Source organism: Musca vetustissima, unplaced genomic scaffold (genome assembly GCF_032173495.1).
Source record: "Musca vetustissima isolate MV318-11 ecotype Yass unplaced genomic scaffold, APGP_CSIRO_Mvet_v1 utg11615, whole genome shotgun sequence".
Classification (NCBI taxonomy): Eukaryota; Metazoa; Arthropoda; class Insecta; order Diptera; family Muscidae; genus Musca; species Musca vetustissima.
In genome coordinates, this window is record NW_026873987.1 from 3626 (window position 1) to 147804 (window position 144179).

General features: G+C 33.6%; 2 protein-coding genes across 2 annotated transcripts; both read right to left on the reverse strand.

The window, feature by feature from the left end:
• Positions 1-15107: 15107 nt before the first annotated feature.
• Positions 15108-28371, reverse strand: LOC133329781 (uncharacterized protein DDB_G0271670-like; the record flags this gene model as incomplete). Its single annotated transcript, XM_061538249.1, has 2 exons — positions 27143-28371; positions 15108-15283 (listed from the first exon to the last, which is right to left on the reverse strand). Coding segments are annotated over exons 1-2 (1405 nt in total), but the record flags the coding sequence as incomplete, so codon positions are not given.
• A 29828-nt stretch (positions 28372-58199) lies between these two features.
• LOC133329792 (keratin, type I cytoskeletal 9) lies at positions 58200-79159 on the reverse strand. The gene is made up of 3 exons (XM_061538259.1): positions 79051-79159; positions 76088-76267; positions 58200-59086 (listed from the first exon to the last, which is right to left on the reverse strand). The coding sequence occupies exons 1-3, from the start codon at positions 79133-79135 to the stop codon at positions 58200-58202; spliced, it is 1152 nt and encodes a 383-aa protein (XP_061394243.1). The 5' UTR covers positions 79136-79159.
• Between the last annotated feature and the right edge of the window lie 65020 nt (positions 79160-144179).

Sequence of the window (144179 nt, forward strand, 5' to 3'; positions counted from 1 at the left end):
TTCAAATTTAGATATAGCTCCCAAATAATTTTCGTCCGATTTAAAGTAAATGGTGCAACAAATCCCCTATTAATCCTTCGATTTGCACGAAATTTGCGCATAGGGTAATGAATTAAGTCTTGAAAGATGTGTATTAAATTTCGTGAAAATCGATTCAGATTTAGATATACCTCCCATATACATTTCCGTCCGATTTAATGTAAATGGTGCACCAAATCTCTATATATCCTTCAATTTGCACGAAATTTGGCATAGGGTACTGAATTCAGTCTAGAATGATGGGTGGTATGTTTCGGAAAAATCGGTTCAGATTTCGATATAGCTTCACCCGATTTTGCATAAATGGTGAACCGAACTCATAATATTTGTGCGATTGGCACGAAATTTTGCACAGCGTATCAAATTGAGACTTGAATGAGGTTATTGTCTTCATATATGTATGCTAACCTCCAAAATCCCGCAATGTGAAATTACAGTTACTTTGGGGTAATGTGGTGCTGCCGTTAACCAGCTACCCCTAAATATGTACCTATATTCTACCCAGGGAGAATCCGAAATATAAAACTGAAAATTAGGTTTAAAAATGTCCCCAAACCCCAAAATCAAATATTGGGGTATGGTGCGCCCAAAAAGTGCCGATATATTTAATTTCCAATACCAAATGTCCTAGGAGTAATGCAATATTTGGGTAAATTTCCAAAGCTCTGTTTTCATTATTGCGACCTCAATCGAACGGACATGGCTAAATCGACAAGGAATAGCCTTTAAGAATAAATGGGGTCTCTGATTAATATTTCATTATTACATATTAACCATTTTGTTCTTTTAATTTTTTAGCACTTTTTTAAAATTTCTAGCACTTTCTAGCATTTTTTTCAACAAAATGTAGCATTTTTTCTCAACAAAGTTTTGGCAACACTGGTCCCATGTCCCAAAGATCTCATGCAAATAATTTTTCATTCTTATACTTGTTCTCCTTTTTTGTGGAACATACATTGTACAGTTTTCTTATTCTAATGAGCTCTACGGAATTTGCTTAACGGAAAAAATAGTAATTGACAAACAATAGTTGTATGTAGGTTAACCTGGAGGTTGAAAACTTCTAATTTGAGGAAAATTTTTTTTTTCGTTTATGATAAAGTTTCATAGATAAAGTTTCAGTTTGAAGATTTTAGTTCAAACTGATAATTATCATCAATTTACTTGTTGAATGAAGATAATTTTAAGGAAATGAAATACAGTTTTTAATAAAAAGCTTTAAAAATGGGTACTAACATTGCTTCTAGGATGTATACTATTAGTGATAGGTAGGTCCTTGTCTCATTCTTCAACGGAAGTGGCTGTAATTTGTCATTTCTAATTACAGCTATTTCGATTAGAAAATGCACATAGAACCATCAGCATATCGAAATGGGAGTGTAAAGTTTGTATTGGGATTATGTGAAAGCATGAGCTTATATGAAATTTTTCTGCGAAACCGATTTTTACCCTACAAGAGCATAAAATGCCAAGATGCAGTCCTTTCTATTGGTAAATGTGGTGGTACCTTATTATTGGAGCTATACATCAACGTAGATCATCCTTAGAAAATTGTCAACAAATTTGTAAAATTTCACATATAATGATAATTCAATGAAGACTATAACCAACAGATGAACGAACAAATAGATAGAAGAGGCTTAATGATGATTTCCAAGGTTTTTAAACACCACGAAACACCATATGTATATGATAAATGTAATCAAAGTACAGACAAATTATATAGTTCAATCGCATTGATATTTTGCATGTGGCTTCCATTCTGAAATATTTGCTGCAAGACCGGAATAAATCAATCTTGATCAGACTTCATGTTGTATAAAAAATTAGATTAATATCACTTTCACAGACTGATTAAGAAGTTCCTCTGTTAATTGTAAGGTGTGAGTAAATCGAAAACTTTAAACGAGATTGACCCATGGTTCCTTTGAGAGAATGTGCATAGAATAACTTTCTGAGTCGATTTATGGATGTCCGTCCGTCCGTCTGTTGATTTTAAATTGTAAACAAAGTACAGGTCGCATTTATAATTCGAATTGGATGAAATTTGGTGCACATCATTTGTTAGGCTTAAGGACCACTATTAAATTTGATGAAAATCGGTTCAGATTTAGATATAGACCGTAGAAATCGGTTGAGATTTAGATATGGCTCCCATATATATTTTCTTCCGGTTTTATGTAAATGGTGTACCAAAGTCCCTATAGATATTTCGATTTGCACGAAATTTGGCAGCCAATTCGGTGGGAAAATACCCCCAAAATACTGAAAATTAGGAGGTACCGTTATATAGGGGCTACCAGAAAAAGTGGACCTATATGTATATTTTTTTGTGGAGAAATTGGGTACCAAATAGCAACTCAATATACCAAATTCGAATTCGGTTGAAAAACACGCTCAAGAAAAATACCGAAAATATGGGGGTACACTTATATGGGGACTATGCCTAAACGTGGACCGATATAGCCCATCTTTGAAATTGACCTGCCTGCAGACAAAAGACGCTAGAGTGATTACAACAGACAGGCGGACATATCCGTATGTCCGTCATAGAATTTTACGCTGATCAAGAAAATATATACTCTATAGGGTCGGAAATGATTATTTCGATGAGTTACAAACGGAAAAACAAAATTAATATACCCTCCATACTATGGTGGTGGGTATAAAAAAAGGAATATCTTCACCGATTGGCTTTATCCTAGTTCAAACGATAGCTTTACACTCTCAGAGAAACGTTCCAAAATTTGAAATCGATTGGGTTATTAGTTTTTGAGTTATCATGTCCGCCATTCGCAAAAAGACTGTTTGGAGAAAAAGGCGTTTAAAGTTTGAGAAGCCATCTTGCTGTCACTTGATGCTACCACAAGAAATATGTTCTATATGTTCAAAAATTGTTGAGATTTTCACTTGAAAATTTATAGAGACATTTTTGAATTAGTGTAGATTCGAATTATATCAAAATACAAAATTAAAATTTTTGAAACCGAGAATGGGAGGTCCCCTTAAATTAATTTGCAAAATTTAGCATAGGTTGCAGAATGGTATGTGTAGGGATTGCTGTTAGTCGGTTTACATATAAATAAAGATAAAATATTTATGTTCGTCCAATTTTACGCCAATGTTCCTTTGAAAATGCGACGTCTGTTAGGATTCATATGTAGAAAATACCCAAAGTGGTGAAGGGTATCATATAGTCGGTACAGTCCGACTTTGCTACCTTCCTTACTGGTTATTTATGCCGGTGTTGCAGCAAATGAGCGATATAGATCTTAAAATAGAAAAAAACTTTATTTGTGTATATTTTATAGTTACAGTATATGCCGCTTTTGTGTCTCGAGCATCACAGAGTTTTACACTGTGAAGGTATATATCTAGTATGTATAAACAGCACTAAGTGTTGTCTGGCGCAGTTTGATAATTACATTGGAATGCTGGACATTGTTCGCATAAAGCCAATCGAATTTGAATTATCTAACTCCTGTGAGGTGTTATGGTTCGGTATAGCTCCCATAGAACGTTACTATCCCATTTCCGGTATATTGAAGACTTTAGACGCATATTCCAACCATGGGGCTGTAATATATTATAAAGGGTTACGGAAGGCTGACGTATATACAATTGTATGCGGTGTATATATAGGTCTAAGTTTTGATATAACCCCATATAAATGTTTCGTTTTTTTCGGTGTTAATATATTTGTATCCGAACCTTCTCCATTGGGATTGGCTATAATTTGATATATACTGAAGTAAAAAACTTGTTTTGTGGTAAAAATAAATTTAAAAATCCCGTTAAAGTTTACTCAATTATAGTGCTTAACATATTTGAAGCAAGTAAAAAATCGAATCGAAATCACCACAAAAACCTTCTAGTATTCATAAAATGCCTTAGGATCATCCTGATATATAGAAGTGGGGAACCTAACGCACGAGCCACCCATACAGAAGCAGAGATGAATGGAATTAAATTTGTATACCCTACACAACTATGTTGTCAGAGTATTATAGCTTTATGCAGCCTCAAAAGTTTGTAACGCCGCGAAATATTGGTCCTAGACCCACCTTTAAGTATACCGATCGTCATATCTCGACTAGCTGAGTCGATATAGACATGTGTGTCCGTCCGTCCGTCTGTCCATTATAATTTGTAAACACGATACAGGCCACAGTTATGGATTAATCTTCACGAAATTTTGAATGTAGAATGGGTTCAGGCCAATGAAGACCCCTATTGATTTTGGTAAATATTGGTTAATATTGAAGGGATGAAATGGACCAAATACTTAATTTTTGTCTGATTTTCTGGCCCAACATCACAACTTAACCCACGGTAAAGACAATCTGGATAAGTACATCCCTCGTCTACTGAATATTAGTAATATATGTTGACCTTTAGTCAGGTTTCAAGAGGGTGCAAATAACGCAAAGTTTGATTTTCGTGAAAGTTGTGTAGGGTATTATATGGTCGGTCCCGTCCGTCTATACTGCTCCGCTCACTGGTTTTCTTATTGTTTTGTTTTTGTTTTTTGAGATTAAAGAAAAGTCCTCATTTTTAATGGCGGGCATGATAACTCCTCAATGGAACATCAGAATCCGAAAATTTAAACGGTGTTAGAAAAAGTACATGTCTGACTCTTGTATAAACTAGGATTATTGACATCGCTCAAAAATTAACAAAATGGCGGACGTTTAAAAAAAATATTTTTTGGAAAATCGCCGATTTTTAACACAAAACAAGTTAAAAATAAGGAAGATCTTAACCGATTGCCTTTATCCTAGTTCATACCATAGATAATCACTCACAGATAAACGTCCCAAAATTTGGAATTGATTGGGTTATTAGTTTTTGAGTTATCGTGCCCGCCATTCGCAAAAACGCTGTTTGGAGAAAAAATCGTTTAAAGTTTGAGAATCACTCTTGCCGTCAATTTATGCTGACGCAATTTATCGGCTATATCTTCAAGGGTTCTTGTAGGGACATTCTTGAATTAGTGTAGATTCGAATTAAATCAAAAAATTTTTTGACACTGAGAATGCGGCGGGGATCCCCTAAAACTAAATTTGAGTCCGAAGATTATTAATACTAAAATCGAATCAATTTCATTTTATATTAAAATATTAAGAAGCGAACGACAAGGGGGAAATTGTGACCCCAATTTCCATTCAATGACATACAATTAACATTTAAGTAATAACTTTTACCTGTCTTATTTTATTTTTTATATTTTTATTATTTTTCCCATGCCCCCAAAGTTCCGTTTGCAGAAGTTCTTCAGCAAAAAAACAACGTAAACAAATATCTTTAAAAATTCCTTTTTACACAACGATGCCTTCACCAAAAGTGCTCTTTAAAAATTTAATAACAGGATACGAAATTACATTTGAAATTTCATTTCTATGGATGAAAGCGAACACCTAGCTACATTGGCTTTACGTTTCCGCTTCAAAGAAAATGAAGAGCAGCTGTAGCTGTAGCACACAAGGTAGCTAGAACCTACAACGTAGCCACCATCACGGTGACGTTGTAGGTTCGTTCCACAACACCAGTTCGAGGCATTAAAAGCACAACGAAATCACGTGTTGAATGTGTTGAGTGTTAAACTCACAACGTTGTCGTTTCACACCTCCATTGAACAGTGGGTAGTGGGTGGGAAGGTGGTAGGTTTGTGTTGCACTCATTCACGAACATGGCAAATCAACAATAGAACTAAACGTTAACGAATTTACTTCAAAGAGAATCGTGGAGATGCCGGTGCAGGTGCTAGGACATTTGTACGTTTGAGGCAAACATTGTAGCTGCCAACTTTAGCTAAGATAGGTAGGCAGGTGGTGGGTAAGAAACTTGAAGATTTTCTAAGCTTTACAACAAAGTTGGAGGTGTTAAGTTTCTTTCTTGACAACCAGAATCGTGTCACCGTCGTAGTCGTTTGAGAAACACATTTTACTCATCCCATTGTCATAAGACGATTATTTCTTGTCCAAGTGGCCCACATTCCGATCCTAGGGTGTGGAGGGCTGGAAACATCAACATAGGCAACGTCCGTCCTCATCATCATAATTCAAATCGTATTTGTTACTGCTGTTTTTTTGTTTTTTTATTCTCGTGGTCTTTTCCATCAACATCATCCTGTATTTTCCCCCAGAACTTCCCTCTCCCCCACATTCTACAAATCAAATTCAATTCTTTTGCGGCATCTGTGTATAGCCTGTTAATGTTCATCATTATTAGGTTGTTGTTTTGCTGTTTTGTGTTCGATGCAACACCAAACAGCAGTGTGGCAACAAAGTAGCAGTGGTGGCATGTGGCACACAGGAAACGGAAACTGTTAGCGGAACTAAGTCGTTTCCTCCCTACTGATGCCTATTAGCATAACTTTGCTACAAAATATTTTTATTTGATTTTTTCCAGCATCCTTTTTACTATTTTCCATCTCCCTTCCTTGCCACCTTTACATTTTCATACCTTTTTCCCGATGTTTCCTTAAACACAAATAGTTGCTGGTGCGGTGCATTGTAATCTTCCACCAGGCAAATATAGTTGTGGCCCACAGAATTTGTGTGCATTCTGCAAATAAAGCTATGTTGTTGTGCCCAACTGTCATCCCTGGAGGATGGGCGGACGTAGAAGGCGCTCTACAGAATTGCAACGCAACTTGTTTAAAAGTTAGCCCGGCAATTTTGAGGTGTTGTAGTGTAATTTTTTGAGGCATTTTTAATTTATGGCGATTTATTAACTTCAACAGGACGTACATTTATTTCTGTGAGCAAAAATCAAGTTTGTTCGCCGCCGGTTCGTTCGTTCATTCATTCGTTATTCTTGCTTCCACAGGTGTGAAAGTAGTTTCGTTTGTTTTTTTGTTTCGTTTTATTTTGCCAACTGCCACTAAAGAAGAAATGCAGGTTAATTACCGTTCACTAAATTATATTAACATTAAAACGAAATGTAATTAAAAAGCCAGGAAAAGTTAAAGGGTCGTTACGTTCGGTCACAGTTGCAGAAAAACAAGTTGGCATTATCTTTAATAGTTGATAAAGAATAGTAAAATGCATTATATAAATTAGTTTACATGTTTTTTAATGATTTGCAACCATTAGGAAATAAATGTTAAATGAGGATATTTTTTGCAATGAGGGATATGGAATAAATAATAGAATAACCGACAGATTTTTATTGATCCATTGGGGGTGAGATACTTGAAGGTGTGAGCTTTACACACATTTCGAGAACCCTTGAAAATACATTAAAACAAATCCAAGACTTCTGAAAACATATACAAGCATATTTAAAACAACATAAACAACTCTTGAGGAGCCCTAAAATGTTAGGGGGAAAATAAATTCATTATTTTTCGACAGATGGCTATACTGATAGATTTCTCGTTTATGCTCGTTGGAAGGGTGACATTAAAACCAGTAAGGAAAGTAGTAAAGTCGGGCGGGGCCGACTATATGATAGCCTTCACCACTTTGGGTATATTCAACAGATGAATGCTAACAGACGTCGAATTCTGCAACCTATACTAAATTTTTTATTTGTTCAGATATAGGGTTGCTTCTTACAATGGGACAAAATTACCAAAACTCGGGAGAAAATATATATTGAAGCTCTATCCAAATCTGAACTGATTTCAAAACTTTTCACATTTCAAAACTTTAGTACGTTGTGCAAAATTTGTGTCAATTTTGTGTAAAATCGGACAAAAATAAATATGTATAAGCTATATCAAAATCTGAACCGATTTCAATGAAAATGGCAGAGGTTAATTGTGTGGCAATCGGACAAACTTTGGGTCTTTAGTGCACAATTTACATAAAATCGGAAGAAAAAAATATATAGGAGCTATATATAAATCTGAACCGATTTTCAGGAAACTTGACACATATCACTTCAGACTCATTTCAGTACACTATGCCAAATTCTGTGCAAATCGAAATATGTATAGGGACTTTGGTACACCATTTACATTAAATCGGACGAAAATTTATATGGGAGCTATATGTAAATCCAAACCGATTTTCACGAAACTTAACGTGCACTATTCTAGACATAATTAAGTACGATATGCCAAATTTCGTGCAAATCGAAAGATATATAGGAACTTTGGTACACCATTTACCTTAAATCGGACGATAATATATATGGGAGCTATATCCAAATCTGAACCGATTTTCACGAAACTTGACACACATCATTCTAGATCTAATTCATTACGCTGTGCCAAATTTCGTGCAAATCGAAAGATATATAGGGACTTTAGTACACCATTTATCTTAAATCGGACGAAAATATATATGGGAGCTATATCCAAATCTGAACCAATTTTCAGGAAATTTAACACACATCATTCTAGACCTAATTCATTGCCCAGTACCAAATTTCGTGCAAATCGAAAGATATATAGGGACCGTTTACATAAAATCGGACGACAATATATATGGGAGCTATATCTAAATCTGAACCGATTTTTCCCAATTTCAATAGGGCCAAATAAGTGACATATGCCAAATTTCATCTAATTCGAATTATAAATGCGACCTGTACTTTGTTTACAATTTAATATGGACAGACAGACGGACGGACGGACATAAATCGGCTTAGAAAGTGATTCTATCCATATTCTCAAAAGGAACCATGTGTCTATCTCGTTTCCTTTTGCCATGTATTTTTGTGAACAAAGTATAAGGCGCATTTATTATCCGATTTGAATGAAATTAGGCATATGTCACTCATTTGGCCCAAGGACGACTATTGAAATTGGAGAAAATCGGTTCAGATTTAGATATAGCTAGAATATATAGTTTTGTCCGATTTTAGGTAAATGGTGCACCAAACTCCCAATATTTGTCCGATTGAGACAAAATTTTGCAGAGAGTACTGAATTAGGTCTAGATTGATGTATGCTATTTTTTTCTTAAATCGGTTAAGATTTAGATATAGCTCCCATATACAGTTTCGTCCGATTTTAGGTAAATGGTGCACCAAACTCCCAATATTTGTCCGACTGAGACAAAATTTTGCACTGAGTATTGAATTAGGTATCGGTTCAGATTTAAATATAGCTCCCATATATTGTTTCGTCCGATTTTATGTAAATGGAGCACCAACGATTCAAATTTAGGCCGATTGGGACAAAATTTTGCACAGCGTACTGAAGTAGATCCAAATTTATATATGCGAAGTTTTGTTCGGATTTAGATATAGCCCCATATATAGTTTCCTCCTAAGTTCGGACATATGACGTGATAATTTTTTTTCGCCGACCCTATTATTATTGAAGGGATAACTTCATATCTTCATTTGTATCTATTATACGTATTTTTGGAGATTAGATTTCTGTAGTAAAATCGTATGAGGAATTTGTTTATAGAATATTTCGTCCTTCTAACTCGATTGCTTGTGTGCACTTTTCGTCTTTAATTTATTGAAACGGACTCCAATTATCACACGATGCTTTTTTCATCCTCTCAAAATTCTACAAATATGTCGCTCATAAAATTTTTGGTTGGGTCCTCAAAGACGTGAAATCGATATTTTAACGTGTTAGTGATCTATTTTCAAATTTCCCCGTTTCTTGTCACTAAAATCCTATTTGTGTGTGTATTTTAATAATACATTCTTTATTATGTAGAACTGTTGGATTCGTCCGAATTATTATATTTTATAAAAAAAATTTATGCAGTTGAGCCAAATACGTCAAAAAATAAATTTCGGATTGATAAGCCATTGTTCTTTTTAACCCGAAATCAATGTATTGAACAATCTCTTCATGAAAAATAGAATCGTCAGCAAAAATATGATCACGCCATATCTCCGAACTTTAAACCCTTGAAAATAAAAAACATGCACGACTTTATTAAACCCATCAGAAAGTTAACTTTTTTTATTAACTTTGCTGTAATTTGTTCTGACAGTGGATATGTCTCAGTGGAGGAACACTTAATATCAATACCACTTAAAAATACTGTTTTGAGCTATTCAAGTTTTCTAATTTATGGGTTCAGCAAAATGTTTAAAAATACATCAATATGCCAATTTGGTTTTCTGTTTGATTTTTTTTTTTTCAAATCTGACCCAATAACCCTAAAAAAGGCGAAACAAAAATGCAAAATGTTGCCTCATTATCTATGTGGAAAAATGCTGATTTAAGAGTTTTTTTGTGTCCATGTTTAAATCAAATTTACATATCCTTCCTAATAAAACATATACAGGTTATAAAACACATATGAGATTCATATTTCATTTAACCCATTCATATTTTACATGTCTCCATATACGTTCCCCATTCATAATAAGGGTTATTGCCACCTGTCCAAAGCTACTCAACAATACTCAATATTGATAGAATTTAATAGACGACAGCAACAGAAACACCTCTTTTTAAATATGTTACACATGTTGTCAATGACAGGAGGGGGTCGGTCCACATGTGTGCACATCTTTGTTAAGCATGAACACCTTCAGTGGTCAGAGAAATGCTGCAGCAGCACTCATGATGTTGTCACTATATATCTATTTGTATTTCTATCTAGAAAAAGTTGTGACAATATGGGGGAGTTCGTGAGTGACATAACTCAGTATGTGGTTATGGTGTGCTAACACCACAATATTCATATTTGTGTCAATGGTTACAAATGAATGATGTTGCCACCCTTAACTCCATTGCAGAGTTAATATGTTTTCCATTTTTTCCTGCTTTTCTAAACTCAAAAATTTACTGGACATAAAACAAAACACTTCCGTGCTGTAACACTTCATTGACTCTAACCACATTATCAGCGGCAGCATCCTCATTAAAATTATTATCGGTAGCCGGTCAACAACATCAGTGACATGTCGGCGATGTTGCTGTTCGATGGACCTCTTAGCACAGATGCGATATATATAAAACATGCCACATAAGTGTGACATGACAGAAAGAATATGTAAAGAAATTAAATATTTCAACGAACCCATTAGTGGAGTGTAACATGTTTATTATTCTCATAATCGTATTAAAGTCATGAACTCCGTCTGGTTCAGTGGCGAACAAAGAAGATACAGAAAATATTATAGGATTAAATGAGTTGGTTAATTTAAACATCCAATAAGTCTAAGAGGCTTGGGGAAATTCAACGTAAATTTTGTGGAAGGATATCATCATTTATTCAGGATATCCTAGCCAAAACTGGGTTTTCCTGATCACAATTATTGTTTCAACCAGACCGTAGTAGACGGATAAAGTTAGTCGTAAGGGGCCATTGTATTAAAGTCTGAGTCGAAAAAATAACTCGGCTTTGACATATATTGAGAATCCATGCTATCTGAGGATTGGAAACTTTGTAAAACTACTTATGTAGATTGGAGACTTGTAATACATTATACCTTAAACAAACCTTGCCAAAAATTATTTTATTCCAAATCTACCACTTATAGAGGTAGGAGCATCGGCAGAAATTATTCTTTTAAAAGTATACAGCTTATGGAGGTTGTCGCCTCGTTAAAAAATTATTCCTTTAAATATCCACGCTTTATAGAGGAAGTTGAACCTTCGTAAAAAATATTTACTAAAAACCCACGCCACATGATGATATGATCCCTAATAAAAAATTATTATTTTTTATTAGGGATCATATTGGTATATATTATACCTTTATGGAAATTGAAGCCTTGGTAAACGTTACATATTTAAAAAATCTACGGCTTATGGAGATTGAGACCTTGGTACAAATTATTACTTCAAAAATTTACGACTGAATAAAAATTATTACTAAAAAAATTACGCCTAGGTAAAATTTATTACTAAACCAGTAAGGAAAGCACAAAAGTCGGACGGGACGACTATATGATACCCTTCACCACTTTAAGTACATACAAACATAGTATGTTTGGAATCGGGTAAAATTAAATGTGTGATCTTCATAGACATTTGAACCAATTATAAACCATATTCTATTCTGATATGTATAAAAAATTGCATGTCAATCGGACATATTTCGATTCTTTGGTGTACTACTTGTATGAAATAGAGCAAAATTATGTATGTGAGCAATATGTAAATCTGGAGTTTTATAGTGCCCATGTTTAAATCAAATTTACATATCCTTCCTAATATAATTAAGCAAATGTGGCGTACACCATTTAGAAGTGCAATTTCTATTATTATATCTCGCTAGGAGAAACTTTTATTATTTGAATATATGTTACAAAATCCAATACGCGTTATTGTAGCTATAATTTTCTACGTTGTGCAGAAGTTCGTCCCAATCTGAAAAACTTATAGTTATTATGCCAATACTCTCTGCAAAATAAATAAATAAGCTCCTCGGGATTGGGAACTATATCTAAATCAGCACTGATTTCAAACAAAACTTAACTCGATTCAATATGTTAAACACAATATCGTGCAAATGAAACATGATATATCGTGCACCATTATTTAATAAAATCGGACTAAAGTATTAAAAGGTGTTATATCTAAATCTGAACCGATTTCAACAAAACATCACGGCCATCAAAGTGGACTTAATTAAGTGGGCTGACCAAAATTTCGTTCCAGTTGGAGAAATATATGTGGGAGCTACATCTACATCTTAACCTAACTCAGTACATTGCGCAAAATTTTGTCTCAATCGGACAAATATTGGGAGTTTGGTACACCACATACCTAAAATCGGACGAAAATGTATATGGAGCTATATCTAAATCTGAACCGATTTTCTCCAATTTCAATAGGGACGTCCATGGGCCAAATAAGTGACATGTGCCAAATAAATGCGACCTGAACTTTGCTCACAAAAATACATGGACGGACCGACGGACATGAAAAGACATAATACCCTGTACCACAGTGTGGTGAAGGGTATAAAAATTCACGCCTTATGCGGGCTGAAGCCATAGTAAAAATTTTATATATAAACCAGTGAGATGAGCAGTATAGTCTGAATAAATAATATAACTTTCTGTGGATCTATGTTCTGAGCTTGGGCAATATTTCGCACCCTCTTGACAGACTAGAGGTCAACAAATATTACTAACATTCAGTACAGCTCTTCTAATTACTTATCCAGTTTCCTTTCGCCGTGGGTTGCGCTGTGATTTTCGGCTTTCAATTGTGGCCTATAGATCGACTCGAAAAAAATACACACACACAAAAATTAAGTTTTCGGTCTACTTCATCCTCACTATTATTATCTGATCATCACGGAAAGTTATCGGCGTTGTCCTTGATCATTACTGAATGGGTTACTAAATAATATATGAATACGTAAGCACCTGTAAACTCCCACAACCGGGTAGATACGACAATATAATTGGTATCAATTTAAAGGTCAACCGCTCCTCTTGGATAGACTATCAACTTCTAAGGTCAACGTCATTCAGGAGTAAATATATACACTGTAGAATAAAAAGTTTGTAATTTTTCACACAAAAAACGGATCCATTTGACCTGCTAAATATTGACCTATCTCTTACAAAACAGACATGCTTATTCTTTGGCCCGATGTCCTTCTCCATGTAAAAATTCGCGATGTTTGGGCCAGAAATGCGGGCTCTGGAGCGGTCAGAAAAACCAACAAAAATTAAGTTTTTGGTCCATTTCACCCCCTAAATATTACGGAAAACAATAGAAATATTGACCGGAACCTACATGCAAAATTCCGTGAAGAGTGTGTTTGCAAATTATAAAGAACAGAGAGACGGACGGACACACATTTCTAGATCGACTCAGCTAGTCGAGATATGTCGATCGGTATACTTAAAGGTTGGTCTAGGACCAATATTTCGCGGCGTTACAAACTCTTGGAGCTGCACAAAGCTATAATACCCTGAGAACATAGTTGTGTAAGGTATAAAAATTCACGCCCTGTGGAGGCTGAAGCCTTGGTAAAAATTTTATATTTAAAAAATTCACGCCTTATGAAGGCTGAAGCCTTGGTAAAAAGTATACCTTTACAATTTTTCGACATATGTAGGTACATTGAAGCCTTGGTAAAAATTATTCATATAAAAATCTGACATAGGTCCATATTTCATAATATCCCTCACATAACGAATATTCTAAATTCCTGACAGAACTTAGGCAGAAATAGAATAGAATTTCGATAAAAATATACCAATTTCTTGAATATACTCATTTAAGTTGAACATATTTGACACTCCACCAAATTTTAACACATTGTACGTTGAAGGTGCGGGATTAAATGCATTTTTGGCATTTATTTCTCCTGGAAGTCAGTTTACAGTATCTGTCTTTTTTGACATAGCCTCCATATAAGGATCCCGAAGGTCTTAGGCTATGTTCGTCTGTAAGTCTGGGTATATGTCGAAAGAGATCACTTTAAAATCTGGGATATATTAAACCAAAGATATGGTAATTCGATATTCCATATTCTTGGATGATGGAAAATATTTTTGTCGAAAAATTCGATATGTGTTAGTGTTGGAAATTATTCCGACATAAAAGTCCCACCTCACTTTCGGTATTTTGAAAAGCTAGACCGAATTTTCCATCCGAAGTGGATGTAGTTTAATAATCCCGGTTCTTAAAGATTGAAAATATATTTTCAGAATAATTCCGATATAGGTCCCGCCTTACGTGGAAGGTCTTCCTTAGCATCTATTATTTTTCGTTCTAGGATCTTGGATGGTTAAATACACGTTTGCATAAATTGTATTTGTTGTGTGGGAGTATTTGGCGGAATCTGCGAATTCTCATTACCTCTTCAAATGTATATACACAATAGAAAAATCCTGCACAGTAAATTCCTCTTTTATTTTTTATAGGTCATCTTTGAAGGTTCAAGGCATTATTAATAATATTAGCTTGTGTCATTATTATTAATAATATTAGCTTTTTAACTCGAGAGCCTTTAATTATATATACGGTATAAATTAACTTCCACATTATTTATTATTGTTATTATAATTATATTTTCCAGTAAATTAACTACTTTATTTAGTACACATTGCCAACTTTAAACTGCTTAAATTTTACTTCCATATTTTCTTTCCGTTTCAAATTACACTCACACGGATTTATATTCTATTCTAATTTATTTCATATGTAATTACATTTGCATACTCACCCTGAACTGTTGAACAGATAATCCAAAGACTTGATTTAGTGTAACGCGTAATAAAGGCACCATCATCCAGGACATTAAAGTTAGCGGTACCATTGTAATTGGTATTCGGTTGTTTTTCTTCCGTAAAGAGCCACTGAGGTCCGGCCAGTGCAGCAATGACAATTGCCACAGAAATGCTGCAATTTCCATGTAAACACAAACACACACGTACGCACGCACATACACCGAGAAAAAAAAGAGAGCAAGAAAGAAGCGGGTCAGTAAATGAATGCAAACATTTCAAGGGAATAGAAACAACCAAAAAACTACATACATAGATAAAAAGCTGAAAAAACCCCTTAGTGATGAAAGACTTTGAAAAAGTTGTTGTAAAAAATGTTGTTTAACAAACGACTGCAATAATGTTGCAAACATTCCAGGCAACTACAGCAATGAGAAGCAATAATACAAAACAAAATCTACAACACATGTGTAGAATGATGCAACATACAGAGAAAAAAATGGAAAAAAATAGGAAACCCCGAATGCAGATAGACTTTCTCCAGTAGTTAGTAAATAAAATAGTTTCTCTTTGTTCTTCAAACAAAACGAGAAAAAAAATACTGTCCGTCAGTCAGTCTCTAGTCATATTGTTGAGAGTAAAGGATTTAGTGGGATTTCAGTGACGGCGCCGGGCAAACTAATTTAGGCCAATGGTAAATACCAGTAAGCCTAGTTGGTGATTTCTTTGTTTGTTCCATTGATGATGGTTATTTACCGATAGAAGGGGACATTATTTGTTCTATGTGATTTACTTGAACAGTGAAACCTTCTAATTGGGGACTCTAACCCGAAACAAAACTGTATACAATGCCATGATCAATTTCCCTTATATATCGTACATTTATTTTAATTTCGGTTCACTTTAATCTCATGGCATCAAGAATTATTACTAGAATACAAGGATTTGTGTCCTGTTCCTTCGTCCCATGACTTTCCCCAAAAATACATCAATTCCACCTCCCTGTCTGCTTGTTTGAAATATGTTTAAATCGTTAGCTTTTTTCCTTTGTTCTGTTTTTTTATCTTTTACATTTCCCTTGATATGTTTTAACACTAACATGGTACTGTGTTTGTGTAAAAAAAAAGAAAACTGGAAAAACCATACGGGAAATGCTGATAGGTCAAAATGTTGTGAATGCCTAGTAAATTTAAAATGAAAAGGAATGTAGGTATATTTGATATTATAATTTTACCCTACATTCAACGAAAGGCCTATATATACCTAGTTATTAGGTTTATAAAACAGATCTTATAAAGAGAATGTCATATATCTGTAGACGACCTTCAAATATTTTCTTACTGTTGATTGATTAATTTCATCTATCTTGACTAACTTATATCTAAGTCAGTCAACTTAGATATAAGTTAGTTGAACGCCCAGACGAAAAGGCTGATGCTAGAATCTTGAAATTTTGGGATGAAGGTCACTCTTGGTCCAAAAGTGAGTTTTTGGAAATTCGTACTAGAACGGCATGAAAAGTACTAAATACGGTACCATTTATAATTGGAGCTAGAACTCTGAAATTTGGATTGAGGGTTATTGATGGAATGTAGGATAGATGTGCCAAAGGGTTTTTGAACATTCGAACTATAAGTATAGGAAAGATACTAAATTTGTTACCATTTTGTAGCATGTGAATGGATAGAGTTAAAAACTTGAAATGTGGAATGCGAATTTAGGTTGAAAAAGTAAGTCGATATAATTTGACGTTAGGATCGCTGTTGGTGTGTAGGATTGAGCTTTGTATAAACGAAAAGTACTAAACTTTACTAAATTTCGTAATATTTGAATTTAGAGAAAACAGAGTTGTTGGTAGAGTGGGATATGCAGAAATTTGTAATTAACATGTGTACCAAAATGTTACCAAATGTGGATTTGGGTGAATCGATAGAGCTGGAACACTGAAATTTGGAAATAAATGTTTTACTTATGTGTACTTTTAGAAATTCATACATAAAAATTGTATAAATTTGGTACATTTGCATTTTATATAACTAGGTTTTGGAAATTTTGAGTTTGGATTTTTGGGATATAGTGTGTTAAATTTGGTACAATTTAAATTTTGGGTGAACCAAAATAGCTGAAATTTGAAGTTAGTGGATTTTGGTGAATTTGATATTTGTAGGATTACTGTTGGGATATGCATTAAAAGTATTTGGTAAAATTTTAATTTTGATGAACTGATGGGATTCTGAAATTTGAAGGAAGAATCATTGTTGGGGTGTAGTATTGGGTTATGTAGAACGTTTTGAACATGGTACTAAATTTGTATATAGTTCAAACGATAGAGCTGGAAACTTGACATTTGGAGTTAGCATCACGGTAGGGGTGTCGAATTGGGGTATGTATCATGTTTTGGATAAGATAACATACTAAAATTTTAAATATGGTCGGTATTGGTTTTTAAATAATTCCCACTAAATTTGATATAACGAAGTAGCGGGCATATGCTGAGATTTAAAATAAGTTGTGGTGTTTTGGAAAAAACTGATTATGATTAAAGTAGGTAGATATTTATATTGATGTGTACTAACTGGTACTAAATTTGGGATTGGTGAACCTACAATTGAAATTTGGAATTTTTTGATATAAATATTACAAGAGTACATAGGGTAATGAATGATACCAATTTTAATAGAGAGCTAGATTTATGTTGCGGTCAGAATTGGTGTTTAGAGTTGAGATATGGAGTTCATTTTAGAAATACGTACTATAAGATAACATACTAAAATTTTAAATATGGTCGGTATTGGTTTTTAAATAATTCCCACATTCGCTAACGAAGTAGCGGGCATATGCTAGTATAAAATAAGTAAAAAACTATATATATATATATATATATATTTCCGTCCAAATTTCCAAAAAGAAGTATCTCAACCCGCACAAAAGCGATCGTCATACCAAATTAAATATTTTTTCTCAATTCGTGCAATAAATATTATTTGTCTCCAATTTAGTACAACTTAGAATTTCGTACACAAATGTGTACTATTTCCACGACCTAATACATATCACAAATCTACACAATAATAGAGATATTCTAAATTGACTACTTTGGTACCCTATACAACTATTTTTCACTTAAATATCTTATTTATAAATCCAATTCCTAACCTCAGCCCTGTACAACAATTCCCACAACAATTTTAAGTTTTCCAATTCCATTCGATCACTCAATAACAACTAATTTATAAAGTTGAGCACTGTTTAGTACTTTTCGTACATTTATAGCACGAATTTAAAAAATTTCGTACACATAGCATACGATTTTTTTAAAATCCGACTACAGGGTTGCCCATATTCGACGGACCCATCTGGCAACGCCATAACTTTTGACAGAGATGTCACATCGCTTAATTTTTACCATGAACCAATACACGCCGCGCGAGCGCTCTGAAATAGCTGAAATTTACATTCAACAGAAGAAGTCAATTGTGAAAACTCAACGTGCTTTTAAAACATTAAAAACTGTGAGAAGTGTGCCTTCTAAAAACGCCATTAAGCGTTTATACGAAAAATTTTCGATTGGTAAGGCTCTTTCTAATCCGAAGAGGCCATATAAAAGTCGACCAAGGGGATTGGCCGAGAATATCGCTGCCGTACGAGCCAGTATTGAGAGGTCCCCAAGAACATCCCAAAAACACCGTTCTCAGCAGTTGGGCATGGCTCGGTCCACTTTACAACGGATTATTCGCATTTGTTCCCGTACAAAATTCAATTGACGCAAAGAATGTTGCCTGCTGACAAGCCTCGTCGATTGGAATGGGCCCAAAGAGTCATCGAAATGGCAGAAGATGACGAGCAATTTTGGAACAAAATTATCTTGTCCGATGAAGCCCATTTCACATTGTAAATAAGCAAAATTGCCGTTTTTACGCCACTGAAAATCCTTAGGAGATTCAAGAAGTGCCTCTTCATGACGAAAAAGTCACAGTTTGGTGAGGCGTTAGTGCGAAAACGGTCATTGGGCCGTTTTTCTTCCAAAATGAAAATGGCCATTCTGTTACCATCAATCAGGAGCGTTATCGCGACATGATGACCAGTTTCGTAATGCCAATTAATCGTCGAAAGCGTATGAGGCAGTTCTGGTTTCAACAAGACGGCGCTCCACCGCACACAAGTCGCATAACAATCGATTTTCTGAAGAATTTGTTTCCGGTCCGTTTGATGTCGAAAAGTGGTGATTTGGACTGGCCACCGCGTTCGCCCGATTTGACGCCGCCTGACTTCTTCTTGTGGGGATATTTGAAGTCAAAGTTTAACGTTAACAAGCCAAGAACCGTAGAAGAGCTCAAGGACAACATTCGTGAAGAAATTGCCGCTATTCCGGCCGAAATGTTGGCAAAAACGATGGAAAATGCAGCAAAAAGGGCACAATACGTCATCAACGCCAGAGGCGGCCATTTGAGAGATATTATATTCAAAAATTCATGTAAACAAATCTTCTTGGAACACATTTAATGATTAACATTGCCAACCGCCAAATTTTTACAACAATATAAGGGCAACCCTTTACACATATTTAACAAAATTGCATAATAAATATTACGTTTTGTAATTTTTTATTCGGGTTTCCCAAAACACCATATAATTTCAACCCCACAAACAAACAATATTCTTCATACAAAATTGCAATATACTAGGTTTATTCGTTCACCCAATATCAATAATAATTGGTATGACACATTTTATACACATTTAGTACGAGTTTCCTAAACCAGTTAGTACCTCTATTCTACGTTCCATTAAGATACCACAATCCAAAATTTTAAAGTTCTACACCTATCCGTTTACTCAGTATCAGTGCTACAATTTTTAGTACTTTTCGGTAGCATTTTTATATACTTCTAATACGAATTTGCATAAAGACATCCTTATCACACACATTCGAACTTATAAACTCACATACAAAGTTTCAAGATTCTACTTTCAACCGTTTCTTCTGTTTATTGCAAGTAGTCATGTTAGTATATTTTACTACTTTTCGTACCCTTATAGTTCGAATTTCCCCAGATCCAATATTAACGTCACTACATACAAAACTTCAATATTCCAGATTTGTGTTCTCATTTTCTCATCGAATTAGATGTAATATTCTGGATTCTGGATTATTGGAGAATCAAATTTCTGAAGAATATTTTGATATGGTTCCATGTTTTGGCAAAGCTCCCATATACAGCTCTTCTTAGAACATTAAACCACTAATAGTAGACAGTGTACAACATGAAGGATTGATTTTTTGAAAGACATTTTAAATTATTATTTACGGGGGACAAATTTTTACCAGAAAAAAATATATGTACTTACATTGATTTTTTCTGTTATAGAAAAGTTTATACAGAAAACCCGTAATTTACTGGGGAATAATTTTATTATTATTATTCGATAAGAATTTTTATTTACGTAAAAAAATCTGTGGCGTTGAAAATAGATTATTTTATACTATATCCTCGAACACTGATGATGGAGATGTCTATAGAATAAAGATATCTCCCTCTAAATTTCCGTCAAACTTAAGGTACATACGATTCGTTGCCCACTAATGTGTTTCAAACAAATCTAGTTTCCATAGCACTGAACCAATGTGTCTATATGTGCCAAAGTAACCACCACCACGACTGATAACTGGGACTAGCACACAAGAAGCACACACTCAGAAAAAAATAACACCAAGCTGGAGAGAGGCACTGCAATGATAATGACACAAAAACAACAAAGATGATGACTACTGGGATACCCAGTGTCGAAATGAATGTTTGCCTGTCTGGATGCAGTTCATCACTTGAACAATACTTTACTAGTCAAAGTGGATGTCATGTCTGTCCTACTGGTTGGTAGCACTGTTTGTTCGTACGTTCCTTTGCTCGTTTTTTTGCTACAGCTTCGATCGATGTAGTCATGTTGTTGTCATCGCTGTATCCTCTCAAATGTGTGTCAGACAAAATGGCAACGCGGCACGGAAATGTAGAAAATAAATACTGAAGCATTGACTGTTCACTGTTTGTTTGGATGTTTGTTGTACCGTTCTGTGCCATTCGGAACAGTGAATAAGAGTTCGAGTTAGTGGTCAGTTATTTTTTTGGGCCAAGTAATGCAAGCTCTGCTAACATTCCCCAAATGAAATGAGACAAACGTGGTGATGATGCCGTAGTTGCAAAGGAGGTGAATGGGCCCAACATCCAATGTTGGTTGCCATGAGTTGGAGGCCATATATTAGCTGGCACTTTTTTGGTCTTCCCTTTCCTATACAGCTTTCAATTTTAATTTCATGAGCTGAACTCTATATGTTTTATCTGCTTTTAACTCGTGAAATTTTTATGTGGCTTACGTTCTCCATTTTGTTGTGTGTTTGTTGTTTGTGGCTAATGGCCTAGGCATAAAGTTTGTTTAATTTTTTTTAATAAAAAAATCCCTCGTTTTACATGCTTAAATCAATTTTGTTAAAGTAATTATCATCTCTTTCTTCTGTTTTTTTTTTTTTCATTTATTTTGTAATGCGTTTTTGTACCGTTATTCCTTTGATGACTTGTCTATGCCTGGGAGGCTTATCTGCACATTACATATCCCCGCTTATCTGCACATTACATATCCCCTCTAAAAAGAAAATTCAATAAAATTATAATTTAATTAATTGTCACAACAAGAGGTGGTGTGTCGCAAATGCCATAAATTGTTAGGGGAGCAATCCCTTTCTTAACTTACACATGGATCTGATGATTTGCGATAAAAGCTTCATTTTAGACATGATGCTCTCGTTTAAATATTGTCCTTCAGTAGCAAGTTCAGTTTAGTCTTTTTGCGAAAAAAGCCAACGGCCGGAGTCGATGTTGTCTTGCGTTGCTTTTCTTGGGTATGCTGTTGTGTTAGTGTCTGGCATTTAACATGACATCATTGACATGTGACACAGTGGGGTAAAGAAAAAACACCTCAATCAACTGAGGTCTGATTATACCCTTCACCACACTGTGGTATTATGTCTTTCTGCATATGTTTGTAACAGGCAAAAGGAAACGAGATAGGCACATGGTTCCTTTTGATAATATGCATAGAATCACTTTCTGAGTCGATTTACGCATGTCCGTCTGTCCGTCCGTCTGTCTATCTGTCCATGTGAAATTGTAAGTACAAATACAGTACAGGTAGAATTTATGATCCCAATTGGATTAAATTTAGCACAGGTCACTTATTTGGCCTATTGAAATTGGGAAAAATCGGTTCAGATTTAGATGTAGCTCCCATATAAAATTTCGTCGGATTTAATGTCCCTATATATATATATATATATATATATATATATTCGTCCGATTTTATGTAAATGGTGAACCAAAGTCCTATATATCTTTCGATTTGCACGAAATTTGGCATAGCGTTCTGAATAAAGTCTAGAATGATGTGTGTTAAATTTCGTGAAAATCGCTTCAGATTTAGATATAGCTCCCATATTTATTTTCGTCCAATTTTACACAACATTGACACAAAATTTTGCACAACGTTTTGAAGTTAGTATAACCTAGAAATAAGATATAAATGCCGCACCAAATTCCCTAGGTGGGTCCGGTTGGCACAAAATTTTGCACAACGTACGGAAAATAATAAAACATAAAGTGTGACAAGTTTTGTTGAAATCGGTTCAGATTTAGATATAGCTTATAGATATAGTTTCGTCCGATTTTAAGTAAAAGGTGCACAAAAGACCCAAAGTTAGGCCGTTTGCTACGAAATTTTGCACAACGTACTGAAATTTATATTTCCTAACATTGCCAAGTTTTGTAGGAATCGTTTCCGATTTATATATAGCTCTCATATATAGTTTCTTCCGATTTTAGTTATATGGTACACCATAGACCCAACATTAGGCCGATTGGCACAAAATTATGCACAACGTACTAAAGTTAATATAACCTAGCATGTGGAAAGTTTTGTTGAAATCGGTTCAAATTTGGATAGAGCTACCATATATATTTTCTCCCGATTTTAAATAAATGATGCATCAATAACTCAAAACCTGTGACAAGTTTCGATGACATCGGTTTAGATTTCGATATGGCTTTTATATATATTTTCGTCCGATTTTAAGTAAATGGTACACCAAACTCCTCATGTTTTTCAGACATTTATTCAAATAATCAACGAGTGTCCGATTGATATTTGTTTTAAATTGATTTACACAATTTCATCCCATTGTAAGAAACAACTTTATATCTGACCAAATGAAAAATTACTATAGGTTGCAGAATGACATGTTTATGGATCCAATTTCATTTTACTGGTCCTTAAAAAATGCGACGTCTGTTAGGATTCATCTGTTTAGTATACCCAAAGTGGTGAAGGGTATCATATAGTCGGCCCCGTCCGACTTTACTGCTTTCCTTACTGGTTTTAATCAATAGACCAGTGGAACTGAGGTCAAATATTTTTCTATAGAAAAAATATCTCAGCAGAACTGAGGTCTGTTTATTTTTTAATCATTAGAAAAAAATATTTCTAGCTCGTAACATTTTTCTGTTTCCTCCATTGTAATATTTAGTTGTTGTGCGTTTTATTACAACCGTATAAAGATTGCATATAGCGACGGGGGTCATGTCTTACTCATCTGGGTTATTTCCAAAAGACTTGAGGCACTTAATGTACACACAAAAAACTGTTTTCTTTGGCTCAGTCTCCTCTCTTTTTGTTTGTTACTGTTCATCTTTGCTGTAGGAGGTAATGTCTGTCTCTACGTCTGTCCTTCGCTCTTTGTATGTGAGACTGTAGTCAATGGCACAGCATGATGTCAAATAGGTTATAAAATCGTTTAAGTTTAAACGCTTGGATCAAATGAGATTTACACGTAATTGTGACCGCAAGAAAAATAGTAATGCCACATAACCAAAAACGAAAAAGATGAGTAAAGTATGTTGGACTACTGCACGAATTCAATTTTTCAATAGCATTAACATTTGTGAAAGGATTTGTAAAGTATCCCCTTAAATATATTTTGTTATTATTGTGAGGATATTAAATATTATTTGGTAGCGATAATAACATTAGTTGATACAATGTCTAAAGATATAAAACTGTTCGAAATAATGGATTTTCTTGAATCAAAAATATATGTCATGTTTCCATTGTCCCTTTCCACATTTTCCCGATATTGCCCCGCAAACCTTATACCTATTTCTATATGTACCTAAAATTTTCCTTTAAATTGCAGGTTACTAGAAACAATCGGAGCGCAACTCCTTTAATATGTTACGACTTTTGTACTGTGAGATAAACTGGTGGGGGTGGAAAATTCCTATTGAGGATGAACGATCTTGATGAGTATATAAAAACCCCAGAAGGAAATAATCGACTTAGGCCAAAGTCCGACATTCCGAGATCTTGAAGGTTGAAAATAAATTTGGCAGGACCTTTTTGATATAAGTCATTGTTTTGACATAATAAGGTTCCGTCCCATTGTCGGGATTTTTTAGGACATATTTCAACTAATATGGCTTTAATTATGCATTCCGGGTTCTTGGAGGATGAAAAAATTGTCAGAAAATTATTTATATAGGTTCACCTTTCGACAATAGCATTGAAAACATTCTTGCAGAATATTGTATTAGCCCCCATGGACATAAATAGGCGGCCCGTGTCTCAACACTTATACACTTTTATAGAACTAAGTTAGTTGTCCAATGTGACAATAAAATTTCTGGAAAATGAACAAAATAGTTAAAACATTATAAAATTAAAAAATATAAGAATTTCATATAAAGATTTTAAAGAAATCATAAAGTTTATGAATAAAAATTGTAAGCAGCAAGAGGAAACTGGGGTGGATCTGTGGAAAGCAAAAATTTACGACCATCTAATATTTTCAAATATAAATATTATATATTGTTACAAAATAATTTGTAGTACAGATTATTTTTATATCCTACAACATAGTTGTTGTCAGGGTATAATAGATTTTTACAGCCTCAAGAATTTGTAACACCGCGAAATATTGGTCCTAGACCCAGCCTTAACTAGACTCGAATAACTGAGTCGATCTAGACATGTGTGTCTGTCCGTCTGTCCCTTATAATTTGTATACACATTACAGGCCACAGTTATGGACCAATCGTCACGAAATTTTATATGTAGGATGAGATTTGAACAAAGAAGATCCCTTTTGTTTTTGGTAATGATCCTTTAGTATTTAGGGGGTGAAATGGACCAAAAACTTTATTTTTTTCTGGTCGCTCTAGAGGCCACAATTATAACCCAAACATCACGAAAGTTTTAACAGGAAAAGGAAATGAGATAGACACATGGTTCCTGTTTTGCTGAAGATGCATAGATTCACTTTCAAAGTCGATTTATGTGAACGGGCCCAGACTTATGTGTGAATCATTCATGTTAAATTGTAAACAAAATTGAACAGGTCGCATTTATTATCCGAATTGGATGAAATTTGGCACAGCTCACTTGTTTGGCCCAAGGACGAACTGGTTTTAAATAAAAAAATCCGGCCAGATTTAGATATAGCTCCCATATATATTTTGTCCGATGTTAAGGTAAATGGGGCATATAAGTCACATTGAACATTTTTGACTGATGTTGCACCAAATTTGGTATAGCCTACTGAATTTTTTAGGTCTAGAATGATGTGTGCTAAGTTTTTGAAAATCTCTATTAGATATAGCTCCCATATATAATTTCGAAATATTTCAAAAAGGCAAATAGTGTGCACCAAAGTCCCTATATATCCATCGATTTGCACGAAATTTAGTATAACGCCCCGGAATTGAACCTGGAATTATGTCTGCCAAGTTTTGAGAAAATCGGTCGTCAGATTTAGATATAGCTCCCACATATGTGTTTCGTCCGATTTCATGTAAATGGTGCACCAAAGTCCACTATATATCTTTCGAAATTTGCTACTGAACTGAGCCTAGAGTGATGTCTGGCAAGTTTCGTGAAAATCAGTTGATATTTAGTACAAAATTGAGCATAAAATAACGTACAGACATAGTCCAACGGATGACCTTTCATCCGTTGGACTATGTCGATATTTCAAACAAATATCGATTTACAGGACAGGAAAGGTCACATTGTAACCAAGAATGATATGTATATCCAAGAGGAGTGGTTGACATTTAAATGAATAAATATACATATGTTTATTTGTTCCATATTTCCTGTTAATAGTGCTATATTTAATTTGCCCATTATCACTATAGAAGGGATCTATACCGCTGATCGCTTTGAAATGTTCCATGAGGTTCCATATATGGTCAAGGACAACGCTTATAATTTTTTGATGATCAGATAATAATTTTTGAATGAAGGGCAAACTTAATTTTTTGTGATTTTAGGCCCATGTTTTGACCACAAATAAGGGTTTTCATACAACGCACCCACTGTGATGGGAATTTTTATCTGTGTTGAATAGCGTAATATTCGGAAAATATGTCAGTGTGAGGAAGAGGTTTTTTTTATCTCTAATCCCAAAACCCAGCCAAATAGGAGAAATATTGCCCAGGTTTGTTTTAAACATCCTAGAAAAATTGAGTTCCAATGGTTTGTGTAGTTTTCGACGTAAGTCGGAAAATTTCCTAGCAAAAATTGCAATTGTTTTTTTTTTTGGATTGGGAACACAACTAGTGTTTTTTAATAGCAGGAATATATTTAAAATTCTTGTGAATTATCCCTTTAGCTAACAATTATTAAATCTTCACTGGCCTGATACTAATTTATGTCAATGGTTTGCTGTCATTGACTTCGACATGTACCCCATTTCATAACGATTGTGGTTGTTGTTGTTGCTGCTTGAAACTTGAAATTTTATGAGTTTGTTTTTCTTATGCCGTAACCTAACCGCAAATTGTTGGAATAATAATGACATCGTTGTCATGGTTATTGCCCACCCTGTTGTCATCAGCATCATGTTTTATTTCCTTTCGCTTCTCTTTTCTTGTCTAGGTTTCAGTTTATATCTAATGTTTATCTCTGTTTTCCTATCATGATTTGTTGTACTTACCTGGCAGCAACAGGTGTTATAATCCATAAATATCCACCAGTATTACGTTCCATGGCAGAGGTACAGGGCGTTACCACGGTCCGTCGGTAGGGTGTAAATTCTTCCATGTTGGAGATTGTTGTTGGTAGTTGTGGTGGAACTTGTCTGAAGTCACGTTGCTGGTGGTGAGTTGGCATGGCTGTTGATTGCTGTTGCAATATTTTCTGTTGCTGTTGTTGTAGATGTCTTTGTTGTTGCTGCTGCTGATGCTGTGAAAGACCATTCAATTTACTGAGATTAGTACATGAATTATTCATGCTGGCATTTAGATCACTGGCCACCGACACGGTACGTGCATTCACACTTATATGGGTTAGGCCGGGATTGGCGTTGCCATGGTCGATGGCTGGAAACCCTGTCGATGGTATACTACCGGAAATTGTATTTATAACACCCATCATTTTATTCTCATTAGTGGCGTCGAGAGTATTGCTTTTATTCTCCGAGGTATTTTTGTTGCCAGAGCCCACAGTTGTCGATGTTGTTGCAATATTTGTATTGCTGTTGCCAATTGAATTTTGTTTGTTGTTCGAATTCAAAGAATTATTATGATTCTGATGTTGTTGCTGTCGAGCATAGATGTCACCGCCATTCGTTGCCACCGAGTGCAGTGACAAAGACGATTGCGAAATATTAATGGGATTCCTTGGCAATGTGGCATAGGGTGAATGCTGATACAATTGTGACGTGCCCAGTAGACCACTACCAACGGATGGTTTCTCTATCGAAGCATGTGCCGTATGTTTGTATTGTTGTTGCTGCAGACGTTGTTGTTGTTGGGAATCATCGTTTGGTTTAGTTGCAGCAGCAAATGTTTTCAATAGACTTGATGAAGATGTTGATAATAACGCCGACGAAGATAATGTCGTTGTTGCCGGTGTCCCAGCCACTGAAATTGTGGCATGATTTGAAACGGCTGCTGCTGTCGATGATGTTGATGATGCTGTTATTACTGCCGTCGAGGAATGCTGACTGGATTTAACTAATGGCTGCTGGTGACCACTAATATTGCCATTTTGTTGCTGCTGTTGTTTTTGTTTGTGTTGCCTTAACTGGCTTGTGGAAAAATTAGCATTTGCCGTTTTTATATCACCGTTGCCATTGGCACCGACTACAGTCGCTGGATCTGTGTCAACACTGTGCGAGGATGCCACACGAAAAACATTTGGCACTGAGGGATAATCGCGCATAATTTTCTGTTTATCTTGGCCTCTCCCAGTTGGTCGTCGCCACTGACACTGCCACCACCACCTACACCCTCTGGCTTATAGACTAGACGAGGGAATTTAATAATGAACGTTGGTATAATAAACGACCTATACGTAAAGGCAAACACAAACACACGAGTGCATAAATGGAAAAAGGCAGCGCGATACGGCGTATTTTTAATGGTGAAAAGTAGTTCTGTTTGTTTTTTAACTCCACACACGCGAATTGCAGGAAGGCCAAAAACAAAAACTAGTTTTTAAATTATGTAAAGCGCCTCAAAGTATGCACTAATTTTCAGTTTTTTAAGCAAAGTGCTTCAAAGTATGCACTACTTTTGGGTTTAATTTTTTTTAAGTACCATAATATATTCACGATTTTAATTTTAGTTATTTTTTCTTCGTTAGTTTTTTTTTCCTTTTTGTTGAGTCGAGGGAGGAATATATTTCGTCCGTTCACTTGTCTGATAATCACAACTTTAATATTTTAATGAATATTATTTATATGGTATAGTTTTTTATTTCATTTTAATTTATTTTCATATTGTAAACGTTGTTGTTTTAAAAGAACATCACAAAAGTTCTGAAAATAAGGCAAATATTGGATAAAGCATTTTTAAGGTTAATATTGAAGCACAATGGCTAAGAGTAAGGACTTATTTTAGGCCTAAAGAAGGCATATGAAAATCTTGAATAAAAAGTAAAAATTAATAATCTGAAATAAAAGTGGAAATTAAAAATCCCCATAAGAAATTTGCGGCTATGCCAGTGCAAAATGCTGTCAGGAGACAAAAAATACTGCTAATACTTCAGTCACTCAGGTTGGAAAATTGTGATATGACCTTGAACATACGGAACATGACGAGTAGCCTTTGTATGGGGCACATGTAGAAACAAAAACATATAAGTTTTTTATTTACAACTTCGATTGGAATTTGGGCCTAGGAACATAAATAACCTATAAAATGGCTGGGGTATAAACCAAGATCTACCCAATAAATATCAAATCAAAGCCAACTCGGTTTAAAAATATATCTTATATTCTCAAATATCGGAAAGTAGGTGGTACCATACACATGTCATTCTTGAATCTTTACCTAAAATCGGACGAAAATATATACGGGGGATATATCTAAGTCTGGACCGATTTTCAGGAAACTTTACACACATCATTCTAGAATTAATTCAATATGCTTTGTAAAATTTCGTGCAAATCAAAACAAATCGAAAGATATATATGGACCTTGGTGCACCATTTACATTAAATCGGACGAAAATATATATGAGAGCTAAATCTAAATCTGAACCGATTTCCACGAAACTTAACACACATTGTTTTACACTTAATTCAGTTCGCTATGCCACATTTCGTGCGAATCGAAAGATATAAAGGGACTTTGTTACAGCATTTATTGAAATGGGAAGAAAAAATATATATAAATCTGAAATTGATTTTCAACAATTTCAATAGGGTTCGTCCCTGGGTCAAATAAATGAGCTTCATCCAAATTGGATGATAAATGCGACCTCTACTTTGTTTACAATTTAACATCAACAGACGGATAGACCTGCAAAATTAGACTCAGAAAGTGATTCTATGCATATTCTCAAAATCGATTTCTTTTGCCTGTTACAAACACATGCGCAACCAGTAAGGAAAGTAGTAAAATCGGACGGGGCCGACTATATGATACCCTTCACCACTATGGGTATATTAAACAGGACTATTATCATGAAATTGTACGAAATAAAATATGTGATATTTATCTTAATGTGAAACGACCTAGATCTATCCATTCAAAACGCTATGCAACATAAGAACTTGGTGCATTATTTAGATTAAATCGGACGAAAATATATATATATATATATATATATATCTAGATCTGAATCGATTTTCACGAAACTCAGCACACATCATTCCAGCATCAATTCAGAACGCTATGCCAAATTTTGTGCAAATCGAAGGATACATGTGGTGCACCATTTACATTAAATCGGACGAAAATATATATGGGAGCTATATCTAAGTCTTGGCCGATTTTTACGAAACTTGGCGCACATTATTCTGGATTAAATTCAAAACGCTATTCAACATAAGAACTTGGTACATTATTTAGAGTAAATCGGACGAAAATATATATATCTAGATTTGAATCGATTTTCACGAAACTCAGCACACATCATTCCAGCAGTACGTTATGCCAATTTTCGTGCCAACCGAAAGATATATAGGGACTTTGGTGCACCATTTACATGAAATCGGACGAAACTATATATGGGAGCTATATCTAAATTTGGACCGATTTCCACGAAATTTTGGCAGACATCACTCTAGCCCCAATTCAGTACGTTCTACCGAATTTCGTGCAAATCGAAAGATATATAGGGACTTTGGTACACCATTTACATTAAATCGGACGAAAATATATATGGGAGCTATATCTAAATCTGAACCGATTTTTACCAATTTCAATAGAGTTCGTCCTTGGGCCAAACAAATGAGCTGTGCCAAATTTCATCCAATTCGGATCATAAATGCGACCTGTACTTTGCTCACAAAAATACATGGACAGACAGACGGACGGACGGAAGGACGGAGGGACATGCTTAAATGGACTTAAAAAGTGATTTTCTGCATATTCTCAAAGGGAACCATGGGTCCATCTCGTTTCCTTTTGCCTGTTACAAACATATGCACAAAGACATAATACCCTGTACCACAGTGTGGTGAAGGGTATAAAAACATAATACCCTGTACAACAGTCTAGTGAAGGGTATAAAAAGTGGCTAAGTTAAACTGGACCAAATTTTTTATACCATGATTATATAGTCCAATTAATTCCCCATGGAAAATTTGTAATGTTATGCTTATAATTGTGGCGTCTAGAGCGACTTAATTCATCTTAATAATTTATACACATCAATAAAATTACTATCAAGGTCAATCATTCTACTTTGATATGCTGCCAACATCTCGGTCTATGTTCTTCAGAAATAAATATTATATATTTGCCTTAGAATGAAAATTTTCCCTCATTTCACACAAAAGTCAGGGTCCATTAGTCCCGCTAAATAATGAGTGATATTTATTAAAACAGGCATACCTATTCTTTGGCCTAGTCAATTAGCTGATGTTCGGGTCATAATTGCGGACAGAAAAACGTACAAAAAAAAATAAAGTGTTTGGCCCATTTCATCCCCTACATATTAAAGGATATGGATCTTCTCTATCCAGAACCGGTCCTACAGGCAAACTTTCCTTACAATTGGTCCAAATCTATGGCCTGTTTCGTGTTTACAAATTATAATGGACAGACAGACACACATGTCTATATCGACTCATCTAGTCGAGAAGGTGGATCTAGGTGGGGCCACACAAAGCCATAATACCCTGACAACATGATTATGTAGGGTATAAAAATACTCGTATTGTTTTTATAGCTCTTACCAATTATTCGTCTAATATCGACAATTATACTTCTTATAGTCCTTAAACATATATTAAAAAGTACTCTTCAAAAATTCCCGATTATAGTTCATATAGATATTGACAAAATATTTTTTTTTAAATCACAATACTACATCTTACCAAAGGACTTTAAAAAATCCAGGCTTAAAGATACAGTCGTTGAAAAAATATTCTTCAAAAAATCACACATATATCTCTGCAGTTGTTGCATTTTTTTCAAATCCTTGCATATAGATCTGTAGTCATTGACAAATAATTAAAAAAAATATTAAAAATGTCCTTGAAAAATATTCTTTACAAATCCTAGTTTATAATTTTACGATCCTTGTAAAATAGTCTTCAAAAAATCCAAGCTTACATATCTGTGGTAATTGAAAAAGTATTCTTTAAAATGCACGTTTTAGCTATACGATCATTAATCAATCCACACAATATTCTTTAAAAATCCAATCTTGGTATCTGTCCAAAACTTGGAAGGCGGTTTTAGTCATACAAAAATTCTTATTGTAATTTGAAAAATAGCTTCCCTTAAATGCATCCATCATTATGCATTATTATTAAATTTACATTATTATGCAAACACACACACATACATCATCAGCATGCACACTTCTATAAATATAAAACTCCTACAGTGAATGAATCGCAATTTGCTAGGTATGTAAATAACCCAAGGACATCGTTAACATAATCCCCATAAACTGAATTAATTTCTCATTTCATTTTAATTTAGTGTTTTTTGTTTTGTTGTTGTTCGTTCTTATATCTATTCAGTGTTTTGCATTTGATGCTGCGGGTTTTTATCTTAATTAAATGAAATTAAAATTAAAGTACATCTCCATATGGAAAAATGCACAGAGACAACAGAAACGTAGGGTGGGGAGATTGTTGGAAGTGCCAGTTTTGCTGGAAAATGTAACATGGATATGCATTAGCCCCTGTGGGTCATTAGCATTCGTCCACACAGTGGTTGTCCAATGGCTTTATTTTATTGTTTTATCACCGTATCATTGGGGATATAACAATTTAGTGAGTATGTTCGTACATGTGTCTGTGTGTTTGTGAGTGGTTAACTTGATGTGGTAAAGAATTGGAGCACAGCCAGTAAAGGTGCATTCACTTTTATGGTCTGTTTTTTCTCTCTAAATTACTGACCCACAAATAAAAATCTATTTACTTGTTTGGTAGTGATATTAGGGTTGAATGGAAATGCAGGTTTTTGAAATAAATTGTCGGATAAACATTCAGACATGTAAGAGTGGATTTTATAATATATTTCCTTAAAGACTGAGCGTGTTATTTTAAAGTGTATTTCTTCTAGGACATTTTTGAAATATATTATATCAAGAATTTTAGTGCTTACGCGTTGATTTTTAAATATATTTTATCATGGACTACAAAAGCTCTAAAGGTAAATATATTTTATCATGGACTATAGAATCTCTAAACGTGGATTTTTAAAATACATTTTCCTAAGGACTATCAGCCCTATAAGCGCAAATTCTCGAAATTTATTTTCTCAAGGACTTTTAGACCTCTAAGCGTGGATTTTCAAATTATATTTTTAAAAGGACTTTAGACCTCTAAGCGTGGAATTTTTTAATATATTTGTTACATGACTTTTAGACCTCTAAACGTGGATTTTCTAAATATTTTTTCTCAAGGACTTTTAGACCTCTAAGCGTGGATTTTTAAATATTTTTTCAAGGACTCTTAGACCTCAAAGCGTGGATTTTTATACCCTACACAACTACGTTGTCAGGGTATTGTAGCTTTATGCAGCCCCAAGAGTTTGTAACGCCGCGAAATATTGGTCCTAGACCCACCATTAAGTATACCGATCGTCATATCTCGACTAGATGTGTCGATTTAGACATGTGTGTCCGTCCGTCCGTCTATCCATTATAATTTGTAAACACGATTCAGGCCACATTTATAAACCAATCTTCACGAAAATGTGCATGTAGGATGGGTTCTGCCAATGAAGACCCCTATTGTTTTTGGAAAAGATCGGTTAATATATAGGTGATGAAGTGGACCAAAAACTTTATTTTTGTCGGTTTTTCTGGTCGCTCCAGGGGCCGCAATTATGGCCCCTGGAGCGAGCCAAAGAATAACCATGCCTGTTTTGATAAATATCGTTCAATATTTAGCGGGTCAAATGGACCCTGACTTTTGTGTGAAAAATTACAAAATTTGTATTCTATAGTGTATATATTTACTCCTGAAGGACATAGACCCGATAAGTTGAAAGTATATCCAAAATGAGTGGTCGGCCTCTAAATGGATACCAATTATATTGCCGTATGTAGTCGGATGTGGGATTTACACTTAAATATTAACAGGTGCTTACGTATTCATATATTATTTAGTAACGCATTATCACACTAGAGGGCAAAATTTTAGCGCTGATCGCTTTGAAATGTTCCGTAAGGTTCCGGTTGTGGTCAAGGACAATGCCTTTAATTTTCGCTGATGATCTAATTTTTTGTTTTTTTTTCGTGTCGATATATAGGCCACAATTGAAAGCCGAACATCAGAACTCAACCCACGGTGAAGGGAATATGATCAAGTATTTAGAAAGGATGTATTAGAAATATTTGTTGACCTCTAGTCGGTCAATAGGGTAAACATATAGCGAAATATAGCCTAAGCTCAGATTAAAGACCCACACAAAGTTAGATTTTTGTGGAAGTTGTGTAGGGTATCATATGGTCGGCCCCGTTCGACTATACTGCTCTGCTCACTGGCTTAAATACATTTTCTCAAGGAATTTTAGACCTCAAAGCGTGTACCCTTCAATACACTGTGGTACATGGTATTATGTCTCTGCAAATATGTTTGTAACAGGCAAAAAAAATCGAGATAGACCCGTGGTTCCTTTTGAGAATATGCATAGAATCACTTTCTAAGTCAATTTATGCATGTCCGTCTGTCCGTCCGTCCGTTCGTCTGTTGATGTTAAATTGTAAACAAAGTACAGGTCGCATTTTTAATCCGATTTGAATGAAGTTTGGCACAAGTCACTTATTTGGCTCAGGGAAATTGGAGAAAATCGGTTCAGATTTAGATAAAGCTCCCATATATATTTTCGTCCGATTTTTGGTAAATGGTGAACCAAATCCCTGAAAATCATCCAATTTGCACGAATTTTGGCACAGCGTACTAAATTAAGTCTAGAATGACGTGTGCTAAGTTTCGTGAAATTCGGTCCAGATGTCGATATGGCTCCCACATATATTTTCGTCCGATTTTAAGTAAATGGTGCACTTAAGATCCATAGCTAGACCGATTGACACAACGTACTCATATTAATAAAAATTAATCGCTGGCAAGTTTCCTTGAAATCGGTTCAGATATAGATATAGCATAGCTTCCATATATAATTTTGACTTATTCATTTTAATTGTACACCAAATAATCAATGGGTGTTTGATTGAGATTAAATTTTAAACAGTACGTAGGTTGATAAATGAAGATCACATATTTAAGTTCGTTCAATTGCATGTCAATGTTCCTTCAAAAAGGCGACTTATTTTAGGATACATATGTAGAATAATCCCAAAGTGGTGAAGGGTATCATATAGTCAGCCCAGTCCGACTTTACTTCTTTCCTTATATATTTCATTCGGGACTTTTAGACTTCTAAACGTGGATTTTTTAGATATATTTCCTTCGGGACTTTTAGACTTCTAAGCGGTTTGAACATATATTTCCTCAATGATATTTAGAAATCTAAGCAAGGGGCTAAAAAATAGTTATTTATTTTTCTTTTAGAATATTTCCTCTATACCCCAATATACCTGCATCTAAATGCTAACAATCTCATTTTCTGCTGACCATTCAATTAGATACTCTAAAACAACATGAACGACATGCTAATAGTGAACATTCGTACGCAAGCTGAGGGGAGATATTATCCAAATAGTATGACTGTCATTATTAAATTTCATTGGTGGATTTGTTTTGCCCGGGCAATTCCCTGGCTATGTTCCACTTTTATGAGTGTGTGTGTATTCGTGATTGGAGATTAGTAGACAATTTATACCTGATCAGAGGACATCGGTATTGGGAATGCTCACACATCGTTGTAGACATGTCATTTATGTTATCTTTATTAAATGATGGAAATTAGTGAGGGGTTTAAAATGCAGTGATTATTTTAAACACTAGATAATAAAAATTGAATTCATGAAGTGTCATGATGTGCTGTACAAATTAAATTGAATTGATTTCGATAATGCGGCACTTCAGTGAAATGGATGAACAAGTATTCAGTGTTGTGGTTTAAATTTAAAAAACAAAATCGGACGCAGAAACAGTACTTAGAGCTCTAAGCCTATATTTTTACACATATTTCACGAGGACTATAAGATCTCTAAGCGTAGATGCATTTAATGTGTTTCAAAATAATTGTCAGAGATCGAAGTCTGGTCTATATGTTCACAAGGTTAGCAGGCCTCTTATCATGGATTTTTATAACCATATTTTCAAGGAGGTTAACAGAACTCTTAGCGAGTATTTTAAAGCATATTTTTAAAGAACAATCACACCTCTAACCGTCCATTTTATTATCATATCTTCTAGAGGACTATCCGAACATTAAGCGCAAGTTTTATTATCATGTCTTCTAATAGACTGCCATATCTCTAACCGTGGATTTTATCTTCTAGAATACTATCAGACCTCTGGACGTGGAGTTTATTGTCATCTCTTCTAGAATAACATCAGACCTTTAACTGTGGATCATATAATCATATATCCTCTATAGGATTATCCGATCTCCAAGCGCGAATTTTATTATCATATCTTTTAAAAGAATGTCAGACCTCTATCCGTGTATTTTATTATCATACTTCTTAAAAAACAATCAGGCATCTAAACTCGGATTCTTTTATCTTCTAGAGGACTATCAGACCTCTGGTATTGGATTTTATTATCATATATTCTAAAAGATTATTGTGCCTCTAACCGTGGATTTTATTATGATATCTTCTAGAGGACTATCCGAACTTTAGGCGTGAATTTTATAATCATGTCTTCTAAAAGACCTCTATCCGTGTATTTTATTATCCTACCCCCTAAAAAACTATCAGACATCTAAACTCGGATTCTTTTATCTTCTAGAGTACTATCAGACCTCTAACAGCGGATTTTATTATCATATTTTCTAAAAGATTATTATGCCTCTAACCGTGGATTTTATTATGATATCTTCTAGAGGACTATCCGAACTGTGTGTGTGAATTTTATAATCATGTCTTCTAAAAGACTGCCAGACCTCTAACCGTGGATTTTATTGTCATATCTTCCAGAAGACTATCAGACCTCTGGTATTGGATTTTATTGCCATTTCTTTTGGAAAAATAACAGACATTTATCGGTGGATCCTACCATCAAATCCTCTAGAAGATTATTTGATCTTTAAGCGTGAATTTTATTATCATATCTTCCAAAATCATGTGAAACATGATTTCGTTATCTTACCTCCTAGAAGACTATCAGAATTCAAAACCCGGATTATATTATCATATCTTCAAGAGGACTGTCTAACCTCTAACAGCGGATTTCATTATCATATTTTCTAAAAGTCTATTAGATTTTTATTATCATATATTCTAGAAGACTATCAGACTTTAAATCGTGGATTTTATTGTCATATTTTCGAGAAGACTATCTGAACTCTAAGCGTGTGTTTTCGTATCATGTCTTCTTGAAGACATCGACCTCCAACATTGTTTTTTTTTTTATTATCATCACTTCTAGAGTAATATAAGAACTCTATGCGTGGATTTATTGCATCTCCCAGAGGACTACCAGAACTATAAGCGTGGATTTTATCTTCTAGAAGATTATAGCCACCAATCGAGGACTATCAGAACCCTAAGCCTAGATTTTATTATCATATCGTCTAGAAGACTATCGATTTCTACCTGTTTAAATCAGATAGAGTATTTTAAGATGTTTTTGCACACTCTTCTGGGATATATCGGTCCACGAATTTGCATAGCATCCATACCTCAGTATTTTGAAAGTTTTAGCCGCATTTTTATACCCTTCACCACACTGTGGTACAGGGTATTATGTCTTTGTGCATATGTTTGTAACAGGCAAAAGGAAACGAGATAGACACATGGTTCCTTTTGAGAATATGCATAGAATCACTTTCTGAGTCGATTTATGCATGTCCGTCCGTCTGTCCGTCCGTCTGTAGATGTTAAATTGTAAACAAAGTACAGGTCGCATTTATTATCCGATTTGGATGAAATTTGGCATAAGTCACTTATTTGGCCCAAGGACGAACCCTATTGAAATTGGGAAAAATCGGTTCAGATTTAGATATAGCTCCCATATATATTTTCCTCCGATTTATGGTAAATGGGGCACCAAAGTCCCTCTACATCCTTCGATTTACATGAAATTTGGCATGGAGTATTAAATTAGGTGCAGTACGATGTGTGCCAAGTTTCGAGAAAATCGGTTCAGATTTAGATATTGCGCCCATTTATAGGTTCGTCCGATTTAAGGTAAATGGTGCACCAAAGTCCCTATATATCATTCGATTTGCACGATATTTGGCATAGAGTATTGAATTAGGTCCAGAATGATGTGTGCTAAGTTTCGTGAAAGTCGGTTCAGATTTAGATATAGCTCCCAATTTATAGTTTTTTCCGATTCTATGTAAATGGTGCACCAAAGTTCCTATATACCTTTCGATTTGGATGAAATTTGGCACAGCGTACTGAATTAAGTCTGGAATGATGTGTGCTAAGTTTCGTGAAAATCGGTTCAGATTTAGATATAGCTCCCATATGTAGTTTCGCCCAATTTTAGGTAAATGGTGCACCAAAGTCCCTGAAAATCTTTCGATTTGCACGAATACAGCTAAGTTTTGTGAAAATTGGCTCAGATTTAGATATAGCCCCCATATATATTTTCCAATTTCAGTTTACTGGCCCTTTAAAAATGCGACGTCTGTTAGGATTCATCTGTTGAATATACCCAAAGTGGTGAAGGGTATCATATAGTCGGCCCCGTCCGACTTTACTACTTTCCTTACTGGTTCATTATGCCGAACATTTTTAATATATGTCCGTGTTTCGAAGAATTTTACTTATATTGGTATTTTTAACAGTGACAGCAGTATTTTACCACTACATTGGATGCATTTTGGTATTCCGAGTTCCTAAAGGGTAAAAAAATTTTTTGCAGAAAATATTCTTTAAATGTCCGTGTTTTGACATAGTCCCCATATAAAGGTCCTTCCTAGTTTGGGCACTTTCCCATCGAAGTGATAGTAGTTCTATATTCCAAGTTTTTGGAGGCTGATATACATTTATGGAGAATATTACCAATATTGGTTCTGGTTCTGACATAGCCCCCATATAAAGGTATGCACAATTTCTGTATTTTTTATGGTTTGATTTCCCTCTGCATTTTTTTACATTCAGGTTCTTGGTAGGTAAGAAACCTTTTTGCAGAACTAGTTTTTAAAGAATGAAGGGTTTTTGAGCATTTTCATTGCAGTGGCTGTATTTTGGAATTGCGGTTCTTGGAGGATAATAATTTTTTTGCAATACTATTTCGATACAATTGGTTTGGTCATATAACTACCAACCTCCACTGTATTATATCCATCCATTCCAATAGTAGCAGCAACATACATACTTTGGTTAATTACGCATACACTCCATAATTCTATTCCGTTTGATAAGCGTAACACCAATACCATGGCACCCTGAACAACTTCATTATTTCTGTATTAAGTTTGATTTTTCAATACTTCATTTATTCAGTTTACCGTTTTATAAATGTTAGATGTTAATTAACACTGATTGTCTAAATGGGATTATGACGATGATGATGACGACGAGGACGAGCACAGTTGTATCGAATTTTCGATGCAGAACATGAATTATTGTGGTGAATGCAGCTGCTGGTGGGAGTTGGTCTTATTAGTTCTGATGAACATTTCTAGGCAACTAAACCCAAAACCGCACTCCCATTAGTAATGCCCAAGTATGTATGTTAGTTTGTAAGTATGTATGAGAGTACTTGTATATGTTGGTTGGTTTGTAGAATTTCATCAGCAGCTGAAGTATCTTTAAAGTTTAGTCGAGTATTACACAACAATGGAGTGTAAATTGTTGCAATGATATCCTTATTTTGTAAAACTTCTATTATTTTAGAATTGAAAAGTTTGTACGCATTGAATTGGGTGTGATTTTTTTTGTGGATATATATATATATTAGAGTGGCAAGTTTCAGAATTAATACTGGTTTAAGTATATGGTTGTAACGTATTCAGGGCATATTGATTAATTCACACGAACTACATACACTGATTTCATATATAAACATATGGAATACACGTTCATCAATACTCAATTGACAATAAATTACCAAATCGTTCCAGCTTGGGTGCGATTGGGGACATCTAAATATGAAACAGGAGGTCTCTAATAAGGTATTCAAACAAAAATGTCTTTCTTTGAGATAAATGATCGCATGTTTATCAGATAATAAAATTAATAATGAAAAGCGGGTAAAATGTAGTTAAATTCGACCCGAACTTTTTATATATCGAACATTTTATATCTTCCGCCTTGTAATTTACATAGATTTACTTTCTTTAAAAAGACGGGATTTTTATATGAAGACAATGTAATTGTAAATTGTTATAAACTTACTTTCTATACGCTCAGCCAAAAGGCTAAAGACACACGATAACTCCCGTTCAGGCCTAAATCAATCTCGAAGATATAGAGAATCAGACCACTCCTTCTGTTACCACCTATTTTAAAATTTGTATTTTTTTACACATGTCACTTACTTGGCCCAAGGACGAAGTACCATGGAGTACCATACTGCCCACATTTGTCCGATTGAGACAAAATTTCGTCCGATTTTTTGTAAATGGAGCACCAAATTCCCAATATATGTCCGATTGCGACAAAGTTTTGCACAGAGAACTGCATTAGACCCAGATTAATGTATGCCAAGTTTTGTTGAAATCGGTTCAGATTTAGATATAGCTCCCATATATAGTTTCGTCCGATTTTATGTAAATGGAGCACCAAACCCCCAATATTTCTCCGATTGTGACAAAATTTTGCACTGAGCACTGAATTAGGTCTAGATTGATACATGCCAAGTTTTGTTGAAATCGGTTCAGATTTCGATATAGCTCCCATATATAGTTTCATCCGATTTTATGTAAGTGGAGCTCCCATATATAGTTTCGGAGGAAACAATATATGGGATCTACATCCATATCTGAACCGATTTTCTTAACACACATCATTCAATGCTTTGTTCAGTACGCTATGCCAAATTTATGAAATTTACTAAGGATATAGGGACTTTGGTACATCATCTACCTAAAATCGGATGAAAATATATATGGGAGCTATATGGAAATCTGAACCTATTTTCCCGAAACTCATCATTCTAGACTCAATTCAGTTCGCTATGCCAAATTTCGGGTAAATTGAAATATATATAGGGACTTCGGTGCACCATTTACCTTATATCGGACGAAAAAATATATGGGACCAATAGGGTTCGTCCTTGGGCCATATGAATGAACTGTGCCAAATTTCATCCAATTCGAATCAAAAATGAGACCTGTACTTTGTTTACAATTTAACATTGACAGACGGACGAACATGCATAAATCAACTTAAAAATTGGTCCTATGCATATTCTCAAAAGGAACCATGTGTCTATCTCTTTTCCTTTTGCCTCTTACAAACATATGCACAAAGACATAATATCCTTTACCACAGTCTAAAGAAAAAAGAGTCCTCAGAGGAACTGAGGTTTTTTTCTATGGGAAGTGGTACTGAGGATTTTTCTTCTATAGAAAAATGAGTCCTCGATGGTACTGAGGATTTTTTTCTATAGGAAAAATAGTCCTCGGTGGTACTGAGAATTTGTTTTCTATAGAAAAAAGAGTCCTCGATGCTACTGAGGATTTGTTTCTATAGAAAAAAAGAGTCCTACGTTGTACTGGGGAGCCTGCTCTTTCCTAAAGCAGTTCGATTGGTATACGCCAGTTTATACGGCCAATGAACGGAAAGAATATTTATACCGTACGTGAACTACTAGTGTATGATCGTTATGTGAAATACATCACAAAGAGGTATCCTTGTGTGGATGCATTTTTGTAGATCAGAAATAGATCGCTTGGGTCGTTGATGCAAAGTCAAAGAAAAGTGGTTCGTGCAAGAAGTACTTGGAAACAAATTTAATGTTTCATAGGAAAAAATTGTGCACAAGACAATCATTCCGCTTGAATCGTAGGACGGTAAATTTAAATGAAAATTGTGCCAACAACTCCAAAACACCGAATAATGGGTGGTAGGCTTGTATGCACGCTACCCGAAAAATGACTCAATATTAACAAACTTTAGTAAGGAGGTTGACTATATATTGGCAATCTAAAATACAAAATTACAGCCAATTCCGATGAAAAACGTGATCAACATCCCCAAAATACCGAATATTTGCAGAACCGGTATATGGGGGCTCCGCTGAAATCTGGATCGATATAAATCATTTTTATCGTTATACATTAGGAACCAAATTACAGCCAATTCAGATAATTCCTATTTATTCCCATTTGCATGATTAGGCCCTTAAATTGGCATAAATGATCACAATTTTTAATTGAACATATGAATTTATATCCACTCAAAAGTATGCTTATTATTATCTTTTTTGTAGGTTAAACAATACTCCGAATAACCGACTATGGATAATTTTATTCTTCATCATTAAAAATTCATTTCAACACTACGTTAGCCGCTTTTATAAATTACACCGCTTATTTATGTTAACCTTAAAAATGCTTTATCATTTCACATTCTACTTTAAGCCACACACGTAAAAAATAAAGAAGAAGAAAACGTTTACTATAATATTTGGCAGCACACACCGATTTCCTTTGGCAACTGCAACAACAATAAGATAAAACATCTTGTGGTTACAATTCACAGATCATTAGCGTGTACTTTGTATGAAACATGACACTTGGTACACTCGCATGTGTGTTTGTGTTTTTCACTTTGATTGCTGTCACCACACACTTTTTACTCGAACACACACACACACATACATGGATTACGGTTTACAACTTAAACGATTTGCGCGAATATTAAAATAAGCACACGTTCTCAAGATAAATTAATACTCCATTTGCTCGCTGCATGCCTAGCTGGTGAATACATTTACAGTTGTGTACGAGTATGTTCATCAGACCTACGACCGAAATTGTAAGTATTTGCATTCAATTATTGCTTAACATTTTATCCTTAATTGCACTCCAATTATTTGCATCACATATTCTTCTTCTACTGCTGCTACAGCTACTAACACATTTACATCTCACAGCCACGACTACTCCATTTGCCGCTGCTGTTCCTTATTCTTTTTTATACAACCTCAATTTATTTCGACTTTCACAACAAATGCACTTTTAATAAGGTTTTCTTTTTTCTGCCTCTTCGCTTTGCCATTCGCAATTCGTCATATACGTATTTTTTTGTTTGTTTTATTTTTATTGCACTCCTTTACGATGGCATTTGAATTTTATTTGTTTGCCTTCCTATTGATGGACCCATTTATGAGATCCTGTTCCTTCTCACAACACTGGCAGTGAACTTAAACATAAAAAAACACTAAGTAAACAAACACAAACTTTGTTATCCTTTCCGTGAAGCAATTTTTCAAATCGGCCATTAATTTAGATTTTCATCCGTTCGCATTACCGTTTCGTTTGAAAGTTTACATTTAACTGATTTTAAAAAATAAATTTTGAATTGAAGTACCACCTTTGTCTTAACATACTTCAACAGCAGCAAGGATGCTACACACTTTGTCAAATAAGGACTTGTCGTTCGTTGTGTGAACACCAACAGTGAAAGCAGCAACAACAACAATGGGGATATACTTGTACACAGACGAAAAGAACGGAGTTGCCGGATGGACTACAATTAGTGTACCAAATTGGAAAAGAAAGGATTTCGTATTTAGGGTAGGAAATGTCCTTGCTAGCTTGGAGGTGGGGCGTATATTAAATTTGTGATTCTGTTTTTATATGAACGTCAGAAGGATTATCTGAGGTATAGGCAGGGATTTTTTAAAATATTTTTCGAAGAATTATCTGAGTTATAAGCGTGGAATTTTTAAATATATGGTTCGAGGGATTATATGAGGTATAGGCGAAAATTTTTAAAATATACTTTTGAAGGATTATCAGTGCTATAGGCGTGGATTTTTAAATATATTTTTTAAATATATTTTTCGAAAGATTATCTGATGTATAGGCGTGGATTTTTAAATATATTTTTCTAAGGATTATCTGAGGTATAGGCGCGGGTTTTTATACCCTTCACCACACTGTGGTACAGGGTATTATGTCTTTGTGCATATGTTTGTAAAAGGCAAAAAGAAACGAGATAGACACATGGTTCCTTTTGAGAATATGCATAGAATCACTTTCTGAGGCGATTTATGCATGTCCGTCCGTCCGTCTGTCTGTCGATGTAAAATTGTAAACAAAGTACAGGTCGCATTTATAATCCGAATTGGATGAAATTTAGCATAGGTCACTTATTTGGCCCAAGGACGAGCCCTATTGAAATTGGGAAAAATCGGTTCAGATTTAGATATAGCTCCCATATATATATTTAACCGATTTAATGTAAACGGTCCCTATATATCTTTCGATTTGCACGAAATTTGGTACAGCCTAATCATTTAGGTCTAGAACGATGTCTGCCAAGTTTCGTAAAAATCGGTCCAGATTTAGATATAGCTCCCATATATAGTTTCGTCCGATTTCATGTAAATGGTGCCCCAAAGTCCCTATATATCTTTTGATTTGCACGAAATTTGGCATAACGTACTGAATTCAGCCTAGAGTGATGTCCGCCAAGTTTCGAGAAAATCGGTTCAGATTTAGATATAGCTCCCATATATAGTTTCGTCCGATTTCATGCAAATGGTGCCCCAAAGTCCCTATATATCCTTCGAATTTCACGAAATTTGGCATAACGTACTTAATTGAGGCTAGAATGATGTCTGCCAAGTTTCATGAAAATCGGTCCTGATTTAGATATAGCTCCCATATATAGTTTCGTCCGATTTCATGTACATGGTGCCCCAAAGTCCCTATATATCTTTCGATTTGCACGAAATTTGGTACAGCCTAATCATTTACGTCTAGAATGATGTCTGCCAAGTTTCGTGAAAATCGGTTCAGATTTAGATATAGCTCCCATATATAGTTTCGTCCGATTTCATGTAAATGGTGCCCCAAAGTCCCTATATATCCTTCGGTTTGTACGAAATTTGGCATAACGTACTGAACTGTGCCTAGAGTGATGTCTGCCTTGTTTCGCGAAAATCAGTACAGATTTCTATATAGCTTCCACATATAGTTTCGTCCGATTTCATGTAAATGGTGCACCAAAGTCGCTATATATCATTCGTTTTGCACGAGATTTGGCATAACGTACTGAATTGAGCCTATAGTGATATCTGAATTGTTTCGTGAAAATCGGTAAAGATTTAGATATAGCTCCCTTTTATTATAGATTGATTTTAAGTAATTGACGCACCAAGGAACCAATAGGAACAAAACGTTCTGAAATTAGTATAACCTAACCTGTGACAAGTTTGTTTGAAATCGCTTAATATTTGGATAGAGCTTCCATATATATTTTCGCCCGATTTCAAGTAAATTGGGCATCAAATTCCTCATGGTAGTCAGATTGACATCAAATTTTGTACAGCGTAAAAATTGAGCATAGAATTACGTAGTTGCGTTTTCTGGATGTACAGACATAGACCAACGGATGACCTATTTATATTTGTTTGAAGTCAATTTACATACTTTATAGATAGATCTAGGCAGATTTACATTTAGATAAATATCACATATTTTATTTCATCCAATTTCATGTTAATAGTCCTTTTTAATATACCCATAGTGGTGAAGGGTATCATATAGTCGGCCCCGTCCGACTTTACTACTTTCCTTACTGGTTTAAATATATTTTAAGAAGCATTATGTGAAGTATAGGCGTGGGTTTTTAAAAATATTTTTAGAAGCATTATCTGAAGTATAGGCCCGGATTTTTTAAATGCATTTTTCGAAGGATTATCTGAGGTATAGGAAATTTTTACATCTATTTTTCGAAGTCGTGAATTTCAAAGGATTGTCTCAGATTGTCTTGGAATCATCTGAGGTATAAGCGTGGATTTTTTAATGTATTTTTTCATGTAATATCTGTTAAGTTTATTCTATAAGGGGCTGTCTGGATTTCTAAATATATTTTTCTGGAGATGAGAGATTTTTTAAATATATGTTTATTACTTTTTGACAATATTTTAATTTAATTTTCGAACCACGCATTTTTAAAATCAGAACGTGGCAACGCTACCGCTAGACAGACAACAGACAATGGTTGCCTTCCAGCTCATACACGTCGTTTGTTTTTTTTTTTTATTTTTCGTTAGACTGCAAATGGCATCGAACATAACACAACATGCTGCAAGCACGCGTTAATACCTGACGAATACAACAAAACATCGGAAGTGGAGCCGGGTGGCATAATTGTATCAATGAATTTACAGTTTGCGCCCAAAACAAATTTTCGTTAATTTTTCCGTTATCCTCCAACGACAAACGCTCTACGATACTCTCTCGGTGAACAACTCAAATGGAAGCAAGGATGTGAGAATATTTGCATTTGCTTGCTTATTGAATCACACGTTTCTCTTTTGTTTTGTTTTTATTGTCATTTTCTGCAGCATGAATGTGTTGTTGCTTTTTTTGCGAAATGGATATGTACGTACATATTTGTTAGTATTTGTGTATGGAAGTTTTTCAATGAATGTGTGTGTGTGTCTGTACGATTTTGGATGAGTATTAATGTCAGATGTTTGTTCACACGTTTATTTCCTTCTTTCGTAAATATTGAGGCAGGTCGTGACTCCTTATTCGTCTCGAATATACATGTTGTCGTATACACCAACACATACACCCATTCATACATTGTCGTCGTAGTGGTTGTTGCCAAAAAGTGATTATTGTTTTATACCTTCAGACGTTTATTTTTACCCGCATTCCAAGTTTTTTGTTTCTCATTTTCGGTTTCTTTTTGGCAATATAGGGACAAAGGTTATTTAATGGAAATATAAGGTAATGAATGGGCAAACAGAATTGTGGTTTCCATAATAACGAGTGGTGGTGTGAAAATTTTGAATATTATGAAAATATAAATAAAACAATTTCATTAGGTGTTACCGTTTTTATCAAAGAGATGGCCACCTGTGGATAGGAACCAGAAGAGGTTGTTATATGTATGCCATTTTCGGATTTAATGTAGTTTTTTTTTAATATTACGATGTAGAAAGAATGGATCAAATCAGTTATTCAATTTGCTTCAAATTATATTAACACGCTTTTAGACAGATCATCCTTTGTTGGGGAGGTATCAGGGATTGGACCGATAGGTCTTCGGACAAACACTGAATAGGTAATAATATTACCATTTGCAAACTTTGGACCAAATCATATATTGCTTTAGCTTGATATTGGATTAACAAATTGTCTAGATGTTGCCCCTTATGTAAGGGAGGTACTATAAGGAGTGTAGTTTTCCAAGGGCTAATATGGGTGTGGGTGTTTTAAATAATTTTTGATGACCCATTATAAGGCCTTAATTTTTTTGACTGCTGATATGAGGCGCGGATTTCTTGAATACTACTTTTAATGCCTAATATAAAGCGTGGATTTTTTAAGGCCTAATATGAGGCCTAGATTTTTTAAAGTCCTAACTGATGTGTGGATTTTTTAAAGGCCTAATATGAGGCATGGATTTTATAAAGGCCTAATATGAGGCGTGGATTTTTTAAAGGCATAATATGAGGCGTGGATTTTTTAAAGGCCTAATATGAGGCGTGGATTTTTTAAAGGCCTAATATGAGGCGTGGATTTTTTAAAGGCCTAATATGAGGTGTGGATTTTTTAAAGGCCTAATATGAGGTGTGGATTTTTTAAAGGCCTAATATGAGGCGTGGATTTTTTAAAGGCATAATATGAGACGTGGATTTTTTAAAGGTCTAATATGAGGCGTGGATTTTTTAAAGGCCTAATATGAGGCGTGGATTTTTTAAAGGCCTAATATGAGGCGTGGATTTTTTAAAGGCCTAATATGAGGCGTGGATTTTTTAAAGGCCTAATATGAGGCGTGGATTTTTCAAAGGCCTAATATGAGGCGTGGATTTTTTAAAGGCCTAATATGAGGCGTGGATAATTCCATATATTTTCGTCCGATTTAATGTAAACGGTCCATATATATCTTTCGATTTGCACGAAATTTAGTACAGCGTAATGAATTAGGTCTAGAATGATGTGTGCAAAGTTTCGTGAAAATCGGTTCAGATTTGAATATAGCTCCCATATATATTTTCGTACGATTTAAGGTAAATGGTGTACCAAAGTCCCTATATATCTTTCGATTTGCACGAAATTTGGCACATCGTAATGAATTAGGTCTAGCATGATGTGTATTAAGTTTCGTGAAAATTGGTTCAGATTTGGATATAGCTCCCATATATTTTCGTCTGATTTAAGGTAAATGGTGTACCAAAGTCTCTATATATTCTTCGATTTGCACGAAATTTGGCATAGCGTACTGAATTAAGTCTAGACCGATTTGTGTCAAGTTTCCTGAAAATCGGAAACTTGGATATAGCTCCTATATATGTTTTCGTCCGATTTAAAGTAAATTGAGTACCAAAGTCTCTATATATCTTTCGATTTGCACGAAATTTGGCACATCGTAATGAATTAGGTCTAGCATTGTGTGTATTAAGTTTCGTGAAAATCGGTTCAGATTTGGATATAGCTCCCCTATATATTTTCGTCTGATTTAAGGTAAATGGTGTACAAAAGTCTCTATATATACTTCGATTTGCACGAAATTTGGCATAGCGTACTGAATTAAGTCTAGAACGATGTGTGTTAAATTTTGTGAAAATCGGTTCAGATTTGGATATAACTCCCCTATATATTTTCGTCCGATTTAAGGAAAACGTTGTACCAAAGTCCCTATATATCTTTCGATTTCCACGAAATTTGGTACAGCGTACTGAATAAAGTCTACGAGTATGTATGTTAAGTTTCGTGAAAATCGGTTGAGATTTAGGTATACCTCCAATATATATTTTCGTCCGATTTTAGGTAAATGATGCACCAGAGTCCCTATATATCTTTGGTAATGAACTCAGTATAACCTATAAGTTAGATATAAATGCTGCACCGAATTCCTCAGGTGGGTCTGATTGGCACAACATTTTGCACAACTTCTAAAAGTTATTATCAGATAACGTGTGGCAAGTTTTTTTGAAATTAGTTCAGATTTACATATAGTTTCAATATAGTTCGTCAGATTTTAAGTAAAATGTGCACCAAAGACACAATATTATATGGTTTATATAACCTAGCACGTGGAATGTTTTTTTTTTTTTTTTTTTTTGAAATCGGTTCAAATTTAAGAACTCAAAATGTGGCCGATATTCTGTGACAAGTTTCGATGAAATGGGCTTAGATTTCGATATAGCTTTTATAAATATTTTCGTCCGATTTGAAGTAAATGGTGCACCAAACTCCTCATGTTTATCAGATATGTAATGCAAATAATGAACGATTGGATTCCCGTTGATTTACATAATTTTGTCCCATTGTAAGAAGCAACTCTATATCCGACCAAATGAAAAATTTAGTATAGGTTGCAGAAAGATATGTTTGTGGGTCCAATTTTATTTTACTGATCCTTCAAAAATGCGACGTCTGTTAAAATTCATCATTTTACATTTCTATACTCACATCACAATCAATTGATTATCTTCTAATGGTGTTTTTACACGATATGTATTTTACATATGTGCTGTCACTTATTTCATCCATATGTAATTCCTTATGTGTGTCAAAATTAGCGGCGTACACAAAACATTTATTTTTGTGTTCAAATCGGCATATGTATTTTACATATGACATAACCTATAAACGAAAAAATCACTTTTATTTTTTCTTAAATCAACATCTTTTTTATTAAGCACCTACAAACGAAATAATAATTTGTAATTGTTGCCTTTTCATCCTTTTCTTTGACTTACAATTGAAATATTTTCTTCCAACAATGTGTTTCATTCAAACAGCTGATTTCCTTATGTTTCACATACGAAAATAGAGCGCGTCCTATCGGAAAAAAATACATATGTAATTGCATATCGTTTTGACACATTGAAATTTCCGTATGTTTCACATGACGAGTTCGATTTCCATATGCAAAAAAGTGACAGCACATATGTAAAATACATATCGTGTAAAAACACCATAAGTAAATGTGGATTAATATTGAAACTTCCACATTAGTTTTTAGTCGAGACAACCATTAAAAGCACAAATGTGTGTTTGATGGGTTTCCTGGCTATTCAATACAGTTTTAGTGCAACCTTTATTTCATAAAACCTGTTTGTTAAGTGAAACTTATGTTACTAACAACTTGTCTATTTTATTTAGGAACGCAATTGTCACATTACTTACTGTTGTTTACATTCTGAAAGCTTTTTCGATGTTAATAACATAGACCGCAAAACCAAACAACTGTATTACAATATTATAATTCGGACAATGAAATATAGATGGCGGTAGGAAATTGAGGCCAATCTTTTCGTAACCAAATAGTAACGGTGAAGAGTACACAAACAGCATATGTTACTCGCCTACGCCAAAAACGTCGACGTAATGGGTCAAACATTGCGAGCGGTAAAACCTCCACCTTTGAACGAATTGTGAAGGAGTCTACAAAAGTGGGACTGGTAGTAAATGGTGAAAATGGTATCAACGCGCAAGGTGTCAAGTAGACTCGGACCAACTGTGGAACTTGAAAACTACCGTTTCTAGGTAGAGAACGATTTTATATGGGTATTTTACCTGGGTACCGCCATAAACAAAACTAATAGCATTAGCTTTGAAATCCGGAGGAGAATAGTGTTAGCCAACTGATGATACTTGCTTTTTAAGCAACTCAAAAGCAAGTCCACCTCTCTCTCAGACCAAACCCACACTCTACAAGACGCTGATATTATCCGTGCTGTCGTATGAATCTGTAGCATGGGTACTTGCGTAAGGACATGAGACAGCTTTGGAAGTGTTTGAGAGAAAATTTCTCTGGAAGATCTGTGGTCCGATCTGCGTCGATGGCGAATATCGTCGTTGAATGAACCATGAGCTATACCATTTATTCTCGGACATGGACGTATATTGATACGGATCACAAATTTATTTTAATAATTTAATAAGAAAATTGACCTATTCGAAATACCGAAAATGTGGTTGGACGTAAGTGGGCTATGTTAAAATATGGATACCAAACTAATTTTTTTACAAATAAGCTATCTACACTTCAAAATATTCTGAGCTGTTATCTTAAATGTGCAGTTACGAATTGTGCCCTTAATCGAAATATTTTTGGGGGAATCTGAGAAAAAGTACCAAAGAAGTTATTTTGGGCTGCTAAATCCAAAGTGCAGCTATCTCAAGACTACTGTAGATAATTTTTTATCGAACAAGTTTTTCTCCCTTCAAAAACCTAGCGCCTCTAGTAAAAACGTCTAGCACCTATTAAAATCAAAACTGTCGAGACCTGGTGGTGGTGCTATTAACACTCGCTAGTCAGGAGACGGACCAATAACTTAAGGAGGAAAAAAACTGACTGTAATATAGTTGTAATGTCGAACATGTTTTACGAATAAGCTTTTCCCTTTTCAAAAAATGTGTGTATGAGCAAAACAAATATATTATCATAGAATTTATTCTCACCAAGGATATATTTTACGGTGTTTCCGTCGAACAATTCGAGAAGATATTGCAAGCGGAATACCACAACTTCATGGTGGAGGGAATAAATTATTATATTTGTCGTTTTCAAGAACATCACACGGTTAACAACATTGACGCTTTAAAAGTTTCCAAAAATAATTTAAAAGCTAAAGCTTTCATTTGAAGCTAAAGCTTCGACCCGGTATGTTCTTTGGAATGACACGTGCGTTTTACAATTGGTTTGTTGTTGTTTGTTTCTCTTCTTCTGCTACTATTTTCACACTGTGCTTTTGTACTGCAGTATGACACTGGTTTTGTTGTAATAACATTTCTTACAACAACAACAAATAGCCGAAAAAATGGTTAGAAATTAGTTTAGTGGGTTAAATCCGTTGTTGCTGTTTGTTTGCCTGACGGTTTGAGTGTGTGTGTGATTGTTTGTAACCACTACTATGTCCGGGTGTGAATGACTCTTTTTTTTCGATGTGGACGACGGGTCGACCGGTCGCATGGTTTTGTGTAAAGTTTAAAATAAAAGAAACCGAAAAAACCGCACAATATGCAAATTATTTGATAGGCATTGGCACTGTTTTATTGTAGTTGTTGTTTATTTTTGTTGCTGCTGCAAAGGTCAATTTCCATAACGCCTGATTTTGTTGGAAATTTAATAAAACAATTTAATTGAATTTATTTAAAATGGAAATTAGTTAATAAAAAAAGAAGTTGATGTCGAACCTTATTTCTTTGGGGAACGGATAAATCTAATTACGTACTGTGTGTGTAATAAGTATAACCTATTTTGACATTATGTTTGAAGCTGTAGTGTACTTTATTAAAATAAATTATATTGTTTATTGCATTGTTGATGGTTTGTGAATAACTAATAGATTACTGTTACCTTGTAGGTACAATTGGGATATATGTGGGAATTCATATATACACATGGATGATTTTAGTTGAACAAGCAAAATAATTATCAATGTTAGGACAAATATTTAAAATGGGTAAAATACTTATTATCAGTTTTATGAAACCTCAAAAAGAAATTAAAATAAGTCAGCAAAGTTAAAAAGTCGAACGGGCCGACTTATGATACCCTCCACAACTTTGGGTGTACACAACAGATCGGGTGAACAATCTTGACTCTTTTCATGATAATCGGTCCACATTTAGAATTTCAAATGGACACATACTTTTTATTCTAAAAAATCTAAATCAATGTCGACCACTCTGTGGTACAGGGTATTATGTCTTTGTGCATATGTTTGTAAGACGCATGGTTCCTTTTGAGTCCGTCCGTCCGTGTGTCTGGCGATGTTAATCGCATTTATAATCCGAATTGGATGGAATTTGGCATAGGTCACTTACTTGGCCCAAGGACGAACCCTATTGAAATTGGGACAAATCGGTTCAGATTTAGACATAGCACGAAATTTGGTACATCGTAATGAATGCTGTGTGTCAAGTTTCCTGAAAATCGGTTCAGATTTGGATATAACTCCCATATATATTTTCGTCCGGTTTAAGGTAAATGGTGTACCAAAGTCCCTACATATCCTTCGATTTGCAAGACATTTGGTACAGCGTAATGAATTAGGTCTAGAATGATGTGTGTTAAGTTTCGTGAAAATCGGTTCAGATTTGGATATAGCTCTCATATATATTTTCGTCCGATTTAATGTAAATGGTGTACCAAAGTCCATATATATCATTCGATTTGTACGAAAATTGGCACAGCGTAATTAATTAGGTCTAGAATGATGTGTGTCAATTTTCCTGAAAATCGGTTCTGATTTGGATATAGCTCCCATATATATTTTCGTCCGATTTAAGGTAAATGGTGTGCCAAAGTCCTATATATATTTCTATTTGCACGAAATTTGTCACAGCGTAATGAATTAGGTACAAAATGATGTGTGTCAAGTTTCCTGAAAATCGGTTCAGATTTGGATAAAGCTCCCATATATATTTTCGTCCGATTTAAGGTAAATAGTGTACCAAAGTCTTTATATATACTTCGATTTGCACGAAATTTGGCATAGAGTACTGAATTGAGTCTAGAACGATGTGTGTTAAGTTTTGTGAAAATCGGTTCAGATTTAGATATAGCTCTCATATATATTTTCGTCCGATTTTAGGTAAATAGTGCACCAAAGTCCCTTTTACACGAAATTTCGCATAGCGTGCTGAATTAAGTCTAGAACGATGTGTGTTAAATTTCGTGAAAATCGGTTGAGATTTAGATATAGCTCTCATATATATTTTCATCCGATTTTAGGTCAATAGTGCACCAAAGTTCCTTTATATACTTCGATTTGCACAAAATTTGGCATAGCGTACTGAATTAAGTTTAAAAAGATGTGTGTTAATTTTCGTGAAAATCGGTTAAGATTTAGATATAGCTCCCTCATATAGCTTATATTTTTAACAACGCGGCATACCGAATAGCGTGTATCAATTTTGCTACAAATCGTTTTCCATAAATTTCCCCCATGTTACGCAGACGACTCTAAATCTGCTCGAATGAAATTAAAGTTAGGATAGGTTGAAAAAAGAGGGAACATAGACATGCAATTGTTAGGATACATATGTAGGATAGGATAACATATCCTCAATAGTGGATTTCAGTTAGAAAAAAAAAACTGGCACCACTACGTTGAAGAAAACCATACAATTTTCATTTTCACAGTTTCTATCTGCTACATAAAATTGATCGGTCGTAACGGAAAATCAATGTATTGGTAAAATTCAAATAATTTTGAAATAAAAAACCTGAAGCTATATATCTGTCGACAATATCGAATTGTCGACAGATAGACCTTTCAAAAATCTAGAGTTATGTAGTTCCAGAAAGGAAAGGTATGATAGGAACTAGGGCTAGTTCTTTAGTTCCTATAGTTTCTTTTGCTGATCTCATTCCTTTCACTAATCTGCAAATTTTCCTTTATTTCCATTTCCTCATTTGTTCTCCATCGTTTGTCAGAAAATATGCTCATCAATTTATTATTGTGCAAATAATAAAATTATTTATGAAAAAAATAGATGAATAAAAATATGTTTTGTTCTTATTTTCTGAATATTCTACTAAATAGAAATTAATTTAAATCATTTTTTTATTTTTTGCTCAATTTGTTTACTTTTTACTTCCATCAACGAATCAACAAGGAATAAATAAAAATATCGATGAATGAGAGATTTAATGGAACTATCCTTTTTTTAAAAAGGAACGAAATAGATCTACGCCACATATTAAGCCTTTAAAACCCCACAATTTATATGAGACCTTGAAAAAATATTATTTAAAAAGCAGTGAGTGGAGCGGTATAGTCGGACGGGGCCGACCATATGATACCCTACACAACTTCCACGAAAATCTAACATTCTGTGGTACTACATTCTGAGCTTGGGCAATACATCGCGATATTTGCTCCCTCATGACCGACTAGAGGTCAACAAATATTATTATTACCAATATTTAGTACAGCCCCTCTAATTACTTGTCCAGATTTCCATTACCGTGGGTTGTGTTGTAATGTTCGGCTTTCAATTTTTGCCTATAGATCGACTCGAAAAAAACACAAAAAATATAATTTTTCGGTCCACTTCATTCCAATATTATTACCTGATCATCATCGAAAATTATAGGCATTGTCCTTGATCCTCTTAGAAAATTTCTAAGCGATCCGCGCTATATTTTCGCCCTCTAATGTGGTAATAATATATGAATACGTAAGCGCCTGCAAATATTTACGTGTAACTCCCACATCTGCGTAAATACGACAATATAATTGGTATCAATTTAAAGGCCAACGACTCCTCTTGGATATACTAGCAACTTCTATGTACTTCAGGGGTAAATGTATAAAAAATAATAAAAAATAAAAAAATTTAATTTTTCACACAAAAGTCAGGGTCCATTTGACCCGCTAAATATTGACCGATCTTTATCAAAACAGGCATGCTTATTCTTTGGTCCGATCCCCTTTTCCATGTAAAATTTCACGATGTTCGGACCCTAACTTCGGCCTCTTGAGCGACCAGAAAAACCGACAAAAATTAAGTATTCGGTCCATTTCATCCCCTAAATATTAATCGATCTTTACCAAAATCAATAGGGATCTTCATTGACCAGAACCCATTATACATGCAAAATTTCGTGAAGTTTGGTCCATAACATTGTTTACAAATTATAATGGACAGACGGACGGACACACATGTCTAGATCGACTCAGCTAGTCGAGATATGACGATCGGTATACTTAAAGGTGGGTCTAGGACCAATATTTCGCGGCGTTACAAACTCTTGGGGCTGCACAAAGCTATAATATCCTAACAATATAGTTGTGTAGGGTATACATATACGCCTCATATTACCTTGAAAAAGGTATAATTCAAAATCTAAACTCTAAAGACACTTCAACAAATTTAAAAAAAAATCCACACTCTCTTGGTTAAAAAAAACATTCCGTAAAAAATCCCCACTCTTGGTATTAAAAAATAATCGCTTTTCTAAAGGAACTTGAGTATTTATTAAAAATTGTTCCCACTATCTGCACTAAAAACATATTCTTGCATGCTCTATTGGTACTTGAAAAAATATTCTTTAAAAAATGGACTCTATTGCAAGTTGCGATAAATGAACCAAAATAATATAAAAATATTAAGATTTTTTCAGAATTTGTCTATACACATAAAAAGTACATCAATTTACTTATCCAATAGTGAAAGTTTCATTCAAATATCTCCATTCATCGCCGAGTTATGGCCATTTGAAATTGACCATGTGTCAAAATATAGCTGCTACACGATTCTGTTTGCCTAGTACGCAGATGGGAAAACTGAAGAAATTGCAATTCCCCAAAAACAGAAAAATTCAGATGTGTTGCCAGATTGTTTGCTTTGTGTTTCCATGTCAGCTTTTGAAATTATTAGGCTACTTTTAGGCGTTACAAAATGCAGAAAACAATATTACAACATATCCTCTATTTGTATACCCTTCATCACACTGTGGTACAGGGCATTATGTCTTTGTGCATATGTTTGTAACAGGCAAAAGGAAATGAGATAGACACATGGTTCCTTTTGAGAATATGCATCACTTTCTGAGTCGATTTACGCATGTCCGTCTGTCCATCTGTCCGTCCATGTATTTTTGTGAACAAAGTACAGGTCGCATTTAAGATCCGATTTGGATGAAATTTGGCACAAGTAACTTATTTGGCCCAAGGACGAACCCTATTGAAATTGGGAAAAATCGGTTCAGATTTAGATATAGCTTTTTTCGTCCGATTTAATGTAAATGGTCCAACAAAGTCCCTATATATCTCTCGATTTCAAATCCAGTAAATTTGGCACTTTTATAATTTAAATAAATCGATTCCAAAATATTTAACACGGTGCCACTTTTTTTTTAGAAAATTCAGTGTAAAAGTGTACGCTGAAAAAAAATGTTGTATCCGGGTGTCTTTACCAGTGTTACCAACCTTTTATAAAAAAAACACATACAATATTTAATCCATGGCCTACTTTCAGGCATAATTTCCATTTACAAAAATGAATAATAAATAAATAAATTTCCATAACCTCCAAAGAAAACTATTAAATTTTGAATTTTTTACTTGATTTTATTTAATTCACAAACTATATTTTGAAATTAAAATGACGATTTAATATAAGAAAAGTAGAATTTGAGACTTTACATATTTTTGAATGTCCTCTTTATTGTGGAGTGTACAAACCACAGGGTATTATGCTTTTGTACATGACATGAGCGTGTACATCAAATTATTTCCTGAGTCGGTTGTATCCATAACCGTTCCTCCTTCTGTCTGTCTGTTTGAAACAACCATTTCATACTGTTCTCCATCCTCTTTGATAATCCAACTTACCTTTTTTTGTACAACATATTCAAATAAAAGTCACTTTACATTTATGATTGTTGTTGTTTTTTTACTGTTTATTCATTTACTTTTATTCTAAAAATTTCTATGGAATATTTCAAGAGTATCGGAAGAGTGAGTTATGTATTTACACAATTTCAATATATATCGTCTGAGAATTATTACATTGATTACGGATTTGAAGGTATGGGGGATTTGATTCAATAAAAATATTTTCTTTACTGGTTTATGTTGTTCTCTTTACTTTTTTGTATTTTGTTTAAATGGTAGGAGGAGTATGTATTTGTTCATATTTACTTGTGTATGTATATATATTTATTTATCTTTTTGAATTATTTTTGTTAGTTTGTCTTTTCATGAAAAAATATATTTAACTAAGGCTATGTGGAAAAAAAGAAGATAGAGAGTAAAATCAAATGTTAGTATAATTTCAAAAAAATAAAATATTGATATAAAAATACGATTATAAACTTTTTAAAGCAATATATTTCCTTTTACATGACAAAAAATTAAACTTTGGGTTCTGCTTTGTTTATTGCAGTTAACCATTGTAGCCCATGTAGTTGCCATATGCTGGTGGTTGGGTGGGATAGTTTTTAGCCCCACTGGAACTGGAGGACGATGAGGAAGAACCGGATTTTGATGGATTCTCACTGAAAAGACCACCGAAATTCTTTGAAGATAGACCACCGCCAGAGCCGCCGCCACCGCCCAATAGACTACCCAAGAAGCTGCTGGCACTGCTACCACCGCTGCTGCCGCCACTACCGCCACCAGACAAAACACTGCCCAAGAAGCTGCTGGCACTGCTACCACCGCTGCTGCTGCCACCACCGCCGCCAGACAAAACATTGCCCAATAAACCGCCCAAGATATTACTGGCAGTACTACCGGATGATGAGGAACCACCGGATGAGGAACCACCACCATAACCACCACTGGGAGCATAACCACCACTTGGCTGATAGCCACCGCTGGGTTGGTTGGGCTGTGGTTGATTACCACCTCCTCTCAAGGTGTTGGCAATTTGTCCAGCAATAATACCGGTTACAGCATTCCGAACTTCAGGACTGGATAGGAAATTCGAGAAGAAACCACCACCCTCTTTTTCTTTGGTGGGAGCACGACCTGGTGCAGGAGCTGGAGGAGTATAACCACCATAACCACCGCCATAACCACCTTGTCCGCCACCATAACCAGGAGCTGGGGGAGTGTAACCACCACCATAACCGCCTTGATAACCTGGTGGTACATAACCACCGGGATTGTAACCGCCGGGTTGATAACCACCACCCATTGAACCGCGATTATCGCTAGGCAAGCTGGGATACAAGCTATGACCGCCAGAACCTCCAGTATTGAAGGCGGGTGCACTGGGAGCTGGTGGAGCGCTGGGATTATCATTATTGGTAGTATGCGAATTAACAACTGTGGTGTGGTGCAAATATATTTAATGAGCGTGTTTTTTAGGTACAGTGTTATGGACATTAAGCCAAGCCGTTTTGCAAGATGTGTAGTTGTATGTCAGTCAGTTAGCCAGCCAGCAGCACGTAATATTTTTCCAATAAAACCATCAAAATGAAACGCAAAAATTGATATTGAACAGAAAAATAAAAGCAAATAAAAAAGAAATAAAAAAATATTAGTGATCGTTTTTTAGCCAAAAAATATTATCTACAACAATAACAAACAATGTACATATTAATTAAATGTATATAAAATATTATTATGTTTTTATATGTTTTAGTTTTATTATTAATTATAAAAATCCTAACTATATACAATATTTTAAAAGCAAAAAAACAAATATGGTGAGTTTTGAAATGAACACTCTGTATAGATTTATTTATAACTGTTGAATTTATAACTACTTTAAAGATATTTAAAATTTCGATTCACAAACAGTGTTGCCAATTTAGTGCTTTAAGCGCTATATTTAGCATTTTTAAAATCGTTTAGCATCAAAATATTGATGCATTTTTAATTTCTTCCTTGTAATAATTCCTGTGTCGGTGAAAAATTCTTCCTGGTGTGTCTCGCAGACAGTAGGTGATAATAATACTTCTAAATAATATCAAAATATCTAAACTTCATTTTAATGTAACTGCTATATTCGAGTTTATAAATCAATAAAATTTTTACAACAATTAAAGGACAACTACTCTTTTTGCACATACAAATTATATAACTTAACAATTCCCAAAAAGGCCGTGCTCCGCTTGAAATTATAAAAATTAAAACTTCGGTTTTTTCTGGGCCCCCGAAAAATTTTCTGTTTTTAAAGACGACTCTCCTCCCGACTTTTCCCGCTATTTTGAGATTTGAACAAATCTACATCATAATACTGTAAAAATTTTAATATGGTAATCTTTTTTACATTCACCATCAGCTGTAGATTCTAACTACCTAAATTTGATCTCGACTTTTATATGAGGAATATGTCACGGGAAATTGCTGGCCGGAGAAAACGAAAAGCAAACTACAGACAATCCGTTTGTAAAAAAAATGGGATAAAATCTTGATCATTACGAAAATTACACAAGTCCGTTTTACGGAAGAAATGTACAAACATGGACTTATCGTGAAAATCTTCTGAAAAGAATTTGTTTACACACCACAGTACTGAATACCAAGCTTAAATGTCTTCAATTGGGTTGGAAATTACCCCTGGAACCATATAAAGGTGCTGGGCTTTTACGTGTAGAAAATGTAGCCCCACATACGGAATGATGAAGGCTATAATACATTTTGGTTGAAAACAGTTTCAAACTTTTCAATATACTGAAAGTTGATAGGTGCCGTTGTATGAGGCTATAATACAAATTTAACAAATTTTGATAATTGTTTTAAAATTCAAGATTTGGAAAGAACACAAAAACTATTTTTATTTTAAATCCACGCCTGTCAATGGCCCACAGAAAAAAAATCCCTCAAAATATTATTAAAAATCCAAGCTTTTCTCCTGTATTGCCCCAATAAAATTCTATGAAAACCACTTAAAAATTATTTTAAAAATCCCCGCCTTTGTTCTCTATAATTGCTCAAATAAATTCCTACAAAATCACAAAGAATTTGGATTAAATAGTCCCTCAAAAAACGTTAAAAAAAGCAATCATTAGGCATCCAAATTCCTAAACAATTTTTAAAAAATGAAATCCGTTCTATAGGTGTAACCAATTTAGTTCCACGATGACATTACTTAAATAACCAAGATTCCTGACCTCGATATACTCTCCGAAAATATTAGGTTGTGGGAAAAAAATCCATAATTTTTTCGGCAGATGGCTGTAGTGATAGATTTATCGTAAAGTATCTATCAAACAATTTCACGTTTACGACACAGGCGAGGTGTCGTGTTCCACCAGGACAACGCTAGACCATACACATATACAGTAACTCGTCAGAAACTTTGGGAGCTTGGTTGGGAAGTTTGAATACATCCGTCATACAGTTTTTTGCAAGTAGAGAGCAGGACTTCTATAATAAATAATTCCGAAGCATGATAAATAAAGTCCTATAATTCATATAAAAATAATGGATTTCTTTTTTCCCAACATAATATCCAAGTCCAAGCTCTTATCCTTCATATACTCTCCAAAAATTTATTTTAAAAGGTCCAGGCCCTTAGCCTGGACTTCTATGGACTTCTATGATAAATAATTCCGAAGCATGATAAATAAAGTCCTATAATTCATATAAAAATAATGGATTTCTTTTTCCCCAACCAAGCTCTTAACCTTCATATACTCTCCAAAAATTTATTTTAAAAGGTCCATGACCTTAACCTTCATATACTCTCCAAAAATTTATTTTAAAAGGTCCATGCCCTTAGCCTTCAAAAATGTATTTTAAAAGGTCCATGCCCTTAGCCTTCAAAAATGTATTTTAAAGATCCACGCCGTTGGCCCTGACATACCCTTCAAAGAAATAATCAAAGAAAATACACGCACTTGACCTTCATATATCTTTCAAAATGGACTTGATATACCCTCCAAAAATGATTTATAAAATCCACACCTCTGGACATTGGCTTACCATCCAAGAAATATGTAAAAACTCCATCATATTTAGCTATGATATACATTCCAAAAAATTATTTAAAAAATCTAAAAATTATGTAAAACGAATTTATATATTTAAACGGGTAAACACTTTATTAAGTTCGTTCAAGCTGAACTATAAGGTTTTTTGAGCTAGGATCGGGTAAAAGTGGAAAAGGACGACGAAAACATACGAATATTTCTAGTCTTTGAGGACACTATGTTAAACCTTATGAGTGACATTTTAGTGGAATATTTGGATTTCCAAGATGATGTCTCTTGATATTTAGTTTTAAATAATACAATAAGTATATATGTTTTACAAAAATATTCCTCATTTCATTAGATTGAAGAAGACTTAACTTAAGGCTTGACCTTCTGCGTTTTTAAAATACTCGCCAGGGGGGGTTTTCGTCTCCAAAAGGAATTTCCGACCTTTTTTGTGGAGACTATATCAAAATGTTTACCTATATTAAAACTTTTCTGCATATATCCCTCATAAGGCGGAGGATATAAACATCTCTTGGAATAAATGCTGAAAATGTTTCTTCAAAACTCACCTATTTTTTTTTTTTGCTTTTTAATTTATATTAAGTAATATATGTAGGTGTTTTTTTATATAAAACATTAAGCACATTTCTTTTGAACTATTATGTTTAGTTTCGTACTACATATATACATATATAAGTTCACATACCACATAAATAATACAATAGACTAATTTGTTTTAGTTATTTCTTAAAAAACTAATAGTTTTTTTATTAAGTTTTGTTTCGATTCTCATTTTAATATTTACTATTTATGTCATTTTTAATACTACTCGTGGTATTTTCGAATACTGTTGGAGTTAATTTTTTTATTTCTCACATATACCATTGTCGCATAAATAATTTCGTTAAGTTTAGATTATAAATTTTTTATTTTTTGTTTTGTCAAATTTTAAAAATTTGTCGCTGTTTTTAAAAACTATTTAGTCTTATTAAGTTTGCCTGTGGTTTCAATTTAATTTTTATTGCATAAATATTTGTTTTTTTTTAAATATTATTAATTTTTTGTTATTATTATTTACAACATGTATTTAATTAATATTTTTTATTGTTTCAATATATTTTTTATATCATAAATAAAAAATGAACACATACATTATTTGGTTGTTATCTGTTAGTTTGTTAATATTAGTAGTAGTAGTAGTAAATAGCAGTGTTGTGTAGTTTTTATTTAGTGGTACAATATCCTCAAACATAACATGAAACATTTGCTGAAACATACACCCACTACTGTTAGTTGACTTTACATGCTGTTAACATAACATTTATAGCATTCCAATGAGTTTGAAAATAATTATTTTATATGCCAATGTATCGGTGCACACAAAATCCAACGGAAATATGTAACGGACGGATATGTACAAATAAATCAATGTACCATGACGACAATTGTTTTCGGAAATAATGGTGAAATTTTGTTAACAGAAATAATAAGAAAAAATGTATTTTTTTGTTTGATTTATAATCATTATGCTTTATTTCTCGTATTTTAGATTACAAAAATTGTCAATTTGTTTTTTTTACATGATTTTGAGTTTAATTTATAATTTTGTTGTTATTATTCAAAATACAATGTTTGAATATTGTAGCAAATGTAGACTTGTATTGACATTTTTGACAATTAGGTTGATCTTAATTATGCAAAATTGCTTTTAATATTTTATACTGAAACAATGTTTGAATCATGAAGTTAAAAATTAAATTCTGGAATACAGAGTCCACTTTCACTTCAAATTGGATAAGCGTGGATTCTGATATTCAAATTGTGGATTTCTTTGCTACTTTTGGAACGTATTTTGTAACTTAACTACATTTGCTTCAATATTCTGACATACGTAATTGCCAATTATTACAGAAATATAATGTTAAAATATATTTCAATGTTTTTTTTTCATTTAGCAATCTTTTATTAAAAATCATGGAATTGTTTTTATACGAGGACTGTGGAGTCGGCTATTTTTGCAATTTTAGTCTGAGTCCAATAAAATCTTGACCCCAACTCAGGAAAAATATATTTACTCATAAATGAATAGATCAGACATAAATTGGACAACTGGAAATGTGATGTAAACCACTGGACACTAAATTGCTTGCATCCATTTTAATCGCAAATTTTTCTAAAGCTCCCATATTGGAGATTACATTTATACGGGGGAGAATTCGTTTGAAAATCCTTGAAATACCGAAAGTTTTGGATTATATGAGGGCTATACATAAACGTAGAAAGATTTAGCCATCTCAGCTTAGATTTTTTCCCTCATCAAGAACATTTATATTACTTAACAACTTAAAGTGAATTTTATTGAACACTTGTAGTTTTGACTTAAATGAAAATCAATTGTTTTCTTGTAATTAAAGAAAGGTTCTTCTTTTCGATGGCGGGCATAATTTCCGACCACTGGGACGTCCGAATAGAAAAATTCCAACGACATTCGAAAGAATACGGGCCTAGCTCTGGTATGAACATGGCGTTCTGATGACATTTAATTTTTGGAAAATCCCCTATTTTCGACCACAAGCCATGTTAGAAAATAAGGAAGATCATGACCGATTGCATTTACCTACAATTATCCTAGTTCATACGATAGCTTTGTACAGAATAACGAGTTAAAATTTAGAACTGATTGGATTATTAGTTTGAGAAGCACTCTTGCTGTCACTTGATGGCAAGACAATAAATCGTCTATATCTTCAACGATAGGGATTTTCATTTAAAATTTTATAAGGACATTCTTGACTAGGTTCGATTTAAATAAAAAATCAATTTTTTGAAACCGAAAATGGGTGTTTTCCTTTTAAAAGTTATAACATTTTATTAGGGTGAACAAAAACAAAATTCGGTAAATTTTACTGTTTTTCTTTGACAAAAGGCGATAATGCAAGCCAAGCAGCTAAAATTGTGAATGGTGTTTATGGTTCCAATACTGTAACAGTCATTTATGTCCAATTTTGGTTTCCGTTCAGGAATTTTTGATGTTAAACAGCAGTCGTAAATAAATGAGCTAAAAATCGACCATAAAATTGTTTTAAGGGACCCCCCCCCCCCCCCCCCTTTCACGATTTTTTATTTTTATGATTTTATATGGGCTGGTAAATGACTACCAATGCTTGTTAAGGTTTGTAACTTAGCACATATATATTTGAAGATTTAAAAAGGAAGAAAAATAATTTACAAAAAAATTTTGTTGTTGCTTTTGGTGAGCAAAGAAAAGTCCTTATTTATGATGGCGGGCATGATAACTCCTCACTGGAACATCGGAATCCGAAAATTCCAACGGTGTTAGAAAGAGTACTTGTCTGGCTCTCGTATGAACTAGTATTATTGACTTCGCACAACAATTATGGCGGAATTTTGATTTTTTTTTTGGAAAATCGCATATTTTTGACCACAAAATTAGTTAAAAAATAAGGAAGATCTTCACCGATTGGCTTTATCCTAGTTCATACGATAGCTATACACTCACAGAGAAACGTCCCAAAATTTGAAATCGATTGGGTTATTAGTTTTTGAGTTATCGTGCCCGCCTTTAAAGTTCGAGAAGCCCTTTAAAGTTCGAGAAGCCCCCTTTAAAGTTCGAGAAGCCCCCTTGTTGTCACTTGATGCGAGCACAATAAATCGGCTTTATCTTCAAAAATTGTTGAGATTTTCACATGAAAATTTATAGGAACATTCTTGAATTAGTGTAGGTTCGAATTAAATCGGCCAGAATTGGCCAACATTTGGATTTGTACTCAAAAATATTATACAATTTAAATATTTTAGTTCCTATCACTCATACGCCGTATAATTGTTGTATGTTAACACCACTCATACGACACCAACTACCATTATTTCAACCTAAAACACTGTCCACCGCTCCCGAAGAGCAGAAGTATAGCATAAATTACGGTGACAAACATTTGAAAACTTGACATAACTAAATGGAAATCTTGTAAGAGGGCCCCCATTTTCGATTTAGAGGTAGAAAATAAATTGACATAATTTTAATTGTTTTTTTTTTGTGATTAGAAATTTTTTCTGAGTGTGGGAGCATTTTCCGACCACAGAATTAGTTGATATCAAAAATTCCAACGGTACTTTTGAACATTTTTTTGGGAATTTTTGTTTTAAGGAAGATCTAAGAAATTGCCTATGATATAACAATTCCACGATTTGTTTTTATAAGACTGCTAATATTTTATGTTTTTATTATTATTATTTTAATTTTATTATTGTTTTGCAGTATTTTGAATACAAAAATTTTGTTTTTATAAAACGTCTAAATATCTATAAATTTACCATAACCCCGTTTTTTGTTGAATTGCTTATATCTAAATTTTACAAAAGTTATATAAAATTAAATATATTTTCTATATATATATATAAAAACTGAACTGAAAATTGATATTCTTTTAAATGCAACCAATATATTTTTAATAAAAGTTTTTTTTCTTCTTCAAAATTAAAACTGTTTTTACTTAATGTTGTTGTGCTTATTAATTTTTTGTTATTAGTCTATTTTATTTTGAATTTTACAAAATATTTTTTATGCTATTTTACAAACAAAAAAACATTCGTTGCCTATTTGCGTTTTGTAACTGTGTATTCTGTGTAACTGTCTGACAAAGAAAACCTTTGGGTTGCTTTAATTCGTTTATATATATGCAAGTTATTTATTTCATGTTTTTTTATTTTAGTTTTTTTTTTATTTTGTCGGTGATTTACATATATTGTTTTTGTTTGTTGCTGTTTTGGCATTGTTTTTTTTTAATTTTTCATTTAAATATTATTTGTTTATGTATGTAATTCTGATTTTTATTTGATTGTGTTTTATTTCATTTTTTTGTTTTAGACACTTAATTATTTAATGTTTAGTATTAGTTTTGTAACACTTCATGTTGTTGAGTTGAAAACACAAATAATTTTATATGTTTGGAGGAGAAATTGTTTGACAGCTGGGGTAGAATTTTTAATGCATAGAATGAAGAAAACATCTAAAATTAAAGTTTTCTGACGAGTGAGAAATTTATTTTGAGATTGAAAGTGGCGAGAATATTGAATCATATAGTGCCACCGTCCTTTTAAAAGAACGCCAAAAATAGCTGTACCGCTTCAAGAAAATAACAGTTATCCCGGCGAATTTCTCTAAATCATATTATTTTATTGCAGTATTTTCCTCTATACTCTGCTTGCTTCATATTAAAGTTTTTAACTGAAAAATTCGATTTTGAAGAAAAAAAATTTCTGCTGAAAATGATTGAAAATTCACCTTTGGTCAAGTTTTTAGTTGTGACGTGTTGAAGTTATTGCTACTGCCCTATAAGATCTATGTGGCCAGCTATTGCAAATTTGTCAAAATTTTGTGTTACTGTAATACTTGTAAAGTGCTTTTATCCAATTGAAATTTCCGAACCCCAAAATCTTGTTACACAAAACTTCTAAAGGTTCCTTATTAGAAAAACTTAATGAGAAAATCGTAAGATCTGTACAAAATTTAGGATAGATGTAGATATTACCCTGAGGGAGAGTAATTAGTCTTACCATTTTCTCATTGATTTTTTCTATAGGGAACCTTTGGAAGTTCTTTTTTTCTCAGAAGCAAATATTTCTTATATCAACGGGTGATTTTTTTTATTTCCATGTGACTGCATTTTTCAATACAGAATTTGTTTCTCTATCTCTTCAATTATTTTTCACTTTATAAAATTGCAATTTAATTGACTGTTTTTTTCCTGGGAAATTCATCAAATATTTCACATCACATCTTCAATTTTTTCCTGTAAAGACTAAAAACGTTCAATATTAGATCCTTTTTATTTCCTTTTCAACATTTATTTGTATTTTTTATTTTCCTTTCTTGACTAAAGACCATTTGAATCGCCATTTGAAGGAACCAACCACATATTTGATTTGAGACGACCATTTAGTCACAAAATAACTTCAAGTATCCATCTCTCTCTTGATCTCTTTTGAAACTGTCAACTAATGAAGTTTCTATTTTTTTGTGGGGAGGAGTTTTGAAGAGGAAACAGAAAAACACAACCGCATTGTGGTGGAATTTGCGTGCTATGCAAATTGATGGTCCCAAAAGTAGAATTAATAAAGGGTTGAACAAAATCTGTATTTGATTGACCACAGAATGGAATGAAAGGAAATGCCATTAGGGCTAGGAAAGAAATAGAAGAGTCGGAAAGAATTTGTAAATTTCAATATTTTGAATTTAAATAAGAGATTCTGCTGTGTCTTTATTGGAAAATTTTCCTTGATTTGGAGCTATAGTGGAACAAAGTCAGTTTTGGAGCAAAGACATTTAAATCACCCCATTTTACAGCTAAAATCATCGATAATTTATAGCCCGTCAAATAAGAAAGTTGTCATCGAAATTGTAAATTTAGAGCTATTTTTCTCCGACCTATGTGAAAACCCGAAATTCCTGCTCTCTTGGTTGGCAGGAGGCTATCAGAAATCCCGAAAAAAACTTCATTTAAATTTGAAAGTCTGAAGGTTTTAATCTATCCCAGTTGCTAATCAATTTCTCCATCACCATCCTTGTGATTCCTTTCCTTTCTATTGTTTTTTTTTTTTGTTATTTATTTTACACTTACATACATTTAAAAAGAATATTTTTTTTCATACCTGCATTTTTTAATAAAAATTAAATATTTTCGTTTTTATGTAGAAACTCAAAAATATTACATTCCTAAATTGTTTGTGTTAGTTGTAGTCGATTTCCATATTAACAAAACATTCATCAAATCATAATCAAATAGCAATAAAACAAAAACGCTTTCTATTCATTCCATATATTTTTTTAAAAATATTACGTGCTGATGTGCAACAACGACAACAATTGTCCCACAATTACTGCCCCGGTGCTGACAGCCATTGTTAGTTTCCATATTCCGGGCATAATAACTCCACCACTGTGGGCATGTGATTGTGTCTGACGATTATAGGGATTTTGATTTTGATATTGTGGTGGTGGTTTATTGTAGCTATTGGGACTCGGATAACCACCGGGATATGGGGCCAAGCCACCACCGCTTCCGCCCAAAATGCCACTGCTGCCGCCGGGTGGTCCACCAGTGCCACCAGGTGCATTATAGAATGGCTGTTGTCCGAACACAAACGGCGAATTGTAGGGATTCAGCGGCTGCATGCCATTTTGGCCTCGGCCGGGGTTAAGTACGCTACCTGGATGATTGGGTTGAGGAAATTGTTGAAATGCCGGTGCAACAGTTGGTGAATTATATGGAAATATCGGTAGATTTGGCAGTATGGGCACCGATTGTGGCGCCCCGAAAACATAATGTGGATCGATCAGCGCAGGACCACTGCCACCGCCGCCGCCATTGTTACCATTTTGATGACCATTGCCGTTCGGTGCCCCATTACCGCCAATGCCACCGCCATTAGAACTACCATAATCACTATTATAATTATTATTGTTACTATTCTTAGTCTGATAGCCATTGGTTTGGTAACCATTCGAGGAGGAGGTACCCGGTTTGGCCCCATTACCATTGTGATTGATGTAAGCGTGTGTGTTTAGTGTGGGATTTGATGATGAGGAACCCGATGAGAATATATTAATTTCTGGACCAGGTTTTAAACTGGATCCTATAGTGATTTATGTAGCAATGTGCAATAAAATTTAACAATGTGTGATGTACGTATGTATGTATTTGTGTGTGTACGTGATGTTATTTAGTCACACCCATAGTCATACCATACCATATGTGAAGACAGACGTTGCCATAATGAACGCAATGTGAAAAAAAGAGAAAGAGAAAAAAGAATACATGTTATGGTGTTAGTAAATTACATAATCATTGTTTTGTTATACTCTCTCCAAAAGATAATTTATGTATTTAGGAGTGACTACTTTCTTTTTTGTTCTGCAAACTCTTATCATAATTACCAAGCATGCAATATTCAAAAATAAATGTAAAGGTATTTCACTGAAAACACTACGATATGTAATTTTTTCAACAGGGTTGCAAACAAAAGAATTGCTATAATATACTAACTAGAGCAAATAATGGTTTGGAAATTACCTTAAGGGGACCCCCCCATAATCGGGGTCAAAATTTTTGTTGATATAATTCGAATCTACACTGATTAAAGAATGTCTCTACAAAATTTCAAGTGAAAATCTCAAGAACTGTTGAAGATACATCCGATTTATTGTGTAAGCATCAAGTGACGGCTGAAGGGCTTCTCAAACTTTAAACGCGTTTTTCTCTAAACATTTTTTGCGAAGGGCGGGCACGATAACTCAAAAACTAATAATCCAATCGGTTCCAAATTTTGCATCGTTTCTCTGGGAGTGTATAGCTCTCGTATGAACTAGGATAAAGCCAATCGGTGAAGATCTTCCTTATTTTTTAATTTGGTTTTTGGTCAAAAATCGGCGATTTTCCAAAAATATATTTTCAAAGGTCCACCATTTTGTTAATTTTAGAGCGAAGTCAATAATCCTAGTTCATACGAGAGCCAGACATGTACTCTTTCTAACACCGTTGGAATTTTCGGATTCCGATGTTCCAGTGAGGAGTTATCATGCCCGCCATCAAAAATAAGGACTTTTCTTTAATTACAAAAAACAATAACAAAAATTTTTTGTAAATTATTTTTCTTCTTTTTTAAATCTTCAATTATATATGTGCAAAGTTACAAACCTTAACAAGCATTGGTATTGATTTACCAGCCCATTGAAAATCTTAAAAAATTCAAATCATGAATGGGGGGGGGGTTTCCCTTAAGTGTATATATGTGTAAATTCGATAACTTCTTTAATTTTTTTTACAAACATAACGAAATCATATTCAAGACTAAATATATGTCCGCAGTCTTTCGACAATCTAAGAAAAAATATGGACATATTTGCTTGACCAAGCATAGAAATAAATTGTAATTGTCCCCCCAGATAGAGTCAATATTCCTGTACATATCAATGGATGTTGAATATGGACAGTACTATTTAAAAAAGGTATCAGTATATATAACTAGTAAAAACGTTGTTAAGTATGAACCAAATTTATTTATTTTATTATAAGGTTAGGTCCCAAGTCGATTTACTTTTTAAATATCAAAAATAAAGTGAAGAATTTATGCATAAAATACGAAATCGGCATTAAATAAGCACGACGTTAAGGACGGCCGGACCTAACCTTTTACACCCTCCAACAAGAGGTAGACATTAAAAGCATACAAAATCAAACGATATTCATATATGTGGTCCATTCCATGGTAAATTGCTGCTGGAAGAAAGCGATGTACCAAACTACAAACACTCAGCTTGGAATATTGGACTAGGACCTTCAAAATATTAAAAATGTTCTGGGAAGAACTGGTCACTTCGTAATTTAAACATATTGAAGGAAAAAGCTTAACATGGACCGATATTGATTTTTTCCAGTAGATAAAATGATTACTTAACAAGTAAAAAAATGTCAGTCGGTGTTGGCGACATAGATATGCCCTCAGCCTACGGTTCGCTTCAAATTGAATTTACAATTTTATATTGATCCTCTTGTGGGGGAGGTGCCTGAAGTAGAGCACCGATGACTTGGCAAATAGGTTATGCAAAGTTGGGTTCAAATCGGACATTCTACTCGCCTAATATTTTATTTTTATTTATTTAAAATTTTGACTATTTGTGGGGGAGGACCAGAATAAGTGGATCAATGGGTTCCATCTTCCGCCTTGATCTAGGTTTCACAAAGATAATAAGTTGTGCAAAGTTTGGTTCTAATCGGATATTCCATTCGCCTAATATTGGATCTAAAAATATTGAAAATGTTGACTAACTGGTTCAAATCGGATATTTTATTCGCCTGATATTGGATTCGTAAATATTTAGAATGTTACCCATTTGTGGGGGAGGTACTAGAATAGTGGACCAATGGGTCCCATCTTCGTGCTCGATCTAGGCTTGGTGAAGATAATAGGTTGTGCAGAGTTTGGTTCAAATTGGAAATTCCAATAGCCTAATATTGGATTTGTAAATATTGAGAATGTTGACCATTTGTGGGTGAGGTACCAGAAGGAGTCGATCAATAGGTTCCATCTTATTACTTGATCTAGGTTTGGTTAAGATAATAGGTTGTAAAAAGTTTGGTTCAAATACGATAGCCCGTTCGCATGATATTTTGTGGGAGGAGAAATATTGCGATGTGCAAAGTTTGGTAGAAATCGGTTACTTCCTTTAAGAGTTATCGTGCGCACAGATGGGCGGACATTTGTAAGTCGACTCCAAATTGTCTGAAACTGATTAGGTCCAAAGAAACATGGTGTTTGAAATCAATAAAAAAATCGATATTTCGACGATGCACATTCTCATAACAAATTAGATTCGGTAGGAAAATGTGATTAAAAGACCTAAACTGTAGAAAATTAGGGGTACCGTTGTATGGGGAACGATTTTTCACCTAAAACCAGTAAGGAAAGTAGTAAAGTCATTGGTGGACCATTTACATTAAATCGGAGGAAAATATATATGGGAGCTATATCTAAATATGAACCGATTTTCAGGAAACTTAACACACTTAATTCTAGACCTAATTTATTACGCTGTGCCAAATTTCGTGCAAATCGAAAGATATATAGGGACTTTGGTGGACCATTTACATTAAATCGGACGAAACTATATATGGGAGCTATATCTAAATCTGAACCGATTTTCAGGAAACTTAACACACATCATTCTAGACCTAATTTATTACGCTGACCCAAATTTCATGCATTTGTCCTTTCGTGGGTTCGTCCTTGGATGAAACAAATGAGCTCTAGGCACTTTTCAGTACGCTGTGTCGAATTTCGTGAAAATCGAAGGACATATAGGGACTTTGGACGAAAATATATATGGGAACTATATCGTAAATGTTTATACTTGTACACAAAAATGTCTTGGGTGGGCCAAATCCCCTTAGCCGAGTAGAATTTAGTGATGTTTGGGTCAAAAATCAGGCAAGAGCGATTTTGTTTTGATTTTTTCCATACCATAAATGATATATATTTTTTTTATATTGTTCTATAATATACGAGTATATATTTTTATAATATGAAATTTGAATATGTTGTATATTTTTTTATTTCCAAACCATTGTTCATTAGTAAAAAAGTTAAAGCTCAAAAACAACTACAACTAAAGCAGGGCTAAGAGAACTACTGATGATTACGATGATTGCTAATGAGTTTTGCAACCAAAAGGAAAAAATACAACAAAAAACTGAAATAATTATGTAATTAATTACCGCAAGAAATATAAGTGAAGAAGAAAAAAGAAACAATTACAATTAATGAAAAATATCCAAACGAACAAAAAAGAGATAGTGAAGAACTGAGGATAAAAACCAAAGTAAAAGAGAACAAAAGATATTATCAAAATGTGTTGCCTTTTTGTTATATAATTAGTTTTATTCCATTGTTTTTGATTATTAATCTATTTTAATAAATATATATGTAATTTATTTAGTTATTTGCCATTTGTTTGCGTGAGTGTGGATGTGTGTATCCGTTAATAATTATTAAAGCCATTTGATGTTAATTTAGTCTTGTTGTTGATGTTTTAAAACATTTGTAATGTTTTTTGTTTTTGTGTTGTGATAGTTGAGCAAGATATAAAAGAGTAGTGAGTGAGAGAGCGATAGATTTTGTTTGTATATAAATCGAAAAAAGTTGAAAAATGAACGATTCCAAATATCCATTAGTAATCGCAATCGATGTGTGTGTATGTTCGTTTATGTGTGATAAGTTTGCTGATTCCTCGCAGGTGTTTGCGTTTGTTTTGTTTAATTGATGTGTGATAATGATTTGCGTTTTAGTTTCCAATAACCTTTCTTGTCATTACCAGCTAAATTATATACTGCAAAGTTTGGTTTATCTTTAAAATTAATGAAATCGTAAAAAATGAAAGTTGTCAAAGAAATAAGCATTTTTTAGAGTATTACACAAAACACAAAATGTTTTCGATAAATAAAATTACTCGACTGCCGTTACAAATAATATGTTGATGTATGTGTGTATGTGTTTTGTATGTTTTAAGCTCGATCTATTTGAGTATATATTTTAGATATTATTATATAGAAATAGTTTTTGTTTAAATACCTTGAATTTGTTATTTAAATAAAAATATTATATAATTTTAAAACAAATAAAATAAAATAAATAATAAAAATAAATTAAATAAAACTTATTTTAAACTGAGAATAGAAAAGTAGAGAAAATTTGTTTTTGCGTCTCAATTTTAATATCAGAGTCATAGACCCCCCGAAGTAGGTGCTAAAATTCCAGATTTCATATAAAATCAAGAAATCTTATTACACATAAGAAATTCTGGCTAAATTGTTGGTGAATTTTTACATATATTTTTAATGTGAAGACTTCGATTTTGTGACCAAAATATGAACTATAACTCAAAATTTATGTTTACCATAATTATAAAGGTGTTAAGACTAATTCGGATTCTCCATTCGCATTATATGAGATATATGTCGAACAAAATCGGACACCCCATTCGGTTCACATGAGGTTTCAGAAGTTTTTATTAAATATTAACCCTTTTTTTGACCAATAGGAGTGGACCGATATAGGTGAGACTTAAAATATTTCAAATGATGACTCTTTATAAAGAGGTTGATCCTATTTGTGGAAGTACTGATATGCGAGGACCGATAAGTTCGACCAACAGACTTCCAATATTCTATTCGCACAAGTGAGCTTTACAAAAGTTCAAATATTGACTCTTTGTGGAGGAAGTACACGTAGGAGTCCCATTTGACTTTGTGAGATATGTGCATACCATCGGGTCCGATAGAGAATCCGTCTGTCTTTTGAAATCACGATACAGATCGAAATTTTTTCAGATCTATGAATATGTACGCATATATTTAGTATACTCATACTATGTTGCAGAAAACAGGATATATCGGATCATCTGAGCATAGCCATAGAGAGGTATCGCCCCGTTTTCGCCATTTGAAGGTGTATGCCGAAGGAACTGTAATAGGTACATAGGTACATAGCCTCCCAAAAAATGTACCGTTCCATTTCAGGTATATGCATGGCACTAGCTATATTCGATATGTTCAAGATCCTAGACAAATTCCATGTCGATTTTTTCATGTCCGTCGACTTATAGGCCTTTAGTTTTGAATGTTTTGGTATAGCTTCTATATAATAGTCCGTCCTATTTTCGGAGTTTCGAAAGTTTAACCGTTGTATTACATCGAAAAGGATGTTATTTGGTATTCCAGATTTTAGGAGGCTGAAAAATCTGGATCACATACGATAATCCTGTGCGAAAACGATCGTGGCCAAGAATCGGCGAAGCATCTCAAACAGTTGCCAAACCAGGACTAACGGTCAGAAAGGTTCTGCTATTTATTATGGGTTGCTTCCATATCTCCAAACGCTAAATTCTGATCTCTACTGTCAAGATATCAATTCAACAGAATCAATTCAACAGAAATGACCAGAATTGACCAACAGGAGAGGTGTCGTGTTCCACCAGGACAACGCAAGGCCCCTCGGACCGTTTGAAGATATCAATTCAACAGAAATGACCAGAATTGACCAACAGGAGAGGTGTCGTGTTCCACCAGGACAACGCAAGGCCCCTCGCCAGAAACTTCGGTAGCTTGGAAGTTTTAATGCGTCCGCCATACAGTCCGGACTTGGGGATTTTTATCTTTTTGTTGTATTGCAAAATTTCTTTAATAATAACAAATTGGTATCTAGGGAGGATTGTGAAAATCGATTACTGGATTTTTTTTGCTAATAAAGAGCAGGACTTCTATAAGAAATTATAGAACATTTTTCGTAAAAGAAAACATTTCGTATCCCTACATTGACTTATCAAACTTGTATTGCTTATTCTTTGGCCAGGTTCCCTTCCTCGTATAAATAAAAAGAAAGAGGAAAGAAAAAGAAATTTTGTGGTCCATTTCATCCCCTAAATATTAACCGATCCTTGGTCATTTCGCGACAATTGGTCCACATGTCTAGATCGACCAACATGAGTCGATAAGACACACAAAGCAAAAATAACCTTACAACATAGGGTATAAAAATCACCAACAATTTTGCTGACCCGTATGTGTCAAAATTGTTACACATTAAAATCATGAAATTAGATTAAGTTCGAAATTCTCAGTAATCGATGAGTTGAAAAAATATGTACTCCTCTGTCATGTTCATAATTTAAAAAATAACTTAAATTTAACTTAAAACTTCTAAATATAATAAATAATATTCCCTTCGTACTGGAAAAAAAACTATAACAATACACATAACTGAATACTTAACTAAATAAAAGAAACGAATAATAGAAACAAAAAAACTAAATAATAATAATCACCTGAAGGATAAACCGATGACGAAGAGGAAGAGGTGCTGACGCCACCACTTGTCTTCTTCCTGCAAGTTGGATATTGGCCGCAGTCCTTGCCATCGCGTTGATTATAACTACAAGAATCCGATGTAATTACACACTCCTCGTTGGGCAAACAACCGATGTCAGCACAACCGCGTCCATATTCTATTGTCATTTGGAATCCAGAATGGAGACAGTAGCGAGGTAATAGTAATAGTTGTAGCAGTAGTAGTAGTAGAGAAAAGTTTTTTTGTTTATGTGTTGGTGGTCGTGGATGATGAGGTATATAGTTCGTTCGTATTTATTGTTTTTTTATTTTTGTGACACAACAATAAAGTTTTCATTAAAAGGATTTGTAGAGGAGATGAATGTGAATGAGTAGTCATTTTTCATCATAAAAATGGGGGTTTTGTTGTTGTTGTTTTTAAATATTATTAATGGCAACACAATTAGGTGGATTTTTTGTTGTTGTTTTGTAGTTGTCGTATTTGTGTGTGTGTTTGGGATTGCAAATTGTGGTTAAATTAAACATAAAAAAGATACAGGTCCGCGCAGAGAGGATGAAAAGAAAAATAAACAAAAAATAGGAATTTAAATAAAAAATGTTTAAAAAAGTACAAAAATAAGATATTCATAATAATGATCTGATAGTTGATGATGATTTTTTTTTGTTGATATAAAACAACATTTAGGATTAGTTTTTTTAATTTATTCTTAAAATGGGATTAATTTTTTGGTTAGTGCTTTTTATATTGGGATAGTTTAAAGGATTTGTGTTTTAGGGATTTTATAGAATTATAAACTGTTTCATAATATTAAAGTTCTTTTATATTATACACCACCAATACCTATTTCCAGATTCTAAATATTACTTTAAGTAAATTTAACAGTTAATATTATTTTCTCTATTTTACGGTCTTAATAATTCGTATAAAAGCGACAATCTTCTACATCAGTCTTACTTATTATCTCTGACGTAAGACAAAAATGAACAGATCAGAGACATATTTTACGAGAGCCGCTGCCCTGGCCATGTCATTAAAATTCTGCTAGGAGATTTTTATGCAAAAATCGGAAGGGAAAATATTTTTGGCCCCACCGTTGGCAAATTCAGCCTCCATGAAGAAACATCAGACAACGGGATGAGGTTGATTGACTTCGCGGCGGCCGAAGAAGAAACATCAGACAACTGCATGAGGTTGATTGACTTCGCGGCAGCCGAAACATGGTAGTTAGCAGCAACATATTCAAACATCTCGATATACACAAGGCCACCTGGATTTCTGCCGATCGAACAACGAGAATCAAATCGACAATGCTGTGATAGACGGAAGGAATTCATCCAGTGTTTTAGATGTTCGAGTGATCCGAGGAGCGAATATCGATTCGGAACGCTACCTTTTAACAACCAAGGTTCGCACAATTTGGCTAGAAGAATGCATGCCCAATGATTGGAACCTTAGGATACTGTGTCCCGAACACAAAAAAGGACACAAGACGATATGTGACAACTATAGAGGATTAAGCCTCCTTCCCGTCGCATATAAAGTGCGATCCCGCGTGCTGTGTGAACGACTGAAACCAATGGTCAATGATATTATTGGACCATACCAATGCCGCTTCAGACCTGGCAAATTTACCATTGACCAAATTTTCACTCTGCGCCTAATCCTGAAAAAGACCCACGAAAAACACATCGGCACTGTCGAATGCGGCTTTATAGTCGAGGAATAGGTGGAATATTCCTCGACTATAAACCCGCATTCGACATCCCTATACATTCAGCGGTGTTAAAAGCCATGTCTTCGTTTGACATTTCTGCAAAATTAATTCGGCTATGCAAGAAAGGACCTCTCGGAGCTGGTTAATACCGACAGTTGGTCGTGTAACACCGATGACATCGACATAATGGGTCGAACATTGAGAGCGGTAACAGCCACCTTTGACAAAATTGGGAAGGAGTCTCCCAAGTGGGTCTGGGAGTAAACGGCGAGAAGATCAAGCTGAGGGTATCAACGCGCAAGACGTCCAGTAGACAGCTTCGAGTTAGTTAAAGATTTTATATATCAGCCATAAATAAAACTAATGACATCAGTTTTGAAATTCGGAGAAGGGTAGTGTTGGCCTACCTCCCGCCAGACAAAACTCACACTCTACAAGACACTGATACTACTCCTGCTGTTATATGCATCTGAAGCATGTGTATTTACGCAAGCGGATGAGGCAGCTCTTGGAGTGTTTGACAGAAAAATTCTCAGAAAGTTCTATGGACCGATCTGCGTTGAACCATTAGCTGTACCATCTATTCTCGGACATCGGTATTGTAGAGCTGCAGCGACTACGTTGGCTAGGTCATGTTGTGAGAATGGATGAATATGCCCAGCCCAAAAGGCATATACAAGCGCACCAGCTGATGGTTCACACAGAAGGGGACGGGCATATACGGCTTAATCGATACTAAAAGGACCCATAGTTTGAAGGGTCACAAACGTTTCATATCTACTATTTTATTATTATTGAATACTATTTAACAACTCCATACGTGTGTGATGGTGTATAACATTCCTCTCAAAATATTCATTATTATGAAACAATTTAATATTTTTTATTTAGCATGCCAATGAAAAATTATCTTAAAAATATATAACAGTTTCTATGGAACGTTTTTCTCTAACAAAAAGATGAAGGAATAAAGGATTAGAATTTCTTTTAGAATTGCAGAATAACATCAAAAAACTGTTTTTTTTTTGCTGTGTGTGGAAAGGGAAATAGGTTTGGTAAACAAGAAGAACAGTAACAAATAAATATATGAAAGAAATATTCTGTTTTTTTCTTCGTTCAAATTATGATTTGTGTTTTTATTTTGTTTAGCGGGCTACTAAAGGATGAAATGTTTAACCCAGCTAAAAAAACCGAAAATAAATTATATAAAATTGTCGAGTACATACTTGAATAGGATTCGACATTGCTGACAACACATAACAGCAAAATGCCGCAGGATAAAAATCCTAAACCGCCCATTTTCTTCAACATGTTACTTAAGTTTCCCGTTCGTTTCGGTTCCTTCCGGGATGTTGTTGGGTTTGCTGCTTTTTCTTGTGGTTTCTGATTTCTTTTACTTGGGTGTTATGATATTTTTTGGTGGTTATTCGCCTTCTGGCAAGCAGCTACTTTCTTGAATTATTACTGCGGTTTTCCTCAGCCAAAGTTTGAAAGTTGTTGTTTTTTCGTCTCACACTCTGAAAAGATAGAAAAAAGAAAGAAAAAATTTACAAATATTTATTATGAAAAACCAACAAAAAAAGTGTTTCTTTAGCATAAGTTTATTTTTGGGTATCCTTAAGTTATGGTGATAGTACAATTAAGAATAACCAGAAATTGTCCATTAGCAGAGTTTGTTGTGCAAGAAAATTGCGAGTCTATTATATATATAAAAATGGACAATTACTTTGGTATATTCATAATAGTTAAATAGCAAATAGGATGTTTTTATACAAATTTTAATATATTTTTGTTTGTTAGTTTTATGTCATTCTGCCCTTATATAAACATGAAGCCTTTATAAAGGGATTTAAAGGATCTATAGTAAAGGCCGAAATGATTTCCCAATGATATTTAAAGAAAAATATCCCAAGGTATGGAGGTCTTTATTGTAAAGTATATGGCCCATGGCTTCTCTAGTCTTTGGAAATTTAAAAAATCCATGCCTTCTAAAGACCTTGGAAACAATATTCTTTAAAAATCCATGCCTTCTAAAGTCCTTAGAAACAATATTCTTTAAAAAATCCACGCTTTCTATAGTCCTTGAAATCATTATTCTTTAAAAATCCACGCTTTCTATAGTCCTTTAAGAAATATTCCTTAAAAAATCCACGCGTTCTATAGTCCTCGGAAAAATGTTCTTTAAAAAATCCACGTTTCCTATAGTCCTTGGAAAAAATTTTTTTAGAATGAATCCACGCTTTCTATAGTCCCTACAAAAAATATTCTTTAAAAAATCCACGCTTTCTATAGGTCCCTGAAAACATATTCTTAAAAAAATCCACGCCTTCTGTAGGTCCCTGAAAAAATATTCTTTAAAAAATCCACGCTTTCTATAGTCCTTTAAGAAATATTCCTTAAAAAATCCACGCGTTCTATAGTCCTCGGAAAAATGTTCTTTAAAAAATCCACGTTTCCTATAGTCCTTGGAAAAAATTTTTTTAAAATGAATCCACGCTTTCTATAGTCCCTACAAAAAATATTCTTTACAAAATCCACGCCTTCTATAGTCCCCGATAAAATATTCTTTACAAAATCCACGCTTTCTATAGTCCTTGAAAAAATATTCTTTAAAAAATCCACGCCTTCTATAGTCCTCGAAAAAATATTCTTTAAAAAATTCACGATTTCTATAGGTCCTGCAGAAAATGTTCTTTAAAAAATTCACGATTTCTATATTCCTTAAAAAATATTTTTTAAAAAATCCACGCTTTCTATAGTCTTTGTAAAAAATATTCTTTAAAAAATTCACGCTTTCTGTAGTCCTTGGAAAAATAACCTTTAAAAATCCACGCCTTCTGTAGTCCTAGGAAACATAACCATTAAAAAATCCAGTCCTTGGAAAATTCCTTGGGAAATTATTCCGTTTATTTGTTTTGTTATAAATGAAAATTTGATTTGATTAATTTCTGCCGCAACCTATACACACACAAAATTGTATGTGTGTCAAAATCTTAATTGAGTTTCGTCACGGCTGGATGCTAAGTACACATATTTCGATACTGATTAATTGTATACCACTTGAATTCTGTTATAAAAAAGCTAAATTTTCCGATGAACAAAGACCGAGAAGGGGAAAGCTGTCAACATAGAGTGGCAGCATCATTCGTTTAAATGCCACAAAAGCCTGACCACGCATATATCAAGTATTGAATACATGCCATTATCACACCCACATTTTGTGTGTGATTGCGACATGACAGCCGAATTATAGGACAGATGGACAGGAAAATTGGCAAACTCGGTAATACATATATACCCCCACAAATACACACGAATTATTTTTGGGACAAACAAACCCAAAACACATTTTCCCCAAAGTTTGTTAAACACCTCTAATGTTTGTGTGTGCGCCTAAAAAATAAATATTTAACTATTAGAAATAACAACAACACCAACAAAGGGGAACACTGGAGAGACAAACTAAAAACACCCACATTGAAACCCCAACAAAGGACTTTGTTTGAGATGAGGAAAATACCGTCTGGTTATTGGTGTAGACCTAACACAATCAACATCAATTCATTGGTTGATTTAGGTAACCATTTCCAGGATAGAAAGGAAATTTTCCGCATAGAATTATAGAGAAAATTAAATCGTCTCACAAAACAAGGAATGTTGTTGAATGAATAATGTTGCCAACCTACAAATACCCTCACACACAAGAACCACATATTAACCGGTATGTTTTAACAAACATTGCGGATTTTATTATAGTCGAGTGAAGGAATAAACACAAAGGAAGAAAAAAATCCCAATATCAACATCAGCATCAAAAATCTCAATAGGTAAAATGTAGCTGCTGCTGTTGCTATCGGTGGGTATAAAATGGTTATGGTAAACACAAACATACACACAAATATTTGGTTTTGTACAACTTTTAAAACTGTTTCCGGTATTGTATTTCTGTATACGAGGATGGTCTGGAAAATAGGGACACTTAATTAGGATAATAGAAATCTGCGGTTCAAGTAGGCTATGAAAATCTACGCCTATTATAGTCCCCTATAATGGACCTATTTCTCCAAGGACAATAATAGGCGTGGATTTTATAAATAATATTTTTACAAGGACTATAGTAGGCGTGGATTTTATTAATAATATTTTTTCCAAGGACTATAGTAGGCGTGGATTTTATAAATAATATTTTTCCAAGGACTATAGTAGGCGTGGATTTTATAAATAATATTTTTCCAAGGACTATAGTAGGCGTGGATTTTATAAATAATATTTTTCCAAGGACTATAGTAGGCGTGGATTTTATAAATAATATTTTTCCAAGGACTATAGTAGGCGTGGATTTTATAAATAATATTTTTACAAGGACTATAGTAGGCGTGGATTTTATTAATAATATTTTTTCCAAGGACTGTAGTAGGCGTGGATTTTATAAATAATATTTTTACAAGGACTATAGTAGGCGTGGATTTTATTAATAATATTTTTTCCAAGGACTATAGTAGGCGTGGATTTTATAAATAATATTTTTCCAAGGACTATAGTAGGCGTGGATTTTATAAATAATATTTTTCCAAAGACTATAGTAGGCGTGGATTTTATAAATAATATTTTTCCAAGGACTATAGTAGGCGTGGATTTTATAAATAATATTTTTCCAAGGACTATAGTAGGCGTGGATTTTATAAATAATATTTTTGGATTTTATAAATAATATTTTTCCAAGGACTATAGAGGCGTGGATTTTATAAATAATATTTTTAACGGTAAAAAAAAAGGCGGAGATTTTATAAATAATATTTTTCCAAGGACTATAGTAGGCGTGGATTTTATAAATAATATTTTTCCAAGGACTATAGTAGGCGTGGATTTTATAAATAATATTTTTCCAAGGACTATAGTAGGCGTGGATTTTATAAATAATATTTTTCCAAGGACTATAGTAGGCGTGGATTTTATAAATAATATTTTTCCAAGGACTATAGTAGGCGTGGATTTTATAAATAATATTTTTCCAAGGACTATAGTAGGCGTGGATTTTATAAATAATATTTTTCCAAGGACTATAGTAGGCGTGGATTTTATAAATAATATTTTTCCAAGGACTATAGTAGGCGTGGATTTTATAAATAATATTTTTCCAAGGACTATAGTAGGCGTGGATTTTATAAATAATATTTTTCCAAGGACTATAGTAGGCGTGGATTTTATAAATAATATTTTTCCAAGGACTATAGTAGGCGTGGATTTTATAAATAATATTTTTCCAAGGACTATAGTAGGCGTGGATTTTATAAATAATATTTTTCCAAGGACTATAGTAGGCGTGGATTTTATAAATAATATTTTTCCAAGGACTATAGTAGGCGTGGATTTTATAAATAATATTTTTCCAAGGACTATAGTAGGCGTGGATTTTATAAATAATATTTTTCCAAGGACTATAGTAGGCGTGGATTTTATAAATAATATTTTTCCAAGGATTATAGTAGGCGTGGATTTTATAAATAATATTTTTCCAAGGACTATAGTAGGCGTGGATTTTATAAATAATATTTTTCCAAGGACTATAGTAGGCGTGGATTTTATAAATAATATTTTTCCAAGGACTATAGTAGGCGTGGATTTTATAAATAATATTTTTCCAAGGACTATAGTAGGCGTGGATTTTATAAATAATATTTTTCCAAGGACTATAGTAGGCGTGGATTTTATAAATAATATTTTTCCAAGGACTATAGTAGGCGTGGATTTTATAAATAATATTTTTCCAAGGACTATAGTAGGCGTGGATTTTATAAATAATATTTTTCCAAGGACTATAGTAGGCGTGGATTTTATAAATAATATTTTTCCAAGGACTATAGTAGGCGTGGATTTTATAAATAATATTTTTCCAAGGACTATAGTAGGCGTGGATTTTATAAATAATATTTTTCCAAGGACTATAGTAGGCGTGGATTTTATAAATAATATTTTTCCAAGGACTATAGTAGGCGTGGATTTTGATTTGGTAAATGATCATTTACAAGGACTTTAATATTCTTTGATTTTTTTATCAATAATTTTTCATAGTCGTGGATTTTAAAATATATTTTTAAGGACTGTAATTGTCCTGGCTTTTTTCAAGAATAGTTGCCCCTCCGAATCTTTTATGCCCCACGCTCTTGCACATAGGCGTATATGCAAAACTCAAACATATCCTCCCGCTTTCCAAGTTTAATCCTTGGCCTTTTTGGTTGATTATGGTCGTCGTCCTCGTCTGCAAATGTATGGAGATGGATTGAAATGGATTTATGTGAATGTTGTGCTTCAACATGCCGGGATAAACATAGCCAGACTGTGTGTGTGGGTATGCTCGGTATGGTGTTCTTGCTGTTCTTATTGTTGTTTGTTGAAACAAACATGTTTCAAATGATAAGGGTTATTTAACGAACCATGTTTGTAAAGTTTAATGCCAGGTTGCGTACCATGACCGCACAATTACAAATATTAATGCATTGTATTAACAGTCGAACGGCAAGAACACGAAGAAGCAGAAAAAACAAACCGAGAAATAAACGTAAATCATAAAACAGTTTAAAAATTAAGAGGATAAAACATTGTTGTTGTAGTTTTTCTGTGTTTTTGTTTTTTTTTTTTTTGTTGTTTAAAACAAGTTGTTAAACTAATTTGCAACATGTTGAGGGTCATTATAGTTGCCTGATGGCAATTAAATTTAATTTTTATAAAACAACAATGGTTTTATGTAACGACGGGAAACAATCTCTCTTGTTCGCTATTTACCTCAGCAAGGGCCACTTAGTTGGAGGATCGTGGCGTTTTTGCTCTGGTTGTTGTAGTTTTGTTTTTATCGTTTTCATGTGATTATTATCAACAATAACGTTGCATAGCGCAATAGTAATTAATTAAGGATAAATATGATTTTTGTAGTGGTTTCATCATAAAAATCCACTTGAAATGTGATGCTCTAGTATACCCTTCAGATATTGAAGTATTTGCACACGAATTGATGGCAATTCAGAGTTCAATAAGTTTTGGAATAATTTAAATTGAATATAATATGGTAACACTAACAATAAAAAGTCTTAAATATCATCGAAAATGAGGTCGTGAGATTTTTTTATAGAAAAAAAATGCATCCATCTGTCCATTTTATAAATCTGTCACTCCATTGTTATACCCTTCACCACACTGTGGTATAGGGTATTATGTCTTTGTGCATATATTTGTAACAGACAAAAGGAAACGGATAGATCCATATTCTCTTTTGAGAATATGCATAGAATCACTTTTTAAGTCGATTTATGCATGTACGTCCGTCCGTTTGTCCGCCTGTCTGTCCATGTTAAATTCTAAACAATGTACAGGTCGCATTTTTGACTCGAATTGGATACAATTTGGCACAGCTCATTTATTTGGCCCAAGGACGATCCCCATTCAAATTTGGAAAATCGGTTCAGAAAATATATATGGGAGCTATATCTAAAGCTCCCATATATATTTTCGTCCGATTTTATGTAAATGGTGCACGAAAGTGCCTATATATCCTTCGATTTGTATGAAATTTGGCATAGCGCACAGAATTAAGTCTAGACTTATTTTTGTTAAATTTCTTGAAAATCGGTTCAGATTTAAATATAGCTCCCATATATATTTTCGTCAGATTTTAGGTAATTAGTGCACCAAAGTCCCTACATATCCTTCGATTTGCACGAAATTTTTCACAGCGTTTTGAATTAAGTCTAGAAAGTTGTGTGCTAAGCTTCTTGAAAATTGGTTCCGATTTAGATATAGCTCCCATATATAGTTTTGTCCGATGCTATGTAAATGGTACACCAAAGTTCCTATATATCTTTCGATTTGCACGAAATTTGGCATAAAGTACTGCATTTAATCAAGAATGACGTGTGCCAAGTTTAAGGAAAATCGGGTCAGATTTATATATAGCTCCCATATATATTTTAGTCCGATCTTATATAAATGGTGCACCAAAGTCCCTATATATCTTTCAATTTGCACGAGATTTGGCACAGCATACTCAATTAAGTCTAGAATAAGTTTCGTGAAATCGGTTCAGATTTAGATATAACTACAATATATATTTTCGTCCGACTTAATGTAAATTGTGCACTAAAGAACCAAGGATTGACCCAGTCTGACTTTACTACTTTTTTTGTATAGAAAACAATAACTTAGAAAATGAGGTCGAGATTTGTTCTATAGAAAAAATACATCGTAACTGAGACCGTTAAATTTTTTTTCTACAACGAAAAATCTTGTTCTCAACTAGGAGTCATTTTTTCTATAGAAAAAATTCGACCACTTTTTTGTCTAAGAAAAAGGAGAAAATCCTCATAGCTGAGCTGGAGATTTTTGTTGTGGTAAAATAACTCATAGATTAAGCGAAGATTTTTTACAATCCATCACTCCATTTTTTAAATCTATCACTCCATTTTTTAAATCTAACACTCCATTTTTTGAAATCCGTTACTCCTTTGTTGTAAATATGGGAAACTCTTCTATTCTTGACAATCAGTCCAACCAATTTTTTGTGCGCCACATATCGCTTTAATAAATTGTTCAACATCACATTTGACTTGAAAGACTTCATCCTTATCAATGCATGTTACTCAACATTCACATAGACAGATCACGTTCATCATCACTTAGCCCCACTCCATTACCTTTAGGGCACTGCAGTACCTTTTAACCTTCTGTCGCATTATTGATTTGGAAGTTCTTCAAAAAAAAAAAAAACAAGAAGCGGTGAAAAAGTACAAGAAGCTGTGGTCGCGGTTGACTGCTATGAGTTTAAATTGATTTGGGAGTATGGGGTACGTCAAATAGGGACGACTCCTTTTCAATTTGCTGAACAGTCAGAAATTTCATGTTGCGTTCATTTTTAGTAGAAACAGATAAGCACACGAATATAACAACCAACTGACATACACACGGACGGACGGACAGACAGGCATCTAACTGCCGTTGTTAGCAGTCCTTTCCACCTGTGGGCATGTGTGGTTTAGTTTTTAGATTGTCTAACCATTGGAGTAGCATTTATCATTGTGCGGAATTCAGCAAAACTTGTTGTCTGACATGATGTATGACTTTTTTGTGGTGGCATGTCGTTGTGTTTTTCTAAAACAACAGCAAAACTCTTCATTCTCCTTTTCGTGAAAAAATCAACAACTACAACAACAAAAACGAAATAAAAAACATTAGACATTGTTGTGCAGCGAGTTGGGTGTTCGAGGCAATCCTCGAATGTAACATAAACTGAATTTTACACAAATTCAGCTATTTTGTGTGTGTTTTCGCAACTTAACTTTAGTCAGTTAAGGGAAATTGTTGTGGCATTTTGTCATACTACAAACAATTTATATATATTTACACGCATCATGTTGCAATAGCTTTGGTTTATTTCTTAACAAATGCATTTGAAATCCAGGTATTTATTTGCACTTCAAAAGTTAAAATCCTAAATGGAATAATGTGGTTTATCAACACAGAGACAGGGTAATACAATTCAGTTTTTTTCTTCTCTGAAATATCATCTTCCACCAAAATCTTTCCTCAAATGTCACATCTAACAGTGGTAACATACATATATCATTTTAAAGGTTTCCTTAAAGAAACATCATTATTTCCTTCCCTACCATCTAAACATACAAGCTTCCCTTCTGACACCCAAACGGAAGAAGTTTAAACGTTTTTGAAAACTTCATTATTTTCACATTGGTTGGTTATATATATATATATATATATATATATGATTCGTATTGCTCCTTTGCGGGATGTTTCAAGTATAATGATTTTATTTTATTATATTTGTCTTTTTGTCAACATCCACTGCTACACATGTTCATACAAAATGTCAAAGACAACATGGATGCAATAAAAGAGAGAAATAAAAGTTATTCATCCAGGATATATGTTTTTTATTTCTTTCATCGTTGTGTTCACCTGCATCGACAACAACGTCGATCCACAAAACATATCCTACATTTTATGTGTTGTAAATTTCGTTTTTTTTTTGTGCAAGAAAAAAATTTCTTTCCTTTAAAAAAAAAAATAAAATAAAATAAATAAATAAAAAAAAATAATAAAATAAAAAAATAAAATCTAGTTTCCGTAGCAATAAAATGTTAAAAAAAACAGCGGGAGAAGGATGGGAGTATAGTTAGCAAATTTTACTAAGGAAACGCTAAAGCAGATCAGATAGAAAAATGATGTATAAAAAGTGGGTGGATTGTTTCACAACGCATTTATTCTGGGACATGTAAATAAATTTACTATGGGGATCCCGAACTTCGAAGAACTTATAGGCAATATCATTACCTTATATCGTCAGCTAAAATGCAAAAAGGCGTAACTAACAAAAAAAAAATTGAAAATTGACTTTTTGAATGAATATTGTGAATGTCAATAAACTACATGTTTTGACAAAGTTTTACACGTCTGCGGTCAAAAAAGGAGCTTCTATTAACAAAAAACAAAAAGACGTATCTACAAGCGGGTTTATTTCATAAATTCAAAAAGGCGTAACTAACAAAAAATTCACGTTTTTACTTAATGGTTATGACTGCCATTAAGCTAAATAACTAAATTTGTTAAAAAAATTATAGTCTATTATTCGTCATATGCAATATCACCCTGCCGGGCATACTTTTTCATTTCACATGACATGTGTATAATTTTCATTCAAAACAGTTTTTTGCTTCTCCTACACAATTATGCTTTTGTTAGTTACGCCTTTTTGCATTTCAGCTAACGATATACATTATAATACACTAAATATTTTCAAATTTATACAAAAAAAGCTAAGTTTATGGGCCTACCAAAAATTGTTGATGTTTTTTATACCCTTCACCACACTGTGGTGCAGGGTATTATGTATTTGTGCATTTGTAAACAAAGTACAGGTCGCATTTATTATCCGATTTGGATGAAATGTGGCATAGGTCACTGATTTGGCCCAAGGTCGAAAAATGGGTTCAGATTTGGATATAGCTCCCATATATAATTTCGTCCGATTTAAGGCAAATGGTGCACCAAAGTCCCTATATATCTTTCGATTCGTACGAAATTTGGCACAGCGTAATGAATTAGGTCTAGAACGATGTGTTAAGTTTTCTGAAAATCGGTTCATATTTAGATATAGCTCCCATATATATTTTCGTCCGATTTAATGTAGATGGTGCACAAACGTCCCTATATATCTTTTGATATTGAAGAAATTTGGCACAGCGCATTTAATTAAGCCTGGAATAATGTGTGTTATGTTTCGTGAAAATCGGTTCAGATTTAGATATAGCTCCCATATATATATTTTCGTTCAATTTAATGTAACTGATTGCCAAAGTCCCTATATATCATTCGGCAAAAGGTTCCCTATATATCATTCGATTTGCACGCGAATTGGCATAGCGTACGTTCTTAAGCCTATAATGATGTGTGTTAAGTTTCGTAAAAATCGGTTCAGATTTAGATATAGCTCCCATGTATAATTTCGTCCGATTTAATAGAAATGGTGCACCAAAGTTCTTATATGTCTTTCGTTCAATTTCATGCCAATGTTCTTTCGAAAATTTGACGTCTGTTAGGAGACTTTGTATACTCAAAGTGGTGATGGGTATCATATAGTCGTCCCAGTCCGACGTTACTATTTTCCTTACTGGTTTTAATAATATTTTGTTAATTTTTTGATTTTTATGCAAAACATTTTTACAATATTATGTACATATTAATTTAAATTATTCACATGCAAACATTATTCTTACGCCGACAAAAAAGTATTCATCTTTACAAAATGTGTCATCATAAAATTTAATTGTGATTTATTGTGTTACAACACCCTTCAAAATATGTATATAAAAATTTATTTATTACCATAATGTTATAATATTCTATAGAAAATAATGCGTGGGAGGGGTGGTCCAGAAATACATAACTCATTTTTATTAGAGTAATTGTTGTTGTGGTTGTTGTTGTATACAAACGATATAAGAATATTATGAAATAACTGTAATGTTCAGCACAGTGGTTATCAAAGTAAAAAAATGCGTAGAAATATCCATTCCTTGCGAAGATAATCCTAACCAACCAATTAAAAACCATGTAAATCAATTTTACAAATCTAATTCGCAAACCTGTCCCCGAATTCTTCACAAATTCGATCATTGATGTATATCGGTGCTTAGTTCCTGGCATAGATATTATATTTCACGTGGTTCCAAAGGAATATCAGTAAGTGTATCATCGGGAGGTAACATGGCCCAAAAACTTTTCCTGTAAAAGAGAAACAGTTTTGTTGATTTTGTGGCATGTAATGCCGTCTTATTGGGATTAAACTTTACCTAGCTTCGTATTATCCTACTCGGACTATAACAACTCATTACACATCTTTCGATAGAAGCTGAGCGAAGCATAATGATTTCCGAGCCCCAAAATTTCCTGTCAGTCTGACAAATATGACGCGTTTGGAGCACCATTTACTTAAAATCGGACGAAAATATATATGGAAGCCATATCTGAACCTGAACCGCTTTTCACGAAACTTAACACAGATCATTCTAGACTTAATTTAGTACGATACGTTGAAATTCGTGCAAATCGAACGATATATAGGGACTTTGGTACACCATTTATATTATATCGGACGAAAATATATATGTGAGCTATATATAAATCTGAACCGATTTTCAGAAAACTTTGCACACATCATTCTAGACTTAATTCAGTACACTATGCCAAATTTCGTGCATATCAAAGTACAGGGTGAGATAAAATAACTGCAACAAAGTCAAACGCCATAATTTTTACATTTTTTTAATTTTTTTGAATGAAAGCAAAAAATGTCGGAAATAGCATCAATTTTAGAAAAAGTTTAAATTTGTTCGAATTGGTCACCTATGGCAGGAATTATAGCCTTCAAACGGCCAATGAAACCATCACACCTGTACTTTGTTTACAATTTAACATGGACAGAGAGACGGATTGATTCTATACATATTCTCAAAAGGAACCATGGGTCTATCTCGATTCTTATGTCTGTTACAAACATTTGCACAAAGACATAATACCCTGTACCACAGTGTGGTGAAGGGTATAATTATAAAATATAAAATTTTATGAAGCGTGGACCCCTACATCTATCCATGTTTTGGAAGACTCCCCATATAAATGTACTTCTAAAATGTTTATTATTCGGTATATTGACGATTTTTGGTACGGTTTTCTAACGAGTTTTGAAATCTTCCTAACAAAAATTATAAATATCGGTTGATCTTTGAGTATAGTATATACTATATAAGTACTTTGATGGGCGTAGGCACATTTTCCAACCGATGCAACTAAGTGGCTGAAAAAAATGGTATTTCGGGGCCTTGGTGGGCAAACAAGGTCTTCATATAACATGTTCAAGTACCATACGAAGGTTTATCGAACGAAATCGTTAGTTTCAAAATAAATTTGAAGTTCAGTTGACACTGTGCCTTGTAAGCAAAAAATATACATGTAAACACTGACCATTGTCGCTGACCATATTTGTGGGGCTAAAAGAAATCATATTTTACCCTAAAAATAAAAAATGCTAACATTATAATATTTGTTGTTTTTGTTATTGTAGTTGTTGTGCTTTTCCCTATTTATAGCCTTTGAGATGGAACATCCAAAAAGTATTTCGTTACTCTCTGTCCACTTTGGATGTCAGCTTAATATTCCGCATATGACAGACAAGGAAACGTAAAAAGCATTCACTTTTGCATCTTTAACTTTTTTATGGATTGTGGCTTTGCTGTGATGGAGGGGAAAAACATTTTTCGGATTATGCTGATGGCTATTTCTCATTTTTGTTTTTTTTTTCAATGTGTATCAGGAAACAAAGAAATAAACAAAAAAACTGAGTTACATTAATGTTGGTGGGAGTTAAAGCCACCACAAAGAAATATTTGCTATGGTTTGCAATCTTTCTTTTTGGGCCGGTGAGGGAGGAATTTCGACTTGACTTTTGTTTATCAAAAAACATGATTTGCTTATGATGCAGAAAAAAGGTTGATTTTTTTCAAACCAAAAATTATGATGGATATTTATCAAAATATGTATGTGTTATCTATGCAAAACAAAATTGCTTTTCTCCAGATACCATTATAGTTAAGCTGAATCTTATTTTTACTCTAAACGAATAAAAGGCATTCAACACAAAACACATATCAAAATCAATTTGCTGTCCTCTTTTGCATCAGCATGGGAATAATCCTTTTCTATTTTTTTGTTTCTTTGCTAAGGATATGTTTTGAATCTTGTGTTAGAAATAAATGGAACGTACAATGAAATTGAATTGTTGGCTATAAAAAGTTATTAGCTGAAAAATGAAGGAAGAAAATATTGTCATAACGGATAGAGATAGAAAAGAGAAAAGAATAACAACATTTTGCATACAATGTGTGGCAATGATATATTGTGTTTGTATTGTATTGGTGTACCCCGTCTCCGAGGTATATTGAAGGTGTCACGTGACATGTTACAAGGGGTTGAAGTAAATGGTTGGTGTCACAATTGTTCAAGTTTAAACTAAATATTTAACCAGTAAAGGAAGGGCCAAAGGCGAACGTGATGGACTATATGACCCCTACACAATTTTGGGTATATATAATTCCTACAAGAATCGTTTGTAATTTATACTAAATTATATAAATAATAAAGATGTCAATACCAAGCAACGCCTCTGATTGTGGTTGTATTACGGTTAACAGGAGAATAAAAGACCTCGTCTCCAGATTCACTCCAGTAGCTGAGCGAATTATTATAATCCGTGTAAAAGCGAAGTTCTTCTACATCAGTCTTATTTGTGCCCATGCTCCGTCGGAAGACAAAGATGAGCAGACCAAAGACGTTTTACGAACGCCTAGAACATATGACCGTTGCCCTGGTCGTGACATTAAAATTCTGCTAGGAGATTTTAATGCAACAATCGGAAGGGAAAATATTTTTTTCAGCCTCCATGAAGAAACATTTGACAACTGCATGAAGATGATTGATTTTGCAACAGCAAAAAACGTGGTAGTTAGCAGCACCAGATTCAAGCATATCGATATACACAAGGCCACCTGGATTTCTACTGATCAAGCAACGAGAAATTGAATTTATCATGTTGTGATAGACGGAAGGCATTCATCCAGTGTTTTAGACGTTCGATCAATGTAGCAGCAAACCTTGTGCAAGCCAAAGTTCGCACTCGTCCTAATGTTGCAGCAAAGGTGCAACACCGGAATCGACGTCGAAAAGCTGCAAACACAACAGATAACAGAAGCCTGCTCCGCTCAACTTTCCCACCTGCTTGACAAAAACACTCCTTGTCCCGATAATACTATGGAAGCACAATGGCGAAGAATTGCCCCCTCCCTACAAACTGCAGCAAAAGCCACCATCAAGAAGCCCATACTACGATTAGGAGTATCGTAATGCTACTGATGTTAAAAACGCAGCGTATAGGGCAACCCTGTAGACAGTAGCAACGCGTAATGCGATGGAAATTTATCGGGAGAAATGGAGCAAATCGAGATGTAGAGGAGTCAGAATAAAGTCCGGAAATTTTACCAACGAGTAAAACACCAAACTGAAGGCTTTGGTGCAGGCACATCCTCCCGTAGAGATGAAGATGGTAATCTGGTGACAGATACAGATAGCGTGTTGAGGATCAGGAAGGAGCATCTTGAAAAGCTTCTGGTATCAAGTAGTGGCGGTGATGCCGAAGAACCAATAAGAGATGGCGGTGTATAGAGTGTATACCACCTAGCCAAGATGAGGTCAGAGTAGCCATTAATCGACTGAAGATTAATTTGGCTGGATTACAGTCGAACTATTCAAGTCTGGTGGTCAGATTCTAGTCAGGAGCATGTACCAGCTGCTTAGTACCATTTGGCTACGGAAATGCATGCCCGTGCAAAAAAAGGAGACAAGGCGATATGTGCCAACTATAGAGGAATAAGTCTCCTTTGCATCGCATATAAAGAGCCAATGACATTATTGGTCCATACCTGGCAAATCCACCATTGACCAGATTTCCACTCTGCGCCAGATTCTAGAAAAGACATACGAAAAACACATCGACACGTTCCACCTATTCGTCGACTATAAAGAAGTATTTGAAAGCCCTATCCGTTCAGAGTGTTTAAAGCCACGTCTGCGTTTGGTATTCCTGCAAAATTAATAGAACTATGCTTTATAACTTTAACTGGCACAACGTCAGCAGTTAAAGTCGGAAAGGGCCTCTCGAAGCCCTAACGAACGAGGATTCAGACAATAAGTTCCACATTTATGTCATAAACATTAAAAATATAAGTGTTTCTTGTCTGATACTTTTTTTTACAAGAAAAAAGAGAATCATTTGAACTTCATCATGTTCCTCAATTCGTTGTTCTTGACTGACAAAGTAATAAAGGCGATTTTTCTTCTTTTCAATATGTAGTCACTGATGTTCTTTGGGTTTTGTCCGCCCCATTATGTTATATCATTCAGACTGCCAAACACCAGGAGAGTCAGCTATCCAGCCTTCTTGGCTTTAACAAATAACCGCATAGCACAAAATAGGCGTTTTTATTCGGACACAAAAAATGTGTTGAGAAAGAACAACAACAACAATGTGGCAACAGCACTTGGAATTATCACCAACAGCAGTATATATTTTATATTATTAACTACTACTGCATTTGGGTGGAGGTTAAGATGAATTATGATCCAAAGAAGTTACTACAACTGCCAAGATACACCATACAAAATTGTTAAAAGATATTATTTGAGGGATCGATTGTACCCTTCACCACACTTTGGTACAGGGTATTATGTCTTTGTGTATATGTTTGTAACAGGCAAAAGGAAACGAGATAGACACATGGTTCCTTTTGAGAATATGCATATAATCACTTACTGAGTCGATTTATGCATGTCTGTCCGTCCGTCTGTCCGTCTGCAGATTTAAAAAATTTCACGATGTTTGGGCCATAATTGCGGCCTCTGGAGCGACCAGAAAAACCGACAAAAATTTAGTATTTGGTCCATTTCATCTCCTAAATATTAACCGATCTTTCCCAAAACAATAGGGCTCTTCATTGGCCAGAACCCATCCTATATGCAAAATTTCGTGAAGATTGGTTCATAACTGTGGCCTGTATCGTGTTTACAAATTATAATGGACAGACGGACAGACGGACGAGTACTGACACATTAGGTCTAGAATGATGTTAACTAGTCGAGAATATGACGATCGGTATATATATATCTAGGACCATATATATTTCGCGGCGTTACAAACTTTTGGGGCTGCACAAAGTCAATTTGACAACATAGTTGTGTAGGGTATAACAAAGTACAGGTCGCATTTATGATTCGATTTGGATGAAATTTGGCATAAGTCACTTACTTGGCCCAAGGACAAACCCTATTGAAAATCGGTTCAGATTTAGATATAGCTCCCATATTAATTTTCGTTCAATTTGCACGAAATTCGGCATAGAGTACTGAATTAGTTCCAGAATGATGTGTGCCAAGTTGCGAGAAAATCGGTTCAGATTTAGATATAGCTCCCATATATAATTTCGTCCGATTTAGGGTAAATGGTGCACCAAAGTCCCTATATATCATTCTATTTGCATGGAAATTGGCATAGAGTACTGAATTTGTTGCAGAATGATGTGTGCCAAGTTGCGAGAAAATCGGTTTAGATTTAGATATAGCTCCAATATATGGTTTCGTCCGATTTATGGTAAATGGTGCACCAAAGTCCCTATATATCATTCGATTTGCACGAAATTTGGCACAGAGTACTGAATTAGGTCCAGAATGATGTGTGCTAAGTTTCGTGAAAATCGGTTCCGATTTAGATATAGCTCCCATATATAGTTTTGTCCGATTCGATGTAAATAGTGCACCAAAGTCCCTATATATCTTTCGATTTGCACGAAATTTGACATGGCGTACTGAGTTAAGTCTAGAATGATGTGTGCTGAGTTTCGTGGAAATCGGTACAGATTTAGATATAACTTCTATATATTTTTTCTTTCGATTTTATGTAAATTGTGCATTAAAGACCCTATGTTTGTCTAGCTGCCACACAATTTTGTACAATGAAGTTAATATAAATTAATCTCTGGCAAGTCTCGTTGAAATCGGTTCAGATTAGATATTGTCAGATATATATCTGAAAAATGAAAAATTTAGTATAGTTTTTGCAGAATGACATGTTTATGGATCCACACACATTTTACTGGTCCTTCAAAAATGCGACGTCTGTTAAAATTCATTTGTTGAATATACCCAAAGTGGTGAAGGGTATTATATAGTCGGCACCGTCCGACTTTACTACTTTCCTTACTGGTTTTTTATAAAATTGTGAATTAATGATTTTTTTCCGGCAGATTTTCATTTAATATTGGAGCTCAAAGATATGGGATCTCCCCATTCGAGTTTAAACAACGATTTAAATAATTCACCATTTATTACATATCCTTTATTCATTTATTATATAACATTGATTATGAATGACGGCATGAAACGAACCACCATTTACGTTCGACAACTATGTTTACCTAGTCTCATCAATTGCCACAACGTATCTATGTATGAGGGTACTATTTTGAAAATCTATTATTATCAGAAGTTATATTAGCCTTATTGACAGTTTGCTGTGGCAAAAAGTTTTAATCTCTTTTGCAAACTTTACGACTTATGTAAATTCGCTCGTTACTTTTAAAGTAATTGAAAAGCGTAAAACAGGGAAATGTTAAAATTTTTGTGGTGCGATAGTCGTAGTAGGGGAATTTGTGGATAGAAATTTGTATAACAATTCATTGTAAAAAGGGTTTAAATAGAGTACCATGGAGTATCGGAAATATAAGTATATTAAATTTAGCAATACTGAATAAAATGCACAAATGCATATTTATAGGACGATATTTTTATAAATCGTACTTACATATATCATGTAAATGTTGCTAACATTTTATGTTTTAAAATTTACCTGAAAAGAAAAAAATAATTAGTAATATATTTATAAATAGAAAATATGTTGTATATTTTATTTTCTAAATATTCTTATATTAATTTTTTTTTCTAAAAATTTTGATGATTTTGCTGTAGAAAATATTTATTAACAGCTACTGAGAATTTTTTCTGTATAAAACTAAGTGAAACACGTATAACACCGGCCTGGACGATCATGAGGCGGACATTCAAAATATTAGTTTGGAGAAAAAGAAATCCATTAGGCCGGTCGTCGAAAATGTCGATAAAATCGGAGGTATGTATGACCGGCATGTTAGTAGTCGTAACATCGCACAGGAGCTAAAAATCGACCATAAAACTGTTTTAAACCATTTAGACAATGCTGGATTCAAAAAGAAGCTCAATGTTTAGGTGCCACATCAATTAACAGAAACAAAGAGGATGAATCGAATTTCCATCTGCGAAGCCATGGCCAAACGGAAGCACCTCAAACGGTGACCAAACCAGGACTAACGGCCTGGAAGGTTTTTATACCCTTCACCACACTGTGGTACAGGGTATTATGTCTTTGTAACAGGCAAAAATAATCGATAGACCCATGGTTCCTTTTGAGAATATGCATAGAATCAATTTCTGAGTCGATTTATGCACGTCCGTCTGTTCGTCCATGTATATTTGTGAACAAAGTACAGGCTGCATTTATGATCCGATTTGGATGAAATTTGGCACATGTCACTTATTTGGCCCAAGGACGAACCCTATTGAAATTGGAGAAAATCGGTTCAGATTTAAATATAGCTCGCATATATATTTTCGTCCGATTTAATGTAAATGGGGTACAAAAGTCGATTTGCACGAATTTTGGCATAGCGTGTCTGATTGAGATTAAATTTTAAACAGTGCAGCATAGCGAATAGCGTGTGTCAAGTTTGCTTTAAATCGATCTACACAAATCTGTCCCACTGTGCGCAATCGACTCTAAACTTGCCCAAATAAAATGAAATTTAGGATAGGTTCCAGAAAGACATAAAAATCACATATTTTAGTTCGTTCAATTTCATATCAAAATTCTTTCAAAAAGGCGACGACTGTTCGGATACATATGTAGAATATACCCATAGTGGTGAAGGGTATCATATAGTCGGCCCAGTCCGACTTCACTACTTTCCTTACTGGTTATTTATTATGAGTTGCTGGTCATATGGACCAAACGCTAAATTCCGATCTCTACTATAAACAACTGGCCCGTTTGAAGATAACAATAGACCAGAATTGGCCAACAGGAGAGGTCGTGTTCCACCAGGACAACGCTAGGCCACGCACATCTACAGTGACTCGCCAGAAACTTATCATCTTTTTCGTGCAAAATTTCTTTAATGATAAAAAATTGGTATCTAAGGAAAATCGACTACTAGGGTTTTTTTTTCAACCAGAGAGCAGAGAGAGACTTCTATGTTACATTAATCAATATTGAAAATTTTTCGTAGGCAGCTTTTTCTACTCAATCAGACCCAAAAATATCAAAATGACGAAATTTTGGAGGTTAATAGCATCCTTGAAAATATCAATCGCTCGAGAGACGGGCGATTAATATTCTATGTCGATTTCGTATCTCTTTTGAAATCAAAATATAGTTCTCAATATTTAAGATAGAGCTTTGATATTTTGCACAGACACTTCTACAACTCCTGGGATATTTGTTATTGAAAATGAAATATAATGGTTCATGGTTTGGTATAACCCCCTTATATTCAGTATTTTTGGGGATTTTAACACGGACGGTTTCAACCGAATTAGCTCAAGTTTTATATTGGGTTAAACATCATATCAATATCGGTATAAGTTTCGGGGTTGCCCAAATATATAGTTTTCTCCCATAGTATCTCATCCTGAGATACTTGGGATATAGGGAATATTTTTATAAGGATTATATTGCAAGCAATTAATTTTTTATATAAAAAATCATTCTCAGCCATTCTGAGGCCATGTTTCTTTAGTACAAATTAATATTGAGAATATTTTGTCTAGAAAAAACTTTCCTCAAAAATATATACCTCAAAAATATGTACCTATCTAGTGAAAAGTTGTTTCTGTTGAAATACATCCCCAGAGTCTGAAGTATTTTTCTGTTGAAACAATCCTTCACTTTAAAATACCGATCAATTGACTGTGTTATCAAATTTAAATAGAATACTTTTTTGTAGGCTATGAAACATCTAATTTGTATACAATTTCTAAACAATTTACAGAACATTTCATAAAACTATTCCATCAAGCCATGAAGAAGAGTTCTAAGCACCTAGCAAACTCATATCCATCTTCGTCACTGTCTGATAAAGGATGTATTGTTGTTTTTAATTTTGTGTGTGTGTGTGTGTGAGGATTTTGTAAGGAAATAATTTTAGCTCTACTTTGACCGCATGTTGGCAAATTTTCAAACAAATTTGTATACGCAACACCTGAAACTTCACCATGAGGATGATATTCTTTGAATTCTCATTCTCATAAACAAAAGACGAATAAGAAGAACACGAAGTAAAGTTTCCTGCAATATAATACACATTTTCCGGTAATTTTACCGCTACTGTTACTTAGTCTTTGCCATTATACTTATATAATATTTACAATATAGTTGTTGGAAGAACAAACAAACTAACTAACAAACATTCAGCCAGTCTGCCAAACCTACCAACCAGTCACTCCTGACACATAATGTCTGACTCCTTGCTTGCTGGTAGTACGCCAAAAGTATGGGCGAAAAAAACTAGCTGCTAGTTGCTGTTGGTCGCATATGATGATGAAGTCGTTTCTGTTAGCAATGACGACGACGATGATGTCGACAGCAGCGATGACGATGGTGTTGTTGAAAATTTAATCAACTTTAATGCAAAGGCTAATAAACATGATCATAGAACGGAAAATATGGTTCCGAAGAGAGCAGTGCACCGGCAGCAGCAGATAGTTGCTGAATTCAGCTACCACTACAACTTTGCTACACACGACCGTTCTGACAACACGAAAGTGCACTAAAATATCCAAGTTGCATGTTTTAAATAACAACAAAAAAGTCGGATATTTTCCTCAAACAAAAGCTCCATGGCTTTCGTCATTTGGTACCTGAATTAGGGTAATAGCACAAGGAGTGTGGAGCAAACAATTAAATAAGGTTTTAGGCGAATAAAATAAGCGCTACTCTACGAACACTTTTTCAACATTTCTTAGAGGGCATAGAAGAGGATTTTTAAAGAATATTTTTAGAAGATTATTAGAGGCTAGGTTAGGTAGAAAAGAGGGGTGGATGATGCCACCACATGTCCAACATGAGAAGGACATGCACATAAGCCAATTGAGGCCTGCTGTGCGCTTTAGAAATGCGGAGAAAGTCAGGAATTGGTGAAAGTTTCTATTAAAAAACGGTTGGGTTCGATTCCCCTATGAATCAGGAATTCCGTGTGTTTGCGAACTCCTTTAATCTTCTCCATTAAGGATCTCAGGCGATGATTTTTAATGAATATTTTTCAAGGACTATTAAGGATCTCAGTCGTGGACATTTACAAAATTTTTTTCAAGGATTATTAAGGATTTCAGGCGTGAATTTTTAAAGAGTATTTTTCAAGGATTATTGAGGATCTCAGGCGTGGATTTTTAAGGAATATTTTCCAAAAATTATTACAGGCCATAGGCGTGGATTTTTAAGGAATATTTTCCAAAAATTATTACAGGCCATAGGCGTGGATTTTTAAGGAATATTTTCCAAAAATTATTACAGGCCATAGATGTGGATTTTAGGAATACACTGTTTTATTAATGAGTCCTCAGTTCACTTTGCTATGTAGGGTGCCTAAATAGAAGCAAAAAAATACTCATAAAACATATACGAATGAATTGAGTGCAAAAAGTTATTCTTTTGAGAACAAGACGTATGGAGTTAAGTAAAGTGAAGTGGAGCACGAAAGTAGCTGTATGTTATCCTATAGTAAAATTTTAGTACCTTCTGGTCCCTCATGTGAGCTTTGGAAATTATAAAAACAGAAGAAAGAAGGAAAGAAAAAAGAAACACAACAGCAATAATACAACCACTACTATTTACGGATAATAAACTAAATATAATACATACTTGAGAGTGAGAGCTAAGTGGCATGCAACATATGCTGCATAGAGAAGTTGTGTTTTTTTATGAAATATAATGTTGCCATGATTTTGTTACATATTTTCGCAGCTGCTATATAAAGGATAAGGATAGAGAAGTGTTGGCTGGTATAGCATAAAACGCCAACGCAGCATTACACCTGAGGACTTATCGTGCTGGAAACTCATCGCAAAGTTGAGTTGTTGTAAAAATTAAAAAATAACAAAAGCCAACAATGAAAAAAGTAAGTCAACCGATTTCGGTAAGATGATATCCTTTTGCAAAAGGAGCTACTTGAGTATGATTTTTAGTTTTATATGTTTTTTTGTTTTCAATTATATTAAGTATGTGTATTATATTTAAGTATGCACAAATATTTTACTAAAGTTGAAGGGGGTTTTTATTGAAAAGGACTAAATTAATTTTTTTTCAAAAGGGATTTTTTTACAAAAACTTGCATAAAACTTCTGTTAAGAATTAAAACAAGAAGAAACAAATAAACATGTTTTTGAAGCAAATAATAATATGAAAATCTTGCCTTTTAGCAGTGGTCTTTCGCATACAAAAATCGTGAAAATTTTATAAATTTTGGATCCTATCCCATCAACTATTAAAATAATATTGAAAAAATAATAATAATAAAATCGTCGTACAATCTACGACAAAATATTTGCGTCCCAAACGTATTATTTATGTCCTAAGTGTTCCTAAAATTGACAAGGGTATTATGTCTACCTCAATACTTTTCATTAGAAAAAGAAATAAATCCCAAATACCTTAAAAAGGGTAAATGCAAAAAAATATTTCTCTCTATAAGGCAAACAATTTATGTTTCATTCCACATCATTAAAAAATAATATTGACCCTCGCCACTCGATTCCTTTGGCATTATTAACTCTCAATTGCACTTGTCATTTGTGTTAAAAGTTTACCCTCCGCCCAAAACAAAATACAAATATTCGAAAGGTTGAATACAAGCAAAAACAAAAAAATAAGGAAGAAAATTTATTACTTTTATCGTTTTGTTTTCATTTGAGAATTGTTTTGTAGGCCAATCGATACAAACGGCCAGTTGAACTACAAAAACAAGGCAAATAACCTGGGCAAGGCCAGGCTAGGCAAAACTACCAACGTAATATCATAAACTTGTTATACCCTTCACCACACTGTGGTACAGGGTATTATGTCTTTGTGCATATGTTTGTAACAGGCAAAAGGAAACGAGATAGACACATGGTTCCTTTTGAGATATGCATAGAATCACTTTCTAAGTCGATTTAAGCATGTCCGTCCGTCCGTCCGTCCGTCTGTCCGTCCGTCTGTCTGTCCATGTTAAATTGTAAACAAAGTACAGGTCGCATTTATGATCCGAATTGGATGAAATTTGGCATAGGTCACTTATTCGGCCCAAGGACGAACCCTATTGAAATTGGGAAAAATCGGTTCAGATTTAGATATAGCTCCCATATATATATATTTAACCGATTTAATGTAAACGGTCCCTATATATCTTTCGATTTGCACGAAATTTGGTACAGCGTAATCATTTAAGTCTAGAATGATGTCTGCCAAGTTTCGTGAAAATCGGTCCAGATTTAGATATAGCTCCCATATATAGTTTCGTCCGATTTCATGTAAATGGTGCCCCAAAGTCCCTATATATATTTCGATTTGCACGAAAATTGGCATAACGTATTAAATTAAGCCTAGAGTGATGTCTGCCAAGTTTCGAGAAAATCGGTTCAGATTTAGATATAGCTCCCATATATAGTTTCGTCCGATTTCATGTAAATGGTGCCCCAAAGTCCCTATATATCTTTCGATTTGCACGAAATTTGGCATAACGTATTAAATTAAGTCTAGAGTGATGTCTGCCAAGTTTCGAGAAAATCGGTTCAGATTTAGATATAGCTCCCATATATAGTTTCGTCCGATTTCATGTAAATGGTGCCCCAAAGTCCCTATATAGCCTTCGATTTGCTCGAAATTTGGCATAGCGAAATGGATTAGGTCTAGATTGATGTGTGTTAAGTTTGCTGAAAATCGGTTCAGATTTAGATATAGCTCCCATATATATTTGCGTCCGATTTAAGGTAAATGGAGTACCAAAGTCCCTATATATCTTTCGATTTGCACGAAATTTGGCATAACGTATTAAATTAAGCCTAGAGTGATGTCTGCCAAGTTTCGAGAAAATCGGTTCAGATTTAGATATAGCTCCCATATATAGTTTCGTCCGATTTCATGTAAATGGTGCGCCAAATTCCCTATATATCTTTCGATTTGCACGAAATTTGGCATAACGTATTAAATTAAGCCTTGAGTGATGTTTGCGAAGTTTCGAGAAAATCGGTTCAGATTTAGATATAGCTCCATATATAGTTTCGTCCGATTTGATGTAAATGGTGCCCCAAAGTCCCTATATATCCTTCGATTTGCTCGAAATTTGGCATAACGCACTGAATTGAGCCTAGAATGATGCCTGCCAAGTTTCGTGATGCCTGCCAAGTTTCGTAAAAATCGGTCCAGATTTAGATATAGCTCCCATATATAGTTTCGTCCGATTTCATGTAAATGGTGAACCAAAGTCCCTATATATCTTTCGATTTGCACGAAATTTGGCATAACGTACTGAATTAAGCCTAGAGTGATGTCTGCCAAGTTTCAAGAAAATCGGTCCAGATTTAGATATAGCTCCCATATATAGTTTTGACCGATTTCATGTAAATGGTGCCCCAAAGTCCCTATATATCATTCGATTTGCACGAAATTTGGCATAACGTACTGAATTGAGCCTAGAATGATGCCTGCCACGTTTCGTGAAAATCGGTCCAGATTTAGATATAGCTCCCATATATAGTTTCGTCCTGTGACAAGTATGTTTGAAATCGCTTAATATTTGGATAGAGCTTCCATATATATTTTCGCCCGATTTCAAGTAAATTGGGCATCAAACTCCTCATGTTAGTCAGATTGACATCAAATTTTGCACAACGTACAAAATTGAGCATAGATTTACGTAGTTGCGTTTTCTAGAAGTACAGGCATAGCCCAACGGATGACCTATTTATATTTGTTTGAAGTCGATTTACATTCTTTATGGACAGATCTAGGTAGATTCACATTTAGATAAATATCACATATTATATTTCATCTAATTTCATGTTAATAGTCCTGTTTAATATACCCATAGTGGTGAAGGGTATCATATAGTCGGCCCCGTCCGACTTTACTACTTTCCTTACTGGTTTTTAATTCACAAACACAGACACACATTTATAGACCAGTGCAAAAAAATATATGTATATGGGCCATTTAACTATTGAGAGTCACGCACACCTAGAAAGAATGACGTGAACATAGTGAGACGGAAAAAAATTAAAAAATACTCTTTTATAGGCCCCAAAAGATATTGAAAAATATTCTTTAAAAATCCATCCTTATATTCGCAAGTAGTTTTGGAAAAATATTTTCTAAAAATCCATGCCTATATCCTCTAGCAGTCTTGGAAACATATTCTTTAAAAATGCATGCCTACGGATTCTAATAATTCCTCAAAAATATTCTTTAAAAATCCATGACCATTAATATTATTTAAAAACCCACGCCTATAATTTTGAAAAATCTTTAAAAATCCCACTTGCTGCCTTTAATAATCCTTGAACAAATATTCGTTAAAAACGACGCCTATGGTTTTTAATAATCCTTGAAAAATATTCTTTAAAAATTTACGTCTGTGGCCTTTAATAATCCTTGAAAAATATTCTTTAAAAATGCACGCCTATGGTGTTTATAATTCTTAAAAAATATTCTTTAAACATTCACGCCTATGGTACTTACAATCCTTAAAAAATATGCTTTAAAAATTCACGCCTGTGGCCTTTAATAATCCTTGAAAATATTCTTTAAAAATCAAACCTCTGGCCTTTAATAATCTTTGAAAATATTCTTAAAAATTCCACGTCTATGGTCATAGATTTAATAATTTTTGTAAAATATTCTTTAAAATTCCACGTCTATTTCTTTTAATAATTTTTGGGAAATATTATTTAAAAATCCACGCCCATGGCCTGTAATAATTTTTGGATAATATTCGTTGAAAATCCTCGCCTATGGACTGTAATAATTTTTGGATAAGATTCTTTAAAAATCCACGCCTATGGCATCTAATATTCTTTGAAAAATATTCTTAAAAAATCCACTCCTTTAAATGCGCGGATTTTGTAAAGAATACTTTTTTCAAGGATTATCATCAGGGCGTGGATTTTTTAAAGGATAATTTTTCCAAGAACTATCATCAGGACGTGAATTTTTTAAAGAATATTTTTTTTTCAGGAACTATCATCTGGGCGTGGATTTTCTAAAGAATAATTTTTCCAATGGTTATTATCAGGACGCGGATATTCTAAGGAATACTTTTTCCAAGGCGTGAATTTTTATATACAAAAAGTACAATAACAGGTGTGGATTTTTATACCCTTCACCACACTGTGGTACATGGTATTATATCTTTGTGCATATGTATGTAACAGGCAAAAGGAATCGAGATAGACCCATGGTTCCTTTTGAGAATATGCATAGAATCACTTTCTAAGTCGATTTACGCATGTCCGTCTGTCCGTCCGTCTGACCAGTTTTAATTGTAAACAAAGTACAGGTCGCATTTATTATTCGAATTGGATGGAATGTGGCAGAGCTCATTCATTTGACCCAAGGACGAACCCTATTGAAATTGTGGAAAAATCGGTTCAGATTTAGATATAGCTCCCATATATAGTTTCGTCCGATTTAAGGTGGATGGTGCACCAAAGTCCCTCTGTATCTTTCGATTTGCACGAAATTTTGCACAGCGTACTACATTTGGCCTAGAATGATGTGTGCTAAGTTTCTGGAAAATCGGTTCAGATTTAGATATAGCTCCCATATATATTTTCGTCCGATTTAAGTTAAATGGTACACCAAAGTTCTTAAATATCGTTCGATTTGCATGAAATTTGGCATAACGTACTGAATTGAGCCTAGAGTGATGTCTGCCAAGTTTAGAAAAAATCGGTCCAGATTTAGATATAGCTCCCATATATAGTTTCGTCCGATTTCATGTAAATGGTGCAACAAAGTCCCTATATATATTTCGATTAACACGTAATTTGGCATAACGTACTGAATCAAGCCTAGAGTGATGTCTGCCAAGTTTTTTTACTACTTTCCTTACTGGTTTGAGCTAAGTTTTTTCTGGGAACTGGGTGCTAATAATTTTTTGAAATGCTTCAAAAAAATTTTAGAAACATATCCGTTTTTAATCTTTCTCCAAAAATATTTTTTGAATTTCTCACTTGAAACACTGTGCAAAAATAAACAAGGCAAATATTGTCGTTGATGCAAATACAACTACATCGACTACAGTGCCATTTTGGGTTCAATTATTTTGCATGTGAACTTTGTTTTGAGGTCATAAGGTAACAAAAAGTTCATGAGCTTAAAATAAATTATTAAATGAAATGAGGGCATTACCAGAACGAAAAAACACCATAAATTTAACAATAAAAAGTTTAAAGCTTTGTTATATTATCAAATGAAAAATGGAAGGGATGTTTCAAAATAATAGAGGGGCTTGTGGTTGCAAATAACTCCTTTTGAGGTATAAAAATACTTTTTTTAATATGCCATGTGTTATATTTTTTCTACAAAATTATTCTGTTTTAGTTTATAAAAAAAACTAAAACAATAGCTATTAAAATGTGGACATTCTTTACATTATTTTTAAATAAATTAAATTGCACACAGATATCAACGAAACTACACATGTACGCACACACACACACAAAAGCCCAACAATGATATCAACAAAACCTTTGTGTGAATATAAAGAACAATAGAACAACGAGCATCATCACATTGTACCCGTATCACACATTTTGCAAAAATTAATTTGTTTATCATTATTTATAAGCCATCAATGGCAATGGACAATAACAATGGCATTGAAAGTATTTTATGTTTGTGATCCTTTATGTATTCGATATATGGTTGTGTGTGAGTGTCTGGTATTTATACATACATCATATGTTTGTAGGTTTGGGTGCAGCACATATAAATTGCATTGTTGTTTTAATATTATTCTTATGGATCTGTTGTGGTCATTTACAAATGGAACAAATACCTTTTTGGTCATATAATAATGACCTTTTGTTTTTAGTAGCAATGATATATTGTCGGAGATAAAGGAACGACTGGAAAACAAACAAAAAAGGACAATGCACATTAATTTAAAAAATACTCCTTTCATGCCACGGTGCATAGTCAATACGACCACAGGCATTGATGGAATTCAATTGTGTGAGTGCTGGTTCATCTGGTCATTATGAGCCGTTCATCATTTGGTATACATTTGTTATTAAAGATTTTTATTTCATAATGATATTTTTAAATCTATAACAGGGTGGGGGAATAATCAATCATATTATATTATTGGAGTGGATTTTTATACGATTCACCACACTATGGTACAGGGTATTATATCTTTGTGCATATGTTTGCAATAGGCAAAAGGAATCGAGACAGACCCATGGTTCCCTTTGAGAATATGCATAGAATAACTTTCTGAGTCGATTTACTTATGTCCGTTTTTCCGTCCATATATATTTATGAACAATGTACAGTTCCCATTTATGATCCGAGTTGGATGAAATTTGGCACAGGTCGCTTATTTGGCCCCAGTACGAACTCTATTGAAATTGGAGAAAATCGGTTGAAATTTAGATATAGCTCCCATATATAGTTTCGTCCGATTTTATATAAATGATGAACCAAACTCCCCATATTTGTCCGATTGGGACAACATTTTGCACAGCGCATTGAATCAGGTCCTTACTTATATATATAGACATAGCTCCCATATATAGTTTCGTTCGATTTTATTTTTATTATGCACCAAGCTCCCAATATATGTCCGATTGGGACAAAATTTAGCACAGTGTACTAAATTAGGTCCAGACTGATGTCTGCGAAGTTTTGTTAAAATCGGTTCAGATTTAGATATAGCTCCCATATATAGTTTCGCCCGATTTTATGAGAATGATACACCAAACTCCCAATATTTGTCCGATTTTGCACAGCATACTGAATTAGGCCCAGACTGATGTCTGCGAAGTTTTGTTAAAATCGGTTCAGGTTTAGCTCCCATATATAGTTTCGTCCGATTTTTTGTGAATCATCGGTCCGATTGGTTCAAAAAATTAAAAACTGATTGACATGCATTTTTTATAGATTTCAGTATGGTTTTTTATTGGTTCAAATATCTATGTAGATCACATTTGTTTTTCACCCGATTTCATGTCAATAGCCATCCAAAGATGCTGTGTCTCTTCTATCAACAGGATATTGTGCACATTATAATTTTTTGTATGTACCCAAAGTGATGAAGGGTATCATATAGTCGGCCCCGTCCGAGTTTTTAACTTTCCTCACTGGTTTAAAGGATATTTTTCAAGGGCCATTATAGGTTGTGTATTTTATAAAGAATATTTTCAAGGGCCTTTATAGACGTGGATTTTTTAAAGAATTTTTCTTCTAGAGCGTGGCTTTAAAAAAATATTTTTTGAAGAACTATTATACGCGTTTTTTTTGAAGAATATTTTTTCCATTATAGGCGTGGAATTAAAAAAATATTTTTTCTTAGACTCTAGACTGGACGTGGATTTAAAAAAAAAATATTTTTTCTTAGACTATAGACTGGACGTGGATTTAAAAAAAAAATATTTTTTCCGTGGACTATATAACCATTATACGCGTGGATTTTTTAAGAATATTTTTTTAATGGCCATTATAGGGGTGGATTAAGAAAATGTTTTTTCCTTGGACTATAGATTGGACGTGAATTTTTCATCTTTTTTCCTTGGACTATAGAAGGCGTGGATTTATTAGAAGGATTTTTTCTCGTACCAATTGAAGCTTGGATTTGTTAGAAGGATTTTTTTCTGGTACCAATAATAGCGTGGAATTATTGGAAGGATTTTTAAAGTCTAAGTCTATTTTCTGGTACATGGATTTATTAACAGATTTTTAGCTGCTATATATAACTATATAACCATTATACGCGTGGACTTTTTAAGAATATTTTTTTAATGGCCATTATAGCGGTGGATTAAAAATTTTTTTTTCCTTGGACTATAGATTGACGTGAATTTTTCATCTTTTTTCTTGGACTATAGAAGGCGTGGATTTATTACAAGGACTTTTTCTCGTACCAATTGATGCTTGGATTTGTTAGAAGGATTTTTTTCTGGTACCAATAGAGGCGTGAACTTATTAGAACTGAATTTATTAGAATGATTTTTTCTGGTCCCGATAGAGGCGACGATTTATTAGAAGGATTTTTTCTGTTACAAATAGAAGTTTGTTGATTTAGTAAAATGATTTTTGCTGCCACCAATAGAGGCGTGAATTTATTAGAATGATTTTTTCAGTGTCCAGAAATATAAAGCTCTTGATAGCTTTGTCTGCATAACGAAAACCCCAATATACAAAAGTATATGTATCTAGGCATATGTAAAAATATTCCTGGCTTTTTGTTTACACAAGGCTTGTAGTTTAATAAATTATGTTAATATTGGTTCGTTATTTATGGTGTCGCATGGCCACTGCTGTTATGTGTACGTCTGTTTTTTTTTTTTCATTATTTATAAATGGGAATATTTTTTTACATTAAAAAACTACATCACGTGGAAATGATGTAAATAAAGGTGTATACAGTAGCGAGTTATAAAAATGCAAAGCTTTGGCAATTTTATATGAAATTAAATTTGTTTCAAAATAACGGTAACTAATATATATCTTTTCTTTTGCTATTTTATATTTAAATTATTAGTATTCAAACTAGCCATAGTTGATTCCAAATTAGGTTTGCAAATGTTAAAAGTTTTTTTACAAAGGTAAAAATAACCTTAAAATTGCCACACATAAGCATAATTTTACTCGCTGCATTTACTTTTTTGCTCGCAACTGTATATGTTGTCACAAAGTTACGGTAGTCAACCATCCATATTGCCATGGTTTTGGACAGATAGAATCTGTTCAACTACAAGAGCGTGATAAATTCGCACTTAATTTACGAAAATATTTTGCAAAATTCACCAAACATTTGGAATACAGATAAATACTTCAGGACACAATGTTTATATAATAATGTATAATATATAATAATAAAATATATCATTAAATATATTATATAATAAAATATTATTATATCCTACACAACTATGTTGTCAGGGTATTATAGCTTTATGCAGCCCCAAGAGTTTGTAACGCCGCGAAATATTGGTCTTAGATCCACCTTTAAGTATACCGTCCGTCTGTCCATTATAATTTGTAAACACGATACAGGCCACAGTTATGTACCAATCTTTACGAAATTTTGCATGTAGGATGGTTTCTGGCCAATGTAGACCCCTATTGTTTTTGATAAAGATCGGTTGATATTTAGGGGATGAAATGGACCAAAAGCTTTATTTTTGTCTGATTTTCTGGCCGCTCCAGAGGCGAAGGTGATCGGGCCAAAGTAGAGGCATGCCTGTTTGGATAAAGATCGGTCAATATTTACGGATCTACCTTTGTGTGTATAATTACAAAATTTGTATTCTATGGCATATATATTTACCTCTTAGGGACATAGGCCCGAAAAGTTGATATTATATCCGAGAGGAATGACCTTTAATTTGATACCAATTATGTTGTCGTATGTACACGGATGTGGGAGTTCCGCTTAAATATTTGCAGGTGCTTACCCAATCAGATATTATTTAGTAACCCATTACCACACTAGAGAGCGGAAATATAGCGCTGATCGCTTTGAAATTTGCCATGAGATTCAAGTTATGGTCAAGAACAACGCATATAATTTTCGGTGATGATCAGATAATCATTTTCGGATGAAGTGGACCAAAAACTTTTTTTTTTTGTATTTCTTCTAGTCTATCTATAGGGAACAATTGAAAGCCGAACATCACAACACACGGTGAAGGGAACATGGACAAGCAATTAGAAGGACGGTACTGGATATAAGTAATATTTGGAAATACGTCAGTGTAAGGAAGAGGTGCTGTTGACCTCTAATCGGGCAAGAGGGTGCAACTATCATCAAATAGTGCCCAGGCTCGGAATAAAAATCTGCAGAAGGTAAGAGTTCCGTGGTAGCTGAGCAGGGTATCGTATGATCGGTCCTGTCCGACTGTACTGCTCCGCTCACTGTTTTTTTTTTATTTTACCTAAATGGACCCTCCATAATAATTATATAATAATTATACTTCGGATTCCACATACATATTCTAACATTTACTTTGGCCCTTTGTAGAAGTGTATTTTTGTAACAAATTAAAATCATGTTTATCTCCTATCCGTAATACCTTAAATGGGACAGCATATAAATAGAACACATCGTAAAAACGCGTAGTCAGACAAACTTCCGTGTCGGTAGACATCAAAGATGGATGAGATGCAACTCATCCATCTTTGATGTCTACCGACAAATTGAGACAAGTGAGACCTGTTGTAATTGCTCTAACTGCTGCTGCTCTGTTATTTTTGTAACAAGTGGTAATCCACCCCACACTCTCAAAGGAATATGTGTCAAATGTTCATATGGATCAGCAGACATCGTGTCGTTTGAATCGTTTGAATGTTCGTGTATAACGAACATTCAAACGACATAAAAAACTTTCAGCTACAATAAGTGTAAATCAACAAATTGTCCTTTAAGTGGTCATACACTAGTAAAAAAGGATTGGGTCTGTTTCAGTTTTAAGGATGTCTGGGTTAGTTAAACGTTTATTGGGGCTAGGGTGAAATGCAAAAGTAGATAAAAATAATATTAATTTTAAAATTAATTCAAATCGTGGCAGTTAATTATCCACCATAAGAGGATATGCATTATGTATTTTCCGAAGAATAAATCCAACACCACAATTTGTTGTTCGGCTCTTTCTCCACTCACTAAATTGCGGTAAATGCTGCATTCCATTGTTTCCTTGCACTGCTAACGACCTCTGCATTGGTGTTATAAAATTTACATATGCGTTTTCCAAATTATTTTGATATAAATGGCAAATACAAATGTTGATATGTCAAACAAGAGATTTGAGCAAAAAGCCAATATTTAAATTTGTATATAATTATTCTAATGGCGCAAATCAAAAACTTTACAGTATATAAATATGAAGAAACAATATATAACAAAGTTAACAAAAAATCAGAAATACAAAGAGTTTCTATGTCATATAAAACCTGCAAACACTTACCACACAAAAATGTTATTTGTTTTCTTTTTTCACTATCTTTGATAAGAAACCAATATTTAAATTCTTAAATCCGGACATTGGCAACACTTTTTGAACACTGTTAATATAATAAAGGAATTATTTTCTTTCTGTATATAAAAAGGTACAGGAATGTTTCAGTTCCTAGCATAGCTTTTCGACTTGAGTGCCTGCATGTTTTTATTTCATTGCATCGGAGCAAAAACAACTTACTAGCATGCAATTTACGATGACGTAATCACCATGTAAAGACCAAGACCGAGTTAAAGAATTTTTAAGGCACACCAAATGATGTAAATATAAATAGTTCGGCCTTGCTAAACTTTCGTGATACTTATTGATCCTGTTTAAAAAAACCAGACCAATCGTGTGGGTTTTACAAAAATATGTAAACAAAATTTTTCTCAAGAATATCACATGTAAATAAAGTAAATCTGTAAGGACTATTATAAGATTGTGAATGTATATTTGAACAATATTTTTTAGTGTGACCAAGCGTGGGTATTTACCAATAATTTTCTCGTGACTATCCCAGGGCAAAGGGTGGATATTTTAACAATATTTTTCGAGTGCCCTATTTTCATAGCGACAGAGTGGGTATTAAATCAATTATCTTCCAATTACCCAGAGTGGGTATTAAATCAATTTTCATTCAAGGACTCAGATTGTAAATTTTAACAATATTTTCCACAAATATATCGGGACCCCTCATGGATACATTCAAAAAAATTTTCTGAGGATTCTGCGAGTACACCTTATTAATATTTTTACCAGATCCATTCTTAAATATTTAATATTTTTCTGACTATCCTATTTGTTATATGATTTATTATTTATGGTTTATCGCTTGTTGTAAAGTGAAGACATTTTATCCACATTTTTTAAGAATTATCCCAGAAGACAGCTATATAATTCTTAGGACCAAGCAAGAATATCAGAAATATAATTGTGAGTTTTTGAGGAATATTTAAAAATTCTCTACGGTGATTATCAATATTATAAGCGTGTCATTATGGCAAAAGTTTTAAGCACCAATAATATTAAAAAAATTTAAATACTTACAGAAATAAGTTAAGCCGATTTTGAAGAAAATAATACTTTAAATCTTACCTGAAACAAAAGATAAAAATAATTATTTAAAATGTCTATGTATTGTTTTACTAAATAAATAAAATATCAATGTTAACACACATTGCTTTTCATCTGTTTGTATATTCTATTCACACACAGATTAAAAACAAACCTAGTTGTTTTATGTATTTTTAATAGATTAGAAGTGGTATCCTTTTTGTGATAGAAAAAATAATACATTGGCGTATAAGTTTTTTATGACGATATGGACAATAAAAGAGAAAACGTTATTTAAATTTCAATGGAATATTTACTTGTTTATAAAAAAAATACATAAAATCATTTGTTTAATAAACACATCACATACTCGACTAGACGATGTTATCTGTCGATGTTGATAAACAAATAAATGTTTTGTTAAGATTTCACAATCAAATAAAGTTTTCTAATATGATATCAGATATCAATTTAATAATGTGTTTATGGTTTTGGATTGTTACAAAAGCCACAAAGCAAATATCTATGACTAGTGTTGTCTATGGTGCTTAGTCATAAATCAAACAAAGGAATCTTTTAATCTAATTGCAAATCGTTTATGAATAATTATTTCTGTAGTAATAACAAATAATAAATAATGAATACAAATAAAATGTTTATAATATTCACATTCTTCGCTTGTGTGGTTTAATGACATTTAATTAGTAACAGTTATTTAATGATTTAATTGTGAAATTTATTTTAATATGTTTTGTAAATATTTTTAATGTTTTCCGACACAATTCTTCATTAAGGAAATGTAAGGAATGTATAACATTACTAGAAAGAAACTAAAGTTAACATATAACATTTAATTAAGGTAATGTAATAATAAATAAAACTAAAATTTTGTAAACAAATGGAGAATTTTATTTGAGAATTGTAGTTTCAAAAATTGTAGTGAAGAATGGGTGAACTGTGTAAAAGTCGACGATCATTAGACCACAGCGTGTATTTTGAAATTATATTTTTTCCAGGACTACCCCAACTAAAGTGCCAACAATTTAAGTTCCAAATTTAAAATACCATGCGTTTTAATAGCCGCTAATTGTATTGTGCCAATAAAAACAATGAAAATGAATTATAATGAAATAGACCAACAAAGGCAAACATTTGCCAAAACCAACGATACGATTATAAACAAAAGCAACAAAAACACAAAAAACCCATGGCATGAATGAATACCAAAACCATTCACAGGAAAAAACAAAATCCTAGCCACAAACTAGCTTAGCCTGAAAAGTGGTTACAATTACAGCATTACCTGGTGATTTTTAAACAAACATTCGAATTAATTTTGAATCAGTGTGTGTGTAAGTTGATCTAGGATACTGTGGTGGCCATGGCTACTGGCTGTTTGCAGCAAACAGAAAACAAAAATATGTTGAATTCATGCCAATTGCCGTAATTGCTTTAAATTTGTGTTCAAAAATCAAACGTTTGCTTGGTAGCTTTCCTCATTGATAAAGCAATTTCATTTTATTTGCGTCGAACATTTTGATTTTGGACGTTGTGGAGACACAGAAAAATGGGAACAAAACCAGTAAGGAAAGTAGTAAAGTAGGACTGGGCCGACTATATGAAACCCTTCACCACTTTGGGTATATTATACTTTTGTATCCTAACAGACGTCGCCATTTCGAAGGAACATTGACATGAAATTGAACTCTAAATCTGAACCGATTTTCACGAAACTTAGCACACATCATTCTAGACCTAATTTAATAGGCTATACCAAATTTCGTGCAAATCGAAAGATATATAGGGACTTTGGTACACTATTTACCTTATATCGGGCGAAACTTTTTATCGGAGCTATATCTAAATCTGAACCGATTTTCACGAGACTTAGCAAACATCATTCTAGCCCTAATTTAATAGGCTATACCAAATTTCGTGCAAATCGAAAGATATAGGGACTTTGGTACACTATTTACCTTATATCCGGCGAAACTATACATCGGAGCTATATCTAAATCTGCACCGATTTTCACGAAACTTAGCACACTTCATTCTAGACTTCATTCAATACAGTATGTCAAAATTCGTGCAAATCAAATAATTTTCAGGGACTTTGGTGCACCATTTACCTAAAATCGGGAGAAACTATATATGGGAGCTATATCTAAATCTGAACCGATTTTCACGAAACTTAGCACACATCATGCTAGACTTCATTCAATACACTATGTCAAAATTCGTGCAAATCGAAAGTTATATAGGAACTTTAGTACACCATTTACATGAAATCGGACGAAAGTATTTATGGGAGCTATATCTAAATCTGAACCGATTTCCTCCAATTTCAATAGGGTTCGTCCTTGGGCCAAATAAGTGACATATGCCAAATTTCATCCAAATCGGATAATAAATACGACCTGTACTTTGTTTACAAAAATACATGGACAGACAGGCATAAATCGACTCAGAATGTGATTCTATGCATATTCTCAAAAGGAACCATGGATCTATCTCGATTATTTTTGCCTGTTACAAACATATGCACAAAGACATAATACCCTGTACCACAGTGTGGTGAAGGGTATACAAAAACGAAATTTGGTGATGAAAAAGTAAGGGTGTGTGTGTTTTGAAATTTGCCACCCATCTAAAATACTCATCACCTCATTTCTATCCCTCTCTTTCTGTCACTTTCATGTCATGTAAATCTATACAATTATTTGCATGCACGTAAATACAAACAAACCTCAAATCTAATACCAGCAATGAAACGTTAGTTTAGAAGTGATTTAAATATTTGGATTCAGTAGAAAGATGTTAAGTTCGGCCAGTCCGCAGTTGTTATACCCTCCATCATAATAGGAACATTCGAAGTACGCCAATTCGAACTATTATTTGGGGCTATAGTACCATACTGACGCCTTCGCGTTCATAGATATAAGGTTTTCAGAGCAAGGATTGGTTAAATGTTGAATAGAGCCATAAAAACTTACAAATATCCTTTGGGGAACCTATCAAAAATCTCATGACCGACATTTTTGTACAATATTTGGGCGTGAAAAAATTTAGTATTGAATATAGACAAGAAATAAAGAAGAAAAATATGTTGATGGTCTCAAGTTATATTTTACAAAAAAATCCCCATTCGAATTGGCTGGTATTTTATCATGTACCTACAGTTACAAAAAAATAACCTAATAACTTAAGGACTTGATCTATGGCGAATCTGTCCTTCAGATTTTTTACACACACCCCCCACATGAAAACTTGATGCACAAGGGTATCCCAAAATACCATATTACAGCCCATTCTGTTGAGCCACTTGTCCCAAATATCGACATTTTGGAGGAGAACACTGGGACTATACTAAAAAGTGGACCTATATATCCCATTTTCATTACCAAACATTGTAGTAAGTATTGCGAGCTATATCGTGGTTTCAAAAGATCGACGGACTGACATGGCTCAATTGGGTCTGCCGGTAAATATTTCGAGATGTTGCAAATGGAATGACAAAAAACCATCAAACCAAGTATTTTACATATAACCACTGAACGAATCTTTCAATGAACTGGAATCATAATCATTCTTATCCTCTTCAGTGTTGCTATTATTGTCAACAATTACAATGCAAATATTCTATCTCACACACAAATACATACTCTCTGTCTGAGTATCCAACAAATAATTGAAGTCAAAAAGTCATAGACGTTCAAACAGAGAAATATAAATTGGTGGAAAATAACATTATGCTGATCAATATAAACCAAGTGGATGGATGAGGACCGGCTACACTGACCCGAGATATAGCCTTGACTACGATTTATTTACTTGCTGATTCCAACAAGCACATTCACACTGAATGACCATTGCGAATGAAAAAAGTCTGTGAATTCAATTGTAACCAATGACAGTGGTCAATTGTCAGAGTGGTGTTATAGCAGTCTCTGCTGCTGAAGCTCCTTCTGCATACCTTAAGGTATGACGATGGAAACTCAATTGGAAAGATTTAATTTAATGTAACTGATGCGTTAAATTTTCTATTTTTCTAGCAGCTATTGGACATTGTTAAGAATTGGAAGTAGAAGAATTACAACAATGGCACAGACAAAGAACGAGCAAAGAAAAGGTCAATAAAGCGGGTAAAATTACAATCGTCATTGTTAAATGTAATGCACAAATGAAATTGTTATGAACATTCACACAACAATAGTAGTATTTGAGTTCATTAATACGATTTGACGATGAAAATTTATCTGTATAGCAATTAATGTTGATGAACTCAATGAAGATGTTTTAATATACGATAAGAAACAAAATGAAAAAAAATATTTTGAAAGGACCCCAGGGGTAACCGACGTGAACGTTTCAAAATATATATTTAATTGCGTCTCAGGGCTACAGGATAGGATTGAAAAATATTTTTCAAAGTAATAGATAAAAGGCGTGAGCTTTTTCTTTTGTTTTCAGGAAAAATAGAGGCGTAGGTATTTTAAAGGCGTTATTTTTTAAATGTGGGCTTTTAAATCGTTTTTTAAGGACTACAAAGAGGCGTGGACTTTTTAAATTATTTTTTTAAGGACTACAAAGAGGCATGAACTCATTAAAGAGGCGTGGACTTTTTTAATTGTTTTTTAAGGACTACAAATAGGGGTGGACTTTTTAAATTGTTTTTTTAAGGACTACTAAGAGGCCTGGACTTTTTTAATTGTTTTTTAAGTACTACAAAGAGGCGTGGACTTTTTTAATTGTTTTTTAAGGACTACAAAAGGCGTGGACTTTTTAAATTGTTTTTTAAGGACTACAAAGAGGCGTGGACTTTTTAAATTGTTTTTTTTAGGACAACAAAGAGGCGTGGACTTTTTAAATTGTTTTATAGTTTTATAAGGACTACAAAGAGGCGTGGACTTTTTAAATTGTTTTATAAGGACTACAAAGAGGCGTGGACCTTTTAAATTGTTTTTTAAGTTCTACAAAGAGGCGTGGACCTTTTAAATTGTTTTATAAGGACTACAAAGAGGCGTGGACTTCTTTAATTGTTTTTAAGGACTACAAAGAGGCGTGGACTTTTTAAAATGTTTTTAAGGACTACAAAGAGGCGTGGACTTTTTAAAATGTTTTTATGGACTAGAAAGGGTTGTCGAATATAAAAAAGGACTACAAAGAGTCGTGGACTTTTTAAATTGTTTTTTAAGGACTACAAAGAGGCGTGAACTTTTTAAATTGTTTTTATGGACTAAAAAGAGGCGTGAAATTTTTAAATTGTTTTTATGGACTACAAAGAGGCGTGAACTTTTTAAATTGTTTTTATGGACTAGAAAGCGTTGTCGAATATAAAAAAGGACTACAAAGAGGCGTGGACTTTTTAAAAATTTGTTTAAGCACTAGAAAGGGTTGTCGAATTAAAAAAATTGACTACAAAGAGGCGGGGACTTTTTAAAAAATTTTTAAGCACTAGGTTGTCGAATTTAAAAAATATTGACTAGAAAAATTTTGAATATTAAAAAAATTGTTAAGGTGCTAAGGCGTGGATTTAGAAATACTGAGATCTACATGCGTGGATTAAAAATAGTTTTAAAGTCCTTGAAGTGCTATAGATGTAGATGTTAAAATTTGCTTTAAAAGTCCTTAATGTGATGTAGGCGTGGATTTTAAAATTTGCTTTAACAGTCCTTGCAGGGTTAAAAGCGTGGATTTTAAAATTAGTTTTAAAAGTCCTGAAGTACTAAAGGCGTGATTTTTTAACCGAAAAGCTACATACGTGATCTAGAAATGCATTTAAATAGAACTAGAGGGCAAAAGGAATACCTGGATTTTAAAATCGTTTTAAATTGAAGGGATATGGCCGTAGATTTGAAAAAATTGTTTAAAATCGTTATCTCTATCCCTTTTAAGGCATCTAAGAACGTATTGAAGGGCTAGATGTATGGATTTTTGAATATTTGTGTAAAAGTGAATTTTTTTAAGATTGGTTCATAATTGTGAATTCTTAAAGATTTTTTAAATTCTTCGAAGAGCTGGAGGCGTGGATTTCGCAAGATTTAATCAGAAGAATCGACTTTTAAAGATTTCCTTAAAGGTCTTGAAGGGCTCGAGGCGTTGATTTTTAAAGATTTCTTTGAGGGTCTCGAAGCGTCGGATATGCGCATTTCTAATATGTTTATAACATGCGCATTTCACTAATCTCTTTCTTATTATAATTATATACACATTTATGATACGAATGAGATGAAATGACGAAACCTATTAAAAGGAAAACGAGATATATTTTCGTCGGATTTCACATTATTTCCCCAAAGTCCAAATTTGTGTCCGATCTGTAGAGCGTATCAGATTCAGTCTACAGTGACGTCTATAAAATTGTGTTTAAATCGATTCTGATTTACTGGCTTTCTTGGGAAAAAAAATCTTCGCGACATAAAATTTGTTTCTACATAAATAACCTGTGCAAAAATTGTTTCTATATTAGCAAATCTATTCTATTTAGAAAATAAAGATGTCATCCTACAAACATACTTAAACCTGTACCAACTAAAATTAATTCTCCTTTTAAAAACCTATTTGCATTCTTTTGAGTCCACTTCCATTCAATGGAGGCTGTTACGACTAAGAACTTCATGTTGGAAGTATCTATTTTCTATTTGTTCCAACATTTAGAAATTAACTTGGCGTTCTCTTTTTCATTTTTATATTAAAAAGAGGCAATTAATATTGGAGTTGGTTTTTTTTCTCCCTCGTTGTCTCTAATGAATGAGTTGTCTTTTATGAATGGGTTGAGCAAAGTTTATTCGGTGGTTGTGAGTAATGCGTTTTGTCTTCATGTTTTTTTTTTGTTCCGTACATCAAACAAAAAACAGAAAGTATTTAATGTGAATTTTACTAATTAGTTAGTGGTAGGCCTCATTTTCCATCTGTTGAGAAGTTTTTTTTTTCGTTTTTTCATATTTTAGTAGATAGTCCAACCAACCATAATGTTAATGACACAAACAAATGGCTTTAATATGTTTCATAATCATCATCGTCATCATCAGCGTCGTTTATATTACAGGCAGAAGAATCATCGCCCGAAAGGGATGTTGTATCATAAACTTTTAGAAGCAATTAATCATAGAAAAATCTAGCAGATGATTCTCTTGAAAGGATGGTTCTTTTTGTAGATGGTGGTAGGAATGATTAGATATATATCAAATTGTTGAAATGGCTATTTGAAGAGGAATTCCAGTTTGTTTTTCTTTTTTGATTCCTAAAAATGAATTAAAACATATACATTTCCTTGAACTTGCAAAAAACTCATTGGTCAAATATTGAGATGTGAAGTTTGTTTAGTACAGGGGTATCCTTTCCACATGAAAAAGTTTTGTCATTAACTATTCCAAAATTAATAGCATTTTTGAAAAGAAGAGCATATATGTTGTAACTGTATTGAGTTGATAAACGTTGAAACATGAGTTCAAAATTAAGCAACATAGTCTAAGCTAGACCAAGTTTTAATTGTTTGCATTGTGTTATAATTTAAAACTTTGCTAATCTCATTACTGTCGGAGATTGGAAGTGGGAGTATGGGATTAGGTGAAGTGAAAACTAAAAACGAAACTAAAACAAACCAGTAAGGAAAGCAGTAAAGTCGGACTGACTATATGATACCCTTCACCACGTCGGGTATATTGTACATATGTATCCTCTCCAAGGAACATACGCACGTCTTTCTGCAACCTATGATAAATTTAATTTCATTTGGGCAGATTTAAAGTTGACTTCGTACCATGGAACAAATTTATGAAAAACGACTTATAGCACAATTAATACACGCTATTCGATCGCCGCACTGTTAAAATTTTAATTTCATTCAGACATCCATTCGAAATACATATGGAAGCTATGACAGCATCTACAGCAATTTCAACAAAACGCAATAACGTTATTCAAGTCTCAACTTGATACGTTGTCCAAAAAATCGTGTTAATCGGACAAACATTAGAAGGTTTGTGCACCATTTATGTAAAATATGTAAAATATATGTGGGAGCAATATCGAAACCAGAACCGATTTTTCCGAAACTTGGCACACATCATTCTGGACCTAATTCCGTACTCTATGCCAAATTGCATGCAAATCGAATGATATATAGGGACTTTGGTGCACCATTTACCTTAAACCGGACGAAACTATATATGGGAGCTATATCTAAATCTGAACCGATTTTCTCGAAACTTGGCACACATGATTCTGGACCTAATTCAGTACTCTATGCCAAATTTCGTGCAAATCGAATGATATATAAGGACTTTCTTGCACCATTTACCTTAAATCGGACGAAAGTATATATGGGAGCTATATCTAAATCTGAACCGATTTTCTCGAAACTTGGCACACATCTCTCTGTACCTAATTCAGTACTCTATGCCAAATTTCATGCGAATTTAAAGATATAGAGGGACTTTGGTGCCCCATTTACCTTAAATCGGACGAAAATATATATGGGAGCTATACCTAATTCTGAACCGATTTTTCCCAATTTCAATAGGGTTCGTCCTTGGGCCCAATAAGTGAACTGTGCCAAATTTCATCCAAATCGGATCATAAATACGACCTGTACTTTGTTCACAAAAATACATGGACGGACGGACGGACAGACGGACGGACGGACAGACGGACATGCGTAAATCGACTCAGAAAGCGATTCTATGCATATTCTCAAAAGGAACTATGGGTCCATCTCGATTCCTTTTGCCTGTTACAAACATATGAAACATATGAAGACAGTACCACAGTGTGGTGAAGGGTATAAAAATGGTTAGATACTAAAGTATATTTATATAAGACATAATACCCTGTACCACAGTGTGGATATCTAAAAATCCACGCCTCAAGGTTTTTAAATAAATCATAAAGATCCACGCCTCAAGCCTTTCAAGGCCTCAGAACAAATCGTAAAGATCCACGCTCATTTACAAATAATTACAAAAAAATTCTCTCTTTAAGCCTTAAAAATAATTGTTCGAAACTCCAGGGCTCTACAACGTCCAATAAAATATTCATTTAACAAATTTACTTTAGTCCTTTAAATCATGTTAAAAATACCTGTGCGCCTTTAAACATTATTTTACGAATCCACGACTTTATCTGGAAGAAATAGTTTAGTCTGCTGTATAGTTCTTGAAAATATCTTTTAAAAACTCCAGGCCTGTTTATAGCCCTGTCCTTTAAAAAAAATCCACTCCTGTTTTTATTTCTTTTAAAAATAATTTTTAAACAATCCTCGCCAGTCCTTTGAAAAATCCAAGCATGTCCTCTAAAAAATCCACACCTGTCCTTTAAAAATAATTTTTAAAAAATCTTTACCTTTCCTTTAAAAATAGTTTTTAGAAAATTCACGCCTTTTTATAGTCCTCTAAAAATAATTTTTAAGAAAAGTAAGCCTGTTTATGGACCTTTAAACATAAATTAAAAAAAAATAAAAGACCAGTAGGAAAGTCGTTAAGTCGGACCTGGCCGACTATATGATACCCTTCACCACTTTGGGTATATTCGACAGATGAATCCTAACAGACGTCGCATTTTTAAAGGACCAGTTAAATTAAATTGGATCCATAAACATATCATTCTGCAACCGATACAAATTTTTTATTTGGTCAGATATAGAAGCTATATCTAAATCTGAACCGATTTCAGGAAACTTAACACATATCATTCTAGACCTAATTCATTACGCAGTGGCAAATTTCGTGCAAACCGAAAGATATTAAGGGACTTTGCTACACCACTTACCTTAAATCGGATGAAAATATATATGGGAGCTATATCTAAATCGGAACCGATTTTTACGAAACTTAACACACATCATTCTAGACTATATTCAGTACGCAACACTAAATTTCGTGTAAATCAAAAGATATTTAGGGACTTTGGTGAACCATTTACCTAAAATCGGTCGAAAATGTAAATGGGAGCTATATCTAAATCTGACCCCATTTTCACGAAACTTAGCACACATCATTCCAGGTTTAATTCAGTACGCTGTGCCAAATTTCGTGCAAATTGAAAGATATTTAGGGACATTGGTGCACCATTTACCTTAAATCGGACGAAAATATATATGAGAGCTATATATAAAACTGAACCTATTTTCATGAAACTTAGCATACATCATGCTAGGCTTAATTCAGTACGATGTGCCAAAATTCGTGTAAATCAAATGATTTTCAGGGACTTTGGTGCACCATTTACCTAAAATCGGGCGAAACTATATATGGGAGCTATATCTAAATCTGAACCGATTTTCAGGAAAATTAGCACACATCATTCTAGACCTAATTCAGTTGGCTATACCAAATTTCGTGCAAATCGAAAGATATTTAGGGACTTTGGTACCCCATTTACCTTAAATCGGACGAAAATATATATGGGAGCTATATCTAAATCTGGACCGATTTTTCCCAATTTCAATAGGGTTCGTCCGTGGGCCAAACAAGTGAACTGTGCCAAATTTCATCCAATTCGGATCATAAATGCGACCTGTACTTTGTTTACAATTTAACATGGACAGACGGACGGACATGCATAAACCGACTTAGAAAATGATTCTATGCATATTCTCAAAAGGAACCATGGGTCTATCTCGATTATTTTTGCCTGTTACAAACATGTGCACAAAGACATAATACCCTGTACCACAGTGTGGTGAAGGGTATAAAAATAAGGAAGATCTTCACCGATTGGCTTTATCCTAGTTCATACGATAGCTATATACTCACAGAGAAACGTGTAAAAATTTGGAATCGATAGGGTTATCAGTTTTTGAGTTATCGTGCCCGCCATTCGCGTTTAAAGTTTGAGAAGCCCTTTAGCCGTCACTTGATGCTGACACAATAAATCGGCTATATTTTCAAGAGTTCTTGAGATTTTAACTTCATATTTTGTAGAGACATTCTTGAATTGACCCTGAGAATGGGGGGGGGGGGGGGTGGGGGTGGTTCTCTTAAACATTATTATTGTACGAACCCAGGCCTGTTTATAGCCCTGTCCTTTAACAAATCCACACCTGTTTTTATTTTTTTTAAAAACTTTAAAATTTTTAAACAATCCTCGCCAGTCCTTTGAAAAATCCACGCCTATCCTCTAAAAATCCACATCTGTCCTTTAAAAACAATTTTTAAAAATCCTTACCTTTCCTCTAAAAATAATTTTTCAAGCAATCCTCGCCTGTCCTCTAAAAAATCCACACCTGTCCTTTAAAAATAATTTTTAAAAAATCCTTACCTTTCCCTTAAAAATAGTTTTTGAAAAATCCACGCCTGTTTATAGTCCTCTAAAAATAATTTTTAAGAAAAGTAAGCCTGTTTATGGTCCTTTAAACATAAATTAAAAAATAGAAAAAACAGTAGTGCTTTTTTAGTTATGTTTAAACAATCCTCTCGTGTTTATAATCCTTTAAAAACTAATTTAAGAATCCACACCTCTGTTTAGTCCTTTAATTTAAAAAAATGCCCACCTCTTTATATTCCTGTTTATAAAAAATGGTCCCTTTTAGTCGTTTTAAAGTTTAAAGGACGCGCTTTTCAATGTAGTCCTTTAAAATGTTTGTAATGTTTAAAAATTCAATTCTCATTGTAGTAGTATATGTCATAAATATATACATACATATTTTTCTCCTCGTATAAAAGATTTACACATGAGGTCGCATAAACTGTTAAAAAAATATTTTTTGTAATATTCAAACTGCAGATGAAACCCTGCAGCAGTTCACAAAATAAAATATGAGGGTGTCTATCTGTTTGTATCACATTTTTCATTGTTTTAAGTTTCAGTTTTGTTGCTGTTTTTGTTGGATTTTGAAACAGAAGTTTTCGAAGCAAAAAATTTGAAGGAACAATACACATAGCTAGTTAGTTGAAAAACTGTTAGTTTGAACTAAGTTTATAATTGTGACATTTGTCAGTTACCACAGGATACAACAAAAAATAGAGAACATCAAAAATTCAGACTTACGGGCATAACAACATTTAAGGGAGTCGTAATGTGTTTTAAAACTAAATGAAATTTGAGTAGGTACTCACCTGTAATGAGAAAAAGGAAATTTTTTGATGAATATGTAATTTCATTAAAATCTTTAGTATTATTATTTTAAAATTTTAAAAATAATCCTTTTAATGTAAACATTTGCGTTGTTTCTTGCCCAAAGTCCATATTTACAAAATAAGTTAATTAATAGATTTTTCTCACATCCAGCTGATAAATTTATTTTGTACCCCAAAATTTGTCCACATCAATCAGTAACAATTTTCGAATAAAAATGAAAAAAAAAACTGAATTCTCTCAATATAGAAACACTGATAGAATGATAAATTTTATTCGGCCAGAGGAAACCTGCCACTCTCTTATTTCATTGGCTTGGATCAATTGATATCCAAGCTGTAGTTGTTGTCGATTTTTTGTCCTTGTCCAGCCAGGCCAATGTTACAAAATAAGAAATTCATGGCGATGACAATTTTCCAACGAATATTGATTGGTTCCAAATGGAACAAGAAATAGAAAATAATAAAGAAACGAAACGAAAAGAGCACAGGACAAATTGAGACAAAGTAAAAACTAAGCGAAAAAAACTTTTTCTTTTTAAATTGCAACATCAATAACATCAGAAATCACCCAAAGCTAACAAAATTCAAGTGTCAAAGGGAAAAACAAAATAAAAGAAGTGTGAAAACTGTCAACAACAACTATTGCCCCGGAGTAACTATGGGATATGCGATGGGTAAAAATGACTATGCGACTCCCAGACTGGACTACAGGTCAAAGAGAGGCAAACAGAAAAAAAACGAAAAAGTAATTTGTATTTAAATTGTTTTCGATAGTCAACGATGGATATACGAGCTAGACAACTACAAGTACTCATCGCAGATAAATTGTATATCGGATTAGACGTCTAGAAAAAAAAACCGGCCAACAAACAGGGGGATAAAATAAAACACAAGACTTAGAAACTGAGCGAAGATGTATACTAAAAAATGTAACTTCTCCTACATTATTTGGATTTTATTGTCCTTCTACGAAAAAATATATATTAAGTTACGTTGCATGACCAGAGATGGTCTGTCAGAAACAGTGACGTAAACGACCTATATTTCCGACGTATAATACATACGTCAGAAACGTCGGAAACCTACCCAAAACCATTATGTTTTTGACAAAATAGCTATTTTCATTAATCAGTTATGAAATTACGTATGCTTTACTCAAATCCATATCAAATTTCAAAATTTTCTTCTCCAAAAAGTTTGGAATTGTTTATCAGTTCCAGTAAGGAATAGTCAGATATATATAAAAATGATATATATTCTACAAATTGCCTATATATGGTAATGATATTCAAATAAATGACGTTTACTACATTTATTACATTTTATACATGTATATGACGTTTTCGACGTTTACACCTTTTTGACAGTCGAAAACCTAAAAATTCGTCGCAGGGACCATCCCTGTGCATGACGTATATTATGAAAGGATTTATATTTTGTAGAGGATAGATCCGGTTACAATTGCATTTCAAAAATAAATACAGGAAGGATATAGTCAGCTGAAATAAAATAGACGTCGATGTGCAAAGAATATTATTTCAAGGATCATTATAGACGTGGATTTTTAAAGAATATTTTTTCACGGACCATTACAAGGCGTGGATTTTTTAAAGAATATTTTTTCACGGACCATTACAAATAAAGACTTGAGGTCTTTACAGTAAAGACTTGAGGTCTTTACAGTAAAGACTTGAGGTCTTTACAGTAAAGACTTGAGGTCTTTAGGTACTTGAGGTACTTATTTCCGACATAACTTTTCTTCTACCCTCTGCCTCCCCTTAATAACATTTTCAACTCAAATAACCTAATAACATTTCATAAAAATTTTTGTTTAGCTTTTATTATCAAAAAACATAAAAATAAAGCCCTGTGAATATTCATTTTTGATCCTTGTTGACCCTATTCATTGGCAATGTTGTTGTTGATATTTTTCTATAGCAGGACCATAAGTAAAGACATAACAATTAATTTGCTTTCAAAACACTTGTTACAACAACTATGGACAACTACTCTGTCATATCTCAAAGTAAACAATCCTGTACGACCTCATCCAACTCCTACCCCATGGCACTGAATATGTCGACCAGCCTGCAAATAACATATAGAATGGCCTCATTTAGGTTGGCCCTAATGGCACATAGAGTACCAATATTGTTCTTTGTCGTTTTAATATTTGTGAAGGTTATAGAAATTGCGAGGGGAGGACATTGGTCGAGATTCTGGTAGTGTTGATGGCTAGCCAGATTGTATGTTAATGATTGAAGAGATAGCTAGCTAAAGCTATTCAGTAATGTTTGTTTGAAATTGACTTTTTCAATTAGCTTATAAAAACAACAAGAACTTTCTGCCATCTCATCTCCTCTTCGGTTATATTCTTGTGGACGATGAGTGGTTTCAATGGCTGTTCTAGTTTAGATATTAGATGTTGGATGACATGATGATGTCATCATCACCAACATCGTAGCATTGCTTAGCCTTGTTTACTATTTAGTGAGGAGTGTGGAAAAAATACATAGGCTTTTGGCCTATGTTGACTATGACATTGTCTAGTGATGTGTTAATGAAAAAAGCAAGGAAATATGTTTTCCTTATGTTGTCCTCCATTTAGGAGGTTGTTTAAAAATTGAAATTATTAGAAAATTTTGTTCTAAAAATTTTAATGGAGTGATTTTTGAAGTTTTTTTTAACTATGTGTCAGTATTTTATTAAAATGGATTGTTTTCTCATATCTACCTTGAAGCCATTGCCAATGATTTTCATTTAGTAAACATTGTTTACAGTAATTATGTGAAAAGTCAGTGTCAGTTAGCTGTGGTGGAGCAGCAGCAAATGTGTAAAAAGTTATTTAAATTATTATTTCAATTTTTATAATTTTTTTATTGAGTAATAAAGAGACAAAATCAATTATGAATCTTTCGATGACACATTTAATACACACTCCACATTGTGGTGGAGGGTATAATATATCCTGGTTAAAGGTACAGAAATACCCCAACAATTTCACATTGTAATATTTTTTAATAAATAGGAAAAACGAAATTTTTGAAGTTTTTTATATTTTTTACACTCATGTCCACTTGGACGAAGCACTTTTTTAATATTCATTCAATAAGAGATCGTTATATTGGTCCACTTGCAGCAAAAAATTAATAACTTCCAATATATTTCTTGTCCTTCTTTATATCTTCCTACTTTCTGTTGACTTACTACTAGTTTTTATCCTTTTGACACACATACAGCACAAGCAACTGAGATTAGTTTGCCACTTCTTTTTTGCCTTCCCTAGATATTACATTTCTGCTACGAAGAACTAGAAAAAAAGCAGCAGCCATCAGAAAAACGTTGCAACGATGATAGTGATTCCCACAATCTTGCCCATGTAATATATTTTAACTATCCTGCCGAGCCAAAGATATATTGGAGGGCAGAACAGCAGATGTGTTACTCATTGTCTGATTACGGACTTAATTAATTGGTGGCATGGAACTAGGAAAAAAAGTCCAACAAGACAATAACTAACACACACACACAAACGAGAAGAGAGAAAAAAATGTTAGAAATATGGCAAAAAACGAGGAATTCTTGATTGTTTTTTCTCTCTTTCGTTTCCGTTCTCGTTCTACGAATGTGTGTGTGTGCTAGCCGGATGTAGAAATACAAGCAAAAGGAAACACGAACACTTTCATATAAAACTAATTATACTGTTATTAATATCCTAAGAACATGCTCGTGAAACAAGTTAATAACTATTTAATACTGGCTTTTGTTTCGAGCACTATTTCATAATTATACGTATATATTTGTGTGTGTATGTAATGTTCTAGGCATGAAATATAATAAATAATTCGGAAGGGAGTTTGAAACATTTTGTGTGAGATATAAGAGGTTCAGTCAAACTGATTTTTTGGACGTTTCAAATCGACATTAGACATCAACAGTCGCTTGATTTCGAAATGAAATACGATTTTTTCGTTCCGTTTGCGACACCTCGAAATATTATCAGACGACTTGGGCTAGGACATTATCGTGAAATCACGATAGAGCTCGTAATATTTAGGATAGGACTTTGAAAATGTATACATATTCCTAGAACGTGTGTTAGTGTGTACGGAATATATCAGAACACGTTTTTAAATAGCCACCAAATAACAGTACAGCCTCAATATTGGTCATTTTAGCTTTTACGGTAGCTCCCAAACGATGGTAGTGGCTTCAATCTACAAGTGGCCTCAATTATAGCATATCGGATTCCTACTGAAAGCTTCTTTCCAGAAGTTTAATTTCCGGTATGTTTAAGTTTCTACCCCAATTTCCCAACCTTGCTGATTATCATTTAGAATGTAGTGTATAAAAAGTTTGGCCCGGCAGAACTTAACGACGTTATGTACGGCACGCTGAAGATCGATTAAAAATTTGACTTTGGCACAGAGTACGCTTGCAATTACGATCCGAGCTCAACGAAATTTTACACGAGAAAGGAGGACATACCTGTCATAAGAGTGAACAATGATACATTTTTCGTTTTATGGCTTATATATCTGATCCAAGATGTCAAGGTCCAGAAAAGTAGCCAATATGTAATAAAGGATCTGAACCTTTTTTATTAATATAAATTATGTTGATGGATACAGGTCGCATTTATGATCCAATTTGGATGAAATTCAGATTTATATATAGCTCCCATATATAGTTTCGTCCGATTTAAGGTAAATGGTGCACCAAAGTCCCTACATATCATTCGATTTGCATGAAATTTGGCACAGAGTACTGAATTAGGCCAATAATGACGTATGCCAAGCTTCTGGAAAATGGGTTCAGATTTAGATACAGCTCCCATATATAGTTTCGTCCGATTTAAGGTAAAGTCCCTATATATCATTCAATTGGCACGAAATTTGGCACAGAGTACTGAATTAGGTCCAAAATGATGTGTGCTAAGTTTCGTGAAAATCGGTCCAGATTTAGATATAGCTCGCATATATATTTTGTCCGATTTAAGGTAAATCGGTCTCCAAAGTCCCTATATATCTTTGGATTTGCACGAAATTTGGCATAGGTTACTGAATTGGGTCCAGAATGAAGTGTGGTACGTTTCGTGAAAATCGGTCCAGATTTAGATATAGCTCCCATATATAGTTTTGTCCGATTTAAGGTAAATGGGGCACTAAAGTCCCTATATATCTTTGGATTTGCACGAAATTTGGCATAGAGTACTGATTTAGATCCAGAATGACGTGTACCAAGTTTCGATAAAATTGGGGCAGATTTTTATATAGCTCCCAAATATATTTTCGTCCGATTTAAGGTAAGCTGAACTCAAAAGTCCCTATATATCTTTCGATTTGCACGAAATTTGGCGTAGAGTACTGAATTAGTTCCGGAATGATATGTGCTAAGTTTCGTCCAATTTAATGTAAGTATTTTCGTCCAATTTAATGTAAGTTGTACCCAAAGTTTGGCCGACCAGCACACAATTTTGTACTATGTACCTTTCGTGTGTCAAGTTGTCTTGAAATCGGTTCAGATTTACATATGGCTCCTATATATACTACCGGTTGATTTTAACTAAATGGTGCACTAAAGATCCATAGCTAGCCCGATTGACACAACACCACGCAGGGGATTTAACTCCGCTGAAATTAAAGTCCAGTGTCGATTTTCCAACCGAAGTAGAGGATAAAACACTTCATCGCAGACATTTGTCATTTTCCTTAAAAATCAAATTCTTTAAGAGTTCATTTTCTAACCTATAATTTGAAAATGTACAATATACATCAACGTTATGCCATAGACCCCATATAAAGATTCCGTCTAATTATAGGAATTTCGAAATATCTAGTCATATTTTCCAACATAAGTTTTTGTTAAAGAAAGTTCCAAAAAAACTCACGTTAGAAAATGTTAAGTGTTTTAAGTACTTTGGAGATCGCAAACCCAAGTGGTTCTAATTTGGCATTCCGGACATTTCGAGGAGGAAGGACGTTTTGACCTAGAATCCATATATTATCAAAAATTAGATATTTTAGTAAAGGTCTTAAAGGTAAAGGCCTAAATGTAATAGCATAGCATTAAATCATATGCACGTTAAAGATTCTAAGCGCATTTTCCAGAAATTGTTTATTTCAGCTTTTGAGAACCTGAAAAGTAATTGTCCCGCCAATTTTAGATGAACGTTTAGAAAAACTTTTAAATTATTTAAATTTTTATTTTTTTGGTTTCCAATGTTGAAATGCACAAAAATTCGGTGCGGGCAAATATAATGAAGTTTTTATTACGTCTTTTAAATCTATTTTTAAATAATTTCTCCCATTGTCACTTTATATTATTCAAAATCCCTTAGGCAAAAAAAGCTAACACAAAAGCAATATGACTTAGTCCCTAAAAAATAACAAATTCTTTGTCTGATGGGCTACAAAAAAAGTAAACACGACGCAAAAAATTTCACAAATTGAAGTAGTCAGCCCGGTTCGAGGCGCCAAAGCCCATTCATGATGAATAATCACCATGTCGCTAATAAAAAATGCAATCTAAATGCAGTATCATTATTCATGTCGCCGGAATGCTGGCAAATGAAAAAATAGAACCGAAAACCGGGGAAAAACTTCAACGAAACTAAATGCAATAAAACCAGCATCAACGTTAGAGCAAAAACAAAAATTTTATAACAAAACAATAACGACGACAAAAGTAAACTAAAGAAGAAAAAATGTCATCAAAAATTAAGGCAATCTCGTACTTAGATGACTTCTCTAACAGTCACTGACTGCTGCAGGACAATTTCGACAATATAAATAACCCAAAATTATCAGCCATGTCATTTATTTGCTGCGGAAATGGTTGAGCATCATGGGTGGTTGACCGTTAAGTAATCTCCTAATGTTAGGTACAATAATTTCATTAATTAATTTGAAATGTCATTGATTTATTACTATTCCATCATACTCGACGGTGGCGTCACATTCCACTTCTTTGTGGGTGTCCTTAATATTTGTCATTTACTAATGATTCGGGTGTTAATTATGTTGGAGTACTAATGATGAGGCGTTTTATAAGGTGTTACATTTTCGGCGGATATTATTAATGAAAATGCCACTATTATTCTACTAAATTTAATGATATGATTTACTTTTATAGGTTATTACTTTTATAGGTAATACCAATATTTGACATTTAATATTGGAAATAAATTCGGGGGAAGACATTCATAATTCAAAAGTTTGCATTGATGGTACAATTTAAGCGGGGCCAATATTAATTATTTTAGGTGAGTAGATTTTTCAACCAATTTGGATGAAAATAATGTGGAAAAGTAAAAAACCAATACCAGAATAAAACAGTGAGGAAAGTTCAAAAGTCGGACGGGCCCACAGTTGTCGCAATCACAAAATTTTTGGCCAAAATTATTTTTTTGAAGTTTCATATTTTTATAATTTTTTTGCGCGAAATAATAAAAAAAACACTTCAAACCATCCAAAAATAATTGATTTTTCTAAATACCATTAATAGCCGCTCGTTGGTGTAATGCTAAAGTTGAAAAATTTTTGTATAAAAAATAGAACAGACTGTGTGCTGTAAAATATATACTTTTTGGTGTGCTGTGTGGTCGAATGGGTATACGAAATTCAGACCAAAGTTATTATGAATCTGGAAGCTGATAATAAGTGATTTCATAATATATAAAGAAAGAACGAAGAAAGTTGTAATATCTGGGTAGGGAGATAAAAGTTTGTGTGTATATTGAAAATAATTTTTTACAAATATTTTTGAAATCTTCTTAAACTTTAGAAAAAATTTAAAAATATCGTCTCCTTCAAAAAATTTTTGGAAGCTGGCAGGGGTATGTACTATCATATTCAGATGAAATATTTGCCTTTTTTAGAAAAAATGTATTTTTCTACTTTAAGTTGAGTGAAATTTTTTATAAAGTGATGTTTTTATTGTATATAGTATTGAACTGAAAATGTGGGATAAAGACAAAGTTTCATCCGATTTTTCTTAAAATTGATATTTAAGGTTTTAATAGTATAAAAAACATTTCTGCAACGTACCGTCCGATTTAAGATATTTTAAAGATTTTAGCGATATTATTTAACCGATTCGGCTCTAACTTTGCATTTTGACTTCATGGAAAGTATAAACTGTTTGTACCAAATATTTTGGTTAAGACCTCCCACAACGGCGCCTCACTATTTAATTAATTTTCGCTGTTTTTGGCGAAAATACATTTCAATTGATATCTACATATATTCAATAATTAATTAATTTAAAACTCAATAGAGTTCTTTTATTTTCTTTACTTAATAGTATAAAACAACCTTCTTAAGCCTGTTTTAAGTCATACTTTTATAAAAAGAGTAAATTTTGAATTATGTTTACCGCATTTTATTTTGTTTTACAACTCATGTTTTTACTAAAACATCACATTTTGTACCCTAACATTTTGTATGCCTTTGCATATCTAAAAACCTAATAAATAGTACTATATTGTACCTTATGATTGCTGAAACGCGTTTTAACGGATTTGCAATAAATATTAATATTATTATAATAAATATTAATCTATTTATAAACGAAAAGTATACATTATGTTGTATTAAATAATTTTGGCCAAAAAAATTTGAATTGGGACAACTGTGGGGCCGTACAAAGAGAACGTACAAAGATGTTAATATCTACAATATCCTGTAGATAGAATGGACATAGAATCTTTAGAGGACCATTGAGATGCAATCGGGAGAAAAAATTAATGTGCTGTCTAGATATATATTTGAACCAATTGAAAAAATCCCATACACATACCATTCTGAAATCAATGGAAATTTTATGTCATATATATATATATATATCACGAATTCCATGTCACGCACTGTTACAGCGTGCGAAACATAATCGTTTGTTTAGTTAAGAAAAATTTGTTTCCGAAATTTCTTTCGCAATTTTTATTAAATAGTTTCACACCTTTTACAATAACTGCTAATTTTTTTTATGAATATGTTTGTAAATGTCGGAGATATTAAGAAAAAATTAGCGTACGCACGCGCTACAAAATTATCCCTTTAAAAATTGGATATCAGTTTCGATATGAAATTTCTGCGAATTGGCTGGAGATAAGATTATATTGACATTCAATTTTTTTGAGAAAAAATTTTCTAAGATATACTTTTTAACTTTGAACACCGTCACGCACATGTTACACTCGTAACGCACTGTTACACACACATGTACTAAAAAAAATAAATTCAAAACAAAATGTTTTAAAAATGCTAGTTCTTATACCCCACACAACTATGTTGTCAGGATATTATAGCTTTGTGTGGCCCCAAGACCTTTGGTAAATCATTATGCAGTTATGGACGATATTTTTGCCTGTAAATTCGGTTCTAAAGCAACTTATTGAGGAAGAATGTAACATGTGCATGACGGATACAAATTTGTTCGATGGAGATAGAAGACAAACTTTGTTTTGTTTGAGTTTGTCATCTCAAGATCCACACATAACAGCATTATCAAAAAAAAATTTTCTCATATTAGAGTCTGTATAGAAACATATGTTAATTTTGTCACGCACGCGTTACATATTTTGTTACACTATTTAACTGCACTTACCACGGGATTCTCTTGGTATATGTATAGGTTTATATATATGTAATTCTTAGTAAGATATTACTTTATTTGAATTTAATATTTATTATTGATATTGTTTTAGCTAACAGCGTTCACACTTACGACAAATGACACTCTAAAACTAATAAAAATATGCCCAAGTTACTCTCCACGCGAAAATGGTACAACGAAAAGAAAAACTACGGTTATTTTTCAAAATTCAACTAAAAATATATTATCCGGATTGCAAAGAATATTTCCTATATAATTTCATATCTCTCTTAACGAATTGATTTTTCACCTATGTGGTTGACCTTTTTGTGGAATTTGTGATATATCTATATATATATATATATAAAAATGGAGCCAAGAAAATGTATACTAACGCATCATTTGAGAACGGCTGGACCGATTTGACTCAAAATTTCTTTCAGTTGTCGGTAATCACAGTGGGAAGGTTTTTATGAAAGAACATTTTGAGAAAAATCCGCGAAAATCTTGCAAAATCATTTATGGAAAATTCTCAAAATATGCTGATTTTCTACAATTAATTGGATTGTCATTGCCTTGAAATACTATCTATACCTACATATATAAAATAGAAAAAAATATTTGTTTGTTTGTTAGTATTTTACCGATAGACACAAAAACCGCTGAACAGGTGATAATGAGATGACGTGGCCTGAAAGTAGCATAGGCTATATAATCTAAATTCCGCGTGAATGCAGAGTTATAGCATCAATAGTGAACATACCCAAAAATGTCTGTACATGTAATATGCGTATATCTTTAGAACGGCAATAGTCTTCAAAATTTGTTTGAATAACGTAGGTCCATACAAGAATGAGCGTGGTACGATTGGGGAAAAAACACTCCCCGTTGCACTTAAATAATTTACATACAGCGAAAATAACATTTTTTGTTTGATTAGTCAAAAACCGCTCAACAATTTTTACTAATAATTTTCGCAGTCAGTCATGCCATGGAAGTCACATATGCAAAATAAACTTTCAAAATTCCGCGATGATAAAGGGTTATTGCATTAACCGTAATCCTTCCTCTGAACTAATATTAATTGTGTATGCACATATCTGAATATCTTGAATATATCTGTTCATATAAGTATGTATGATGCTCAGATAAGTACACATCCAATCTTAAATGACCAGGAAGTAAAATTTTGTCAGAATCAGAAATTTCCGACTCATAATTTTTTGTCCTATTATCAGTACATTATTATCAGTAATTATAATAGCCACCAGTTCCGCCAGTAATTCCGCTAACGTCTACTGCTTTCCATCTCACCATTGTTATATTCATACACATTGGAATAAAATTGGTGAAAAATGAAAAATTGTTGGCATTATATTTTATTAAATTTTGTCATTTTGAAAAAAAGGTAGGTGGTAATTGGAATGAAGGATTTTATTGTTCTTTGAACGATTTATGCGTTTTGCATTTAATGCGAACATTGTAGAAAATATATTAGTGTATAATCCTATTGAGACAAGTCAACTGTTTCAAATAACGTATACATTAACCAGCTGCTTCGGTATTAGTATTGATACATTACATTTCGAAATATATATATTCGAACAGTAATTGGGGCTACTATAATACCTATATCAATCCTATCAATAAATATTAGCATTTCAACTAAATACAAATATTTTTCTACGTGAACTATCCTATGTTAATCACTTTAGCAGGGGCAGCGAAGCGCCACGGGTCCAGCTAGTATATATATATATATATATATATATATCAAAATCCGATTTCAACAAACCTTATCACACATAATTTTTTTCCTCAATTGCATTCGCTATGCATAATTTTGCTCAGTCATACAAATAATAGGTGTTTGGCGTATCATTCCAAAAGAAAAAATCGGAAGAAACTATATATGGGTGCTATATCTAAATCTGAACCGATTTTAACAAAACTTGGCAGACATATGACCCGACCTAATTCAGTACCATGTGCAAAATGTTGTCCCAATCGGACTACACATGGGAGTCAATTTTAACTAAAATTGGCAGACATCAATCTGGACCTAAGTCAGTACTCTGTGCAAACTTTCATCTAGATCGGACAAATATTTGGAGTTTGGTGCATCATTCACATAAAATCGGACGAAACTATATATGGGAGCTAAACCGATCACAACAAAAATTCGCAATCTGGACCCAATTCAGTACTCATTGCAAAATTTCGTCTCAATTGGACAAATGTAGGGAGTTTGGTGCATCACTCACATAAGATCGGACGACACTATATATGAGAGCTATATCTAAATCTAAACCTATTACAACCAAAATTCGCATACATAAATATGGACCTGATTCAGTGCGTTGTGCAAAATTCTGTCCCAATCGGACAAATATTGGGCATCATTTACATAAAACTGGACGAAACTATATATGGGAGCTATATCTAAATCTGGCCCGATTTTAACAAAAATTCGCATAAATATGTATGGACCTAATTCAGTTCGCTATGCAAAATTGTGTCACAATCGGACAAATATTGGGAGTTTGATGCATCATTTACATAAAATTGGATGAAACTATATATGGGAGCTATATCTGAATCTGAACCGATTTTCTCTAATAGGGTTCGTCCTTGTGCCAAATAAGTGATCTGTGCCAAATTTCATACAAATCGGATCATAAATGCGACCTGTACTTTGTTCACAAAAATATATAAACGGACGGACATGCGTAAACGACTTTGAAATTGATTCTAAGCATATTCTCAAAAGGAACCATGGGTCTATCTCGATTCCTCTGGCTGTAACAAACATATGCACAAAGACATAATACACTGTACCACAGTGTGGTGAAGGGTATAAAAAACGGAAGACAAAATTCATTTTCATGTCAACCAGCACTAATAGGGAGTCATTGCATTTTTACTGGAATATTTATGACATATTTCGCCTATCCCCCACTATTGTATCTCAGTGGCAATAATTCACTTCGTAACATTCGTTTCATTGGCGTGATGTAGCAGCCGCTCCATAGCATTTCTTTTCAGTCTGATATGCGTTCTGTTGCAGCCGGATATCACCTGTATGTGACCCTCCCTCTTTTCACAGGCTGTCTACTACGTTGGGGAAACGGATTTACAAATTGCATTCATTTATCAATTCTGTATGAAAATTTAGCGAATGTTTCGGCTTCGACAATTTGTCAGTTATATATACACAAAAGCCATATGTGAAATTAGTTTGCATATTTTATACGCATAAATTTATGTTTTTTTTTTCAAATTTTATATCGTTAACATATAATATAAATATATGAAACAACCAAGTGATATCTCACAAAACCTTTTACACGAATTCTGTTTGCAGAATTTGTAAATTAATATTTTTGAAATATCCAAAAGCTATGAAAATGTTCGAAAATGTTTGTACAATTTAGTACAATATAACTTAAATATCATTTTTGTTAAGAATAGAGAATTTCTCATTTTAATAAAATGATTTTCTAAACACAGATTATGCACATGCCAGGGCATGAAATTAATAAATTCATGTTTCTTTTTTATTTTCTGTTGGTTGTTAAGGATTGCAGGATGCAGCTGCTGTTGTGTCACTTCAGTGAGTCAAGTGTGACATGGATTAACTAAAAAGTGTCTCACTAAGCAAGCATACTCATCGTAAACATTATACCCAGAAAGTGGTAGACAATTCATTTTAAGGACATCTAGTCATATACAAGTGAGTATGAATTACTTACACATACATAAAAGCGACATATAGTGGTAGATGGTGGGGGTAGTTGTAGATGACCTGTCTGGCTTGAAATAGATTTTTATACCCTTCACCACACTGTGGTACAGGGTATTATGTCTTTGTGCATATGTTTGTAACAGGAAATAATAATCGAGATAGACCCATGGTTCCTTTTGAAAATATGCATAGAATCACTTTCTGAGTCGATTTACGCATGTCCGTCCTTCCGTCTGTCCATGTTAATTGTAAACAAAGTAGGGTCGCATTTATGATCCGAATTGGATGAAATTTGGCACAGGACACTCAATTGGCCCAAGGACGAACCCTATTGCAATTGGAGAAAATCGGTCCATGTTTAGGCATAGCTCCCGTATAAGGGTACCCCCAAATTTTCGGTATTTTGAGGTTCTTGAGCGCGTTTTTTAACTGAATTCGCCGAAATTTGGCACTTTGAGTTCTTATTGGGTAGCAAATCTCCCTACCAAAAATTATAAATAAAGGTCAATTTCTTTCGGATAGCCCCCATATAAGGGTATCCCCAATTTTCGGTACATTGAGGTTCTTGTGCGCATTTTTCGACCGAATTCGCTGAAATTTGGTACTTTGAGTTCTTATTGGGTAGCAAATCTCCCTACCAAAATTTATAAATAAAGGTCCATTTTTCGGAGAGCCCCCATATAAGGGTACCTTCAATTTTCGGTATTTTCGGGTTATTGGGCTGGTTTTATAACTGAATTCTCCGAAATTTTGTACATTTGGTTCTTATTGGGTACCAAATTACTCCACTAAAAATATAATATATATAAATATAGGTCCAGTTTTTCTGGTAGTCCCCATATAACGGTACCCCCAAATTTTTGGTATTTTTGGAGTTCTGATCGTATTTTTCGACCGAATTGACTGTAATTTAGTACGTCGAGTTCTTATTAGGTAGCAAATCTCTCCACTATAAATTATAAATATTGGTCAATTTTTTCTGGTAGCCCCTATATAAGGGTACCCCCCAACTTTCGGTATTTTGAGGTTCTTGAACCAAATTCTTTTTATACCCTTCACCACACTGTGGTACAGGGTATTATGTCTTTGTGCATAGGTTTGTAACAGGCAAAAGGAAACGAGATAGACACATGGTTCATCTTGAGAATATGCATAGAACCACTTTATGAGTCGATTTAAGCACGAAATTTGGCACAGCGTAATGAATTATCTCTAGAATGATGTTCGTTAAGTTTCCTGAAAATTGGTTCAGATTTAGATATAGATCTCATATATATTTTCGTCCGATTTAAGGTAAATTGTGCACAAAAGTCCCTATATATCTCTCGATTTGCACTAAATTTGGCTCAGCGTAATGAATTAGGTGTAGAAGTTTGTGTGTTAAGTTTCCTGAAAATCGGTTCGGATTTAGATATAGGTCCCATGTATATTTTTGTCCGATTTAATGTAAATGGTGCACCAAAGTCCCTTAATATTTTTCGGTTGGCACTAAATTTGGCACAGCGTAATGAATTAGGTCTAGATGTGTGTTAAGTTTCCTGAAATCGGTTCAGATTTAGATATAGCTTCTTTATCTGAGCAAATGAACAATTTAGTATCGGTTGCAGATTGGCGTGTTTATGGTTCGAATTTAATTTTACTGTTCCTTTAAAAATGAGACGTCTGTTAGGATTCATCTGTTGAATATACTAAAAGTGGTGAAGGGTATCATATAGACGGCCCCGTCCGACTTTACTACTTTCCTTACTGGCTTTTTTTTTAATTTTTGAACTTTTCCGAACTCTCATACAATCTAATTTGTTATCAGCATTACGTTACTAGTCATTTGGTTTATACTTTGTATAAACTTTCTATCTACCCAAGTACACTAGCAAAATGTACTACCATCTTGTACTACCGAAATGACTATGTGCTGGTAACGCAGGGAGGGGACAATTGATTTCCCCAATGACATACCCATGTTAAATTCACCAGTCTAGGGCATGATGTGGTAACTAGTGGTAGTTACAGGTTATTAGCAAAATAATTAGTTCATTAGCTCGAACTACTGGGACTGTGAAAAACATGAAAATAATATAGATCCATATTTTGGCATATACCTCATATAAAAGTCCCGACTCTTTTTTGGGCATTGGATTTAGCAGCATTTTCGCCATGGATTCGCATAATTTAAGTTATGTTTAAATACCTAGCCTAAACTATCTTTATGAGTTTCAACTTAACAATGTTTGTATTTTGCTGAAGTTTTAATACATTAAAATAAAATAGATTGAAAATAAAAAACTTTCTTTCTCTACTTTAATACACTTAAAAGACCTGCATCTTTCCATTTTAATACATATTTTAAAAATATGCATTTATGCGAAAGTTTCAAATTTCATTGAATTCCGAACTATTTTATATATATATATAGAATTTTGGCTTAGCAAAGAAAAAGAAAGATTGACGGATTGCTTTTCCATGAGATCGATAGATGGTGCTTTACATTTTTATTCAAATAACTCTATGAATAATTTATAAAAAACAGCAATATTTTGCTTTCATTTTATATACTCCATTGTGGGTTACATTATATTACTAAGAAAGTGTGTACCCAAATGCATGTGTGGGTGTGCTTAAGCTTACACAGATACAGAGAGAGAAAAAAATACCATAAGACTTTGTAATAAAAATACAATAAATATTTTTAATATACATGTGTATACTCGAGTTTTTTTATTCTACACAGATGTGCATCGAATAGAATTTGTGTATCATAGCTGAAACACCATATTGGCTTTTATGTGAATATTTTTCGCTTATGTTTGCATATTTTCCTTTTACTCATATTTTTTTGATTTGCTTTTCTACATTTTTTTAATATGAAATAACAAACTGCTCATATGAATGAAGTTAGCTTTGTTAAGTCGTAATCAAAATGTGTATATATGTATACCTTGAGCAAATGTTTCAAAGTACTTTAGGCAAGTTATTACAGTCATGGGAGTCATATTCATCTATATGTGTAATTATAATATTATTCAAATTATATTTTCCTATTAATATTTGTGTGTGTTTTCGTGCTATAAAATAAGGTATTTGTAGGGTATATACAATAGGATTATATGGAAAACTTTCGTTCACGATATGAGAGCACAGTTTTCAGTAGGCCTATTCTGTAACTTTTAACAACATTCGATATTGTTTAAATTTCTTTTGTTATTGTAAAAACAATAAAACAAACAAATGAAATTGTTGTGAAATAGACAATATCGAATGTTGTTAAAAAGTTACAGAATACAGGGGCAGGTATTGACTTAGTAACCGAACAAATTAAATGTGATTTCAGACATATAAGCATTCAGAGAAAATCATTTTTCCAATTTTAGATAGTCGAATAGCACTTAACGTTTAAAAAATGCTCCCTCTCTTTTAATTAATTTATAAAAAAGTGTATCCTTCATTGACGATATCTACATAAATTCCTAGGATAAATAAAACATGGTTATAACTGCAAACATAACCCCACATTTCCCCGTCAATATTTACGTGACAATAAAATCCAATAGAAATAATAATAATAGACAATAAAAATTGCCTGCCACCCTGAGTATGCATGTGTTGTGTGTATATACTGTGGGGTTTGCTATTGTGTGGGTGACGTTATCTGCGTTTTAAGCATGAATGTGAGATGAACATGTTGGTGTTGCTGTTATTGTTGTTGTTGGTGATAATCATCAATTGTCATCCCCATCAATTTACATTTATGTAAATATTGACACATACTCAAATGGTAATCGCCAATATTTGTTTACACGCATAGATGCATACGAGGGTGGAATTGCAATAGTGGAAAAATATTACATAAAAACAGAAATATAAATCAACTCATTCCGATATTAAATTTTTGTTTTTGTAAAGCAAAAAGGTACTTTCTTCCGGTAATTAGGACCCATTAATTCAAAAAAAAAAAATGTACTTAAAAACAAATATGAGAATTTTGTTTTTATCAGAAAACGTTTGCATATATTGGGAAGAATTCTTTATTATTATTTTGTTCAATCCATTCAAATTTTTATAAAAATTTAAAAAGTATTTACAAATATACGTTTCTGAAATTGATGTTTTGCAAAATCGTACTGAAAGGCAAAATGGGTTAAAAGAATAAATTTGCTGATTGTTGATTCTGTATAATTTGACCTGAGAGTTTTTTACTGAGATCTATGATCTGAATATATATGTAGTGTAGATATGATACGCCTTTAAAGCGTTCAAGGAATGACTTAATAAGTAAGTTTTTATATGGACCATTGGTCATTCGAGGCTTGTTTAAGGAAATAGAAAAACCTACGAGGTAGTCAGAAAAAAACTGACATAAAAACCGAGGGTGTATTCGCCCAAATAGCATCGCCAATTGAAGTTATTTGTAAATGAGTAATAAATAGCTTCTGGTGAGAATATATTTAAATAATAACTAAAGAAACTGATTAGGATCAGTGACGAGAAGCAAAACTATTGTCGACCCTGCATTGCCTTGAAGAATTAAATTATGTCATGGTGCGTTTTCTTTGATAGGCTTATCTGTTGGTTCTTTGAAAGGAAATATTAACATTTTTTAATGCAATATATTTTTATAAAATGATATTTATCTCCATAGATAATTCAAGTCAATCAATTAGTTTTGAAAAGCTCAATTCGTTGCTTATTGACCGAGATCCACATCTCTAGCTATTTTCTAGTGTCATTATCTCAAATCCAGTACTGCGTTATTCAATATAAAATGTTTAACAAGATGAATGCCTTTACGTTTATGTATGACACGGGCAAGTGACTGTAACCCTGCCTGTCAAGGAAGCTATGGCAAGCTATGTTCTCGCCAAGAACCTGAAATTACAGCCAAATGGGACAGCTTCTTTTCATCGAGGCTACGTCATAATATGGAATTATACTAATTTTCTGCAAACAAGTTTTCTTACCCAACTGATTTAACCTTTTACAATCTGTTAAATCTAGATCTAATGGGATAGCCTTAAGGGCCTTGCCTCCTCAGACCAAAAGTGATTATAGGGATTTTCCACAAAAACAAATATGGAACACACAAGGAAGAATAAAGATGCGATGAAAAGCCTAAATGACTCAGTAACGTTGGGTGTCGTTGATCTGCCCACAAGCCAAGCTCCGTCGTCATCCTGCGATCCTGAGCAATTATCTCCCACAGATGTGGTTGTCTTGGCACTCAAAATGGATCTGTGTTAAATGACGACGAGGAGAGAGAAATCTCGTCCCAGGAATCCGAAACAGGCAATGAACTCAAACTCAAATTTCGAGTATGAACACGAGGATAAGACTAACACAATTGTTTTAGAAATATAGAGGAAGGGGCTGTTAGGATAGAGGAGGGAGTGAGTAAGAAGAACAATGAAACATCTGGAGCACAAAGGCGAAAACTATTCAA

What these genes read in the sequence shown, in the direction of transcription:
- LOC133329792 (XM_061538259.1), bottom strand. Translation starts at nt 79,135, where the DNA reads ATGTTGAAGAAAATGGGCGGTTTAGGATTTTTATCCTGCGGCATTTTG. An exon ending in CAATGTCGAATCCTATTCAA is followed by an intron (nt 76,268 to 79,050) that starts GTATGTACTCGA and finishes AAATGACAATAG; the next exon opens with AATATGGACGCGGTTGTGCT. An exon ending in GTCATCGGTTTATCCTTCAG is followed by an intron (nt 59,087 to 76,087) that starts GTGATTATTATT and finishes ACCACACCACAG; the next exon opens with TTGTTAATTCGCATACTACC.